This window comes from Brachyhypopomus gauderio, chromosome 12 (assembly GCF_052324685.1).
Source record: "Brachyhypopomus gauderio isolate BG-103 chromosome 12, BGAUD_0.2, whole genome shotgun sequence".
Classification (NCBI taxonomy): domain Eukaryota; kingdom Metazoa; phylum Chordata; class Actinopteri; order Gymnotiformes; family Hypopomidae; genus Brachyhypopomus; species Brachyhypopomus gauderio.
The window spans coordinates 12,715,913-12,857,737 of NC_135222.1; the positions used below are offsets into that span (position 1 = coordinate 12,715,913).

The 141,825-nt window shown below is 43.6% G+C and overlaps 9 protein-coding genes, 1 long non-coding RNA gene and 1 other non-coding gene across 16 annotated transcripts; 7 read left to right on the plus strand and 4 right to left on the minus strand.

The window, feature by feature from the left end:
* Positions 1–10,548: 10,548 nt before the first annotated feature.
* On the plus strand, positions 10,549–24,438 carry abcb6a (ATP binding cassette subfamily B member 6 (LAN blood group) a). The gene is made up of 20 exons (XM_077023192.1): positions 10,549–10,840; positions 11,727–12,280; positions 15,571–15,711; positions 16,069–16,258; positions 16,891–16,983; positions 17,616–17,808; positions 18,144–18,265; positions 18,506–18,615; positions 18,927–18,992; positions 19,463–19,588; positions 19,789–19,865; positions 19,976–20,039; positions 20,141–20,226; positions 20,309–20,366; positions 20,652–20,756; positions 22,151–22,325; positions 22,647–22,759; positions 22,859–22,953; positions 23,056–23,124; positions 23,446–24,438. Exons 2-20 carry the CDS (start codon positions 11,756–11,758, stop codon positions 23,603–23,605), a joined length of 2,568 nt encoding a protein of 855 aa, XP_076879307.1. The 5' UTR covers positions 10,549–10,840; positions 11,727–11,755; the 3' UTR covers positions 23,606–24,438.
* On the minus strand, positions 18,162–24,989 carry LOC143527851 (uncharacterized). Its single transcript, XR_013134290.1, has 3 exons — positions 24,833–24,989; positions 19,442–19,690; positions 18,162–18,299 (listed from the first exon to the last, which is right to left on the minus strand). It is a non-coding gene; the product is annotated as an uncharacterized LOC143527851 (long non-coding RNA).
* On the plus strand, positions 24,489–30,339 carry cnppd1 (cyclin Pas1/PHO80 domain containing 1). The gene is made up of 8 exons (XM_077023193.1): positions 24,489–24,699; positions 25,278–25,380; positions 25,613–25,694; positions 25,775–25,895; positions 26,094–26,222; positions 26,301–26,362; positions 26,759–26,876; positions 28,343–30,339. Exons 1-8 carry the CDS (start codon positions 24,637–24,639, stop codon positions 28,898–28,900), a joined length of 1,236 nt encoding a protein of 411 aa, XP_076879308.1. The 5' UTR covers positions 24,489–24,636; the 3' UTR covers positions 28,901–30,339.
* A 3,558-nt stretch (positions 30,340–33,897) lies between these two features.
* Positions 33,898–38,923, plus strand: prkag3a (protein kinase, AMP-activated, gamma 3a non-catalytic subunit). Of its 2 annotated transcripts, none has more exons than XM_077023194.1 (12): positions 33,898–34,165; positions 34,367–34,403; positions 34,558–34,664; positions 34,900–34,981; positions 35,145–35,203; positions 35,307–35,367; positions 35,668–35,722; positions 35,872–35,998; positions 36,335–36,500; positions 36,809–36,846; positions 37,457–37,603; positions 38,497–38,923. In XM_077023194.1, exons 1-12 carry the CDS (start codon positions 34,061–34,063, stop codon positions 38,611–38,613), a joined length of 1,101 nt encoding a protein of 366 aa, XP_076879309.1. In that variant the 5' UTR covers positions 33,898–34,060; the 3' UTR covers positions 38,614–38,923. The 2 variants fall into 2 exon arrangements, with proteins under 2 accessions (XP_076879309.1, XP_076879310.1); XM_077023195.1 differs by having other exon boundaries at positions 33,902–34,165; positions 35,307–35,352.
* A 767-nt stretch (positions 38,924–39,690) lies between these two features.
* Positions 39,691–49,461, plus strand: retreg2 (reticulophagy regulator family member 2). Its single transcript, XM_077023196.1, has 9 exons — positions 39,691–40,030; positions 40,519–40,622; positions 40,778–40,808; positions 41,500–41,623; positions 41,977–42,061; positions 43,011–43,148; positions 45,118–45,206; positions 45,564–45,699; positions 46,453–49,461. The coding sequence occupies exons 1-9, from the start codon at positions 39,789–39,791 to the stop codon at positions 47,169–47,171; spliced, it is 1,668 nt and encodes a 555-aa protein (XP_076879311.1). The 5' UTR covers positions 39,691–39,788; the 3' UTR covers positions 47,172–49,461.
* A 2,327-nt stretch (positions 49,462–51,788) lies between these two features.
* Positions 51,789–64,584, minus strand: mdh1b (malate dehydrogenase 1B, NAD (soluble)). 4 transcript variants are annotated; one of them, XM_077023199.1, is made up of 9 exons: positions 64,529–64,584; positions 64,329–64,441; positions 64,103–64,237; positions 60,836–60,978; positions 60,041–60,495; positions 59,475–59,616; positions 58,210–58,385; positions 53,721–53,860; positions 51,789–53,620 (listed from the first exon to the last, which is right to left on the minus strand). In XM_077023199.1, the coding sequence occupies exons 1-9, from the start codon at positions 64,548–64,550 to the stop codon at positions 53,573–53,575; spliced, it is 1,374 nt and encodes a 457-aa protein (XP_076879314.1). In that variant the 5' UTR covers positions 64,551–64,584; the 3' UTR covers positions 51,789–53,572. The 4 variants fall into 4 exon arrangements, with proteins under 4 accessions (XP_076879314.1, XP_076879315.1, XP_076879313.1 ...); XM_077023200.1 differs by having other exon boundaries at positions 58,220–58,385; positions 60,041–60,555; XM_077023198.1 differs by having other exon boundaries at positions 60,041–60,555; positions 64,529–64,583.
* Positions 57,390–57,472, plus strand: trnal-uaa (transfer RNA leucine (anticodon UAA)). Its single transcript has one exon. It is a non-coding gene; the product is annotated as a tRNA-Leu (tRNA).
* A 186-nt stretch (positions 64,585–64,770) lies between the features above and the next one.
* Positions 64,771–72,304, plus strand: fastkd2 (FAST kinase domains 2). Its single transcript, XM_077023197.1, has 12 exons — positions 64,771–64,874; positions 65,606–66,290; positions 66,392–66,495; positions 66,588–66,696; positions 66,836–66,959; positions 67,301–67,440; positions 67,761–67,933; positions 68,783–68,946; positions 69,355–69,582; positions 70,197–70,281; positions 70,506–70,620; positions 71,411–72,304. Exons 2-12 carry the CDS (start codon positions 65,655–65,657, stop codon positions 71,525–71,527), a joined length of 1,995 nt encoding a protein of 664 aa, XP_076879312.1. The 5' UTR covers positions 64,771–64,874; positions 65,606–65,654; the 3' UTR covers positions 71,528–72,304.
* Positions 72,305–107,546: 35,242 nt separating this feature from the next.
* Positions 107,547–116,892, minus strand: LOC143528398 (uncharacterized). 2 transcript variants are annotated; one of them, XR_013134448.1, is made up of 3 exons: positions 116,759–116,892; positions 109,005–111,187; positions 107,547–107,645 (listed from the first exon to the last, which is right to left on the minus strand). XR_013134448.1 is itself a non-coding variant. In XM_077024113.1 (2 exons), exon 2 carries the CDS (start codon positions 111,160–111,162, stop codon positions 109,858–109,860), a length of 1,305 nt encoding a protein of 434 aa, XP_076880228.1. In that variant the 5' UTR covers positions 111,163–111,187; positions 116,759–116,892; the 3' UTR covers positions 107,547–109,857. The 2 variants fall into 2 exon arrangements, 1 of the variants encoding a protein (XP_076880228.1); XM_077024113.1 differs by having other exon boundaries at positions 107,547–111,187.
* Positions 116,893–124,319: 7,427 nt separating this feature from the next.
* On the plus strand, positions 124,320–127,253 carry LOC143527856 (sterile alpha motif domain-containing protein 3-like). Its single transcript, XM_077023202.1, has 4 exons — positions 124,320–125,325; positions 125,533–125,685; positions 126,033–126,125; positions 126,487–127,253. Exons 1-4 carry the CDS (start codon positions 124,324–124,326, stop codon positions 126,802–126,804), a joined length of 1,566 nt encoding a protein of 521 aa, XP_076879317.1. The 5' UTR covers positions 124,320–124,323; the 3' UTR covers positions 126,805–127,253.
* Positions 127,254–128,438: 1,185 nt separating this feature from the next.
* On the minus strand, positions 128,439–132,304 carry LOC143527857 (sterile alpha motif domain-containing protein 3-like). The gene is made up of 4 exons (XM_077023203.1): positions 130,329–132,304; positions 129,969–130,121; positions 129,529–129,621; positions 128,439–129,167 (listed from the first exon to the last, which is right to left on the minus strand). Exons 1-4 carry the CDS (start codon positions 131,328–131,330, stop codon positions 129,153–129,155), a joined length of 1,263 nt encoding a protein of 420 aa, XP_076879318.1. The 5' UTR covers positions 131,331–132,304; the 3' UTR covers positions 128,439–129,152.
* Positions 132,305–141,825: the final 9,521 nt, after the last annotated feature.

The following is a 141,825-nucleotide window of genomic DNA, read 5'->3' on the forward strand; positions in this document are numbered from 1 at the left end:
GTCAATTATATGAGCACATGGGCTCAATATTTTTCTTGTAGTATATTTCAGAGGACAGATTCAGTCTAGCGATAAAGAAAACCATGAACTGTAACAGAGCTAACATTCAGTCAGATCCCAACAGTGTTGAAGAAAGACCTATTGTAACCTTTTAACTTTAAAAATAATTATGCCTCTTGAGTTTAATCCTATGCTATTTTTTTTTTCAAAACATTAAAATTCCTTTTAAGGTAGTTCTACTCTACCAGATTTATCAGGACACACGGGGGGGTTTAGCATAAACAGGAATTCATTGGAAAATATAATGCCTTGTAGATTCACCTCTGGCCTGGATAACAGTGTTAAAGCGTAACAGAAGGCTCACCCGCCCCTGCCAGCGTGCTCTTCCAGCCCTTGGTTAACGCAGCGATGACCTTTTTCACTGAGCACTTTTGGCGAAGCCTCTTCTGCGTCTGCCACTGCGTCGCTAACATTTCCGTGAGACGCCACGCGCTAACACGCTGACATTCATGCTAAATGGCACGGAACTCATCCCTCTCTGAAGACCCATTACCTTGCCTCATTCTCCTCAGTCACAACGTAGAACGCCCCTCCCAATTAACCTACCATGCACTTTTACAGCATATCCAGTTTTGCATATTTTTCCCAGAAAGATCAGTTCATCTCCAATTAGAACGGGAGGCCTGTCACTTCTGGTAGGATACACTTCTGGTATTTATGCTTGGAAAATTTTGGTCATTGTCAGTCCCAACTAATGCTCCGCACAAACTAGCGAAGGCTTTAGGGATATGCCATGAGCGCAGAGGACCAGTGACACGCCACATGGTCCAGTCCCAGAACACGACCCCTGTGGTGGTCGTTGGGGGAAGGCAGGCGGACAGCGGAGGAGACAAAAGGCCCTCTGTCATGGACGGAGACGAGCTGCCCATCCCAGGACATGATTAGCTCCCATAATTAAGATCCAAGTCAACAAAAAGAAGGTTGATAATGGAGGAAGAAATTTAATTATCATCCTTTTTCTGTCCCTACTTCCAGTCACTCAGGAAACAATTAAGTCCCTCTTAGGCTTCCTAATGGTCTTGAGTCCGGGTTACTCTGCCTTATTCTATTAATAACCCATAAACCATGAGGGAGAGACTAGCACAGAGGACCTGACATCAACAACCGTTTAGTGGGGAAGAAGCAGATATGGTCTTTGTGTGATGAAATGACTGTCCAAGTACACCGTCATTCTGGAAGTCCCAAAAACTCTTACGTTGGTTATGTTGGTATTAAAATTTTTAAAATATATTTCATGTATTTTATTTACAACGGAAAGGTCAATGCTTAAGCATAACCCATACAATTTTTAGACGGATAGATGGACAGATAAACACACGAATGGACAGACAAACAGACTTCACTAATACTAGAGGGGCTTGACTTGGGTTTGTCTAAGTGAGAGCAGACAGCCAGGAAACGCCCCACCCCACCTGCTAACCAAACATGCCAGTGCTCCACTGTTGGGAGTGCTATCCTTGCCCACCTGAAGTTCACAGCCTGCCTGCTTATCAAAACTCAGGGGTTCCTGCAATACTGCAAAGATGCGGTGAGAGTGACAGTCCGAATTGGCTTGGTCACTTCCTGTGAGAGTCCTGCGTTTGCCGTTCTTCCTCTGTGGGGAGGAACTCAGCAGGACTGCAGATTGACCTATAAACCTCTTCCTGCCCAAAAAAAAGAAAAAGAAAAAAAGGAAACTTGGGGAAAAAAAGAAAAAAGGCAAAATGCCCCAGGGGCCAATAGCCTGTTGTAAAAGTTTTATGGTTTAGATGACCTATTTTTCGATTGGACAGTAAAAATCCCTGATATAACAAGTGTAATAATAGGATTTCAGGATTTAACTGAAGAAAATGAAGATCTTTTTCACTGTTTGAGATCAGTCCTGACCATAAAAGTGACCATAAATAACCCAGACTACAAGACATGCTTCTTATTCCTGTGCATTTGTTCTTTTGGCTTAACCAGCCTTCAACATTTTATGTTCCTGAGAAAGATGCATCTGCTCATACAGGTTTCCCGAGAAAATAAAACACAAAGCAAACCAAAATGATAAAGATGCTTCAGAGTGCTGAAGGAGAGTGAGCCTGGAGAGAGCCTGGAGAGGCCCTGCGCGTACATGCCATACCGCCGCTGCACACAGCTGAGTCACAGATTACGCCCGAGACTCACAGGCACACAGGTAAGCTACTTACCGGATTAGCAAAACCACTTTATCTCCAGATGAAGGCTCAGCACGCCTTCTTCCCATTCATCATCCCATGCGATGTGGAACAAAGCAAGTGATGCTAAGACTCCAGATATGCTGATATCAATATCAAACATATCGAAAAAGTTTTTTTTTTTCTTTTTCATGAATAAAACTCAAGACTTTGCCCTTGGGACAAAGTGATCTCTGTGCCCCATAGTAGGGTGGTGGGGGTGGAGCCGGCAAAGATGGGCGGGGTTATTGGACAGCGACAATGACCTGAGGAACCTGACAGGCATGCAGCCGCTTCACCTGCAGGGCGTTCCGACGTGTCCTGCTGTCCTGACAAGGGCCGAACGGCAACCTGAAAACATAACGGCAAATCATATCATGCAACTGCTGTCGTGCAAAATTGGAAACAATGGCTGTCAGCACGTCCACATGCGAGGTGTGCTCACGTTGCGGTTCCAGGACAGGCTCTCTGACGTCCTGTTTATGTGCGGGCAGGCGTTCCTGGGGCTTGCAGAGGAATTTTCATGGCAGCAAAAACCGTTTGAGGGTTCTCCCACTTTAGGGGGTGGGGACATTTTCCTGTTTGCATTGCACTGCCAGTAAATGGAGTTCCTGATCATGTGTGACATGAAAACAGGATCTTCTGTAGCAGCACCTACTTAACCTTTGTGTTTATCTGTCTCACCCATAATGAACTCTCTATCTCTTTATCTCTGTCTCTCTCTTTCTGCACGTGTCCAGTGATTTCCTGCCCCATTAAACAGACATGTGTTACAGATGTGAATTTATATACATCAGCCACCTTGTCAGACAGACCTTCCATGTTGAAGTACAACTCATCTGCTCATGTGTTGCTAGGCACAGGTTGTGTCAGTCATCCACTGGGGTAGTGGAAAATTCTCAACCCAGTAGTGACATGTGGAAATGACCCAGCAACACCACTGTGTCTGCTACACTCACCACCTTCAGAGAGAGGGCTGCAACGTCACTGCCAATGTGGGGGGACACCACTGTCCTGCAGTGGTCTTGTGGAGGTCCTATGGTGGTCCTGCAGTGGTCTTGTGGAGGTTCTGTGGTGGTCCTGCAGTGGTCTTGTGGAGGTTCTGTGGTGGTCCTGCAGTGATCTTGTGCAGGTTCTGTGGAGGTCCTGCAGTGATATTGTGGAGGTTCTGTGGTGGTCTTATGGATGTCCAGTGGAGGTCCTGTGGTGGCCTGCCATAGTCCTGTTGAGGTCCTGCCATGGTCCTGCAATCTGGATCAGATTGGTGAGGGTGGCTGATGATACAGGTATGCAAGTACATGCAACTGTACACTTACAAAATCCACTTATAACCCTAACCCTATAAGATACTGTGCTGTGCTGATCCCAGGCTGAGTTCACTTGAGCTTACCATAACACATTTATACCTGCCATTATATTAATTCTATGGGTGGTGGGTGGAGTGTGGTGGTTGGAGGGTTGAGTGTGGAGGATAATGGGTGGTGATTGGAGAGTGGAGTGTGGTGGGTGGAGTATGGAGGGTAATGGGTGGTGGTTGGAGAGTGGAGTGTGGTGGGTTAAGTATGGAGGGTAATGGGTGGTGGTTGGAGAGTGGAGTGTGGTGGGTGGTGGATGGAGGGTAATGGGTGGTGGTTGGAGAGTGGAGTGTGGTGGGTTAAGTATGGAGGGTAATGGGTGGTGGTTGGAGAGTGGAACGTGGTGGGTTAAGTATGGAGGGTAATGGGTGGTGGTTGGAGAGTGGAGTGTGGTGGGTGGAGTATGGAGGGTAATGGGTGGTGGTTGGAGAGTGGAGTGTGGTGGGTTAAGTATGGAGGGTAATGGGTGGTGGTTGGAGAGTGGAGTGTGGTGGGTGGTGGATGGAGGGTAATGGGTGGTGGTTGGAGAGTGGAATGTGGTGGGTGGAGTATGGAGGGTAATGGGTGGTGGTTGGAGAGTGGAGTGTGGTGGGTTAAGTATGGAGGGTAATGGGTGGTGGTTGGAGAGTGGAACGTGGTGGGTTGAGTATGGAGGGTAATGGGTGGTGGTTGGAGAGTGGAGTGTGGTGGGTTAAGTATGGAGGGTAATGGGTGGTGGTTGGAGAGTGGAGTGTGGTGGGTGGAGTATGGAGGGTAATGGGTGGTGGTTGGAGAGTGGAGTGTGGTGGGTTAAGTATGGAGGGTAATGGGTGGTGGTTGGAGAGTGGAGTGTGGTGGGTTAAGTATGGAGGGTAATGGGTGGTGGTTGGAGAGTGGAGTGTGGTGGGTTAAGTATGGAGGGTAATGGGTGGTGGTTGGAGAGTGGAGTGTGGTGGGTTAAGTATGGAGGGTAATGGGTGGTGGTTGGAGAGTGGAGTGTGGTGGGTTAAGTATGGAGGGTAATGGGTGGTGGTTGGAGAGTGGAGTGTGGTGGGTTAAGTATGGAGGGTAATGGGTGGTGGTTGGAGAGTGGAGTGTGGTGGGTTAAGTATGGAGGGTAATGGGTGGTGGTTGGAGAGTGGAGTGTGGTGGGTGGTGGATGGAGGGTAATGGGTGGTGGTTGGAGGGTGGTTGGTGGAGCATGGAGGTTGCTGCATGTTTTCACTGATACATGTTTATCCAGCGCAACATCACTAGACAGTTGGACACATCTGGAGGAGAGCACCAACCACCAGCTCCACCCACATATGAAGGCAATCAGGAGTTCAGGATTTTGCTTTAATTGACCACCTGTCCAATCACACAGATGAGAGATGAGGAATCACATTAGCCTATAGTTTTGGAACATTGCAGGAAAAAAATGTATACAAAAATGAACCACATAAAATGTTTGTATGAAGTACACAGTCTAGTTCTATGCCACATATTTATTTAGTAAATGTTGTATATGGCACATGTTATTTTTATTGCATTTATAGACCTTTTGCACACAGCAGTACCAGTTTCCATAGTTTATAGTTACAGCTCAGAGATTTCAACCTCAAAAAGACTGGAGGATGCTCTCCAGTCTAATAAAATGGTAAAGACTGGAAGAACCTCTGTAGCTGCTTTCCTTTCTGGTGCATAAGAATTGATTTAGTTTAAAATGGAATTATAATTGAAAAAAAATATTAAATAGAAAAAATAGAAAGCAAAGAATAAAGTTTAAAAACTGAAACATGATGGCCTACATTATGGTACATAATTGCAAAAGATATATCAAGCAAATTTATATCACTCATACAAGATGATTAACACAGTTTTTGCAGCTGCTAAGACCCAAAAAGTGGTCCTTATAGCACAATGTTTGAAAGCACTAACCCATGTAGCCTATCTATTGACCTGGTGCACTAAAACCTTAAGCACATTCTCTGCCTTACACTCATTTAGAAATTCTTAATCACATTTTTGGCAAAACATTAAACACAGTTCTTTACATAAGACACGATATTCAAAACTGAAAACCATGTGTTTCTTTTGGAAATCACTGCCACGCAACTGCTACACTCACCTACCGAAATCCATACCCAGTCCTCACAGGTTACAACACTTCTAACTAATTTTTACATATCTTTACACATCAAAGCCTAATCCCTATAAAGCCCCCAAGTTGCAAATCTTGGTTTGCACATCAATGGAGTCCAATACTGCATAGAGATGATGATGATGATGATGATGATGATGAAGAGGGTGAGCAACCATAATGGATGAGATCAGAGCCACTCTGGTTGATCATGTGATCAACCATGCATTGGGTTTTCTGGAAGCAAAGGGTCCAACCAAATCTACACTAAGCTACACTTCAGCATCATCGAAACATTTCAAAATGAGTATAGACAAGTAGACCTATCCGCTACCCCTTGCTGGGTTACAAAGACGGCTATCCACCTCAGAACAGAAAGAGACCATCGTCAATATGATCAGAGCAACTAACGGCATATGTTTCTGACAACATCAACAGCACATCTTTACTGACAACGTCACCATCAGCAACATCCATTCAGTGAGTCTATCCGGACTGGGCCAGTGACAGTATATAACAACTGCGCTACGAATTTGTGCAAATATCCTCTGCTATCCACTCACTGTTACTGTAGTCCAGTGTCCTGTGCCACACAACATTGACAATGTCATACTGTTGTACAATACTGTAATGAACATCCTAGCACACCATGCCATTGTCAGAGTCCCTGGCAGCATGGCAGTATCACACAATGTGGAACACAAGTTCCTTTATATTGATGAAGCTGGCTTCAACCTTGCCAAAACAAGGCACAGGGGAAGAAACATCATAGGACACCGTGCCATAGTCAGTGTCCCTGGGCAGCGTGGTGGCAACATGACAATGTGTGCAGCCATTTGCCAGAATGGTGTTGTCCATCATCATGCCACTCTTGGTCCCTACGACACTGCCCACATCATCACCTTCCTCAACACAGAGCATAAAATACTCATTCTCTATCACTAGGGAGATGGACCAGAACAGTCCAGGTTTGTTGTCGTTTGGGACAACATAAGTTTGCACCGGGCTGCTCAAGTACAAACTGGTTCACTGAACAACCAAGATTTGTTGTGCTTCACCTGCACCAAACTCTCCATTGCTGTTGAGTTCTTTTTGGCATGGAGGTGATCACCAACCCCACCAATGCAAATACATTCAGCAGGTGATGGAGGAAGCTTAAGGCTATATATATATACACAGATACAGCATGTGTTGCAGTAGCGTTCATGCAAAACCTTCCCCTTGTAATTGTGTTTTACTTTATGGTGTAAATATACTGAATGTGCAGAAATAACCTCTATATTTGTGAATATTCATGTATATGTGAGACCTCTTACAGACCGCAGACTACAAACTCATGGTAGTAGTGTTTCCATTAGTTATCATCTGATATTTGTGTGTAGAGTTTGGATGCAATAATATGGTTTTGGTAAGAGTTGCAAGAATTTTGGTTGAAGTGTTTGCTTTTTCCAAAAGTGTGATATTTTTTGCCTGTTGTGTGTGTGTGTGTGTGGCATTGGCTGCTGTGTGTTAAGTTTTGACAAAAAGAGACATACTTTCAGAAATTGGGTCTTAGCGTCTGCAAAAAAAAAAAAACTAATATTGAAATAAAGTCAAGATGTCGAGATCAGCCTCTGGCGGTGCAATACTGTCCTCTGCTGGACCTGTAGATTTTGAAAATAAAATTCCTTAAACGACATGGATCTATTGAGCGGCATGCTATATCGTTAACAATAGTAGTGTTGAATTAGCACTAGCACCTGACTTTATGTGTATAGCTACACGTCAGCAAACTTAAATATTGTTAGACAGTTTCAAAATGAGTAAGGTTCAAAATGAGTGTGACTACGGACAATTACAGTTTTTGCAGACGCTAAGACCCAATTTCTGAAACCATTTATCTTTTGTCAAAACTTAAAACACAGCAGCCAATGCTACAAACACAACAGGTAAAACATCTCACACTTTTGGAAAAAGCACACACTTCAACCAAAACTCTTGCAACTCTTGCCAAAACCATATTATTGCATCTAAACGCTACGCACAAATATCAGATGATTAGCCTTTCATAAATGGGACTACACACTAATGTGATAAATAGAAAACACTACTATCAATACTGTTTGTCAATACTACAAAACAATACTGTTTTTTGAATGTTCATTGTATAGTCTGTTATAAAAGTATACAAAGATTTGTATGCACATTCATAAACACCATGAAGTAAAATAGTTACAAGGGGATGGTTTATTATTTTTTTGCTTGCGCAGTACACATGGAAACAAAAATTACAAAATTAGGGTGCATTTTGTCTCATATTTGGGTCTGATCACAAGATTTCATCAGCGGGGGAAGTATCTTCTTGAGTGACGTATCCAGCCCTGACATGCACCCTCATCAATGTCCCCACAAGCTTCCTCCATTGCCTACAGAAGTGTTATGCGGTGGTGGGGTTGGCGATCATAAACTTTCCACCGTCATGCCGCAAAAAACTCCTCAATAGGGTTGAGGAAAGGTGAGTATGGTGGGAGGTGAAGCACATCAAATTGTGGATGTTCGGTGAACAAGTGTTGTACTTGTGTAACACGATGGAAACGTACGTTGTCCCAGATGACAACGAACCTGGACTGTTCTGGTCCATCTCCCTAGTGATGTGGAATGAGTATGTTGTGCTCTGTGTTGAAGAAGGTGATGATGTGCACAGTGTCGTAGGGACCAAGAGTGGCATGATGATGGACAACACCATTCTGGCAAATGGCTGCACACATTGTCATGTTGCCACCACGCTGCCCAGGGACACTGACTATGGCATGGTGTCCTATGAAGTTTCTTCCCCTGTGCCTTGTTTTGGCAAGGTTGAAGCCAGCTTCATCAATATAAAGGAACTTGTGTTCCACTGCTGCAACATCTAGCTCCATTACTCTCTGAAACCAAACATTATAGTATTACAGTACTGTATATGACAGTATGAAATGGGCATATCATACAGGACACTGGAGTAAAGTATAAGTAAGAGGATAGCAGAGCATACTTGCACATATTCATAGCGCAGTTCTTTCACACTGTCAGAGATGTGCTGAAATGGTACCCTGCATAGCTGCTTCATATGCACTTGATGTCTTGATGTAAAGGTATACTGTTGTTTGATCTGACAGTGTTCACGATGACCTCTTCCTGTTCAGGGGTGAATACCCTTCTTCGTCCCCCAGCAAGGGGTAGTCTAGCAGTTCTGTAAAAACATGATGTGAACGATTTTTCAGCATGAAATGAAATGTTGCTGTATGTTACAGTAAACTAGACAGCAGTAGTACAGTGGTACACAAAGTTTAGGTCTGTGGGTTCAGTAGTGTGGTATAGAGGATAGGTCTACTTACCTATTTTCAAGTCAAAAAGTCCGGATGATGCCTGCTACAGTGTAGCGGCTCAGATTTGGCTGGACTCTTTGCCCAGCCTCCCGAAAAACTCAACCCATGGTTGACCACATGGTCAAGCAAAGTGGCCCGGATCTCATCCGTGATTGTTGTTCGTGTTCTTCCTCATCCTCTTCCTCATCCTCTACCTCTCTGTGAAGTATTAGCCTCCATTGTTGTGCAAACCAAGAGTTGCAACTTGTGGCCTCTTTATAGGGATCAAGTTCTGATAATTTGTAAAAAAAAAAAAAAGTGTTGTAACCTGTGAGGACTGGGTATGGATTTCGGTAGGTGAGTGTAGCAGTTGCATGGCAGTGTTTTCCAAAAGAAACACATGGTTTAGTGAAGAACTGTATTTAATGTTTTGCAAAAAGTGTGTTTAAAATTTTCTAAATGAGTGTAAGGCAGAGAATGTGCTTAAGGTTTAGCACACCAGGTCAATAGATAGGCTACATGGGTTAGTGTTTTCAAAAATTGTGCTATAAGGACCACTGTTTGGGTCTTAGCAGCTGCAAAAAACTGGAAAATGTGGTAGTACCTCTGCACGTGAAGAAAATATTGGACAAAATTACATTTATAACAATTATGCCACAATTTAATTTATAAGCAGAATTATATTTACTGTGTAGTAGCCTACAAACAGGTCTCGCCTGAGACTCGATTGACATACTGGGAAAGATCATCAGTCTTATCAGCAAACTGTTGAGTCTGACACTAGATTATAAAAATCGATAAACATCTGAGAGAGAAAAGGACAGTAGAATTTCTCACCCTGCATACTCACGGTGGGCTGAAGGTTCCTGGTCCATTTTTTTATCTCTAGATCACCAAACGAGCTGTTTAATTTAAAACAAGGCGATCACACACTTTATTTATTGTTTTTACTATACTGTTAATAGAGCACACCTTTAAGGGCTTCCTGTTTTGGCAACGGCAGACTTGATTTGTCTTTGCTGTTTGTTGAATCTGAGGTTATCAGGTTGGTTAACAAGTTGGCTTGCTGAAGGGCTTGGACTCGGACATGTGTGGCGCGTCAAATTAATTTTACAACCCTGGCTCTCAAACTGTAGTGATTGGGCTCCCCCTAGTGGTACGCGAAGGAATCTTCGATTCTTTTTTCTAAAAAAAATATTTACATTATAATATATAATATTATAATTCATATAATTATCTAAAAGTCAAATATTTTCTGATGTGGCACGCGGTGTTAAAAGTTTGTGAACCACTTAGGAAACACTACTGTAACTCTAAACATGGCATACGACAATACAAATATAGGGCAATAATACTGATCAATCTGACAAAGTATTTGATCAAAAGACTTTTCTCGTCCTTACGCGTTCTCATAACATGCTATGAAATTCAGCTGTACATTTAATTGCACGGGTTTCAGTCTAAACATGCCTGAACTTCCGTGCTTCTGCAAGCGAGTGCCGCCATCTACCAGCGACACGTTGTAACTGCAGTGGTGTCCATGGGTGGACGCAGAACAGAAAGCAGCGAACAAAACCTGCAGTCTCGAGCGCTCAGTGGGCGCTGACACGCCAGAGTAGAACCAGCTCGCGGTAAAGTGACGTCAGAAAGTGACGGTTATCAGCTGCGCGCGGGAGCGTCACACAGCGTCAGAGTGTTTGGATTATGTCGGTGCGCGAGCTCAGGCGCGTGTGGTCGTCTGCCTACAGTCTCCCTCTGTAGCCGTAGTTACATTTTAAACGGGACAGTCGGCGTCAGGCCATCGCACTCGTCTGTTTTTAAAAGGTGAGTTTGAGAGCTAGCTTGATAACTTGCCTGTTTGCTAACTAATAATGCAAGTTTGTGAACGTCCCGAAGCCGGGCGGTGTTATTAATGAGGCGACTGTGCTAACTCGTCCGAGGCATTAAAACACCACACATCCTTTACGATGTGATGTTGGGCACAAGTACAATGATTGTGTTATTATTATTATTATTATTATTATTCCACACTTTGATGTTAACGCATGTCTTAAATCGACGTATCGGAGTCTAACTAACTAGCGAAATTACTTAAGGTCATTGTTACTGTTAAGGTCACTGGTTTTAGTTATTGGGATTCAAAGCTAACTGGTAGTTGCTCGTCTGAAACGGGCTGGTCTGGTTCCGAAATCTGCAGAATCAGCAGCACACAGGTCACCATTTCTGACGACTGTTGTCGGAATACGAGACCCTCTGAACCATCACAATAAATCATAATGAGATTTATTGTTAAAATGTTCGTGGAGGTGATCACTGACGTCTGTGTGCTGCTGACTGTCTGCCGATAACAGACATAATCACATTTGTGCAAATGAACGAGAGAGGATCCTGACTGATCTATAACTCCATCAGTAGCTATAAACTGTAGTAGTTGTAAATGTGTAAAACTAGTACTTTAGTGTATGATAGTGTAAACAGTTTATCTTCAAGTTAATGTACAGTCTTCAGTCACAGAACTCTGTGGTCACACATTTCAGTGTAACACTGCAGTTTTTTTGTTCCAAACCAAGAAGGATGCCACCATATTACACTTGTTTGATCCATTGGTCTTCAGACAGTTGATGAGCCAGTTGTCATGTGTTCGCTGGCTCAGTCTGACCTAAACACGCCGTCTTGCGGAGTGTGTTCACGCCCCGTCTTGTCCCCTCAGGCTCCCGAAAGGCCCAACGCCCGGCCGCCATGGTGGGTCTGGTGAAGAGCTACTGCGAGGAGGGCGTGTCCATGCAGCAAGTGTGGGTGGAGGGCGGCATGACCCCGTGCTTCTTCTTCACCCTGGTGCCGTCCGTGCTGCTGACCCTAGCCTGCCTGCTGGGCGCCGTGCACTGCATGCGCTACATCCGCCTTGGTACCGACATGGAGCCCAAGTTCGTGCCGCGCGCGCGCCTCTACGGGCTGCAGCTGGTCCTGACTGCGCTGCTGGCCCTGCAGGGCCCGGTGTGGGCCGGCTGGAGGACGGTGCAGGCCGGTCCCGGGGCGCCCGCCGGCTACGTGGTGCTGTACGGCTGCCTGACGGCGCTAGGCTGGGTGTGGGCCGGCGCCCTGCTGCGGCTGGAGCGTCGCAGGGTCCCAACAGGGTCCCGCACCAGGGGCCACAGCGCCGCCCTGCTGCTCTACTGGGCGGTGGCGTTCGCAGCGGAGAACCTGGCCTTCGTGTCCTGGACCAGCCCTCAGTGGTGGTGGCAGCTGGAGGATACCAAGCAGCAGGTGGGTGACGGAGAAACGTCGGCGAGACTTTCTGTAGGGTTTCAGTGAGTTACTGAGATGTGGGTATCTAGATTAATGACTGTTATCAATTAAGTGAGTTTGGCATCTCTTCCAGTAGAATAGATAAAGTGTAAGTATGCTCAGCTGAAAGCAGTTTGTAGATTTGGCCACAGATTTTTAGTCTCACTTTCTTCTAATGAAACTGGTTTCTAGTGTTTGATGTGAACAAATGCTCTTCAAGGCCCTTTTCAGTAATGTTTGGTACCTCACCAGCTATTACAGCATTTGGTCCATCTCGCTCTGTTATTGTTGTCTGAGGGAAATTTTCCTCATAAGCTAATGATGAAATTGAGGGTTACTGCGATGGTTCCCAGTCCTAGATGGGTATTCTGCACCCACGCCAGATAAAGGCAAAGCCTAAACAAATCAGTTTCAGTAGTGATTCCCCACCGTCACTGCAGTTCCATCCAAGGCTAAGAAAGTATGCTTACTAGGCTGAGAGTTGTCGTTGAAATGTTGAACCATAGTGGTTAGCAAGAACCGTCAGAAGCATTTGGGTAAGATGTCAAAGTAAAAATAAAGTTTATTAAACATGGATCGATCCAGAGATCTCTGTTACATACACTCAGTGTCTGCAAGAGAGAGCTGACTCCCCTCTGTAGTCATGATCCTTTATACTATCTGCTGCTGGTTACGTCATGGTGTAGTGACAGAATTATGGAGCTCAGGTGTCATTGGTGCCCAGTAAGGTTGGTGCTATCCCTCCCTCAATGGGGTCACCAGGGCTAGGCTCCTCTGCCCCACTATCATGCAGGGGGGTTATTACTTACATACATGGAGAGCGCAGAATGTTCTTATCTACAAACAGGCTATATGAATGTCTGCTTATTTTCACACAAAGAGTGCTAACATACATAGATTAACGCAGCTGGCAGTAGTTCCATGTCCTAATTACAGAGCTGCCAGGCTGTTGAATGTGTCCTTAAAACACACACGCCATATTGGCGAGTCCAAGTGTAACTTTGCTATGGCGGCAGTGCTGTGATTCGTTCCTCAGCTGGTGGATGACTGATTAGAGAATGCTGTGTGATCAGCTGTATCTGGGTGAGTCGGCACATATTGGTCAGACTGTTAATGCTGAAAAGAGTCACGTTATTGTCTGTTAGACTTGCAAGGACTTTGTCTTGCTGTGTGTACTACAGAGATCAAGCACGGACTGCTTACATATTCAAGAGAAAACAGGACTCACAACTGAGGGAGTGAAGAACTGTAATAAGAAAAGCGTGCCCAGGATACAAGTGTGCTGAATATATCAGTGTGTGCTTCTGAGCAGAAAACGATATCTTTGATTAGTTATGTAAACATTGTACACTCATTTACAGCCTATTAGTTATGTGGACAGAGTTGCATAGTCATGCAGGGTAATGGCATTTTTGTGTAATTGTAATGTGGAAGTGGTATGTTGGGACACGTGTGTTCATACTGCTAAGTCATGGTTGCCTCAGTAACACTCTTTTCTGCCTCTTTGCTGGCGCTCCCGATGGGTTGAGCTCTGACCAATCGGACGACTCCTCCTTTCAGGAAGCCCCACCCAGTGACACAGCAGATTTGGGAGCCATGACCGTGGAGCAATGCTGAACTTGGTTTACATTTCATTTGTTTGCAGTTCCCTTTGGTTAACTAAAAATAGCAGGGTTTTCCTGTTCACAAGGGCTGACGAGGGCTCTCCTCCTCAGAAAACATTCTGATGCTGCTACAATTAGGCTGGACTCTAGAAGAACGTTCAAGATATAACCCTCTTACAGAGGGCACTTTCCTCTGATGTAGAATACTGCTTTACAATTCAAAAGTTGCAGTAGTGGTAGAAGTTAAAAAGTACAAGAACAAGAATAAACAGTAATGAAAATAATTGATTGCTAACAAATGAGCTGATCAGAGCAGAGATGTTTTTTTTCTAAATGCGCCTGGATTGTCAAGCCCCCTTGGATCACTAGAAAGGGAATTCCAGAGTTTAGAGCCATAGTAAGAAATGCTTTGATCAGGTTAGGGCAACGTTCCTCGGTTGATCTGAGAGCTTTGCAAAAACAAGAGTTCACTGAGGTACAACCATGAGCACATGACGGTCAGGTCAGACGTTGGCAGTGATTAAAGTGTCTTGGACTCAGTTCTGAAAGGCAATGTAGCGTAATGCAGTTAGACAGTACTGTCTCACAGGCATTTATGGCAGTGAAAGTGCAAACCGATCTCGGCACCAGAGCGCACTGAATCTGCTACATTCTGTGAGACTTAATAATTCATTGAATTAGTTGCCGAGTTATTCCACCCTGTCACAGTGTAGTTGCCAAAGCCTGTGCTCTGTGTGTTGGTGTTCGGTGTTATCTGTGTGTTGGTGTTCGGTGTTATCTGTGTGTTTTCTGTTTGTTGATGTTCTTTGTGTGCTTTTTCTTTGCCAGTCCTCTCTAGTTTGAGCTACTTGGATCTGAAGGTCCATCTACATTTACTGTAGTATTTGCAAGTCTTTGTAACTGTTTTTTTTTTATCATTTCCTGGAAGCAAATGCAATTATTTTCTCTGTAATACATTCAGTAGTTGCTCACTTGCTGCTTTTTTAGATAAAATAAAATAGTTTTAACATCTTAAATGCCATCAAATGCCTGCGTATCTCACACGAGCTTAATAAATTGGTGAGGCCAAACTCCTCCCTGAGGTGCTGTGTCCTTCATGTCTGCGTAGGAAACCCTTTTGGACCTACTGTAGGTCAGAAACATCAAATGTCCATTTATAGCACTGCAATGCCTATTGGCACTAAGAACTGCCCGAAGGGGGGAGAGTGAGTGAGTGAGTGAGTGAGTGAGTGAGTGTGTGTGCGCGTATGAAAATACATCAAAACTGACATAATTTTGCCCATGTCGGTTATTTCAGTTTTGGGCTTTTAATTATATCATATAACATATATATACATAATATGTACTTAAATATATGTACTTTGCCCACTGTTCATGTACTTAGTCCGTGACTCCACCCTGTCAGTGACAGGGAAGCAACTTTTTTTGTACATTTTATAATCACATCTATGACATTTTTCATTATAAAAAAAGATCCCAGTAGTTGAACGCTTGTCAGAAGTACAATGGCAAAAAACCAAAATCATTCATTAACTATAATCATGATTAATAATTTTACCTCGATGTTGATTTGATGGTATCGCCCAGCCCCAGTATGTATATATCTGTAGGTGGAGTTTGATGGTATCGCCCAGCCCCAGTATGTATATATGTATATCTCTGTAGGTGGAGTTTGTCTTCTGGCTGGTCCGCTATCTCAGCTCGGGAACACTGTTCTTCCTTGGCCTCAAGGCCCCAGGGTTGCCACGGCGACCCTACATGCTCCTCATTAATGAGGATGAGCGCGATGTGGAACATGGTGGACAGGTATGGGCATGTGTGTGTGTATACGTGTGTATACGTGTGTACATGTGTGTGTATACATGTGTGTGCGTATGTGCATGTGTGTACTTATGCATGCGTGTATGTACACATATGCACGTGGGAAAGTGTTTGTACTAGCTGTGCTGACATTTTGAACTGCATGTGCAACACTAGTGCTCAGTGAGGTGGTAGGCTGTTATGTGCAGCTCCCACCTGTCCACATATTCACACACACAGAAAGACATTACACACATTCACACGGGAAAATACAGCACATACACACATGAGAACACACGCACACATTTTCTGGACACATAGCCACATTACCTCTGCATCTCAGACACTCTGTGTCTCCCACAGCCCCTGCTGGGTGCGGGGGCCGCCCCCCCCTCCGCGTGGCAGGACTTTGGGCGGAAGGTGCGGCTACTGGCGCCCTACATGTGGCCCACCGGCAACACACTTCTGCAGCTACTCGTCCTGCTCTGCCTCGGGCTGCTGGGGACCGAGCGCGCTGTCAACGTCTTCGTGCCTATCTACTACAAGAACATAGGTGAGTGCACCTTCTGGGAATGGGTTTGAAGCTGAATCTGAGGGGAAAACTGCTGGATTTGTTAAGGTCTTCAGTGTACGGCTCCATTTCACGCTTGTTTTACAAATGGATAGATTTTTGATTGAAAAGCCCATTGTGGTGAATTTCTGCATATTAGCCAAATGGCAAGCCCTTTGACTCTGGGGTGTAATGCAGTAGTTAGGGTTTTATATGGTACTGAAACCAGGTGCATATGCATAAATATAACACATAAATGATGCCCTGTTGACAAAATCCACCCTGAAGCCCTTAAAATTTCTAAATGCAATAACATTTTGTGGTTTTAACACTAGAGAATTCCTTAAATTAACAGTCACTTTAAAAAACAACCAAAAAAACAAACAGGATTGGCCAGACAGTCTGTACCTGAGGACTCAAAAACCAGACGGACAGGGTGTAGATGACCGTAGGTCCTCTTTCCATGCTGTGTGTGTGTGTGTGTGTGTGTGTGTGTGTGTGTGTGTGTGTGTGTGTGTGTGTGTGTGTGTGTGTGTGTGTGTGTGTGTGTGTGTGTGTGTGTGCGCATGCGCGTGTTGCATTATTGAGAGCAATGGTGCAAGGGCTACTGTCATACTCCTGTTTTCCTGTCACAGTGAACGAACTCACAGGCAGGAGCCCCTGGAAGACTGTGGCCATGACAGTGTGCATCTATGTTCTGCTCAAGTTCCTGCAGGGTGGCGGTGCAGGTGAGGCTGTATGTGCGCGTGTGGGTCTGGAAGTTCTGGGCAACACGGTGGCTTGTTGGTTAGCATGTTTGCCTCTTCGCACTGGGGTCTTGGGTTCATGCCCAGTGGTGGATGGTGCCCTGTCTTGGGTGTTGTCCTCCCCTTCCTGCACCCAATTCAGTCTCCCAGTGGGCTGACGTTTGCAGTAGAAACTATGCAACTGGCTGCTGCTTCTCGCCAGTGTCTGATTTGTTGTAAAAGGATGTACCTGTGCTAATTGCAAAGTGACCCTGGGTATCTTGAAAGGTACTATATAAATCCAAGTTTCATTCAGTAATTCATTTGGGGGATTTAACAGTTTTCTTGGCAGTTAAAGGGGAGTTGAATCCAAACTGATTTTATTCCATGAACCTCAGTACTTGCATAAACCCTTGAAACGAGCCCACATCCCAGAGCGTCCCTCTTACCTCAACCTTTCTTTGACTCTAGGGGTTTTGACTCCTCTTTCTTTCTCTTCTGTTTCTGTATTTTTGCTTCATTGTGTCCTTAGACTCTAACAGAGTTACACTAGCACAAAGATACATTTTCCTTATTACAGTAGTGTTGGAAATCTCAATGTTTCTCTCCCCCTTGCCCTTGCCCCTCCCCTCCAGGATCATCGGGTTTCCTTAGTAACGCGCGCTCCTTCCTGTGGATCCGTGTGCAGCAGTACACCAGCCGCGTGGTGCAGGTGCGCCTGTTTGCCCACCTGCACTCGCTCTCGCTGCGCTGGCACCTGAGCCGACGCACCGGCGAGGTGCTCCGCAGCATCGACCGTGGCACCTCCTCCATCGACAGCCTGCTCAGGTCTGCCCCGCCCCTGCCACACAGTGCCCCGCCCCCACCACATAAGTCCCATAACCCCACCACATCGTGCCCTGTAACCTCACCCCTGCCACACTGTGCCTCCTAAACCCTGCCCCCTGCCACACTGTGCCTTCTAAACCCCGCCCCCTGCCACACAGTGTCCCATAACCCTGCCCAAGAAATGAATTTGTTTTAGATCTGAACTGAGAATACGAAATTACATTTGTTGAAAATTGTGAATATTGGAACATGGGTAAAAAGTATATGAATAATGAATGGTAAAAACACCGATATTAATTTGTGTTTAATATGTCATGTCTGATTTTACTCTGCAGTTACATTGTCTTCAGCATCTTTCCCACCATCGCTGACATCATCATCGCCATCATCTATTTCATCTCTTACTTCAATGCCTGGTTCGGCCTGATCGTCTTCATCTGCATGGCCCTTTACCTTAGTGAGTACCTGCCTCACCAAGCACCTCCTGATTCCTGCCCAAATAGATATTAAAAAAGATTTAAAAGATTATTTTTTGTTTTTGTTAGTTATTATATTTAGTAGCTATTGTGCTTTATTATTAACTATTATATGGCATTGCTTCGGAACTGTTCCTCTGGTTTTCCTCAAAGATTTAGAAGAAACGACATAAGGCCTGCGCTGATTTGTTCTTTCTGTTTCCACACGTTTGACCCGTAAGCTCTCACCATCATCATCACTGAGTGGAGGACAAAGTACAGGCGCGACATGAACACGCACGACAACAACGCCAAGGCCAAAGCCGTGGACTCCCTGCTCAACTTCGAGACGGTACCACCTTGGACTTGCCCCCCCCCAATTCACCTATACCACCTATACCCCCTGGTCCGCCCCTGATTAGATGTATCACGCTAAGGCTAGAATGAAACTGCCAGGCAGGCACCGAGGAGAAACTCTCACCTAGCTGAGGAGAGACTCGCATAACTTTTTAGTCCCGAAGAATATGTCAAAACTCTACAGAGGGCCTATTCGCCTGGTTTGAGTAAACAAAGGTCATGACCCTAATGTGGCGCAGTAGCAGCCCCCTAACGTGTAGCGTCCTGTTGGTCATGGTGTGTTCATCGTTCTGCTGTCGACTGCAGGTGAAATACTACAATGCAGAGAACTACGAAGTAGGCCGCTTTGAAGAAGCAATCCTCAAATATCAGGTATTACTGCTCCATTTAGCTTTAACAGCCTACGTTGATCTCCACGGACCCATTCATAGGTCAACATAAATGCTAATATGATAAGTCTGTTGTAATTATGCCAACAGTGTACTGTACTTTGGTATGTTTATTCCACATACCAAAACAAAGTAAAACATGAGAATAAGTGAGCATAAAAATATTAAATAATAAATAGTTATCTATCCATTCAAATATAATAGCCTATATATATGCGAAACCTTAATTCTGATACAAAAGCTTGACAAGACTGTTCTGAAATCGTTTCAAATAAGCACATTTGTGAAGCAATTCATTCTGATTGCGTTTGATAATTTAAGATGCATATCAAATACTGGATCACAGTTTTTCCATTTTTCTTCCCATAGATTTGCACACTTAACGTGTTTGAATTCTAGCAGAATGTCTTTCTGCGTGACTGGCCAACTAACTTGCTGTTTCTTTGTGCCCAGTCGTTGGAGTGGAAGACCAATGCGTCTCTGGCGCTACTGAACCAGACGCAGAACGCCATCATCGGTGGGGGCCTGCTGGCCGGCTCGCTGCTCTGCGCATACTTTGTCACAGAGGGCAAGTTCGAGGTACTCCTTGCTCCATTCCTTCCAACCTCAAAAGGCCAGGCACCAAGGGCAGCAGTGCCTCAAGTTTGCCCCACTTGCTTTTCCAGGAATTAGCTGCACCTACTGGGAACATAAGTGCCAGTGTCATAATTCACATCATAACTGCATGCTGCTGTATCCACACACTATGTGTCCTTAAAAGACTCATGTGGTACCCACAGGTGGGAGACTACGTTCTGTTTGGAACGTACATCATCCAACTGTACACGCCTCTCAACTGGTTCGGCACATATTACAGGTGGGAAATTCAGCCAGCCCCAACAGAGGTTGGCCATGTTGAGTGTGTGTGTTAGTGTGTGTGTGTCTTGTTTGTCAGTCAGATAAGCGTCCTTTTCCTTTATTCCTCAGGGTGATCCAGAGGTCTTTTATTGACATGGAGAGCATGTTCAAGCTCTTTGATGAAGAGGAGGAGGTAAGATGTATTTTTGCCCCATGATCTCATCTACACTATGGGAGTGTAGTTTCATTGGGTGGGGTGGCTCATTTTTATTCCTTGTTCCTGGACGGGTGCAGGTGAAGGATGATGTGAACGCCGGAAACCTTCTCTACAAGCTCGGAAGGATTGAGTTCGACAATGTCTCCTTCAGCTACACGGAAGGGTAGACGCTCTCCGTCGCGACTTACTACGCAAACCTTCTCCTTTCTGTAGTCGGTCTCACTGGCTCCTTCTTGTCCCCGCAGAAAGGAGATCCTCAAGGGCGTCTCTTTTACGGTCCAACCTGGCCAGACCGTCGCCTTGGTAAGATAGAGACGTCAAACTAGCCAATCCAATATCAACAGTAGTGACAAATCATTTGACAAACAACTGATGAAGCAGTTGCTTCTTTCTTGTTTTTTTTATTGTATGTCTTTAGCAGAGTTTTGTTTATTAGAAAAAGATGGATAAAGTGAGCTTGCTGCGTTAGGATCAGCTTCGTTTGCCAATATAACAATTTTCCTTTGTCCTGTGGAAGGGGAAAACTGACCCCAGATCAAGGAGGTGATTAAGCATTAACCATTTGTGTCGTGTGTGGACTCTGCACAGGTGGGCCAGTCAGGCTCTGGGAAGAGCACTATTGTCCGCCTACTCTTCCGTTTTTACAATGTCCAAGATGGCCGCATCCGCATCGACGGCCAGGACATCACCAAGGTGAGCGAGCTTGTCCTCTTGCATCCAAAACTGGTTTGTATCTATTATTGATCTGTGCTTCTTGTAAGGACATTTGCTGCCATGCTGTAGTCTGACTGCTGGTTTCGACATTACATTTAAGGTGTTTCTTCATGCTCAAATTTTCTCACTATCTAATGCAGTGGTTCCCAAAGTGGGGGGCGTGCCCCCTAGGTGGGGCGCGGAGCTATTGCAGGGGGGGCGCGGAGCTTGGAAGTAAAGCCTGGTTTACTTTCGCGAGTGACCGTAGCGCGTGACTCCACCCACCTCGCGCGACCCTGCACGAACGGTGGAGGCGTTTATACTTGTGCGAGCTTCACTGCAGTGTTTTCCGAAACGATAGGTGGCGATAGGTGGCAGTGGAGAATAAATACCCCTGCAAAACCGGTAAAAGAACATTTTTACCTGATGCTACACCAGGCATCAAAATAAATAAATATATATACACACGCACTATATATATATTGATCTATATAGATAGAAATATACATCTATGAATCTGCGCGAATGGTGGAGGCGTTTATACTAGCCGCGTCACATTCTTTGCAGTGTTCTCCGAAACGATATGTGGTAGTATAAAGAAACACCCCTCAAAAACAGGGGAAGAAACATTTACCTGAAGAATTTTAATGTTGCTTTGTGTTTCAGGTTTGAAAAGTACTGGAATTTAGGCTAAAGTACTTGAAAATGCTTGAAATTGTAACTACTTTGTTTCACAACAAATATCTGTCTGACTGAACAGTTCTCTTGTATTGCGTTAACAAATACGAGCCTCTTGTAATTCCAGGATGAAACATGAGAGAACATGAAGACGTTAAGATTGGGTGTTTTGAAAATAAACAACCATTAAATAATGTCATTAAAAAGCGAATTATTTCGAATCATTTTGAGTATATGTATAAATATTTTACTTAATTAAGTTTAACATGCTGGGAAATATTGAAATGGACCTTGAAAGTGATGTACAAGTGCTTGAATTCCACCTTATAAAGGTGTATGAACCCTGCAAACATGACTTTGTTCATTGCGCTGAGGCGTGGTGCGTGCGAAGTTACAATATTCGAGAGGTGCAAAAATATTCTTATCTGCTAAAGGGGGGCACGGCAGAAAAAGTTTGGGAACCACTGATCTAATGTATGGATGCTGATTCGATTAAACAAAAAAAATAATTTGATAAATGTGGGCACTGAGAAGTCTGTCCCATGCTGAAGCCAGTGGCTGAACCAGTGTTTGACCCAGTCCCACTGGACTGGGTGGGTCAGCGAAGTTGTTTCACGCACGCCTCAGTTGTGCGTATGTAAGGCATTTGACATTGCTTCAGAGAACTGGTGGACTGTTTGTAGCCCATGTCCACATATATGCTCTGTCGGCTGCAGGTGAAGCAGGCCTCGCTGAGGGCCCACATTGGCGTGGTCCCACAGGACACTGTCCTGTTCAACGACAACATCCGTGAAAACATCCGCTACGGCCGCATCTCCGCCACCGACCAGGAGGTGGAGGAGGCAGCCATCGCTGCTGACATCCATGAGCGAATCCTGTCCTTCCCTGAGGGTAAGTGCTTCAGCCAGGTACCATGAAGGGGTGGAAACCTTAGGAAAGGCACATGAGCTCCCTCTGCCATCCAGAGCTTAAAGGAGTTAATTATTAATAGTTTTGCATTTCTGAAACAGCTTCATTGTTTCAATTCTACCGATTACAATGTTTGGCCCTTAGAAGTTAATTTTCCAGTCTTGCAGCAAGGTAAATAGGCAATAAGTGACTGTGGGACGTTGGTGTTGCAGAGGTTCCAGACGTTCTGTAAATCTCCAGTGTCTCATCAGTTGTGGTCACGGCAGGAGGCTCTCACTGTGCTGCTGGGATTTCTCTCTGCAGGCTACGACACCCAGGTGGGCGAGCGGGGGCTGAAGCTGAGTGGTGGAGAGAAGCAGAGGGTGGCCATCGCCCGCACCATCCTCAAGGCGCCCCAGATCATCCTCCTGGACGAGGTAAGCGAGCACGTTCAGCTGCATCCACGCCTCTTTTGGAAGCCATGGACAGGAAAGGTTCCTTCACCCACCGAGATGTCCTACTTCTCTTCCCAACAGGCCACTTCTGCACTTGACACACAGACGGAACGTAACATCCAGGCCTCGCTGGCCAAAATTTGCGCCAACCGCACCACCATTGTCGTGGCCCACAGGTAAAACACAAAGGAGGGTAGGAAGCCAGACTTCCCGCACTCTCCCACAGTGCATTTTGCCTCTTGCACTCGTGTGACGCCATTAATCTGGTTCTGGTGTAGGTTGTCCACCATTATCGGCGCTGATCAGATCCTCGTTGTGCGTGACGGCCAGATCGCGGAGAGAGGAAGGTAAGCTCTTATGGGGAGAAAAAAAGAATTTTTGATTTGATTGTTGATTTACAAAAGATCAGCACATTGACCAAAAAGTAATGATCAAATCAAACTCTGTTAGGTTTATAAAAACTGATTGATTGTACTGGGTATATTTTGTATATTGCTCTGCTTTGTTATGTGGTTTGTGTCATTTTTGACTGTTCTTTACTTTTGGATGGTTAAAGTTAATTCTAAATTAAGAGAGCTTCTTTAAATGTGTCAAGAATGAGATTGAATGGGGCATTGAACCATTTCCCCAAGTCCTAAAGTGGCTCACTTTCTCGCCATGCTGTACAGACACGAGGAGCTCCTGGCCAAGGGAGGCCTCTACTCCGACATGTGGCTGAAGCAGCAGCAGGCCCATGACTCAGACTCCGCCTCCGACACTGAAGCCAAAGATGCGCGGCCCGAGAAACTACAGCCCCCAGCATCCTCTATGGGCCATAGGAGTCACTGAGCGCTTTCCCATCCTTTTTCTCCCCTTTTAACTGTATTTAACGCCTAATCATTATACACATTGATCCACAAACTATTTATTGATAAGCTTCATTATTTCTCTTACATGTTGCTTTTAAGAAACTTGTATCTGCAGAGACACCGCCTTTTTTATGCTGAACTTTTTATGACCTTTTACTACAGGGATAATTACAGAAGGCAGAGCAGTGACATGTGGGGTTTGCAATACACAGATCAAAGACAACAACCAACCAGACCAATGACATAATATACTTCAACACTAAAGGTCTGGAATAGTCATACAAAGTCTCTCTGCGACTACTGGTTGATGATATTGCTTTAAGATGTCCATTGTCCATTGCACCTGATGTATAGATCATGTCCAGTCACTGATGTCTAAAATGACAATACAGCTGTCCTCAAAAGTTGTTTTTAAACTAAATTTAGTGACTGCTCACAACTGCATGGAATGTGGTGGGACGAACTGACCTCTTATGAAATGGGATGTAAATTATATGTTTGCTTTGGAGATGTATAATATTAAGTCAAAGGTATGCTAAAAGGCTTAAATGGAAAGGTTCTGGTTGTGTGTGTACTTTTTTATTTAATTAGTTTACTTACCTGAAAGTAAAATAACGGATAAAATGTAAATCATCTTGCTGATATTAGGAAATCACATTCTGCGGTGACATGAAAAATATGAACATATGAGGGTCAAGGTTTTTTTTTGTGTGTAAAAAAAAAAATTTTTTGCCGCTTGACTGACCGTTACTACCTGGTTTTGTACCTACATATTAAGATGGGATGGTTTGTAATAAAATGAACTATAATGTGTGTTTATTGTATTGAATAATGGGGTTTTGCTCTCAAAACACTTAACAGCGCAACTAGGTGTGAACTAGTAACGCACTGCTGTCACATTACAGCTGACGGAGTTTAACTCAGTCCTGTAGTCGGTTATCGCCCTGCGACGCCTTTAATGCGTGTCTTACAGGGTCCTTTATAATATTGGGGGGTTTTATTGGACTGGAAATGGATTTCGCCGAGTTTTTTGATGAAAGGACCTTTCCTTTCTCCGACTTTCAGGAGTTTACGGTATCTATGTTTTTGCTTTTGAAAACAAATCATTCTTAGCAGCACCCGCCTGATGGCTACAGTGGCATAGCTAGGACGGCTAACTTCCGAGTAGTGATTATTGTGTTTTCATTTGGTGGATTTAGTTTATTACCTTGCATTTAATCGTCTTTAAAACACCAGAGACACATTTGTAATACCCATTAAGTGTGTCGGTTTTGCCGTTAGATATCACCAGGCTGTCAACGTGTATGAGGTCAGTCAGTCTGAGGAGACCAACGGTCACATTTAGAACTGGAGCGCGAGGCCTCGAGAAGCAGGGCGGCTAACGTAGCTAGCTCTGTTAGCTGGCTATAGCTAACTACAAAACTAAATGTGTAAATACAACGTCGAGTTTCCACCAACCAACCCATACCAGTATGTTGTTTATTGCTGTCATGTTCGTTTTCAGAAATCATATGATCACATAATATTTTGTTAGATAGACAGCGGTAGGTCGCTAGTTAGTTAGCGATGGCTAGTTTACTGACTAAAGTGGACAGCTGCCAACTTTTATGTCCGGGTTGTGAACATTACAATGTTCGTTGATCTATTTGCAGTTTCTCCCGAGACACCAGCAACTTTCAGACCGAATTAAGAAGCGTTTATATTATGGTCTTGATCCAGACAGTTCACTGGATGCATTATCGTGTCCCGTGACAGGTAAGTGCACTGTTGCTATAAATGGATGTGTGTTAGCAAATAATAACAAATTAATATGTCATCTCACGTTATAAACTTGCAAGTTAAAATTGCTAACAATATATGACCATGACAATAATCTTCTTTCTAGAATGGCTACTGCTAGACATTTTAAAGTCATATCTTTTATTACAGTAATGTGCCAGCATGTATGTTGGCAGATTTTTTAACTTGTTTGGTATCTTCACACTAGACATTGCTGTAGAACTCCTCCACAAATCAGCCCCAAGTCCAATACGGAAGCTCCACAAGAAATATGCTGCACATGTTGCTAGGTGAGTGATCCCACGTGATTTTACTTTATTTATATTGCAGTGTGTATCTATCCTCACGTCCACACCATTTTCTTTTGCAGAGAAGCATGCATTTCCCCTTGTGCTATGATGTTGGCCCTGGTTTACATTGAAAGACTAAGACACAGAAACCCTGAATACCTGCAGCAGATTTCATCCTCTGATCTTTTCTTGATATCTATGGTAGGTTTCTGGGTCAAAGAGAAGGTACAGTAGGACTGTAGCTTGGGTCTGTTATTTTGGCGGGCAGGTAGTTGGTTGCAGTAGTACATTTTTTGATGGCCATGCAAAAAAGATAAATGTAATATATCCCAGCTTCGTTGTGTAGCTGAGGGAAAGGGCTGTGACCTTACATGGCCTTGTGACTGCTCCTTTGTGCAGATGGTGGCCAGTAAATATTTGTACGATGAAGGTGAAGAGGAGGAAGTGTTCAATGACGAATGGGGCACGGCCGGCAAGTTGGACGTCCAGACTGTCAACACCCTGGAGCTGAACTTCCTCAGCGCGATCGTAAGCCAGATTTCCTAGTCTCACTTTGCGTTCGCCTCACTAGGCCTATTCTGAAGATGCTTTCTTCTTGTATGTCAGGAGTGGAGCCTGTTCACTGAACCTAGTGAATTCTTCAACGTGCTCAATCAACTTGAGACCAGGTCTGTGATTGGTTATTTGATTTATTTATTTGTTTTTAACTTGTTATAACAAAGCAGAATTGCATCATGCATTTGAAAAATACACTGTATCTTTAGTATTATTGATATTAGTATCTCATGTGCTATTGCTAACATGGGTAAAAAGAATCTTATAAAATATTACAGAATATTATTGAGGTCCAGTAAGGGCAGGCAGACATTACCATGGTGTGAGTACAGAGTGAAGGGAGCTGCACATGTGGTAATGCGTGATCCTCAGAGGAAACGCACTAAGCGTCGATGTTCCGCAGATGTAGTGCAGTGAAACAGCTCATGAAGTTGTTCTCAGTCAAGGCTTAGCTTTAATCTGCCGTCTGGCCGAGACTCAATCCGCCGTGCTTCATCTCATTGTCGCAGCATTGCGGAGCGGCAGGGCGTGAGGCGCGGCTGGTTCACCTACACCGACCTGTGCGTGCTGTTGGAGCAGGCCTGCTGGAGGCTGTCACTAACCAACATCTACCAGCACTTTGCCAAGGTAGGAGTTAAACCATGCACTCAGAAACAATGATGGACCACATGGGGGTAGAATGATGCAGTAGAGATTGAATCAGTACAGTAATCTTCAATTACCACATGCTTGTTCTGATTGACATTTGATTGCAAATTGTTAACAAATATTTGGATTTTAACGGTAATGGAAAAATAATAATAATAATATTTTATTTAATAAGCGCTTTTCAAAACACTGCACAATAAAAGCGAACAATAGAAGGAAAATAAAAGAAAGTTAAAACAAGAGACAGACAAAAGCACTAAAAGAAGAAAGAAAATAAAAATACAAATAAAAACAATATAGGCTCAGCCATAAGCCAACTGACAAAGATGGGTTTTTAGATGTGCCTTGAGTATGTGATAGACGGGCAAGCACATAACTCAATCGGCAGACTGTTCCATAACTTTGACTCAGCCACACTAAAGGCCCCATCACCAACAGTGCACAACTTGCTGCTAGGAACTTTGAGAAAGTGCAGCTCTGACGAGTGCAAGGTGCGTATTGGAGAGTATGTTTGGAGGAGACTACTGAGGTAGGATGGTGCACAGCCATGCAGAGATTTAAACAACAGCACAATAACCTTGTACTGAATACGATACTGGACAGGGAGCCAGTGAAGACGTTCCAGAATAGGCATAATATGCTCCCAGGATATGGTATGAGTCAAAACCCTCGCAGCTAAGTTTTGTACATACTGAAGCCTGTTCAACAGCCGAGCCGGGAGTCCATGCAATACAGCATTGCAGTAGTCAATTCTAGATGTCACAAATGCATGACCAATAACCTCAGCAGCAGTATGGGAAAGAAATGGTCGGAGCAATGTTCCTTAAATGATAAAAGGCTGTCTTACAGATGTTATTAATCTGTTGTTCAAAGGAGAGAGTTGAGTAGAATGACTCCCAGATTTCTGATCTGGGTTGATGATGAAACAGTAAATTCAGGAATAGAGACAGCACTATTGCCAATCTTCTTGAGTGTACCTGGAGAAGCAATTAATATAGCCTCTGTCTTGTTACTGTTTAGACTCAAGAAGTTCTCCTTCATCCATGTCCTCACATCAGCTAGACACTTAGTCAGAACAGGAGGCGGTAGACTGACAGAAGGTTTAGTACATATGTATATTTGCACATCATCAGCAAAACAGTGAAACTGTAGCCCATGATCCCTAATAATGTCACCAAGAGGAAGCAAGTACAATATAAAAAGTAGTGGACCAAGAACTGAACCCTGTGGGACACCATGTGACAAAATGCATGACTCAGATCTAAAACCTCCAATTGAAACAAACTGTTGCCTATCTGTAAGGAAAAAATTACTTTAAACTGCTTTTTAAAAAAAAGAAATGGCTTTGTCAACAATTGGTCAATTAAAAGCCAGCCTCTGATGCGATTGTGTAGTTGCGTGTGCTTGTGTTAAGCACCGAAATGATGACTTCTGTCTCTCAACAGGTCACCTGCATGCTGGGCCTCCTCTATCTGACCAGCGTGGCAGGACTCATCGCCACCTCCGCCGTGCTCAACCAGCTCCGCTTGCCTGACCCCAGCCGCTCGACGCTCAGTCCCATGGAGCCCGCCCTACTCCAGCGTCCTATCCCTGCCCACTCCCGCTGCTGCGTCCTGACCAATGGCAGCCTGAATCCCAGCATTCCCTTGGAAGCAGACTCTCACAGCCCCTCCCCCTTTCCTCAGCCCCTCAGTCAGAGGCTCGCTCCCTCCTTTTGGGCCTCCCTTCTCTCTGTTCTCACCCCTCCAGATGCCTCACAGAACAACAGAGCCGACCCGCCGTTCTCTTGGAGCCCAGACTACTTCCCCCTGTGTGCGGCTGGTAACACCTCCGTCGGCCGCAACCCACCTTGGTACACCTGGCTCACTCCCACGCTGCTCAGCGACAGTCCTTCACTTCCTCAAGCTCCCTTGAATCCTGTGGCTGCCCTCCAAAGACGTGTCTGCTGCCCGGAAGCTGTACTGCCATTCAGCGAAGGTCCGGGCCTGCTCATACCCAGCTAGGAACCTGGCCGCCGAAACCCTGCTCGTACTCACGGACACCTCTCTTAATAAAAAAACAAAACCAGCTCATCTTTCGGACTTGTTCAGTAATGTTTCCCACAGATTTATGCAGGGTTTGGTATGCTTAGAATCTTGTATTGGCTCTGAATGCACTTATGCCACACACTAACGCAAATATGTAAATGATATGGATATATGGTGCATATGTAAATAAGATGCAAATGAGGATTGAATTTGAGCATGAAGCTGAGTGGAGAAAGGAGCTACAGGGTGTCTTCATTTGTGAAGATCAAGGCCATTATTTTGTTGTGTTCATAAATCGTTTTAAATTTTAAATCAGTTATGACTCTAATCCATCATTAGACTTCATCTCATCAGAAATCCCAAAAGTCTGGCATCATTAACAAATGAGGTTAATTGCGTGCATTAGAACATCTCTTCACAATAAGTATGGCTGTAATGTTTATGATGGCTGATTTTTGGGGGTAAACCCTTTTTATGTTAATTTTGCATGTAGCTCCTTCAGTTTCAGCTTGGTCATCTTTAGACTTTTTCCTTCCTCAGTTTTCCACATCTCAACATTTTTGGCATTTTGCCTTTTGATACAAAAACATTTTGCATTTTATTAAATATTTTGCATCAAAAAGATAAATATGTGACTCCCAGAAGAGCACACAAGCACCAGAGAGTAGATGAGGGGTTCTTTGTTGTACTGAAGGTGGTGGTGATGGTTTGGGAATTGTTTGCTAGTGCGGCTGTTGGCCATGCTAGTTGTTGAGGAGAGGACAGCAGTCTTGTCCCCTTGCAGTGACAGTTGTTCAGCTGGTAAAAGTTTCCTGTTTACCTTTCACTTTAATAGCAAAACACGGAATAGGTATGAGGAATGGCTTATCAAGATTGTTCCATTTTATTTTTAAATAATATGCTATGTCTTTTGCTATTATCTTTTCTGCTACCACTATTGTAAAACCTGCGAGCTTTCACCTTGTTGCCTATATGGTTTTTAGGTGTGTACAGCCATTACCTGTAAACTATGAAATGTTTTAGTTCATTTCTGGAAGTCGGATGGGGACCATGTGCCCTTCGGCACTGACTTGAGCATTTGGCCTCAATAGGGAGTGGCAGCGTGTGGGCGAGGTTTTGGGGCAACTGCGTGAGGCTGGCTGAAGCCAGGTCCGTTTCACCAGAGGCCCACTGCCAAGTCCACCATCCCACACTGGCAAACACTCAGCTTGGTGGGAGTTGCGTGTGAGGTGAAGTAAGTCCATGCTGTGGATATGACGCTGGTGTGAGGAAAGTTTTGTTATACCTTCCCCTGCCTGCTGAACGTTTTGGAGTCGTTGTCGACTTAAAAGTGGAATTTGTTTACAACCACATCACATAGACCTCATTGTTTGGGCGATGTAGGAAAAAAAATAAAGAATTTGGTTGGAAATGAAGATTGGTCTAGCCCTGTCATTCTGCAGTACATGTCAGTCGTGTTCAATATCCATGTCATCTGTTTTATTTAAACATATAAGGATGTGTTTATGAACCAAGTCCTCATCTCCACTAGATGGTGCAAATTTGCTCTTGGCTGTATCATGCATTGAGGATGTTTAATGGACAGGTATTGGGATAGAGAAAAAGAGAAACACTCGTATCCTGACACAGTCATACTGCACTTAGTCTGCCACTATCTCTGTATGCTTCATAGGATTTGACAATGGGACCCATTTCCTGATGCTATATCGTGGTGTTCATAAAGGATCTACAGTTGTGATCAAATTTATTCAACCCCCAATGCTGCGAAGGGTTTTATGGAATTCAGTGCACATTTGTAATTGTGTTCATAATGAAATCTTACAAGGACTTGTTAAAGAACTAAATGCAACTAAGATAGCATCAATTTTTTTTGTCATAAAGTATTAAATGGCCTTTTTGTGATTTCTTCATTGACACAATTATTCAACCCCTTTACGACTACCACTCCTAAGAACAGAGGTTCATTCCAGTGTTTTCCATCAGGTTTTGAAAACATCTGTGGATGTCAACGAGCAGCAATCAAGCATGATAAGCACCAATTAGGCAGATTTAAAAGGACTGTGATACTCAGCTCCTTCTAGACATCTACTGGTGTGTTTCCAAGCATGGTGAAGGCAAGAGAATGGTCCCAGAAGACAAGAGAAGAGGTTATTGCTCTTCACAAGAATGGCAATGGATATAAAAAGATTGCGAAGTTGTTAAATATTCCAAGAGACACTATCGGAAGTATCATTCGCAAGTTCAAGTTAAAGGGCACAGTGGAAACGTTACCTGGTCGTGGCAGAAAGAAGATCCTGACCGCGACTGCTGTGCGCTACCTGAAGCGTAATGTGGAGAAAAATCCCCGCGTGACTGCTAAGGAACTGAAAAAAGACCTGTCAGATGTGGGCACTGAAGTTTCAGCTCAGACAATAAGGCGCGCACTGCATAACGAAGACCTCCATGCCAGAACGCCCAGACGCACCCCCTTGCTGACTCCAAAGAACAAGAAAAGTCGACTGCAGTATGCCAAAAGTCATGTGGACAAGCCACAAAGGTTTTGGAACAGTGTACTGTGGTCAGATGAAACTAAATTAGAACTGTTTGGGACAATGGACCAGCGCTATGTTTGGAGAAGGAAGAACCAGGCTTATGAACAAAAGAACACCTTGCCTACTGTGAAGCATGGCGGGGGGTCAATTATGCTTTGGAGCTGTTTTGCTTCTAATGGTACAGGAAAGCTTCAACGTGTGCAGGGTACCATGAATTCCCTTCAGTACCAGGAGATCTTGGAGGAAAATGTGATGGAGTCAGTCACAAACCTGCGGCTTGGGAGACGTTGGACCTTCCAACAGGACAATGATCCGAAGCACACATCCAAGTCCACTAGAGCATGGTTGAACATGAAAGGCTGGAACATTCTAGAGTGGCCATCGCAATCACCAGACTTAAATCCAATTGAGAACCTCTGGTGGGACCTAAAGAAGGCAGTTGCAGTGCGCAAGCCTAAGAATGTGACTGAACTGGAGGCTTTTGCCCATGAAGAATGGGCTAAGATACCCATAGGTCGCTGCAAGACACTTGTGTCAAGCTATGCTTCACGCTTGAAAGCTGTCATAACTGGAAAAGGATGTTGTACTAAGTACTAAAAAATAATGTCACTAGGGGGTTGAATAAAACTGATAATGATGTGAGCACAGTAAAGACATTTGTGGTTATTCCATCATAAATATTATGTTATGTTTGTCTAATTTATAAGTGCCTCTTTGATATAATTGTAAATAAGATGACTGAAATGATCAAAATCAATGTCAAACTGGCCAAAACACTTTATTTCAGTGGGGGTTGAATAAATTTGATCACAACTGTAATTGATCTAGGATCAGTTATGTTTTTTATAAAGGCTATGCTGCAATCTACCAGCCCCTTGGCCCTTATTCACACTTTCTGCATGAATTATCATCAAGGAAAATGCCTATGGGGATCTCGTTCCCCTGGAATGTTGCAGTGATAATCTGATATTTTAATGACTATCATAAAATGACTGTCCATAGCATAGAACATATACCTACTTTAATTAACTCCTCTCTTGACCTGTGTTCTATTCCCAAACCATTATGACTTGCAGTTATTAAATTACTAATTAAAAACCCAGACTTAATCCCCACAAGCTTTCCAATTACAGGCCAGTCCTGCTCTTTACTTCCAAAACGCTCAAAAATGCTGCTTGTAGAGAATTCATGTCCATTAATTATTTTGGTATGGATTTAGACCACATTCCAGCACTAAAACAAAGGTAATTAACACTATTTCTCCTCTGATAAAGAATGGGGACTTTGCTTATAGTCTTAGATCTTTCCTCACTTGATACCATAGTCCACAATAACTTACTGGCTGGAAACATCCGTTTGCAGTTGAACAAACACTCTCCTGGTTTAAATCAATACGTCCTTTTTCACAATGAGCGCTCTGAGCTTAAAAAAGTAAAATGTGTCCCAAGGGTGAGCACTGTATCTCTTATTAGTCCCGTTGTGTTATGTTATGCACAATTATTTGTAATAACATGAGTTTAACTTCCATTATTACACAGATTACACTTATGTTAACCTTACACAGGTAAGGTCTAAAACTGCCATTTCCACTGATGTATTATTGATAAACTGAGATGTACTTTTCTCATCAGTTGCAGAAAAAATGGTCCATGCTTGTTTTATATATATATATATATATATATATATATATATATATATATATATATATATATATATATATATTCACTTGATTTGATTATTATTGAATTATGATGTTCTACTTGGATGCTCTAAAGTTACTAAATTAACTCCAGTCAAGTTTGTATAGAATGCAGCAGCCAAAAAGGACAAAAAGTCTGACCACAGTACATTTTTTCAGGTATGCACTAAATTATTTCTAATAACCTTAAAATATTCTTGTGGATGTATTAAGATCCAAATTATCTGAATGAACTCATTGAGTACTATAACCCGCTCAGGCATACTCCCAATTCTAAATAAAGTTTAAGGACATTTTTCGCTCAAGCTTTTCCATTAATTAAATGGACCTGAAAAATTATTTAGTGGTGTATGATGTAGTTCTTGGAAATGATTCGTTTATAGTACTTTGAGACAAGGGCTGCCTGCTCGTGCTTGTATTTTATATAGAACAAGTAAACTGAGACAGCAACAAGAACATCAATTTCCCTTCATTAAATAACACCGCTTAGCTAAATATTTTCAAATAATTAGGTTAATGTATTCCTCATCTCTATTACCGAAATAGGACTTCGGTGATTCAAATCTAACAACTTGTATGTAATCACGACTCGAGACATTTCGCACGTCCCTTTCTCCTCTCTCTTGTGGGGGGTCTATCTTTAGTCGCATGTCCCAGAGGGCAAGAGCTAAATGTGGAGTAACCTGGGAGTAAGCTGCTCTCTAGGGGGACAAACCAGTCTTCTTTAGACCACTTTTATCGGTTCGTAGACACGTAACCCAAAATAGCCGATCTGACAGTGGGCAACCGGCTTGCCAACCCCTCCCACCTCCAACCGAACTCACTCCTGAACAACATGACGGTGCTCCTCACTCCACCACATGTTCTTCCCTGCGCCTAATATAGTCCACACGACTTTACGCGCAAATGGGCTCGACGCGCACGCCTAAACCAGACCGACGCGGCGGGTTAACGGCACGACCACAGTGGTACCGCCGCATAAACCAAACCGCAATGGACTTTGCGAAGCAGGTAAGTTAACGGTACACCGGTCTACAACACTGAGCGCGTGAAGTATTGGCTCTAGACATGACACACACACACAAAAACAGCAAACAACGATCTGTGCGTGATACTTTCGCCAACATCCACTCACGTGAAATGAGACGTGGTTGATTGAACCTGATTAGTTGTGATGGTTTGTCTCCCAACTCACCCTTGTTTCTCGGAAAGGGGGCGCTACCTGTTGGCCGTGTTCCGAATAATTCAGGTAGGTCAACAGCAAATTACATAACTATTATGTATGTCTACAAGTGTTGTGCTACATTCCCTCCGATTAGAATATAGTGACATGTCATATTTATATATAATATATTTATATAATATATGATGAAATGTTATCATCCGCTTTATCTGATGACAAGGACCAGACACAACTGACGAGGCCTACCTGATCTTTATGAAGAAGCACTGTTGCTATGACGCTATTCCAACCAGCTGCAAACTGGTTATTTTTGACACCACCCTGCAGGTTAGTGTCTAGTGGACGTCTCTGAAAATTTTGTGTTATTGTCTATTACAGTCATACTGACAAGTTTCACCATGCTGACTTATGCTCATTATATATAGAGAGATGTGTGTGTATGTGTGTGTGTGTGTGTGTGTGTGTGTGTGTGTGTGTGTGTGTGTGTGTGTGTGTATATACTGTATATATATGCTCACAAGTATACACACTCAGCCAAGCCCTGTTTCCACCCCTCTGTCAGGTGAAGAAAGCCTTCTTTGCACTGGTAGCAAATGGTTTACGTGCAGCCCCGCTCTGGGACAGCAGTCTGCAGCGTTTTGTAGGTGAGCAGAGCAGGTTATCCAGCAAATCCTCTTACATACTCACTCCCAACTAATACAACTATTCCCCTTACACACTCTATACAACTTTTCCCCTTACATACTCACTCCCAACTAATACAACTATTCCCCTTATGCACTTTCTCTCTTCCCCCTGGCCGCCCAGGTATGCTGACCATCACTGACTTCATCCACATCCTTCACCGTTATTACACGTCTCCAATGGTAAGTTGCTGATAACAGTTATGTTACCGTTCCTGTCAGAACTTTCATGTAATTGTGTTGCTTGGTAATGCAATAACATTGGATTCTTTTTTCCCCCTCAAAGGTTCAGATCTATGAGCTTGAGGACCACAAGATTGCAACATGGAGAGGTGATTCATTTCAAAGTAAATGAGCTGTAGACCTTCTAGGGGTGACATGTATGTGAACGTAATGCCCTGTGGTCGTAACAAGGAATGACGGGATTACTGGCATTTTTGTAAAGCCGGTGGGGCCAGCCACTTCTCCGTGTGCTCTGCGTGTGTTTCTCATATTTCCACACACACAGGCATGTGCTGCTGCTTGTAAGGAATCTAATACACTCGGCCCACGGTGCCGCCTGAGACAACGTGCTTAATGTTTTTTTTTTTTTTTTTTTTTTTTTTTGCATCCTCTGCTGCCTTCTGTCTGTCCGTTTCGGGGTCTAGATGTTTACCTCCAGTACCATAACCGCAGTCTGATCAGCATCACCCCAGATGCGAGGTAACGATCGCATCCTCTCAATGCCTCACACAGGAAAAGAGGGCAAAGCATGTTGCAAAACAGCAGAATCTATTACATGTAATATTATATATTGACAACTAAAGATAAGGGGGTTTATGCTTGTGACTCTCTTCTCTTTCCTTTGTCAGCCTTTTTGATGCCGTCTACTCCTTACTGAAACATAAGATCCATCGCCTGCCAGTTATTGACCCTGAGTCTGGCAATGTCCTTCATATTTTGACGCATAAGAGAATCCTCAAGTTCCTTCATATATTTGTTAGTAAGACAATCCATGTCTTATTACTGTTCTTTAACCCTCCTTTATCAAATGCAAAAGGTTATTCTATATAAACTACTTACATTAATATACAATAAAGAACTATCATGTATGTTTTACACTAAATTTATAAAAGGTCCCTAAAATGCATTAAAAACATTTATACATTACATGATCTTTATGTGTCTAGTACAAAGATGTGTACAAAATGTGGAATGTACAAAAGAAATATATCCACAGATATAAAGTCATGGTCATATATACATATATACTTTATATTTAATCCCTGTATTTTTGAGGGTGGTGTTCAGTCCATGTTTTGTGCCCGGTTACAGGGGGCTATGGTTCCGAAGCCAGCATTTCTGCGGAGTAAGATTCTGGAGGCGGGAGTGGGAACGTTCAAAGACATCGCCACAGTGCATCAGAACGCCAAAGTCTATGATGCGCTCGCCACGTTTGTGGACAGGCGTGTGTCCGCTCTGCCGGTGGTCGATGATGAAGGTGAGACGCCGGGAAGTGAATCGAGATCCAAGGTTGCTGAGTGGCATGTCATAAAAAGGGCATCTCTTCAGAAGACTGTGTTACAACTACTATCAGAATGTAGCCATTAGGGTCTTATGTTTAGCTCCCAAAGATAGAAAAACATAAAAGGAATGAAAGAATAGAGCAGTATAGTTTAGTTTTATGTTTTTTTTTTTAGGATTTTATATTTTAATGGATTAATGTCACATTTGGATATTTTATCAGGCTTCCTATGTAAATTTTCATGCTGATCTCTAAGCAGCTGCCTAACTCTTCATGTTCAACAGGGAAAGTGGTCGCCCTGTACTCCAGATTTGACGTGATTGTAAGTAAACAGTAGTGCTCTGTACAGATCTCACCCATAAATGTAATTTAGGAACATCTAAGATTGCTCATGGGCAGCATGGTGGTGTGGTGGTTAGCACTGTCACCTCACAGCAAGGCGGTCTGGGTTTGGTTCTCGGTCTGGGCTGCTCTGTGTGGAGTTTGCATGTTCTCCCTGTGCCTGTGTGGCTTTTCTCCAGGTACTCCGGTTTCCTCCCACAGTCCAAAGACATGCATGGTAGGTTGATTGATCATTCTAAATTGCCCGTAGGTGTGAGTGCGTGCGTATGTGGTGGACTGGCGGCCTGCCCATGGTGTACCCTGCCTTTGCCCCCCGTGACCCTGACTAGCGGGATTAAGCACTACAGAAAATGAATGAATAAGATTGGTCATTATGGTCACCGAGCTGTGACAGCAAAAAAATAAATCGTTATAATTCTTTGCAGATTGAAAAGAATACCACTGCAATTACAATTAGTTGTATAATGTAATCTTCTAATTTGCCTGTTTTTGTTAATGTTCAGTATTGGGAACAAAGTGCGTTTAGGACTAAATTGACAGAAAACTGCCATCATAGTGCCCTCTGACCTTTTGTGAACTGTTGTCATCAGAATTTGGCGGCGCAGAAAACCTACAACAATCTGAGTATGACCATGCGAGAGGCAGTGCCGAGGCGCCGGTGTTTTGTCGAGGGCGTCATCAAGTGTTACCCGGACGAGACACTGGAGGCTGTCGTTGACCGAATTGTCGAGGCAGAGGTGAGCACGCTAAAAATAAGCAGAGGTGTATAATCCAGGTTCAGAAAGTAAAAGTCCTCACCAGGATTTTGCTCAAGCTTGCTAGATTTTCTAATTAGTGCAATGCAGGTAAAATGAGTGGAATCAACGCAATCCAGGAAGCCTGAGCAAAATCCTGGTGAGGAATTTTACTTTCTGAACCTGGATTATACACCTCTGAAAATAAGCGGTCCTTATCCTGTCTATCGAAGGGACCTGCCGAGGTTTACAGCGCATCAGGTTCCTGGTATGCAGTATTTGCTTAGTTTCTTTTTTAGATGCATGTTTTTCTAGATATTTAAATCACCATTTCTATAGACATACCTAATACTATGTAGCTCTGTCTCCTATAGTAGGACATTTTGACAAGGTTGGATAATTCGTCACACCCCGCCAAGTGGGAGTATCCGGGGGTACCAGGTGTGGGGTACCTTGGCTTTGGCCGCTTTATTTTAGTGGCACTTTGGTGGTGAAAGTAGCAAAATACAACAGACCTTGTTCTCATATTAAACTGAAACATCTAGAATGCATCACCAGATATTATAGATGGATTTGTTTCTACTTGTTTTAACTGGTTTAAATAACTGAAGACAATTTCTGAAAGATGCAGTGTTTAGCAATTTAGCAAACTGAACTATTTTAGTATATTAAATGTAATCTGTGTAATGATGAAATGTAAGTAAACATTAAATAGTCTCAATTCCCTTATGTAATTTTATAAAATGCTTATAATTCTGCAACAATTCTTTTTATGCAGCAATATCCCCTTCTAATTAAAATCAAAGTGTTTTCAAAAGCAGATTCGGTTGCGCTCTATTCGGGTTTATTCTCTGAGAATTTTGCTATGTGAATATTTTTGTGATTATCCCACTCAGGTCCACCGGCTGGTCCTGGTGGACCGGGACAACGTGGTGCGGGGAATCATCTCCCTGTCAGACCTCCTGCAGGCCTTGGTTCTCTCTCCAGCTGGTATAGACGCTCTGCATCCCTAGTCGGGCGGGGGAACATGCCCCACCCCCACAGGCCCCTCCCCTCACATGCAGCAGGCAGGCCACCCCCTGTCTGTGCTAGGTGCCAGTCTCATGCTGGGTTAGCCTCTTTCTCTTTCCCACCCAAGGCCTTTTGCTATTGCGCTGAAAAGGCCTTTTCTCCCACCACTAGGAACTCCTATAATCCTAGACCTCAAAAACGAGACTTTCATTGGACGATGTAGGTTGCGCGGGACCCCTGAACCTTTGTCCTGGGTCGCAACAGTGGTTATCACCATCATCCAAAACAAATGAACAATCAAGCGTTTACATTTTATTGTGTTCTAATTATTGTGGGGGGGGGGGGGGGGGGGGGGGGTCAGTGTCTGATGGTCCCCACTATCAGAGTGCTGTGCTGCAGTGACGTTATGCAGAGTGTGTAGGCAACAGGCCACCAACATAACCTTCTCCATCCTGTCATCGATAGTGTTACCCTTAGAGACAGGTCCTGAAGTACAAAACTTCTTTTTTTCTCCAAAGGTTCTTCATCTGAAGGAAATTGTATTCCCTGTGTTTCTAAACAAATATAAGTGCAAGCTTGTGTTATGATATGACAGTTATGCAATGATTACATTCAAGTATGAATTGGAACCTACGGGTAAAATGAATTCCTTTCCAATGTAAATATTTTGTTTACAAAGCTTTGGTTACATGTATTGTAAACGAGAATGAAATGTGAAATAATAAAAAAGTTAATAAGTAGTGTTTATAAGTATTGTATAAGCACTGTTTGTATGTGTCTGGTATGGGTGGTGAATATTTCAGCAGGATCAGTTACACTTAATGAAACCTTGTCACTGAAGTTACCGATGTTGGTTATTCTAGTGTGTGTTTTAAAATGCTAACCTTTCTTTATTCTTAGTATGCTTATGTTTATGCGGTGTGCCTACTCCACGTTAAACTTAGTTAAGTTTGACCAACACAAATGTGTTGCAGTCTAAACACGGATGCATTATTCGCTCGTCCAGCAGGTGTCAGTATTTACCGCTGTTCCACTCCCATAGTGCAGTAAACAACAGACACGTGACACGGAGAGCCTGTAATATCCGTTCTTGAAAGGGTCGTGTTGTCTTTTTTTTCTACCCTCCCCATACCCCGTGATCAACCAGCCGCACAACACAACAAAAGTGGAGGAAAAAATGGCGAGCGGGGAGGAGGCCAGACGGCCCTGTGCGTGCTCCTCTTCGGTGGGTCTCGAGGCCCTGTTCTCCGATGACGCAGGCGGCGCGGACGTGAGCCCGGAGCTCGCGCGCGTGCGGCAGCGGCTGCAGGGCTGGATGTGGCGGCACGAGCCCGCCGTGCTGTGGCTGCAGAGGCTGCTGGTGTGGGAGAGGCCGCTGCATAGCATCGTCGCCGCAGTCACGCTCAATACCGTGTTTTGGTAAGAGATATCGGGTCGGACATTGATCTGAATGGCGGCTGTCGTTCATTCTCGACGATGGCCGGTTTACTCGAGCGGTTAATTCGCTCGGTAGATTCTCTGTAGTGGCTCTTTGGGGTTTTGATAGATGGGAAGTTTCTGGCGCAGGTAGGACAACTTTCTAGTGCTGGGAACCTGATAGCTGGCGTTAACTATGTAGCTGCGGTACTGGAGCTATTTTATTAATGGTGCACCTTAAACTTTGTCCGCCTCTAATATCATCTGTTTTGTTGCATATATGCTAACCAAGCCCCTTATATTAGCTAGCTAAATGGCAATTCAGTAACTTGAGTGCATTTGGATAGCTAACGTTAGCCATTTTTAAGGAAAATGCAAAACTTCAGCTAGCTATCTTATTTTCCAAGGCACATTTTCTGTGTGGAGGTGAGTGTAATGACAAGTCTACCATTTTAAAGACTAAAGCCGGTGTGTGTGTGTGTGTGTGTCAGGCTGCTGTCCTCCACCTCCCTGCGCCCCTTGTTCCTCGCCAGCGCCTCCCTGCTCGTCTTCACGGTGCTGGAGCGATGGAAAGACAGGCTGCTGCAGATCGTTGGTAAATCCTCGACGCCGTTTCCCCCAAACGGTCCTTCCTAATACTCCGTCCTACTGTTGCTCCGTGTGACACTAGGCGTGTCGGTATTTATATGTTGAGATTTGGGGACACTTTGTTTTGGTTCTTTACCCGCGTGCGTTTGTTTCTGTTCACAGTGCGGAACCCAGAGGCGTCTGTGATAGACCGGTATGCTTTCTATAAATATTGCATGTCATGACTGCATGCCTTCTTTGGTTATACATTTTTATTGACATCTAATGATTCAGGTTTCGTTATTTCAGTTGTATTTTTAGTGCTCATAAACATCATACATGTATATGTATATCATAAACCCACTTCTGTAAGAAAAATATAGCTCACTAAAGTCAATTGATGTTGCTTTAGTGAAAAAAGTTTACACATCAAAATATGATACACTGTCATCCAAGAAGTTCAGTGATGTGTAGCAAATATGTAAAATAGGGACTGAATGCAGGTTTTCCTGTTTCTTTAACAAACATGGCATGTATATATATATATATATGTATGTATGTATGTATATGTATGTATATGTATGTATGTATATGTATGTGATGTTGTATATACCACATCTTAATACATCACCATTTGGAAAAAGTTTATTTTTAATCAGTCAACTGCAAACAACATGAAAGGTTCTGTTCCAAATGCTTTATCTGTAACTCGAACAAGTCCACCACTTACTGTAATTAATTACATGACTTGGCATGGACAATCAGGTCTGGGAAAATATACAGCACATCCTTTATTTTATGTTTACAATGACGGCACAGACTGGTTAGGATGGGAAACATTGGGTTGTGTGCATAACGGTGGCAGTTACTCACTGGTTGCTGTGTGCCGGTGTCGGTGGGCACAGGGACAGCGTGGCGCCCAGACTCCTGAGCGTGGATGAGCTCAGCCACCACCTGGCGGAGAGTTACCTGAGCTGCAGCCTCCACATCCAGGAGGTGCTCCAGTACAAGCGGCAGAACCACGGCAAGGTGGGGCCCCCACCACCACACTGTGCCTTTTAACTGCAAAGGAGAATTGGTTGGGTGGGTTAGTTTTACAGATGTCTCCCGCGTACTTTGAATGTAACCAATCAGCTGTGACGTGTTTGGTTTACATTTGGTTTCATTACTTGTTTACATGTTCATTACTACTATATTAGACAAGTATCTCCTGCTCAAAACTAAAAGTTCTGTACCAGACATGTCTTCACTTACTTACAAGATGAAGGTTTGTAAATTTGATACCCTCTCCCTCCACTCTTTTCTGTTTTGGTTATTCTGAAATGTGTCTGTTTTCCACCAGGATTCTGTGACACTGACTTTTTGTACTTCTGTGTGCTCAGTTTTGTGCGATGACGTGCTCTGGATGCCTACTTCTGGCCATGGCTGGACACTACATACCTGGAATCATGATCTCTTACATTATTTGTGAGTGTCTGAAATTTATTGCTATACCTTCTTACTTTGCCTATATAGGATCTAGGAGTATTTCAATGAGTTAAGAAAAAATGCAAACTTTGTTCATTAGTACAGGGGTACCTCGAGATATGAGTTTAATCCGTTCCAGACCCGTGCTCGTATCTCGAACTGCTCGGTTCTCGAAGCAATTTAACAATGTAAAGTATTGTAATTGGTTCCGGTCCTTAAAAAAGTCACGAAACTAGCGTAAATTTTGAAAAAAAGACAAGTTCTTTATTAATAAAGGCACACGCAACATGTATAATTAAACAATAAAATAAATATAGGAGAAATAGTTATTACAGTACTACAAAAAACGTTTGTAGTATTGAAATACTGTACTGTATACACCGTACGTACTGTTACTCGTTGCAAAGCACACATGCGAATGGCTGTGATGACCGGGTACAGGAGTAGACCTTACCAACACCTCAAGAATAAAAAAAAACGCTATTGGCTGCTAGAACGCGCTAAATGACGTCATCTCCGCACATACAGGTATGTTTGTGTTTTTGAACCTAAGGTTGTGGGGGAGGGAGAGAAAGAAAAGCGTTTGAGTGTGTCTTTGAGCTGATTAATGATTTCTTTTTTTCCATATAGTACTGTACTGCCACCTAGTGGTCCATGCTCGTATCTCGAGCGTGCACTCGGGTGTCGAACAGAAATTTTGATCGTCTCGGTGCTCGTATCTTGGATTGCTTGTATATAGAACAGCTCGTATCTCGAGGTACCACTGTAATACTTAGCACTACTGACAGTGTACGTCACACAAATCGTAAGACAAATCGGCATTGAAAGTGGCCATTGGCTATGTATTCACTATGTAGTGATTATTTGTTCAGAGTCTGATGATTTCTAATTGATTAATTGTAACTGTGGAGGTGGAGAGTGAGCTCACAGTGTCTGTGTGTTGATGTAGTGCTCAGCGTCCTGTTGTGGCCCCTGGTCGTGTACCACGAGCTGATCCAGAAGATGTACACGGGGCTGGAGCCCATCCTGATGAAGCTGGACTACAGCATGAAGGGAGACACACAGCGCCGCAAGCACGATAAGAGAAGTGAGGCGCACGCACACACACACACACACACACACACACACACACACACAGAGCGCCGCAAGCACGATAAGAGAAGTGAGGCGCACACACATACCCACACAGCGCCGCAAACACGACAAGAGAAGTCACACACACACACACACACACACAGAGCGCCGCAAGCACGATAAGAGAAGTGAGGCGCACACACATACCCACACAGCGCCGCAAACACGACAAGAGAAGTCACACACACACACACACACACACACACACTAGGGCTGGGCAATTCATCGAAAATAAATTGAACAAAACATTCAGAACCTCTTAACTTGCATAATTTTGCCCATGTCGGTTATTTAGTTTTTAATTATATCATTTTTTTTTTAAGTTGAGTTGCCATATTGCTATTTTTGCCACAATCAGAATTTGTCCTGCGCATTTACCCATCTGTGCAATGAGAACACATGCTAGTGAACACTAGGGACTGTGATACATACACACTAGTAATCTAGAGAGCTGTGGTACACATGTGCCCAAAATGGTAGGGGCAGCCCTAGCCTGGCGCCCGGGGAGCAGTTGGCGTTAAGTGCCTTGTTCAAGGGCACTTCAGTCATTACCTAGGTACTGTGAATCAGACCCACGACCTCTGGTCAGAAATCCATATCCAAGCCATGACTGCCCCTGTGAATTTCTGCCTGGATATGTGTGCCAGGGGTTTATTTAAGATTATAATTTATATACTTAATAAATACTTTAAATAAATGTATGTTAATACTTTGCCTACTTTTAATGTACATGTTCATATTCTACTACATTTTAGTCCAACGTTAGTACACGTTAGTTGCAAGGAAGCAACTTTTTTTTTTTTTTACGTACATTTTTACATTTTATAATCACAACAATATGACCTTTTTCATTAGAAAAAAAATCCCAGTTTTAATATTGTTAATATTTAAGATCTCGTGGCATCTGTTTATTGCAGCAAAACCTAAATGCTTCAGCCTTGTGGCACAGAAACCAGAAAAACCCAAGAGGACAACAATCATATCACATGCTAGACAGTATATTCCTATACTTGAATATATAGATATTGTATATTCCTGTAATTGTGTATATATAGATATTGTGTATATAATAGGTATATTTCTTTAATGGTATGGAGGCCTTTCTTGAGTTTTTGGCACAAATTTGCTGTGATATGACATTAATTCCATTATCTCAGTGTAAGTGAGAATTCGCTCTCAGATAATCCTGTTTTATCTTCTTACTGAGTTTTGGGGGAATATGACCTAAATTCCTGTGTGGAAACACTTTTTAGTAAACTGGTGAAATATTGGTCATGTGGTATATTTTTTTGTCTAAGCAATCGTTGTTGCAGTGCAAGTCATATAGATTTACAGAAGCTTGGATACCTTCATCATGTAATGCATTTACATGCACTTAAAAACATTTGCTCAAAATAAGATTAAGGCCAGATTCCTGTAATCTGGTTATTTTGATTCAATTAAGGTTGAAGTCCGCGTAACCCAATGAACAGACCTGGGGTTGAGCTATCAGTTTGTGGTGGCATCCACATGCGTTAACCAGATTTCTCTCACTGTTTTGATTCGGCGGACACACGGAAAGGTCACAGGTTCATGCTTTGCATGCATCTTGAGTCCGTACGGCTGCTTCACCCTGTAAGCCCAGGAAAACACAAGGTCCTGGAGTGCTCGTCCGTCTGTCTCACTGGCATCCCGTGTGAGTCACGGCATCTTCGTCAGCAGCTGCCTTCCACTGTAGAAGCACCAGTGTGCTAACGAACGAGACCCTTCCAGCGACCGTGTCCGTGCAATGGGTGTGACTCCTTGTTTAGGGAACCAACTTTCAGTGTCGATTAGACATTGAAGTGCAGCCCTCACCTACAGTGATTTCACATTTCAGCAATAGTTGACTGTCTGTATGTGTGTGTGTGTGTGTGTGTGTGTGTTTGTGTCTTTTCTCACAGAGGTGAAAAAGGATCAGGATGAGGGGGATGAACCCAGAGCTGAAACGGAGAGTGAGAGTGAGGAGGAGCTGTCCTGTTTTGCCCCCACTGTGAGTGACTCCCCCCTGGGCCAGAGAGGCGGCCACTACAGTGGTGCAGTGAGCGTTGGGTCATTATGACTCCTCTCTCACTACCCACTTCATTACAGAAACACCTTGTATGAGATTAAACGTTCATCTGTTGACACACATAAGTATTAGTCATCCAACAGCTCCTCATCGCTGGTCATTTTCCTCACTGCTGCACTGGGAGAAAAATCCACCATGTAAATGAGATCCTGACAGCAGTGGTGTGATGAAACCCGTGATGGACGGGGTACATTGTCCATTCACTCTGGCTTCAAGCTGGTGTCCCTGAAAACATCAACATGACGCAAAGCTCTAACTGTATGGTCTGCTCCTGCTCAGGTGGATGTCAAGACTACGGTTCTGGCCATGGCCATCACGGACTCGGAGCTGTCTGACGAGGAGGCTTCCATACTGGAGAGTGGCGGCTTCTCTGTGTCCAGGGCCACTACGCCCCAGCTCACAGACATGTCCGAAGGTGATCTTGTTTGTTCAGAGTCCGCTTCACTTCCAGCTACTTTCAACTCCATTTGGTTCACACACATTTCATTTGGGTTCAGCTCGTACTGTGCAGAGTGACAAATTTAAACCAGTGATAAGTTTGGATGACTGATGGGGGGTCAGTTTCCCATGCATGAAATAGATTTAGTCTTGAGCTAAATTGCAGGTCTAGTAGTCAGTCACCATTAAATTCTTTGTGGTCTGGGAAACCTGCTTCTTATGCCTTGGGTAGTTGATCCCTGTGAAAACTTTGTCGGCTTTAATGTGGACACAAACAGTAAATACGTAGCAAATGTTTTAGTACAAATATACAGTTTGGTGTGGAGTCTGAAACATATCTGGTGTCATGGTGCAGTTTGTTGACAATGTGACCAAATTTTCAGGGAAGAAACACATTGCTCTTTTTCCATGTTGAAATCACTAGCATTGGACACTTGACCAATAATCCTTTGATGGTTTATTTCATGTTTGACTATCCTTGAACCTTCTGATTAAAAAGAACAGGAATGTGTAGTTGTCTCACTTGAAATGACAGCTAATGTAGCTTGAAACAAAGTTTGGTTTTAAGTCAACCATTTGAGTTGCTTTTGAACGTTTTGTAGCTTTTTGGTTCTTTGGAGATGAGCGTCCAGTGTTCTGCTGCAGTGTCCGTTTCCTTTTACCTGCAGCAGGAATATAAGGCAACTACGAAGCATTCATTCCAACTCGATGTGTTTCACTGCTCTCACAGACCTGGACCAGCAGAGTGTGCACAGTGAACCTGAGGAGAGCTTCTCCAAGGACCTGCCGGAGTTCCCCTCCGTGGAAGAGTTCCCATCTATGGAGCCTGGCCTGTTCCGCTTCCCACTGGGCGTGCTGGGAGCGGCTCGGGCCGAGGGCGGCGGTGCTGAACCCGCAGAGGACTCTCAGAGCCCAGCCAGCCTCCTCATCCAGCACCTGGCTTCGCCATTGCACTTCGTCAACACGCACTTCAATGGGCACGGGCGCCCGCCGTGTGGGGCAGGGGTTGGGCCTGGGGAGGGGCGGAGCCCCACACGCTCACTGGAGGCCCTCAGCGAGGAGATAGTGAGCACAGCCATCTCCACCGTGGTACAGAACACTCTCTCAGCCCTGCTGCGCTCCTCGGAGGCAGGCGAGGGGCCCGCCATGGCCGAGTTCCTGCCCGCCGAGACGCCACCCTGCCCCTTGGAGTCGCCCCTCAGGTCACCCGACGCGCCAGAGGAGAGCGACGCGGACGTGTCTCCCGATTTGAGCGGCGAGGAGCTGCCGGACGCCACACTTGTTCCCGCGGAAGACGAGGACTTTGAGCTTCTGGACCAAAGCGAACTGGAGCAGATGGATGAAGGGTTGGGCCTAAGTTTTGATGGACAGAGAGTGGGTGGGGCCCCAGCAGCAGTGGACACACCCCCGAGTGGCCAGCAAGAACAGGCTGACCAACAAGAGTCCTAGCTTGCCTGCCGCCCACACTAAACTGTCCCTTTTATTTATAGTCCATGTAGATACATACCATTCACTGACATGAATGTTTTATGGATGTGTGTACAGGTCATTTCCTGTCAGGCTGTTTGTGATTTATGGGGAATGAGATCACTGTGATTGGTTTTGGGCTTTTGTTTTGAGAACAGGTAAGGGTTGTTCTCAGGTGAACCAAAACAACCATAAACAATGAAGTCCAATTTTAACGCCATGTACTTATAAAAGAGTGCTAAGCGAAAGTTAGGATTTTGCCTTTTATGTCCAGTTCTTACAGTTAAGTGGACCGATTCAGTTTATTCAGACTTGGCACAGACTTGATCCTAGATCAGACATTTTGTTGGATAACAAGCATCGCAAATAAATAAACAAAAGTGAATAATAATAGATATTGCATAGTCAGCGATCCTAATAGTAAATACCATGTCTGTGTTGTCTTTCCCCACACCTTGCTAAATAACGTTTTCAGATGCTGATGGTTTTCAGACTTCTTGTACCATACTCAAGTATACAGGACAGTCTGTGGTGGTGTGGGTGTTTTTTATTTTTCTGTGGGATGTTGGGGGTGTAACCTTGTTTGATGTTTGATCTTAATTCTTTCAGAATTGCTACACATTTCTGCCCTATCAAACAAGGGCACCTCCAATTCCTGCTCCTGGGAAATCAAGAAGTGGTCAATATATTTCACAAAGCAGGATTTATCTTAGCTTGAGTCATAAGTGAATATTGCACAAGTAGTAATGCTTTTCTCTCCAGTCAGGAGTGAGCTAGGCTTCTTGTCTAAGTGATCTAACATGTTGAGGAATCCTGCTTTTTCCAGCTCCAGTTCAGTCCTTGTTCAAATAAAGGACTTGGCCTAATCTGAGAAGGCTGAAAAGTAACGTAGGCGCATGCAAGCAATCAAACCAGCCAATCGGGCTGAGATTATATTCTCGTAATGACAGTTCGATGAAAAGGGGGAGTTTAGAGTTGCAGATCAGTAACTCTGAGTCCTAGGGACTCGGACAACAATGCCGTAATAGCAGTACAGAGATGTTTACCATTTATAGCCATGTTAATATATACTGTTGCGTATATGTTTAGTGTTGGGGACATTTTATTTATCGATATTGGTCAGTTATGAAGTAATAATCTACAGTTTATTGTATGCCTTGCACAGTTGAAGGTGAGTTACTAGTTGCATTTTGTTTGTATTAGGACATGTTCTGTTTCAACCAATTTGGCATTGTCATTCTTTCAGATGTTGCAAAATTCAAAGTTTAGCTAGAAAGAATGTTCTAGATCTGTTTCATACAAGGAGCTGCCTCAGGATGTTTTATGGTTAATTCGTACTGTGTCTTGAGATGAAGTTCATTACAAAATATCACATTAAGTCCAATTGCTTGAAAGAAATCCACTGTTTGTGGCATTAAGTACCTGTAGACAGCTCATTTACAATTACTTTTAGTCTACTTGTAAAATTACTGACTTGTGTGGGTGCATCAAAGGTTTTTGCTTCATTACTCTTGATCTCTAAACGCATGCTAATAATCATTGAACCCACACATTGAAACAGGCAGCACAATATGTAAGCTCTGTGCAGCTGGACATAATCTGTCATGACTTTGTTTTGTACCATAATGTAATTTACCGGCTTTACCTGTTTTCATCTGTTCTGCACCTGCCATGCAGAATGCGTACAAAAAAAGTTTGCGTACAGCTTTCCTCGTCTGGTTTGTACACGCTCGTGTTCTGGTTGCTTCCTGCATGGCAGTGCCCAGTTTGCAGTTGTTTTTCCCTTTTTGAGGTGCCGTCTTTTGAGAATAAGGACTGGGTTAAACAGACGAAGGGAAATGACCCCATAAGTGAGGCATACAAATGCCACTCGTAGACCGTATGTGTGTGTAAGATTACATCACTTTCCCCCCAGAAGATGCCACAAATAATCACAGAAGGACTTAACAGTTTAGTTTAGCTTTTGGTAAGATGGTGGTAACCAGCAATGGAAAATTCCATCTATATGTGCATACACTGTAAAGGTCGACAGGCTCTAGTACTAGTACCCCTTCCTACTCCCCTATGATATGATGCAAATTTTACTGAGATGAGAGGTCAACATGATTCAAGCATTTGTACCCCTGCCTCTAGATATCCATCATGTTAAAGCAACGTGGACGGCTAAAGCTTCTTTTTGGAGTCATATTTTCTGAGATAATTTGTGTAATTGTTTTGCTCCTGCTTTTCACTGCTTTCTGACCTATAAAAGGCACATCAGTTACCAAAGCTATTCAGTTGATCTTTTTCTTTCACTCTGATGGAATGACTGCAGCCTTTGGCGTAACATGCTGCCGCAAAACAAGATCATGTTTATTATGAATTAAGTTGAACATTGAAGGAATGGTCATTTGTGTTAATCTGTAAGATTTAAAAGAACCCAGATGACAAAGTAGTGAAGCTTTGGTGCATCTACAGTTGTGCCTTCCTCATCCTCTTCCTCAGCTGTGTCGTCATGGTGCAGTTGGTACCCGGATATCGGGTTGTTCATGATGCCCGAAACTCCATCCCGTCCATGTGCCGTGAACCGCTCGGAGAACATGGTGGCGAACTGGTCGTTCTGTTGAGATGAAGGTGGCGGCCATCTTAAGGCTTCAGGGAGGGATGTTGCATACAGTTGTCTTCACAGCGTTGCAGGGTACAGCCCAGCATGAAGGAGTACAGGAGGGGCATGGGCAGTGTTGATGGCACCTTGCTCAGGTCCACGTTGAGCTGCCCAGGGAAGCAGATGGAGATGTTGACACCTCTCATGAACTTTACCACGGTAAGCTTCAGCATGGAGAATCAGACACCATGCACGGCCTTGTCAGCAGGAAAGATCTCCGGTGTGTTCTCCACCAGCACGGAAGATCTCTACTTTGTTCTCCACCAGCACAGAACATCTCCACTGTGTTCACCAGCATGGAAGTTCTCCACTGTGTTCTTCACCAGCACAGAACATCTCCCATTCTCCACCAGCTGGCGCATGGATGAGGTATGAGACCTTTGGTGACTGCACCCATGCTGGAGTTGGTGAGGCCATCATGGCACCCCAAGGATCCTCTCTGCCCCCATCCAGTGGGCCTTCAGTACTGAGACCTACAGCTCTGCTCTCTGTGTACTTCCATAAGCCCAGTTAGTGCCTCTGGTACATCACCCTGAAGTCACAAACCAGTTATGATAATAATGTTCTAATGTATGATTATTTCTTTTGAAACGCCAAATCCAGCACTTGCTGTCATGGCATTATTTGCCATCTTGTGTAAAGCCACAATTTTGAGTATAACATTGGATTTACTATTCTAAAATATCACTTTCAAGTGTCTGATTAGAAGCTTTTTGACTATTAAATGAAGTAAATTATGGCATTGACAAGTGTGACAATACATTTGATATTTTTAACACAAAATATTTACATTATCACAAATTCATACAGCAACTTCTGGATCTACTCTATTACCAATTTTTGAATAAACTAAAATCTAGATCTCATTTATTTATTCAGATTAGTTTTGGAAGAAACATGATTTTTCACAGTAATACTGAAGTGTAAGTGTTTTTCAAAGTCATATACTTCATTCCCAGGGAGCGAGCGCACACACACACACACACACACACACACACATATATATATATATATATATATATATATATATATATATATATATATATATATATATATATATATATATACACACGCACACATACAGGGGTTGGACAATGACACTGAAACACCTATCTAACCATGCCTAAATTGGACCAACCTGGTGGCCAATCTTTATTAATTGCACATTGCAACAGTAAGAGTAGAGTGTGAAGGTTCAAAATATTGCAATGCACACAACATTATGGGTGAAAAGAGGACAAATTGTTGGTGCACGTCTTGCTGGCATATCTGTGACCAAGATAGCAAATCTTTGTGATGTATCAAGAGCCACGTTATCCAGGGTAATGTCAGCATACCACCAAGAAGGATGAATTACATCTAACAGGATTAACTGTGGATGCAAGAGGAAGCTGTCTGAAAGGGATGTTCGGGTGCTAACCTGGATTGTATCCATAAAACAAAACCACGGCTGCCCAAATAATGGCAGAATTAAATGTGCACCTCAACTCTCCTGTTTCTAACAAAACTGTCTGTCGGTAGCTCCACAGGGTCAATATACACGGCCGGGCTGCTATAGCCAAACCTTTGGTCACTCGGGGTAATGCCAAATGTTGGTTTCAATGGTGCAAGAAGTGCAAATTTTGCAAAAAAAACACACACACACATGCATGGAGGTCAGAAAGAAAAAGCCTTTCAGTTCTGTGAGCATATCAAATAAACTCTACTAAACTACTAAACTCTACTACATTAAACTCTATTACTCCACTATATCTATTCTTTTGGGGGAGGGGCTTGTAATTGAGACGGAGATCTCAGCAAAGGAGGGAGGGATTGGGAATCCACTTTATCAACTAAAATACATGAAATTAAAGTGTTCAATGATGCTTTTAAGTAAAAGCAATTAAATGTTATGTGACTCATCCACCACCATGGAAACTGTTTATAATGAAAAATGAAAACCAGTAAACCTTATATCTAGCATGCTAACTAAATTATTCATGCAACACATTATACAGCAAATGTTTACAAAGCTTTACAATTGAAAGTCCAGAAAAAAGCTTTGAAGGAGCAAGACAAAATCTTTCCCACCCCCAACGTTTCTACTCAGAGTTTTTGAAGGGATTTTTGGATTTCTGGAATCCTGGAACGTAAATGGTGAAATTCTAAATGATTGAAAAACAGCCTTGTTGAATATAAACATGCCCTCGATACAGCAAAATCGTCATACATTTCACCTTTAATAACAAAACAAAAACAAGATTCCTATTTAAAACAAATCTCAAATCTAACTAGGAATCATGTCCAGATCAAATCCCTAATTCCAGCAGTAATAACTTCATAAAGTTCTCTAATGGTAAGATTGATAATATTAGGAGAAAAATTAGTCATGCTATCTCAGACCTTGTCAATCTGCAGATGCACTATGGCTGCTGTTCTGTCAACTCTGATGCTCTTTTAGAGTTCTTTTAGGGAACAAATCTGCTGTAAGAACCTTCAGTTATGGAATTGTCTTCCAGCTCCAATCCGAGATTCTGACAGTTCCAATCTTTAAATCTAGATTTAAGACTCACATATTTAATCAAGCTTTCAGTTAATATTCTACATATGAAGGTGTGGAGCTTGGGGGCCCCCGGTCATCGAGTCTTCTGGTAATCTGAGATGTTGATGCTGTCATCCATACACGTCATGCATTCATTCTAGTTGTGATAATGATTTGGGTGGACAGCAATGTCTCAGTGACCCTTATGACTGTGGTCTCCTCCTGGCCCCTCCCTGTAGTTATACCTGCCAGAGCCACATGCTAATCACTGGCACGTGTAACATATGCACGGATGTTTAATTTGATGTTTACATAGTTAATCTATATTATGTATCCAGGTTACATGCTTCTACAAAGACAATTCCATAAAAGCACCTAGAAGATTGTCTTGCTTGCCAGTGGATGTGCCAATGCTGCCAGTGGACACGCTGATGCTAACTCCTACATGAGGCTCAACATCCACATTGGAGGGACTGACTGTTCAGCCTAAAAATAGAATTATATGTATGGGCTTCTACTAGCTGGGCCACCCAATGGAGGATGGGTTCCCTTTTGAGTCTTGGTCCTCTCAAGGTTTCTTCCTAATCCCTGCCTAGGTAGTTTTCCCTTGCCACTGTCTCCACTGGCTTACTCATTAGGGATCTGTACCCATGTGCTTGTAAGGCTGCTTTGTGAGAACATGTGTTGTAAAAAGCGCTAGATAAAAAATGTTGACTTTGATTTTGACAAATGGAATCCACTCTACACTGGTCAGCTCAGTTCAAGTTCTACACTGGCTTTTGTGCTCACCTTTGCACCTTTCTGCATCTAAAAAAGAACTCTAAAAAAGAACCTCATACACAAAATAATTTTTTGTCATGTGAAGTTCATACATTAAGAAACGTCTTATTCTCCATATACTAGTGTATCAGTATACTGTTATCCATCAATGATAATACACAGTAACTGAGAAAATTAACAGGAAATTAATTATTCCATTAATGATTAATGACACAAAATAAAGTAAACCAATGAAACAATTCACTTGCATAGTGTAGGATACAAAACCTCAGCAAGGGTTTCACATTTTCATAAAGAAAAGAATGAACACATATTACAATTATATATAAGAATTGTAACTTATATTTAAGAAATGTTCAAAATTGTATTTAAATGCCTAGAAGTTTCTGCTTCTTTAAAAAGTCTTAGACATTTTGTCTGGTCAGTTTTATATCACTTTCAGGTTACTGGATCGTTCTTCCGTATTCCATCTGCAGTGTCTTTCTCCTAGCAGACCAAAAGAAAGTTAAGAGTTAAGAAAATTATGAGAGTTCTCATTAGTGTTGATGAATGATTTTTACTGTTAGCGTCTTTTCCAAGTACTCACAACCATGAGCTCGTTAATAGCGACATCCAGTTTACTCTTCAGCTCGCTGTCGATGGTAATGTCAGAGCGCACAGACCAGGTCCCATGGCAGATGCTGACGGGCACAGAGAAGACCAGGCCCACAGGAACACCGAAGAGCCCTGGAGAACCAGATGGGTCAGAAATGAGGAGTGAAAAACTGAGATGAGATACCAAAGCACAGACCTATATAAGAGGGTAGGGACCTTGAGCTTTGTGATGGAGGCAATGGTGAAAATTAGGATTAGGGCAAGTTATTCTTCCAAACTGTGAACTTTTTCCAGATGGTGAGTCTCTTCATATTAGAGACTAGGTGGTATATTCCGCCGAATCGGTGCCATTTCCGTCCCCAGGCAATTACATGTATAAATGGGCACAAACAATTACTGTAAAATACATTTTATTATAATTCATAATGACTTGTACATTGGCATAATGGCAAATTTAAGGTATATAATTAAAAACATTAATAAAAACAACCTAGAACACTGAAAAAAGACCATTTGTTAGATGTCCCCACTCTCTAACTATACACTTTACCATGGAATATCATTATTAAAATTCTACAGAGATTTTTTTTTTGCATTGTTGTATGACTCCATATCCCATCTATACTTTAAACATATTTTTTTTCATAAGAAATCCTGAATATTTAAGTTAAAATACACATTTTAGTTGTGTCCCTAGGTTTTCACTCAGTCCTGTTACCAGATCACATTACCCCATCTGAAAAATTTGGAAAGTTCCACACATCACATGTTCAACAGGAAATTGCATCAGTTGGATTTTTTGAAGGTCATGGGAAGACCAAAAGTAAGTTTTCTCCTTGTCTTTTTCTGTAAATTTGATCATATTGTAACTATGACTGAGGAGATCAATCTTAATGTGATGTCCTGTTACCTAAATTAATTCTTAGATATAATTTGTTTATTTTTAAAATACACATTTTGGGAAAATCACTCGAATGTGCTCACTGTCCTCATGCTATTACTAAAGCCACGATGTAGCTATATTTCATGTTTTTGCTAATTCTATGCTAAAAACTCTGTCCTGTTACTTTCAGTCCTGTTACTGAGTGCCTGTAACAGGAGTGAGTAGAGGCCTCTGGTTTATTGATTTATTATTGCGAATATTACATACATTATGTAATACTATTTAGTGTTTTTAAAGGTTTTACATGAAATTAGTTAGATTCAGTTTCACAATGTGGATGCCATACTCACAGGGTGCCAATCCACCACTAAGTGCTGCAGAAAAGCAGCGATGCTATTGTGCTTGACGTGATGCTGACCCAGAGAGGAGAGAAAGATATTTAGAGAAGGAACGAGAAAAATACAGGGAAGACCTAGAATCAGGCAGGAAGAAAAAAATCAATAACCTAAGTGATAGAGGAAAGCGCAGACAAGGCAAAAAGTGGAGGGAAACATATCATAGAATCAAGGACAGGAAAGATGCTCTACAACATCTCATCACCCCTCCACACAGTCCCCAGATATCACCAGCACAAGCTGGACATCCACAACCAACCACTTCCACATGCAGTTTATGCAATGCATCAAGTGCCCAAGAAAATGTGCAAGGGAGGCTATAGGGCAGGGGTACTCAACTGGCGGACCGCGGTCCGGATCCGGACCCGAACGCAGTCCTGATTAACTGGATACGGACCAAAACAAAACCGTAGCATTTATTTCAGGGCTATTGAAAAAACACTCCGTCACGATCGTGTGTTACGTTCGCCACCCCCGCACAACAACTTACGTTCGCCTCCAACATCTCCATCCCCCCCAACAACTTACGTTCGCCACCCCCGCCCGCACCGGACCTCGGGTCACAGGTATCTGCCAAAATTGGACCGCGGACAAATTTAGTTGAGTACGCCTGCTATAGGGCAAGTGTGTATATTTGTTGGAATGTGAAAATGTTGTGCATAGTGTTGCAAACATTGAAGGCAGAAATGTCAAGCAGAACTAGACTTCAGTTGTCAATAAAATGGTGTTACCTAGCAACAACCACATTTTAGAATGTTTTGGAGATGCCCAATGATGTTCCACCAATTTCATCTGTGAGTGACCGGCAGACAAGGCACAGGGTCTGGTTCAACTAGGATGCAAAGAAGTAGTGGTGTTTATTTAATCCCCATATAGAGGCAAGAAAACTATTTACAGGAACAACCTAAGACATACAAAAATAACTAAATGTGATAGTTCACAAAAGACTCAAATCAATTGTCAGTTCAATCATCAAGATACTTGCTACTTTTAGCATTACCTGCTCTGACCTGCGCTACTTTTAGCATTACCTGCTCTTCCCAAACAATTCACATCAGGCCTTTTATAGTCCTACCCCAGAGTGGTGTGATGTCACTTCCTGTATTTTTGGCGGGAAATCCAACCAATAAATCATATGTGTCTTCAATTGGTTATTAATTTAGAATATCATGAAACCAATGTCCATACTTGTGGTGGAGGGCAGCTCCATCACACCATCCACCATGAGGATGCATCAGGCAGTGACCATAGCCCGAGGAGAACTGACATACAGGGATGTCAGCTGCATGTGCACAGCCAAACAAAACCTGACCTGTGACTGCTTTAATGCAAAGCATTTCAAATTCAGTCATCGGACATTGGAAGCCATGGAAGTTCAGTGGCAAAGTCCTGAAGTTGTTGGCAAATGGTGTGTTGTTAAGTACGAGAGTGACCTATACCTGGGCATCATCATAGATACAAGTGAAACACATGTTGAGATCCGTTGCATGCAAAAAAATAGGGGTCAACAGGTTTTTCTGGCCAGCACGTGAAGACGTGCTTTGGTACTTTTTTGAGGATGTTTTGTGTATTATCCCACCCCGGAGGCCAGTCACAGGTCGCTATATGGAAATTAAAAAAGAACTCTGGGCCAGATTAGAGAAGATGTCTTAGAAAAGGCCAGAGAAGTTCACACACACACATGGCACATGTCCCTGTTACTCAGTGTTCATTCCTGTTATCCAATCTTCATTCCTGTTACTTGATTATTCTTTAAAAAAATATAAAAGATAAACCACTTTTTTCCAATTATGTTTGGTCCATCATTTATCTATTTGTTTAATAAATTACATGATATAAAAAAATATTAATTTTAGGTTTGAGTCTTCTTGAAAAGATAAAAATGGCTTTGCATCTTTTCCAAAAATATAACATGTGTGCATATATAGTGATGTTTTAGTCATAAATATAAATTATTTGAACATGTAGTCAACCATTTCTTTAAAATAAACACTTTCTTGAGGGAAAATCGAAGAAATTAGCTGGCATTCTTTTAAACAGGCTTTTTAAATGTCACACAAGTTTTGGTAACAGGACTGAGAAAAATGTAACCATCTTCAGGTTAGAAACCTTGTAAAAAATAAAATACAGATGTCTGAGATTGAACAATACATGTTTTGAATAGTTAAATATATGTGTTATTAGATCCAGACTTAAAAAAAGATACAAAATTAAGTTTCATTTGGAAGAGTTCCAACATGCAAATGGCACCCATTCGGTGGAATGACCCAGGTGCTGTCTCTGAGTACAGCCAAAATATATCATGAGTACATTATTAAATAGGAAGTTTATAAAGAAGTGTATACATACACTCCTCTAGCTGATCAGAAGGAGGCACTAAAGTACCAGGATGGCCGAGTGGTTAAGGCGTTGGACTTAAGATCCAATGGACACATGTCCTCGTGGGTTCGAACCCCACTCCTGGTAGGTGTTACCACAAACTGAAAGTTGACACCTAAAATGTTATTTAAGTGCTCGATTTAAGTGAGTGTGTCTAGAAATGATGTTCTCGTGAAAGGCAAAAATATTACAATGTTACTCTTTCAGACAGATGAAGATATACATGCTCATCAATATATACTGAGTGACAGACTATAATACAACTAACTTATGAGAAACACCAAAGATTTGATGATCAAATTAAATGACATGTTTGTAATTAATTCTTTTTTAAGTATATTAAAAGAAATTCAGACATCCTACTACCTACTGTCAAAAAAAGAAATACAGAAATATGTCAATTGAAAGCAACATTTTAAAAGACCTGTCACAGGCAAAGTGCACAATTTTTGCCTCTATACAAAATGTAATAATGTACCGCCAATGCTACATGGCAAACACATAAAACCCAATGTAAACAAATAACACCCAGTGTAAACACATTAAGGAGTAATTTGACTTTGCATTGCCCTAGCCTTTGGTGGACCATGTCTGTGCCTCTGACAATGACCAGGTTCTCATGGAGAAAGGCTTTAGTGCTAACTGATGGCTGAGTAGTTAAACATTGTACTTAAGCTCAAACACATACATAGTATCAGGGGTTTGAGCCCCACTCCTGGTAAATTGTGCCCTTTAAGCAAATCAGGTATTACCTGATGGCACTTTAAGCAACAACTGTTGACACACTTGGTTTGTCATTTGCTTATGTGTGTAAGCAGGTTTACCTGTACTGACCACGCCCAGAGAGAAAATCTCCTGAGGTGAGGGGCTGTTATACCACGCATGCAGCACAGAGACAATGCTCCGACTCGCTGAAATGGCTGCTGGCTTCTTAATCCTGAGGGCAATGGCGCTGTGACGAGAGGCCACCAGAGTGGGGAAATCATCCTTCAGCCACTTTCTTCAAACAAAGATGACAAAGATTATTGGGATGAAGATTAAAAGATATGGAAGGCTTATAGCAGTGGGTTTGGAAAGTGTGCTTATGAATCTAACCAGGTCTAACCAGGTGGGCAGAGTCGGACTGGTCGGATATATCCAGCTTGTTAGTTTTTACCAAGGAGATAATTTGACATTTCCAACTGTTTGTTGGATTTATGGTAGTATTTATTATTATTATTTTTGGCTGTCTAGTTGCACACAGAGCTCATATTCATAACATCCATAAAGCTGCATTGTGACAATGCATATTGTAAAAAGAGCTACATAAATTAATTTGACTTTGGCAATAAAAATGTCCCTAAGGCCATGAGGATGAAACACAGAAGCTAAAATTGAGAGAAAATGAGAGAAACTGAGAGAAAACAAGGCTCAGAATAGCACCTCATTCTCCTCTACCTGACACTGGATGGCAAACTAAAACATATTACCTCACACACAGCGTAATACTATTAATGTTTTGCACCTCTCTGGCCTCACACTTAAAAAGTAGCTTGCAATCAGTAGGTAAGGTCTTCACAAGGGGATGCTATCAGCACTTAAATAAGGTGTCAATGTAAAAGCAATGCTTTCCTTCAAAGCCAGTTACTCATATCCTTTCTTTTTAATATAAAAATATATAAGAAAACAATACAAATTTAGTAGTCATTGTTCAACATCAACTCAGGGTAGTTTTTCAAGGGAGTTTTTCAAAATAAAAACGAATTTTTATGCAATCGAAATCTATCGAAACCAAACCCAGACTTTCATATAATCAATTCAGTTTATGTCCACCTACCTAAGATCTGTGCAATGCATTATAAATTTCAAGATACCCTAAATGCAGCACTGCACTGAGAACAAAATTTTAATTAAAAAGATTATAACAAATTACAATCATATTATTAATTTCAATTAAACAATTATAAAGTAATCTTGTTTTTATTCATATATCAGTAATAAATCCAAACTAAAATGGGAAATGTTCTTGCTTCTGGTCACAAAAGATTCAACCTGATTTAATGGGTTTTTAAATGGGACAGAAATGATCATTTCTTCACTGTGAACTTACCGATCATGAACCATCTCCAGGACCGGCCGAGAGAAACCTGCAGGTCCGCAGATGGCCCCCTTATGTCTGAACACTTTTGCCTTCTGGAGGTCAACGTGGAAGGTACCACTAATGTTACCCCAAACAATGACGTCAGTAATGTCTGGTGATTTTACAAGAATAAGAAAGAAAAACCTGTACCTGAGACCAACTACCATATACACTGCAGTCAAACTGCCATAAACAGAGCAATCATACTGTTATAAACAGAGCAAACTGCCATACACAAGGCAGTCATGCTGCCATACACACAGGAGTCACACTCCAGGATATTTTTCAAAACAATTTATTTATGTCCTGCGACTAACTGAATGTAACTGTATCCTGTGAATGTTACCTGTCCTGTTAACGTTACCTGTCTTATGAATGTTACATGTTCTGTGAAAGTTACCTGTCCTATAAATGTTACCTGTCCTGTGAATGTTACCTGTTCTATGTTTCAGGCTATTGAAGTGTGTGAGACGCAGACCCCAAAGGCAAGTGATAAAAATCAGTAGTTAATTTCTTTCCTTTAAGCGGACACTCACCAGGGCTCCTCACTGCCAGCTTCTCTGCTAGCTGAGCCTTCGCCTCACCCTCCAGCTGTGTCGCCACGGCCACAATGTGTGCGGGAGTGATGGAGGATGCGTTCTCGATCAGCAGTGAGCACTTCAGGTTGACACACACTCTCCCTGCTACAACTGCTCGGACACCAGGGTGTGCGCTGTCCTCCATGAGCTGCCCGTACAGGCGGTACCGCTCTGCCACCTTGGTCAACAGCAGCTCTTCACTGCTGAGTCCTTCTCGCCCACCATGCGTGGGTGGCCCGTCATCTAGGAAGATGATGAGGTCGGCAGCGAGGAACACCTGGCTCAGATCACAGCTGATGGTGACCTCATGCAGTTGGCTCAGGGCCAGGTCCTCCACATCCATTTTGAGGGCCAGCAGAGACTCTTCAGTGCCATCCATGTCCAACAGATGCAGGCTAATGGTGGGGACATTTCTGAACAGCCCAGTGGAGAACAGCAGGGGTATCAGGGTGCAGCAACTAGGGTTCAGAGCACTGCACAAGCACATAAGACACACACTAAATGTCTTTCTGTCATTAATATACTGTAACAGTTGTAGGTCATGTTTTATTGGCTCACCGATGGTCACATGACTAACCACATGATCTACTATTATGTGTGGGGGAGCACTCCAATTTGGCTACTTTATCTTCTACCTTTTGTTAATTTTGATGGAATAGCCTGGCTTGAACACCTTCAAAGCAGTGTGCGTCTCATTCTCACCTGCAGATCCAGATGTGAAATCTCACCTGTAGATCCAGATGTGAGTCTCACCTGCAGATCCAGATGTTAAAGGGTTTGAGGAGGTCACGTCTGTGCTCTTCTTCCTCTGCACACAGCTCGGTTGTCCGTAGATTCTCTGATGCGATCTTCATCATTAGGTCCGTCCCCATGTCAGAACTGACACCGTAATATCCCTGATACACAGGGGAGGGGATTTAGAACTAAATATAGAGGCCTTAGAAAATCTTCAGTCAGAATGGTGCATAGAATTATGTTACATGAAGCAAGTAATTGGTTCTACTTTCTAAAGCCTGTAGGTACTGATAATATATTTATTTATAATATATTTACTTATTTAGTTGTAGTAATGTATTGTTTGATATTTACATAAATAACAACTGGTGTACAAATGTTACTGTCATCACAAGCCACTGCTCAGAGAACATTGAGTTTTTAACTCTCAACTGTCGCCCATTCTACCTTCCGAGAGAATTCAGCACCGTCAACATCACAGCTGTTTACATACCGCCCAGCGCTAACACAAAAGAAGCGCTCTCCATTCTGTACCAGTCTGTGAGTACACTACACATCACACACCCGGACTCGGTCTGTCTAATCGCTGGGGATTTTAATCAGGCCAACTTAAAAACAGTAATGCCACACTACCACAAATATGTAAACTTTGCTACAAGAGGTGAACACACTTGATCAAGTCTACACCAACATCAGACAGGCTTTCAGAGCAGTTCCCCACCCCCACCTGGGTTCATCAGACCATCTCTCTGTCATGCTAATTCCAGCTTACAGACCTGTGTTGACGAGAAGCAAACCAGCTGTGAAACAGATCAGGGTCTGGCCAGAGGGCTCCACAGGAGCTCTACAGGACTGTTTTGAACACACAGACTGGTCTGTTTTCAGGGAGGCGGCCACCACCAACCAGGACGTCAACCTCACCGAATACACAGACTCAGTAACCGGTTACATAACAAAATGCATAGAAGATGTAACCATCACAAAGGACATTACAGTGAGAGCAAATGAAAAACCCTGGTTCACCAGGGAGGTGCGTGAACTCCTAATAGCACGCAACGCTGCTTTCAAGTACGGCGACAAGGAGGCCCTCAAGTCAGCCAGGGCCAACCTACACCGGGGAGTGAGAGCAGCCAAGCGTGCTTATGGACAAAAAATCAACTCACACTTCACAGACACGAAAGACCCTAGACGCTTGTGGCAAGGCATCCAGTCAGTCACAGACTACAAGCCAGCTCCCCCACCATGTGAGGAAAACACAGACTTCCTCAACTCACTGAACTCATTCTTCAGCCGGTTTGAAGAAAATAACACCACAACACCCACTAAAGCCATCTTCAATACAGACAGCACGACACTCCAACTGGACCCAACGGACGTGAGGAAGACCCTCCTCAAGGTGAACCCCAGGAAAGCTGCAGGCCCAGACAACATACCTGGGCGTGTGCTCAGAGACTGTGCTGACTCACTCACCGACGTCCTCACAGACATATTCAACATCTCTCTGAACAAAGCCATCATACCAGCAAGCTTCAAAGCTACAACCATTGTACCACTACCTAAAAAGTCACCAATATCATCACTTAATGACTACAGACCCATAGCACTCACTTCCATCGTGATGAAGTGCTTTGAAAGACTTGTAAAGGCCCACTTAACATCCACCATCCCCACTACTCTGGACCCATATCAATTTGCTTATCGCCCCGGGCGCTCCACTGATGATGCTATAGCAACAGCACTCCATCTATGCCTGGCTCATCTGGAGAACAAAAACAGTCATGCACGGCTGCTGTTCATTGACTTCAGCTCTGCGTTCAACACTGTCATCCCCCAACACCTAGTGAACAAGCTAAGTCAAATAGGTATCAGCACCTCACTGTGCAACTGGCTGCTGGACTTTCAGAGTTGGAAATAACTCCTCAGCGACCACCATCATAAACACCGGGGTCCCGCAAGGATGTGTGCTATCTCCCCTGCTGTTCACGCTGATGACCCACGACTGCTGTGCCAGATTTGATACAAATCACATCATCAAATTTGCCGACGACACAACAGTGGTGGGTCTCATCACTGACAACGATGACTCAGCATACAGAGAGGAGGTACAGCAACTCATTAACTGGTGTGAGAAGAACAACCTGCTTCTCAACGTCAACAAAACAAAAGAAATAACTGTGGACTTTAGGAAAAAACAACAAACACACATCCCACTCATCATAAATGGCAGTGCTGTGGAATCTGTGAAAAGCACAAAGTTCCTGGGAGTGCACATCACAGATGATCTCACATGGTCTACAAACACCACCGCCCTGGTCAAGAAAGCACAGACACGACTCCACTTCCTGCGGAGGATGAGAAGGGCCGACCTGCCCACATCCGCACTCACCACCTTCTACAGGGGTGCTATTGAAAGCATCCTGACCAGCAACCTCTCTGTCTGGCATGGCAGCTGTCTATCTGCAGACAAGAAGGCACTACAGAGGGTGGTGAGGACTGCAGAAAAGATCATCAGATCACCCTTACCAGCCATCAAGGATCTGTACACCTCACACTGCTTCAGGAGAGCAATGAACATCACTAAAGATCCAACACACCCAGCACACAAACTGTTTTCAATACTCCCATCAGGGAAGCGCTACCGTAGCGTACGGTCCCGTACCACCAGACTGGGAAACAGCTTCTTTCCACAAGCCATCAGACTCATCAACACACTGATGAGAACTACATAAACATTCCAAAGTTACTCATAATCATTCCATTTATTTCATCATGCACCTTGCACTTTACCCTTGCACCTTACATATTACATCCAACTACTTGACCACTGACTGTCCTTTCTGCTGCTATGTGTATGTATGTATACCTACCTATTGTCTAGTATTTTAGCCCTTTTACTGCATACTGTGTGTGTGTGTGTGTGTGTGTGTGTGTGTGTCTAGCCTTTGTTTTTTTACTGCACACTGTGTGTGTGTGTGTGTATGTGAGTGTGTGTGTGTGTGTGTGTGCGTGTGTGTGTGTATTACTATGTTAATATTCTGTAACAGTATGTTAATTTGCACTGCTTGTGTGTGTATGTGTGTGTGTAAGTGAGTTAGTGAGTGATTATCAATATATGTTGCTAAACTGCACATTGGAACTGGCCAAACGCAATTTCAAACTTCTGTGTTAACCTTGTTACATAGATTTTTGACAATAAAGTTATCTTGACTTGACTTGACTTGACTTGATATAGATTTTGTGAAGGTTTAATAACTAGAACCATTTTTAACCTTCAGGTGTGTTTACCTGAACATGCTCAAGAAAATCATTGAAACCCCCGAGAAGCATCCCCTTGCCCCCACGATCGATCAGTTCCCTCCACACTATAGGACATTTCTCATGTTTCCAGCCCTTTGATGAACAAATGTGTTCAAGCCAGCTCTGGAATAAACAGAGTAAATACACATAATTTTTTTTAACAGTCACCAGAGACAGCAGCTCATCAGTCTTTGGCCGTGGGAACATGGTCTACCTTCCAGTCACTGGGGTGCAGACAGATTTTGTGGATGCGGAAGTCTGGCAGGATTTTTTGAAGTAAGTCTGCCAGAAGCTCGGCCTTAGCATAGTAGGGACAATCCGACTTCCCTATTCAGGAGAAACTCAGAAAAGACAAGACATTCAAACTACAGGTGAATACGCATACATTTATTCAAGCTACTATTCATTTCGTACCTGCTAGAACAAACTTGGCCATATTGTCGTAGTTTATCCTAGTTACTAGGCAACTGCTGGTGTTACATAAAACGTGATCGGCTAGAAGCATTTTTTTTTTTACCATGAAGCACTAGTTGTATTTAAAATACCAGGATGCACATGTTAATACACTGCATATTTAATGCGAAAGTACATTTAGAGTTATACTGAAATATTTAAGAAAACATTAAATATTGAAGAGCTTTAAGACGGAACATTATTATCTCTGTCTATGATGAAGCCGGACGCTACACAACATGGCTGCGCCCAGAAAGACGTACATGTACGTGAAATGGGCTGAATGACTGAACGGGACGACTTTTCTGTAAGTTGGGGAATTATAGCTAACAGACGTCAGACTTGAACTGAATCGTTGTGAGTTTTAAACCAATAAATACTTCCGTATTGCCTGGCAACTCAGATTTTTCGCCGTTTAACGAACTGACAGAAGTGATTTAAGCTAGCTAGGCTAGCTAGTCAGCAAGCGATCAATGTCAGCAAACACTTGAGTTCAATATATAATCGAATTGTTAAAAACATGAAAAGAAAAGTCAAGCTGAACGGATCGACTAATTCAATTTAACCGAGTTAACATCGGCCGAGGATTCACAACTAGAGAGGGTAGAGAGTGGTAGAGAGGGATCTGTGGTCAGTAAACAACAACAACAACGTTATGGAGTTTTATAGTAAAGTATGAAGCTGAGCTGGGGTGAGTGCCCCACTCCTGCACCACTAGGGTACATCTCGAAGATGTTCACTTAGATGGGTAAGGCCTGGTGTCCGCTGGCATTTTTATGTTGGCTAGCGTTTTGGGAACTTCCCAATAGTTTCATTCTTATTTTCTGTCTCATGCCAAGGAAAATTGAAAGACGTCTTTATATAAAAATAAAAATACCTATACAAGTTATGTCTCTTGCAGTATTGGTTTGTGCTCCTGTGGACATGATGTATAAAAAATAGACTTTAAAAAAATGTTTTGTCATATTATAAATACTACAATATTATAAATACTTTTGAAATGAGATGCACTGAAAACCTTTTGCTCTTTATTTCTAGGTTCTGTGTTTGGAGTGTGGTTAAACCTTTTTTTTTGTATAGTGATAACATGAATGTATTGAAGAAGGGTGAAAAGATGTTAACACGGACCATCTTCTTAAGCAGGTTTATATCACTTTGGAAACCGTGCAGTCCACATTCACAAATCAAGCCAGCCACTCATGCCTGCAGAGACAATTGTACAAGATATTGTTTACAGCACAAATTACAAGGACATGCATTAACCAATGTAAGACAGTTCTGTCAAGGAGAAGCTCAGGCGTCAAGTTTTAATGAACATGTGAATAATCAGTCTCGTTTCCAAGCTCCTACTTTCATTGCTGGAAGAAACAGAGACACCCCTGGAGAAGCGGATGTCAGTGTGCCTTTCCATACTAAGCTCCAGGAATGTCTCTTGCCTTGCGATGTCTTGGACTTAGTGGACAGATACACACCAACTCATAGGCTTGTCAGCATCAGCATGACGAGGATGTGGAATACGACCAAGAAGATGTCGAGGGAGGAGCGGAGTTGTGAGCTCAAGCTGGTGTCCGAGCACCCGGCCTTTGAGCGCCTGTGCCACAGGGCCAGGATGGAGGCCCCTCACATGGCTTCCACCGACCTGTCCTACACTCTGCTGGCTCTTATCAAGCTTGGAGTTTCTCAGCGCAGTCTTGTTGTGCAGACCGTGCTGCGCGTTGTACAGGTGGCCCATTTTGATCCTTTTTCCTCCACTCGACTGATATTTGAGTGCTGGCTTGAAAGTGTTTACTCACTTGGCTGAATGTGCTCTTTTTTTCTCTGCAGGAAAGACTGAATCAGTTCGATGAGAAGTCTATCTCCATTTTGGCCACCTGTCTCGAAGAGTTGGATAGCGACAAGAACACAGATGCGCTTAAGCAGGGGTTGAAGTATGACTGGATCAGAATGGTTGAAACTGTGCTGCCTAATGGTTGAAACTGTGCTGGGTCTGTGTTCATCAACATGCCCTCTGTGTTTGAAGGTTGCTGCTTGAAGATCGGTTTCCAGCTATCCAGAATGTGATGCTTCTACAGACCACGATGCGTCTGTTGGGGAAAAATGCTTCACCAGCTTTAAAGAAGAAGCTGGAGGTTTGATAACCATCTTGTGGTTCTTTATATGATTAAAGATTTGTGCTCAAAGTTTATGTATAAATATTGGGAAAATGAGCTGTAGGGTTAATGTATTATATAGATCTCTTTGTTTATCAGCTCTTCCTGTTTCCTCCAGGCAAAGGCCCTGTCAATGGTAGAGAAGTTCACTCAGGCCAACGCAGAGTACATGCTGACCACCTTGGCCATTATGCACTTGAATTCCAAGCCACTGCTGGATTTCTGCAGTAGGAAGTTGGCTGGTAAAGGAAGCCTTTACCCTAATTACCTAGTGTTCATGCCATCTGAAACTAGACTACCAGGGAGTTGAAGAACCATCACGATTGCCACTGGAGTCTACTTCAAGACTAAGCTTAACATTTAGGAAAGTCTGGAAAACTGGTCCGTAGTGGTGTTAGAAAGTTGTGTAGAACTTTGATAACTGGTTTGTGAAATGAATTCAGCAGTAGAATTGGGCAATATGTCAAGATGATGAGATGATACTTTAAATATGATACTTTGTTCACATGATACATTTTCAGTATTTGACACTACTGGGTTTCGTCAACAAATCATCTGTAATGGCTTCTTCTCTCCCTACCAGAAAAGGTGCACAGTGTCCCCTTTACCAAACTCATAGTGTGGCTGAAGTCCTACCGTGAACTGGGCTACAGGAACTTTTTTTTCTTCTCCTCCATCTCCGACTACCTGGTCAACACACTTAACATGTGGACCAACAAAGAGGTCAGATGTTTCCATCCCTCTAGTTCAGGGGTGGGCAGTTCACAGGACTGATATACGTAACTCAGTTCAGCACAATACATTTATACTGTTTACAGTATATATAATGTTTCTTAATATTTCTTTATACTAAATGCATATATAATATTAATATTTCTTTATACTATGATGCACTGAAAATGTGGACAGAATTATATCATTATTTAATGACGTTGCGATTGTTCAGTTTAGAAAGTTTTTACAGTGTTAAAAAAAAACAGCATCACATTGACTCTATTGTACCTCTATTGACTCTGATAATGCCCAATATTACTGGTTTGCAGGTGATATTGTTACTGTTGGAATTTGAAGGTCTTGGGTTCTGCCCTGTCTCCCTGCTTGATGCGTTTGCGGAGAGACTCATTCAGAATCCAGACAGCCTCGCACTCAGAGACCTTCTCAGCATCCTGAAGACCTACTCCTCTCTCAACCATGACCTGAAAGGCAATCGGCAAGAGTAGGTCTGACACATTCACCCAGACCTGTTCCACAGTTTTGTACTAAATACCAACACGGTACCGTTGCCACTCTTCCACACTGTGTCTGTGGCTTATTGCTACTGCATTACAAAATGCACCAGCAAAATGTGCATGTGCACATGTGACCAGTGACGGTAGCTGCATACGTCTTAGGGCGTACTCACACTAGGCTCTGTGATCCGGGCCCGGGCACGGTTCCCTGCCGAAGCACTGTTCGTTTGGCTAGTGTGAGCGCTCCAACCGTCCCCGGGCCCGTATCAGTTAACCGTGCTCAGGCCCGCTTGAAGAGGTGGGCCAGGGCACGATTCATGTGGACTCGGGCACGGTTCGCTTCTAGTGTGAGCGCTATCCATGCCCGGGCCCGCTTGGTGCCTCGTCTGATTGGTTCATTTCGCTGGAACTCAAACATGACGTCAGTGATGCGACGCTCACGTTAAACAGTCATAGCGGCAAAGCGATTAGCAGACAATCGTTGTTTTAAATTATCAATAAATCTGTGCTTGCACCGTGTTTCTGCACTCCAAAAACGACTCCAAAAATACAATAAAAAGAGAATCATGAACTCCATAGTGTTGTGCGAGCACGCTTTTATTCCAAATAAAGTGGCGTTGTGATGACGTAAGCGTGCTCGGGCGCGGTTGATGAAGCCAGTGTGAGTGCAGGCCGGAGGGGGAGTGGGGAGGGGGGATAACCGGGCCCCAGCACGGAACCAGCAAACCGTGCCTAGTGTGAGTACGCCCTTAATGACCTGATGTCTAGGCTGATTAAGGCATTGCAGTGCTGATTCTGCCTTTGACTTCCTGGTCTTTCTCTCTTTCTCTGTCCAGGTTCTTGGCTAACGTGACCCACATGCTTGAGTCCTACCTTCCCGATATGAGCAGTGGGGACCTGCTGAAAGCCGTCAGCTGCCTGAGCGTGCTGGATCACTTCCCCCACGCTCCTCTGCAGGAGCTGCTTCAGGACCAGCGTCTGGAGGAGCTGCTCCACAGAGGTCTGTCCACCTCCACATATGTAATTAAAACTTGGAAATTACAAGCGTCATTTGTAAGGTATGACAAACGGTGTTTGCATTCTGTGCTAGACTGCTAGTGCTCCAAAAGAGGCTAAATCAGGATATGTGACTTGCCCACTATAGTGAACTTTAATTCAGTGGACAACCTTTGGTCCACCTCCACAGCACAGCAAACATGAGGTTTGAATGAGACAGTTCATGGCTCAGTCACATATAGATAGCATGTTGGACCATTGCTAGCTGCTCATGGACTAAACTGCTTCTTCAGACTTATAAAGGAAAGAAGAACCATGTCTCTTCCTGGGCCACACAAACTTGCAAGGCTCCCTGAACATCTCGTTAACCTTGAGCCATGCTGTGGCTGATTGCCACTGTTGTAACCCGTAGATGGTCAGTCTTCTACAGGAGTGGAACGGAAGCTGCACATGCTCAGTCTGTGCTTGCGGCTGGATGGCCCTGCACTCCCTCCCTCCCTCGCTCCTGTGCCAGACTTCCCCAGCATCCTGTCCCCACACCACGGCCCTGTCAACCTTGGCCTACTCAACACTCTGAGGAGCCTGGTAGGGGATGCAGCCCTGCAGGACTCCGTGCTAGTAGAGGGAATGCATTTCATCGGTAAGGTTCATTTTGACAATTACCGTAACGTTATATATAACATTTTTATTCCTTCTGTAAGTTCAGGTCAATTTTTTCATGATCATTTGCAAATTATCTAAACTTACCAGGAGTTTCAGGGTTCTAGATACACTATATTTCCAAAAGTATTTGCTCACCTTCTTTGACTCACATATGACATCCCATTCCTAAACCATAGGGTTCAAAGTTGGTCCACCCTTTGCAGCTAGAACAGCTTCATCTCTTCTAGGAAGGCTGTCCACAAGGGTTGAGTGTGTTTATGGGGATTTTTGACCATTCTTCCAGAAGCGCATTTGTGAGGTCACATACTGATGTTGGTCGAGAAGGCATGGCTCTCAGTCTCCGCTCGAATTAATCCCAAAGGTGTTCTATCAGGTTGAGGTCAGGACTCTGTGCAGGCTTGTTCATCCACACCAGACTCTGTCATCCATGTCCATGTGCAGTGGTGCATGGAATTGTCCAAAATGTCTTGGTATGCTTGATTCCGATAATTTGGATGGGTGAGCGAATACTTTTGGCAATATAGTGTAGCAACAAAACTATGTTGCAGTTCAGTATTGACAAGTGGAATGTTGGACTTGGTTCTGTTCCAGACTGTGTGATCACTTTGTCTCCTGAAGCAGAGGATGTCTGTAGCCATTCTGAAAAGTGCTTCAAAACCTCAGAAAAACCCCAGAGGTAACTTCACCAGGGGCTATAAAGTACATTAAATCAATGTTTACTGCAAGTTAATTAATGCATAAATGAAATGCACTATTTATTATTGTTATTATTGTTAGTATTATGCAATTATGATGCAATGTGGCCATTAACATATGTCTAGAATAGATATTCTTAACCATGACATCTTGGAGTGTACCCTTAAAAGTAGAATGTACCATTGTCAGTGTTTGTTATTCCAGGATTGCACTGCTCTGTGCTCCCCCATTGTCTTTTTGCTTTGGTACAACCCGCCCTCGTGGTAGCCTCGCCCTCAAAATACGCCACCTCAAGATACTGGGTTACGAACCTGTTCTGGTGAGCCTTTACCCTTTGAAAGCAAGTGCAGCACCTTACCCTAAATGTCCATCAGCTAGAAGGCTTAAGGGACAGCCTTTCCTAAAGAGGGTCTCAGCTCAGGAGAATGAGGGAGGTTCACAATATTTATGAAGCAGTTGAGTGACAGACGTCTGTAGATTACTGGAGAATCTTTAATTAAAAGGGACCCAGTGTCTCCAACATCATGGAGGATTTTGAGGTGTTTAAGTATAATGCTAGCTCCTGTTTTATTTGTATAAGTCAGTTGAAAAGGTCTTTAGAAATGAATTCATAGCAGGCCCATCCAGTTCAGGCTTTTTTGTTTGTTGGTTATCAGTTCTTAATTTGTTTTGGAGTTGGATGATATTTTTCAGTTTATTTTTCTGTTTCTCTTTATGCTACTGTGGTTACTACTAAAGAATAATTAGGAGACATCAATGTAACCTAGATATCAATATTACCTAGATGTCAATGTAGCCTAGAAGTCAGTGCATTCTACATTTTATAGAAAATTATATAATCTGTTAAGTCACATTTGTTATATTTCTGTGTCAGGTTGTTATTTGCATCTCCACTGAAAAGTAAAAAGCCACTTGTGGTATAGGCTTTTCATCACAATTGTCCCTCTTGGGTGTAGCAATCCTAGTTTGACTATGAAGGAGGCAATAAATCATGGTAGCACTTATTTTGTGAAGCTGTACCTCTGATACATTGTACATGTGACCGAGCTCAGGTTTTTTATTAAAACCATCTGTCATCGTCGTCCACCCCCCCCCCCCCCCCCCCCCAGGTGCCAATCCATGAGCTGGAAACCCACACTGACCAGGATAGGGTGAAGGTGCTAAAGGCCTTAATCTTTTCTCACCAAGAAAGTTCAAGAACAGAGGATCAGATGAAAGTGGACTGAAGATGTCTGTGCCAAGCTCTTATGCTTTCATAGCACTGTATTTATTTGTAGGGTTACACATGATTGCTAGAGCTTGATTGACTGGGAATGTCAGTGCTTAGTTACAAGTCAGTCACTGATGCAATCCAGGTTTCCTGAGATCCCCCACAGTGTATTGTACCAGTGTGGTATACAAGTAATCACTAAATAATATTGGAATGCTGTGCAATTAAAAAAGTAACACCAAAACATTGCGCTGGCCTTCATTCCAAAATACACAGCCTGGTTCCTCTTATGATCCTCTTTTCCTTATAGGTTTCTTCCATTAGCTTTTAGGGAGTTTTTCTTCAGTGTTATGCTGGTGGGCCATGCTTGACTGTTTAAATTAGCCTGCTGGCACAGGTTCACAGCCTCTTCTATGATAAATGATGAGATGGAAGAATCAAGTAATACAACTGAATATCTAATGAGAATAATGAAGAAGATTCAGCCATCAGCCTTGTTCACAGAGCTAACTGAACACTAATCCTCTCATCAGGGTGAAAATGAAATTGGAGATACTAAGATTTGTTTTCTTGATGCATGTAGCCTAATTGTACTATGACTGTAGTGTTTATAAGGTTTTGCAGTGGCTTTGCCAAAATTATACTCCCCCATTAAAATCCTGTTGAACTTGGATACATGCACTTTTTGACCTAATATTCCGCTGGGGAGTCAGAATTTGGCACAACACTAGCCATGTGCATACCTGAAAACAATTCAGAATTAGGACTTTGTTGGTTGCCCTCAAGAAGCAACCAAAATTAGCCAACAGCGAATGGAGAAAACCATTAAGCAATGCAAAGCGTCACTGAATCTAATTTTGCTGCCATCCGTAAACTGTCCTTTAAATAATTTATAACTGTATAAATCATAAAAATAATGGTGTTTTCTCCTAAATAAAATGTCCTCTGGGCACTTAATATTGTACAGTCATTAACATTTCATCAATATTAATATAATATTAATTAATATCCACTTTAGCAAAATAGGAGGATCAGAAACCTATTGCCATGCTGAATCATACACTATAGCCTATTTCAAAAACTTTTCGCTCACCTTCCTTCACTCACATATGAGCTTAAGTGACATCTCATTCCTAATCCATAGGAATTAATATGACCACCCTTTGCAGCTAGAACAGCTTCAACTCTTCTGATAAGGCTGACCACAAGGTTTAGGAGTTTGTTTATGGGGATTTTTGACCATTCTTCTAGAAGTGCATTTGTCAGGTCACATACTGATGTTGGACGAGAGAGTCTAGCTCTCAGTCTAGCTCTAATTCATCCCAAAGGCGTTCTATCAGGTTGAGGTCAGGACCAGTTCAGGCCAGTCAAGTTCATCCACACGAGACTCTGCCATCCATGTCTTTATAGACCTTGCTTTGTGCACTGGTGCACAGTCATGTTGGAAGAGGAAGGGGCCAGCTCCAAACCGTTCCCACGAAGTTGGGAGCATGGAATTGTCCAAAATGTCTTGGTATGCTGAAGCATTCAGAGTTCCTTTCACTTGAAGCCCAGCCCTGAAAAACAACTGCAAACCACAATCCCCCCTCAACCAAACTTTACACTTGGCACAATGCAGTCAGACAAGTATTGTTCTCCTGGAAACCACCAAACCCAGACTCATCCATCAGATTGCCAAATGGAGAAGCACGATTCATCACTCCAGAGAATGCACCTCCACTGCTCTAGAGTCCAGTGGCTGCGTACTTTACACCACTGCAGCTGATGCTTTGCATTGCACTTGATGTATGGCTTGGATGCAGCTGCTCGAACATGGAAACCCATTCCATGAAGCTCTCTGCACACTGTTCTTGAGCTAATTTGAAGGCCACATGAAGTTTATAGTGATTGTCTATAGGATATCTATATTGATTGAGTCTGCAGAAAGTTGGTGACCTCTTCACATGTGCTTCAGTATCCTCTGACAGTTTACGTGGCCTACCACTTCGTGGATGAGTTGTTGTTCCCAAACACTTCCATTTTCTTATAATACACCTGAGAGCTGACTGTGGAATATTTAGGAGCGAGGAAATTTCACGACTGGATTTGTTGTACAGGTGGCATCCTATCACAGTTCCACACGGGAATTCACTGAGCTCCTGAAAGCGACCCATTCTTTCACAAATGTTTGTAAAAACAGTCTGCATGCATAGGTGCTTAATTTTATACACCTGTGGCCATGGAAGTGATTGGAACACTTGATTACAAAAATTTGAATGAGTGAGCAAATACTTTTGGCAAAATTTAAATTTTCATAACTAAGAGAAATCCTGCATTTTGAGAGTGCAGCAGGCGAGATGGTTTATTGGAGCATTTACAAAGCAAAAAATAAAGAATGTAAAAGTATTACAGCTTTTCTCAGTTCCTAAAAAACACTAATGCGCATTGACTCAACACAGTTCTCAGTTGCCTGAACTCCTTTAGCTAAGTGTTCAGTCTGTTATCAATACCTTAAACCATTTCACATGGTAAAACAGATCTCACTTACACTTTCCAACCAAACACATTCTGCATAATGTACATCATCCATACTGGTAAACACAAGTAGCAATACAAATAAAAGCACACATCAATGATTAAATACAATCACTCAAAACTGATTTCCCTTCTTTCAAATGACGTGACACAATCATGCCATAACCTGTGGTGATATAGGTGAGGAATCATGTCAGGGCTGGATACAGCATTTCCCAAAATAAAGCAGTTGGTGAAAACAGCATTTATAAAGCAAACAAAAGAACACATAGACAAGCACAACAACATTAACTGAAATGAAACAAGACCCATTTCCCTAAACGCTGAATATGATATTGTTCACAGCAGGAGCTCCTGGCCACTAGATGGCAACATTTTCCTTCTGAAAGATGTGCAGAAGAGACACATTCAGCCAGTTGGCGCTGAAACAACTAGTGGATAGGGTGTCCAGATCTGACATGGTGAAAGAGAGGACACCTCAGCAGGAGGGAACGACATATTTAAGACACTTAGTGTTTTTCCCACCCGAACATTTTTTTACGTCTTAAAAAGTGGACATGTCCGGGTAAAAGAGGACATTTGGTAACTCAAATTTTGAACTGATGCCAGAAAATTATTTGCCGAGTTGGTGGGGGTGGGGGGTGGAATGTGAGGGGCGCCGATAGTATGTTTGCAAACACCTCAGAAAGTATGTAGTTGCCACCCTGCATTGAGGCATGTAGTTAAGTAAATATAGGCAAATACAAAACAGAAGAAAAGTGAAGGAAAGTGATCTAGCTCACAGTTACAGTTTTATTAGTTGTTTTATGTTAGTATTTATATGTATAGCTCTGGGTTTTGGATGGTCTGTGTGGTTGTACTGGCCGGTTTAGAGGGACCTTGATGAATGCAGAAATCTAGGGAACAGAGCTGGCCCTGACCAATGTGGTGCCCTAGGTGAGATTTTGGTTGTTGCCCGTGTGGGATTATGTGGTATTACAGTACCCGCCCACCAGTAAGGGTTGACCTGGTGCAAGGTGTGCTGGGGCAGGTTAAGCTTGTGCTGTTCAATAAAGTTGCCTCTAGAGTAATTGACCAACGGATCAAGAACCCAGAATACGACATGCTGTCAGAGTAGGTACAGAGGACGTTTTTTTCCCGGTTTAGAGCAAGCGTGATATATTGTTGGCGTGGTTGGTGCTAACAATCATCAATCTTTGGGTTGATTGTATCAGTATTAAAGAAACTAATAAAAAGCAAATGAGTTACAAATATTACTGTATAACAATAAATAAAGGTGTTGCACAAAAAATATTTTAAAACATAAAATAGTGCAGAGAACAACTTTTAAATATTAATAATAAATGGGAAAAAAACAACAACTACCACCAGTGCAAATCAGTGCACATTGTTATTATTTCAAACGTGCATCTGAAATGAACAGAGGAGCATATGTGTTTTAATATATAATTATTTTAAAAACTTGCTGAGCTAAGCTAATAATAGCACCTACAGTACTAGGATTGGGCAGTATGATGACAGTATTGTAAAATTGTGTTAGTATATTAACCACGTGATGTGACGCAATGTGCCAAATCTGTACTTTGAAAAAGGGGCATTTAAGACATTTTGCACATTCATTAAAAAGATATGTGGGAGGGGTTGGAACTCATTGATTGGTTATGGAGTGGTGGCGTTCACCAAGATCATAGAGAGGGGGAAAAGACACGTTGAGGATGAGTGTTAGTTGTGAGTCAAGCGAGCTGGTTTCAAAGAAAAAACACCACTGTTACAGATTGGCAGCATTTTGGATTTGTTTCAAATAAAATGGGAGAGACAGGAAACCTATATGAGTCGGTGTATAAGGTCTGCTTACAATAATTTTCCACCAAAGATGGAAACACATCAATCATGCACTCTCATATTAAAACTAAGCACCCTTCATTACAGTTCAGCAGGTGCTAGAAAAGTTACCACTGTAATTGGAGCTTTTGCCAAATACAAAAAAAAAACCCCAAAAAACACAAAAGAGATGATAGAAGGCAAATCCACTAGCGACATCTTAAATTTCTGCTTATGGTAGAGTCTCTAATCAGTGAGGATTAAGACCTGCTTATTTGAAGAGATTCAAGTTGATTATCTGCACCTCAGTGTTGTGGAAAGAAATTTTAGATGCTGTGTGTTTAATGTAGAGTCGAGGCACAATCTTAGGTGCTGCCCTCTTGTTTTAATAGACATAGCATACATTGGTAGCATACAGCCTGACCAGCTTGTCCAGTCGCATCTCGTCCCTCTTTTTGATGCTCCCTCCCCAGCACACCACAGCGTAGAAGAGACAGCTGGACACTACAGTCTGATAGAACATCTGCAGGAGCTTCCTACAGATGTTGAAGGACACCAGCCGAAAGTAGAGCCGGCTCTGCCCCTTTCTGTACAGGAAGTCCGTGTTTGTTGACCAGTCCAGCCTATCATCCAGGTGTAGTCCGAGATATCTGTAGGACTTAACCGTCTCCACATCAACCCCCTCAATAGAGACAGGCTGTGTGGGTGGTCTGGTCCTGCGGAAGTCCACCACCATCTCCTTGGTCTTGGAGGTGTTAAGCAGCAGGTTGTTCCTGCACCATGCTGCAAAGTCACCTACAAGATGTCTGTACTCCTCCTCCTGTCCTCCTCGTACACAGGCCACAATGGCAGTATCGTCCGAAAACTTCTGCATGTGGCACGTCTCAGAGTTGTACTGAAAGTCTGAGGTGTAGAGTGTGAAGAGGAATGGAGAGAGTACAGTTCCCTGTGGAGCTCCTGTGCTGCTGACCACAGTCTCAGATGTACAGTCCTTCAGCCTGATGTACTGAGGTCTACCAGTGAGGTAGTCAGTGATCCAGGAGACTAGGTGCAGATCCACCTTCATCCTCACCAGCTTGTCTCTTAGTAGGAGGGGCTGAATGGTGTTGAAGGCACTGGAAAAGTAAAAAAAAACATGACTCTCACTGCACTGCCCCCCCCTGTCCAGGTGAGAGTGGGTCCGGTGGAGAAAGTACAGTATGGCATCCTCCACCCCCACTTTTTCTCTGTAGGCAAACTGCAGAGGGTCCATTGCATGTTGAACCTTGGGTCTGAGCTGGTGTAGAAGCAGACGTTCCAGGGTCTTCATGACGTGTGATGTAAGTGCGACTGGCCTGAAGTCATTGAGCTCACTGGGGTGCGGTTTCTTTGGTACTGGAACCAAGCAAGATGTCTTCCACAGTGTGGGGACCCTCCGCAAGCGCAGACTCAGGTTGAAGATGTGCTGTAGGGAGGCCCAAGCTCAGCAGCACAGGACTTCAGTAGTCTGGGACACACCCTATCCGGTCCAGCTGCCTTCCTAGAGTGGAGTCTCCTCAGCTCACCTTTGACCTGTTCTGTAGTGAAGGTGAGTTGAGGGGGAGACAGGGGGGCTGCAGTGGTCTGCTGGGTGTGAAGGTGAGAAGAGGGGGGAGTGGGGGCTGTCCTGTCTGTACCATCTGCCAATGGGTGGGATGCATGAATAACAATAGGAGAAGGTGCGGTGTTGATGTCCAGGCAGTCAGAGACTGAAGTAGCAGGAGAAAAGATGAGGGGGGAATTGGAGGAAGTGTCAGCTTGAGCCATAGGGTCTTGAACAGGGCAGTCAAACCGGTTATAGAAGATGTTGAACTCGTTGGCTCTCTCACCGTCACCGTCTGTGGCCCTGTTCTCCCTCTGCTTGCAGCCTGTGATGGTCTTCATACCATTCCATACCTCCCTCATGTTATTTTCCCTCAGCTTCTGCTCCACCTTCTTCCTGTAGGAGTCCTTGGCCTCTCGCAAGTGGACTTTGAGCTCCCTCTGTACACTCCTAAGCTCCTCCTGGTTGTTGTCTTTAAAGGCCCTCTTCTTTTTGTTCAGAAGGCCTTTAACACTGCTGGTTATCCAGGGCTTGTTGTTAGCAAAGCAGCGTACAGTCCTCACAGGAAACACTACGTCCATCCAAAAGTTAATGTAGTCCGTCATGCAGTGTGTCATCCCCTCAATGTCCTCTCCATATGGCTCCTGCAGAACACTCCATTCAGTGGACTCGAAGCAGTCCCTGAGAGCATCTTCAGCACCAGGAGACCATTTCCTGAAGGACTGTGTTTTTGTCTGGGTGCCTATCTTATTAGATGACAAGGGTATGTCAGTAAATACAGTGGGGAAAATAAGTATTTAGTCAGTCACCAATTGTGCAAGTTCTCCCACTTAAAAAGATGAGAGAGGCCGGTAATTGACATCATAGGTAGACCTCAACTATGAGAGACAAAATGTGAAAAAAAAATTGAGAAAATTATTTTGTCTGACTTTTAAAGAATTTATTTGCAAATAATGGTGGAAAATAAGTATTTGGTCAATAAGAAAAGTTCATCTCAATACTTTGTTGTATATCCTCTGTTGGCAATGACAGAGGTCAAACGTTTTCTGTAAGTCTTCACAAGGTTGGCACACACTGTTGCTGGTATGTTGGCCCATTCCTCCATGCAGATCTCCTCACGTTTCATCTTCATTGCCCTTGCTGATGGAAGGAGGTTTGCACCCAAAATCTCACAATACATGGCCCCATTCATTCTTTCATGTACACGGACCAGTCGTCCTGGTCCCTTTGCAGAGAAACAGCCCCAAAGCATGATGTTGCCACCCCCATGTTTGACAGTTGGTATGGTGTTCTTTGGATGCAAATCAGCATTCACTGTCCTCCAAACACGACAAGTTGTGTTTTTACCAAATAGTTCTACTTTGGTTTCATCTGACCATATGACATTCTCCCAATACTCTTCTGGAACATCCAAATGCTCTCTAGCAAACGTCAGACGGGCCTGGCTTAAGCAGGGGGACACATCTGGCACTGCAAGATCTGAGTCCCTGGCGTCGTAGTGTGTTGCTGATGGTAGCCTTTGTAACGTTGGTCCCAGCTTTCTGCAGGTCATTCCCTAGATCCCCCCTTGTGGTTCTGGGATTTTTCCTCACCGTTCTTGTGATCATTTTGACCCCACGGGCTGAAATTTTGCGTGGAGCCCCAGATCAAGGGAGATTAGTAGTGGTCTTGTAGGTCTTCCATTTTCTGATTATTGCTCCCACAGTAGATTTCTTCACACCAAGCTGCTTGCCTATTGCAGATTCAGTCTTCCCAGCCTACAATTCGGTTTCTGGTGTCCTCCGACAGCCTTTTCGTCTTCACCATAGTTTGGAGTGTGACTGTTTGAGGTTGTGGGCAGGTGTCTTTTATACTGTTAACGACTTCAAATAGGTGCCATTAATACAGGTAATGAGTGGGGGAAAGAGGAGCCTCTTAAAAAAGAAGTTACAGGTCTGTGACAGCCAGAAATCTTGCTTGTTTGTAAGTGACCAAATACTTATTTTCCACCATTATTTGCAAATAAATTCTTTAAAAGTCAGAAAAATGATTTTCTCAATTTTTTTCACATTTTGTCTCTCATAGTTGAGGTCTCCCTATGATGTCAATTATAGGCCTCTCTCATCTTTTTAAGTGGGAGAACTTGCACAATTGGTGACTGACTAAATACTTATTTTCCTTACTGTAGTAGTACCTCTATCATGTGTTCACAGTTTGTTCTTTCTATATCTAACCATCTGATTGTTGTATCACAGACAATAAAAGCCACCACAAGCTTTAGTTGAGCAGCCCAGAAATACAGAAAGTTTGTGTAGTTCTAAGGCAAAATATTCAGTCATGCAATTGTGACAGAAATTATGTCATTCTTGATTAGGTCATGCCATTTAGATTATAAGAGATCATTATGAACTTTATGATTTAGTACATGTCATTCTGATTAAGCAGAAGGACTACAATAATGAAGTCGTGTGATTCAGTGTAACCATGTTTAGTTCATGTTATGCTATACTGTATCCCAGGCCAGGGAGAGTGCTGAGGGTAAGAGCACTTTATTAAATGGTAGTCACTAGACTACTATACTTGGGTCATTCAGCTTTCTCTGCGTTCAACTGATACATCAGTTTCTTCTGTTAACTCTAGGGAAGTCCATATTAGGAGATATACATATGTGAGACAAAGTAGCCTGCTGGGCGCAAATGTTTTGGAACATGCTGTGCTTAAGATAACCTGCTTGCTAGAATTGCTGAATTGTGTTTAGGATTGTATATAAGCAGGGGGACTGCCCCACTGCTTTGAGAGATCTTGTTCTAGATGAGACTCTCACGTTTGTCTTTTGTCCTTTTTAATGTTTTTATAGCTTTATATCTTTTAATAAATTAATCATAAAAAAAAAAAAACATTTTTTCATTTCATTACACACTGAAAGTTTCCCCTGAACAAATTGCTCAGCAGGTGAATTTTAACAAATTCTTCCTTGGTAGCTGCTCGGTTTACTTTGTGTTTCAGCATTGCTGTAATTATTAAATATTTCAAAAGTGTAACTTCACTTTCAGCCTGCAGGAAAAGAACATGGAGCGGACTACAGGCTGCAGGTAAAGTACAGGCTGCATTTAACACCTGTCTGTCTTGTGCAACTGCAGTAGGATTATGTCACGTTACGGTCCCCGACCCCTCCCTGTTGGGCGTGTGTTTATGTTGTCTGCGTCTACTCGTCTGCGTCTGTGTATCTCTGTGGGTGCGGTTACGTCTTGTGTTAATTCGTCTCACCTGTGGCTCGTCTCGTCACCACTTGGGGTTTATGTGGTTTGTCTATTTAATGTGCGGTGTCCTGTGCTCGTCATTGTTGGAGTCATACATGTTCGTGGCTAACGTGTTTCATGTGCGCTGTCTGCGCTGTGTTAAGTCTGAATAAAAGTAACGTTCAGAAAGCGAAACTGAAAGGATTCCTGTCTCCTCTGTCGCTTTGCCCCAGCATTACAGAACGACGAGCCTTCAAGAGACAGAATGCCAGGATACGCCACCCGAGTCAAGAGGGGCCAGAAACCCAGCTGGCGCCGCCATGCCTCTTCTCCTGCCCAATGCCGCGCAGCCACCGTGACCCCCGAACTGATGGAGCAGGACCCGTTATGCAGGGTCATGCTGCTTCGGGCTCAGGAAGCCTCTTCCGCGGAGTTAGCGGACTGCTTCCGTGAAGCCACGGAGCGGATGTGCCGGGAGAGACACCCCTCTCCTTCCCGAGACCTCTCACCGATCCAGTTAGGCGTCCTTGAGCTCTGCTCTACCGCCAAGACTCCGGAGAGCGAGTTCGGGGACGAGGAATCAGAAGAGAAGGAGGGGGAAGATGACTCGGCTCCCTCTGTCTGTTCCACCCCCACCGTGGATTACGACGAGGGAGGGCGACGAGGAAGAGGAGGAAGAAGACTCGGCGCCCTCTGTGTGTTCCTCCTCTGCAGATTACGGTGGGGATGAAGACGACAAGGATGAAGAAGAGGAGGAGAAAGACGACTATCCTCCCTCCGTAGGCTCTGCCCCCGCTGAAGACCACGGTGAAGGCGAGGTGGACGAAGGCTATCCTCCCTCCGTATACTCCACCCCCACTGAATACTGCAGTGAGGGCGAAGAAGACTATCCTCCGTCCGTGTGCTCGGGTGTCTCCAAGTGCACGGACAGCGAACTGTATATGGAGGATGAGGGTAGTTCGGCCCCCTCGGAGCACTCCACGAGGACCGTGAAGGGGAGAAACAGCCTGGCGGTGAGCGCTCCCCCGACCACTCCGAGGGGAGCGCTATGGACTGCTCCCGGGGTGAGAGCCCGGCAGAGTCTATGAGCTGGAGCCTGGGCAGTGAGGAGGAAGAGGAGATCACCAACAGCGCTCCCACTGCCAGGTTAGGAAGGTTCACACCCGGAGGGAGGGAGTCTTCCCAGCAGGCTCCGCCAAGAGGAGAGAGAGAGCGTGGGCAGAGTCATCCTGCAGCGCGCCCCTCGGGGGCTTCTGGAGAAACCCGCCGCGCTGCACCTGACGCGTCCGCCAGCCGCGCTGCACCTGACGCGTCCGCCAGCCGCGCTGCACCTGACGCGTCCGCCAGCCGCGCCGCACCTGGTGGAGGGTTTGCGGCGAGGGCAGGAGGGGGACCGCCCACCGCAGCGCCTGCAGCTCCCGCAGCTTCTGTGTTCTCCCCACTGGCGGCTCTCCTCCTGGCGCAGAGCCTGGCACCGTCTACGTGTTTGTTTGTACCTGTGTTCGTGAATGTTCCCGTATGTATGTCCCGTAATGTGTTTTCCCCTGTCTTCCCAGGGAGGGTGTTCTAGGCTGTTCGTGGCGGACTCTCCACCGAGGGCGGTCATCTCCCAGACGCAGGGCTGAGTGCTTCGGATCTGCCCATCGACGTGGGTTCGGGGCACTTGGTCCTGTTGGCACCCCGGGACGGGTAGTGCCCTTGGTGGGGGCATCTTTCACGTTACGGTCCCCGACCCCTCCCTGTTGGGCGTGTGTTTACGTTGTCTGCGTCTACTCGTCTGCGTCTGTGTATCTCCACGGGTGCGGTTACGTCTTGTGTTAATTCGTCTCACCTGTGGCTCGTCTCGTCATCACTTGGGGTTTATGTGGTTTGTCTATTTAATGTGCGTTCGCGCGGTGTCCTGTGCTCGTCGTTGTTGGAGTCATACATGTTCGTGGCTAACGTGTTTCATGTGTGCTGTCTGCGCTTTGTGTTAAGTGTCAATAAAAGTAACGTTCGGAAAGCAAAACTGAAAGGATTCCTGTCTCGTCTGTCGCTTCACCCCAGCATTACAGATTAAGAGTACAATTCACTGACAAACAAAAGAACTTGTCAATAAAAGTGATGAATGAATAATGGAATTTACAATTATTAAATGTTAAATGTAGCTTTAAGCAATGCTTGAAGTTTATTTTATTTAAAGTGATTTAAATACAAACAAGATTACTTTAAAATGTATTATGTGCCTAAATGGAAGACCCCATAAATGCTAGTAAACGTGGCACATGAGCAAATAAATGGGCCCCTCTCCCTACTCGGTAGTCAGGTCCACTTTTCCTCCCATTACCACACCCATGTACAGGACACACAACTTTGGTACTGCATTTTCAATGTCAAATATTTTGCTCTGGTTTCTTTTACAGAGTGCTGTCAAGTAGCCAGTTATTTCTCAAGAACCTGACAATGACCATAGCTAATCCCCAGCTTTGTTATGTTATACTGTGAAAAGGCCTGTATCGCAAGACAACACAAACAGCAGTGACAGGACTGCTTCCTAACTGACATCAGGTCAACTTTTCATACATTCTCCCTCAAAGTGCTCTATTCACTCAGTTGCTGCACTACAATACAATTTGTAAAGGTAACTTATATTCTAAAACAACTTTAGTTTTGATGGTATGTGACCATGTTACCTGTTTGAGACTTACCCCAGGGTTCATTGGCTCACCAAAAATGTACAATATGTAGTGGCGTCACACCCATTTGGCTCTGAATAACAGTACTAGAAAGAGTGCACCGACTAGGTCCTTACTCAATACACATTTAATCACTTTCCGATTTAGGGTACTGCTTTAGACAGGTACAGACAGGTCATATACATGAATACAGATCACTCACATTTGTCAAGTCACAATTAACCATAAAATCAATAATTTTATAAAAACAAAACACACTATCAAGACGTACATTCAGTAGATAGTAGATATGCCAGACATTGCGCTTGTTAGCTGTGGATGGCTGCCAGAGATGCACCTGCTAGAAAATTCAGAATCGTGACCTCGTCTGTCACCTTCAAGCAGCAAACTGATAAAGTTAGTAAGGAAAATGTGCCAACAACACCCCCCCCCCCCAAAAAAAAAACAAAAAACAAAAACAATGCCTTCGGGCAACTTTACCAACTTTAAACTACTCGAGAAAATAGTCAGCCCCCCGCCCCATCAAGCTACCCCATCACAGCTGTAGATTCCTAAATTTCAAATTGAAATTTTAGCTTGACGCTCAACTAACTTGCTCGTCTCTAATCACTTAAAAGGATTCCACAAGTCAATTATTTCATACTTAATGCTTTACTTGAAACTTTAAAGACATTACAAACAAAGAAAAACATAAAACTCCCAAAGTGTTTTGTATAGAGAAAGCGAGAGCTAGAATGAGGTCAAAAAACGATATCGCTCCAATCACTTCTTTTGTTCTTCTTCCCTCTCATTTTTACCATTTTTTCCTTTACTTTTTGTCACATGGTCCCGCCTCCCTCCTGTCAGTCATATCTTCTGTTTTGTTTTCTCGACGTGTTTGTGTGCCTTTTATTTTGAAATTCCCAGTAGTCTCCGGCTTCAGACCCCTGTCTTGTTCTCCCCCCTTGTGTGTCTTGTTGGGTTCCTTGTTTGGTCAGTGTATTTAAGTCTTGTGTTTAGTTTTTTAAGTTGTGTATTTAACTTTTGTGTTGTTAGTTATTGTAAGTACCACTTGTTTGTATACAGTTTGTGATCTTGTTCATCTATGTTATTAGTACTAGCCTGTATGTACTCCCTGTTCTGTGTATTTGCATTCTGTGTTAGAAGTACTTTTGGTTTCTCTAGTTATTTGCTTGTTAATGTTTGTTTTTCTTTTTAACCATGTCTCTCTGTTAGTGTTGTTTAGTTCCTATGGTTGGTGTTGTTTGATTATTCTTGGTGTCAGGTCTGTGTGTTCGGTGTAAGTTTGTCAGTGTTGCTAATAAATCTGCTCAGTCCACACTTGCATCCAGCCCACTCTTCCAGTTCATTACACTTTTCTACCCTAGAGGGTGTGGCCTAATGTCCTGCTTTATTCTTATGGCACAAACCAAATGCCTTTTAATACTTTTAAACCATGAAATTATAAATCCTTTTTATCTTATTAATGATATTGTAACATTTTAAATGTAAAATAATTTGAACTTAAATAGACTGCATTTAGGCTCCTACATTACTGGCCCCTAATTGTTACCAATGTCATCATCCCTTATCATTTTCTTCATCTCGCTGTCAGCTGCTCTGAAGTTTGTGACATTATCTGAATACATCTCTCTGACCTGTCCTCTACTTGCAAGGAATCTTCTAACTGCAGTATAAGTATGTTTTATAAGTGTAAGTATAATATCAGTATAAACTCTGAGCTTTGGTTAGTCATGAACCAGTGTAAAGTGGCTCTTCATTTAACTGAGGAAACTTTTCATTACTATCTTCTCCCTCATTTACTGACTCATTTGGACTGCTTTCATATAGGAGGGAAAATTGTTCTCCACTGCTAAGAATTGATTCAGTCAGACTCAATAAAAGACTACAGATCTGCTCTCTTCTACTACTTCACCCCACCTCCGTCCTTCAGACCCTCCTCTAAAAAGTGTCAAGCTCCCCCACCACCTGTGGTACCCCAACTAGCAACAGAAAGGCACTCTTTACCACTTCGCCAACAGGACCCTCATCTACCATCATCTACTGTAGTGGAAGAGGTCACCTTAGGGTCAAATAGTATGCCACACTAATATCCTTTGGATCCCTGCTGTTACAGTTATGTCATCAGCAGCACGTGTTTTCAAAAGGACCCAGCAAGCCTGTAATCTCTCACTCTCCAACACTTTTCAGTAAAGTGCACAACAATTAAGTCAGCTCAATATTATGCTTAATATTATGTCACTCATTATCAAATCTCCTTTAATTAATTATTCTATTATAGCCTTGATATAGGCCTTGATTTTGTGTTTTTAACTGAAACATAGTTAAATGAATGTACTGCCACAACCACATTAATTGATTCAGCACCACCAAACCTTAACTTCAGAAATATTTCTCGAGCCAGTGGTAAAGGTGGAATTATAGATGCTGTATCTTTCCTTCCAGCATAAGCATTTATCATTTGATTATTTTACATCCTTTATGCATCTCTGTGTAGTTCTGACTGGGGTCCCAAAATATTACTAGTAATGTACTATAGGTTTGCAAAGTACAGGGTTGCCAACTTTTGAAGATCGCTTGGAGTGGGATTTGAACCTGGAGGATGTGGCGAGTGTTAAATTGTTGACGGGGGGGTGGCGAACGTAAGTTGTTGACGGGGGGGGGGGGGCGAACTAGTAACGAGCGAACTAGTAACTCATTGAACTAGTAACTCATTGAATCATAGATGTGGATCGGAGGTAAATAAACTAGATTTTTTTTTCCGGCGTGAGATATCACAAGTGTGGCGTGAAAGCGTGTGAAAATGGTCAAATGCGTGTGTCTCACGCTCAATGCGTGAGACTTGGCAACCCTGAAAGTACAATACAAATTTGAGTTTTGCTATATTAGATTTCTATTGATTTTGACCATTTTGTAATTGCCATGTGATTTTAACATACACATTCATGACTCTTCATGACTTCATTCATGTGTGTTCTTTGATATGCAAACCTCATCAGAACATAAGTCCTGACACATCAGAAGGTTAATAAATGACAGAACAGCTACACTTTTCAAGAGCAGAATGAGCACAACATCATACAAATTGTGTATGCCTAGCTGAACAGGTTCATCTAAAAAATGAAAAGTGTTATAGAAGATATTGCTCCAGTTAAAGTTAAAGCTATTTCAGGTAAACAGAAATGGAGCACCATGGAGAAATGCTAATGCAGTTCATACACAAACGGGGAATGCAGGAAGGCTGAACACAGATAGCGTAAAGCAAAACTTCAGATAAAACATCTACAAAGATAGACTGCATGGTAACAATATAATCATTGTAATGAAATGAGGAGACGAAGAGGGATCCTCGTGCAAAAGCACAATGCTTTTTATTTGACAGAACGATACAATAAGAGGAAATGAGCTGGCAATGTATATACAAGGGTTAGCTTGTGTAGTGTTGTGGACATTTTCTGAACATGAATGAGGACTGAGACGTGGTTAAAATGATTAATTTATTACAAAATATAAATATATAAATAGGACAAAGACAGACACAAGACAGACATAGACATGAGAGTCTCATTCAAGCATGACAACTCTGAAGGCAAGGGAGGCAGTCCCCCTTGCTTATATACAATCTTAAACACAATTCAGCAGTTCTAGCAAGCAGGTTATCTTAAGCACAGCATGTTCCAAAACATAGGCGCCCAGCAGTCTACTTTGTCTCACATATGTGTATCTCTTAATATGGACTTCCCTAGAGTTAGCGGAAGTAACTGATGTATCAGCTGAATGCAGAGAAAGCTAAATGACCCAATATACCCAGTATACCCAGTATAGTAGCCTAGTGACTACCAGTTAACAGAGTGCTGTTACCCTTTGCACTCCCCTTGACCTGGGTCACAGTATAGCACACATGCATAATATGAACTAAACATAAGTACATGATTACACTGAAACACACTACTTCATTATTGTAGTCCTTCTGCTTAATCAGAATGACATGTACTAAATCATAAAGTTCATAAAGATCTCTTATAATCTAAATGACATGACCTAATCAAGAATGACATAATTTCTGTCACAGTAGCTAATTGGGATTAGTCAATCCGGTCTGGGGTCGTGACGGCAGAGTCTGTAAGGCAACAGAGGGCTAGGCAGAAGGCAAGGTCTAGGGAACAAGCAGAGGTCGGTACACAGGAGAATCAACAGGATAGTAGAACACTCAGTACACAACATAGTTGGCAATACTTCGCAACTAGGAAGTGAAACGGAGGTGATTAAGTATGCTAGGAATATGGGCGTGGTGATGAGAAACAGCTGAGTCCGGTTAGGTGTCAGGTGTCATTTCTGACAATCATATGTAAAGCAAGGCAAACCTTTTACTCCAACATTCATCAACAACAACATTAACAATATCAAATGAGTTTTTGCAGTGGTTGACAAATATGCACATACAAATACAAATTGATGACATTTATTTGAAGACAGATTCAGGGAAGCTGTCTGTTCTACTCCTATATTCTAATCAAAGTCAACAGCAGAGCAGAGGGGAGTGGGCAGGACAAAGGGCACAGAGCAGAGAAGGGGGTGAAGCAGAGGGGACATAGAGGCAGAGCAGGTAAGGGGTTAAGAGATAAGATAAGATAAGATAATCCTTTATTAATCCCTCAGCGGGGAAATTTGCATTGTTACAGCAGCAGAGAATAGTGTCAGGAAATACAGAGAAATAAATAAAGAGTATAAATATATATGCAATGTATGTAGTTCTAAACAGTTATGGTTATTGCACATGGTAGATTTAAATATTGCACATGGTAATTAAAATATTGCACATGGTAATTTAAGTATTGCACATGGTAGAACAGTAAGCGCAGTAAAGTACAGTGAGCAGTTTGTTGTACAGTATGAGCTATGGAGAGCAGTGGCTGTTGTACAGTCTGACGGTGTGTGGAAGGAAGGACCTGCGGTATCTCTCCTTCACACACCGCGGGTGCAGCAGCCGGGCGCTGAAGGAGCTGCTCAGTGCTGACAGGGAGTGGTGCATGGGGTGGGACAGGTTCTTCAACATGTGCTTGAATTTGGTCCTGGTCCTCCTGTCTCCCACCACCTCCACCGGGTCAAGATGGCCCCCCAGGACAGAGCTGGACTTCTTGATGATTTTGTTCAGTCTCTTCCTGTCAGCAGTGGAGATGCTGCTGCCCCAGCAGACCACTCCATAAAAGATGGCTGATGCCACCACAGCATCGAAGAAGGTCCTCAGGAGCGTGCGCTCCACTCCAAAGGACCTGAGTCTCCTCAGGAAGTCTCCTCAGGAGATGTAGTCTGCTCTGACCCTTCCGGTAAAGTGCAGCTGTGTTGTCAGACCAGTCCAGCTTGTTGTTGAGATGAACACCCAGGTACTTGTAGGACCTCACCATCTCAACGTCCATTCCCTGGATATTCACTGGTACAGGGGAAGAGTGTTTGGCCCTGCGGAAGTCCACTAACAGTTCTTTAGTTTTACTGGTGTTAATCTGCAGGCAGTTCCTCTGGCACCAATCCACAAAGTCCTGCGTCAGTCCTCTGTACTCCCTGTCATCTCCCTCACTGATGAGGACGACAATAGCAGAGTCGTCTGAGAACTTCTGCAGGTGGCAGCTGGCAGAGCTGTACTTGAAGTCAGCAGTGTAGAGAGTGAAGAGAAAGGGAGCAAGGACTGTTCCCTGTGGAGCCCCCGTACTGCAGACAACCACGTCAGACTGGCAGTTTTGTGTCCTCACATACTGAGGTCGGTTTGTGAGGTAGTCCAAGATCCAGGTGGCGAGGTGATGGTCCAAACCAGCGCACTCCAGCTTGTCCCTCAGTAGTGTGGGTTGGATTGTGTTGAAAGCACTAGAGAAATAAAAAAACATGATTCTCACAGTGCTCCCAGCATTCTCCAGATGAGAGAGAGACCTGTGTAGAAGGTGGATGATGGCATCCTCCACTCCAATGCCAGGTTGGTAGGCAAACTGAAGTGCGTCCATAGCTGGACTCACCAGGGGGCGGAGGTGGACAAGAAGCAGTCTCTCCAGGGTCTTCATCAGGTGTGAGGTCAGTGTCACAGGCCTATAGCTAATAAAGTCTTTCGGGTGTGGGGTCTTTGGCACTGGTACCACACAAGATGTTTTCCACAGCTGTGGAACTCTCCCTAATCTCAGACTGAGATTAAAGATGTGACCTGCCACACCACACAACTCGTCGGCACAGGACTTGAGAAGCCTTGAGCTGATTCCATCTGGGCCTGCAGCCTTCCTGATCTTGATCCTCCTGAGCTCACCTCTCACCTGGGACGTGGTAAATGCCAGACTGAAGTGAGGGGGGCTGACTGCTGGAGTGTGTGTCAGCAGGAGAGCCTTTTGGTGGGGGGGTTGAGTGGGGGGGCTGACTGCTGGAGTGAGTGTCAGCAGGAGAGTCGTTTGGTGGAGGCTGTGAGTTGAAGGGGGGGGGGGGGGGGGGGATTGGGTGTAAAAGAGGGTGTGGGGCAGTATGCTGATGGTGCCAGACAGGAAGATCCCAGCAGTGGTGTCTGTGAAGTGGAGGGGGCAGGTGAGTGATCAAACCTATTAAAGTACAGGTTGAGTTCATTCACGCACTTCTGGTCCCCACCAGCCTGGGAGTCAGGCTTCTTGTGACCGGAAATAGTTTTAAGGCTATTCCAGACTCCTCTGACATTATTCTGCTGCAACTGGACCTCCATCTTCCTCCTGTAGCTGGCCTTCCCCTCTCTGATCTGTCTCCTCAGTTCCCTCTGTACACCCCTCATCTCCTCCTTGTCACCTGATCTAAAAGCTCTCTTTTTCTCCTTCAGGAGAGCCTTTATATCAGGGTTAATCCAGGGTTTGTTGTTGGACAAACACCGAACAGTCTTGGTGGGTACGGTGTTCTCCACACAGAAGTTCACATAGTCTGTTATGCAGTGTGTGAGACCATCGATATCCTCCCCATGTGGATCACACAGTTTCTCCTACAGTGTTGTGCTGTGTCTTTCAAAGCCTCTTCAGACTCCACAGTCCATTTCTTCACTGTGTGGGTCATGGCTGGTTCTCTGTGTACAAGAGGTTTGTACACAGGGAGAAGATGAACCAGGTTGTGATCAGATCTTCCTAGGGGAGGGAGGGGTGATGAGTTATATGCTCCCTTTGTGTTGGCATAAAACAGATCCAGTATCTTATTGTCTCTGGTTTTGCAGGTAACGTACTGGGTGAACGTAGACAGGGTTGATGATGGACAACAGTTGTTAAAATCTCCAGAAATCAGGAGGGCTTGGGGGTGCTGGGTCTGAATCCTGCTCACATCTGAGTGCAGGACGTCAGTGTCGGCGTTAGCAGACGGGTGAACATACGCAGCTATCGCGATAGCGTGTGAGAACTCCTGTGGTAGATAGTAGGGTCTCATGCTAACGGCTAACAGTTCAATGTCCTTACAACAGATCTGCTCCTTAACAATGATGTGCCCAGCGTTACACCATCTACTGTTCACAAACACTGCCAGTCCTCCTCCTTTCTTCTTACCACTCTCCTCTGTCCTATCCGCCCGGGTGAGGTGAAAGCCTTCCACGGAGACGAGAGAGTCCGGAGTTAGCGCCGTTAGCCACGTCTCCGTAAACACCATGACGCTACACTCGCAGAATTCCCTCTCGTGCCGGGTCAGCGCCGTTAACTCGTCCATCTTGTTAGAGAGAGATCGTACATTGCCCATGATAACGGAAGGGAGAACTGGTTTGTAACGTCTCCTTCTCGCCCGGCGCAGAGCCCCCGCGCGATTCCCCCGGCGTCTCCTCCTCAGCTCGCGGGGGATCTCAGCTCGTTCCCCTGGGGCGCCCGCTGAGTCACGTAGCGCCAGAAGCTGCTCCCGAGTGTAAACAATGGGGACCTGCATGCTGTGCACTGGATCCCCGGTCGCATATATAATACGCGAGAAATAACAAAGAAAGAAAAGTGCAAATTTACTGCCACAGTGTGCGGACAGAGTAAAGAAGTGCGTAAACCTAAACTGTTATAAAAAAGAGCAAAAAACTAAGAGAAAAACGCTCACAATGAGCGGGAGCTGCTGTAACAGGCAGCCACTCGAGCGGCGCCAGGAAGTTGAGGACTCTGACAGCTTGGTGGATGGAGTTGTGCATCAGTTTGCTGGTTATAGTCCTTTGATAGCAGGGGGGCAAATGGGAGTAGAGCGGAAAGAGAGTTCAGCATCCTAACAGCCTGGAGGATGAAGCTGTCCTTCAGTCTGTTGGTTCTGGCCCAGAGACTCCACAGTCTCCTCCCTAAGGGCAGGCCCTAACCACATGGTGGTGCAGCTGGTCAGGATGCTCTTGATTGTCCCTCTGTAGAAGGTGCACATGTTGGGGATGGAGGCGCCAGCTCTTTTCAGTTTGCAGAATACCGTGTCTCATTGTTGCTGATGAATCCCACTACAGTTGTGTCTAGGGGTGTATTCAACTAAGGATTTTCATAGTCAAATCTGATTCGTCAGCTTTTCCCTTTAGTCGACTAATAGTCGAATCGGGTTTATTTTTATTTTTTAAATTTAGAGCACCTTAAACGGGATCCCGTTCTCATTCAGGACTTTTTTCCTCTTCAAAGTAAAAACCTAAAACACTCAGATAAATGAATAAACATGGTAGGTTGGCTTTATTCAGCTTTTATTTATTTACTTATTTATTTTTTTATGAAACGTTAGAGAACATTAACCGTCAGTGCGCATTGGGCATATCGAACTGTCAAACAGGCACTGTGCAAAATGTCAAAAATATTTTAAATAAAATATGCCTGCCTGAAAATATAAAAAAAATTGCTACACAACAGCAAAAAAGTATAGGGAAAGATTCAAGTAACGGGGTTTAAAAGCAAACAACATCAAAAAATTTTTATAGGCCTACTTGCCGAGACACACCGCGACGAGACGACACGACCGAAACAACAAAAAGTTTTTTTTTTCGCCTTTTAAATGGTATGCCATGTTGGTTGTTGTCGTGCGAAATGAAAGACGTTGATGACATAACTTGCACTTTACTTTGTTTGATTCATCTTTATCTTTTTCAAAATACTTTTGAAGTTTTTTAGTAGCCATTATAATCTCGGCAGATGCTGCGTATTGTGTTGCGTGTTCAGCTCCGCTCGTTTGGATTGTGCAACTGCAGGGTGTGATTTATTAATGTGTAGTAAGGAAGACGCCTATTGTTAATGCACGTCTAAATGCGCCTTTAAAAATATTTAAAAACATAATTTTTAAATATTTATTAACAGAAATTAGGATGATTTTATTTCACAAAAGGCTATATATAATGAAAACAAGACATTTCATGTAACAACTAATGCTTAGCAGCATCCTTGGGCACCGCCATGCAGTTAGAATGGTACATTCGACTATGACGTTCATAGTCGACTAGGGGGTATAGTCGACTATAGTCGAATCAGCGACTATTGCAGGTCAACCCTAGTTGTGTCGTCTGCAAACTTTATAATAAGATTGGAGATGTGTGCAGTCGTGGGTCAGCAGAATGTACAGAAATGGGCTCAAAACACATACTTGATGGCGTTGGATGTGTTACTGCCGACCCAACCTGCCTTAATTTACCTTAATTATTAATCAGTCTCATTAATTTAGAATCAGTCTCATATTCTAATTATACCAGAACCACAAGTTTAGTTATCAACTAACGGTAATTAATGGTTTGGTATCTAAGGATTTAACAATGAATTCTTTGGAGGTTTTGGCAACAACCACTTTTGAATGACATCAACACAGACAATTTAGTGAAAATAAATGATACATTTATTTAAAACCAACTATTCTAAAACACAAACAGCATCAACAGGTATCAGTATATTAACAGTGAAGACTGGGTATCTAGAGTGTGTGTGTGTGTGTGTAAAAAAAGGGGATGTGCGTGCGCGTGTGAGGAGGCGGGAGTTGTAGTCTCAGTTCTCCTATGGAGAACAAAGCAACTAAAATGGCGCAAACTTTAAACAGTAGAGCAGCGCTGCTGTATGTTAATGAGCTCAGCTGGTTTATTCTAACGTGGTCAGAACAAAGAGTAATGGAGCTGGCTTAATAACTAAAAATTAATGTGGTGTGTCTGAGAATGGGGACTACAAGTTGTCAATTGGATAAAGGAAAGATGGTTCAAATCAAATCAAATCAAATCAAAGTTTCATATGGGTTCAGAACCCTAATGAGCAAGCCAAAGGCGACAGTGGCGAGGAAAAACTCCCTATGATGGTGGGGATTAGGAAGAAACCTCGGGAGAACCAAGACTCAAAAGGGAACCCATCCCAAGTCAAGTAGTCTTTATTGTCATTTCAACCATATACAGTACAGTACACAGTGAAACGAAATAACGTTCCTCCAGGACCAAAGGTGCTACATAGAACAATACTCAATACAAAAACAAAGTGCATGTGCCAAAAAACATGTGCCAGTCCGCAAACAGTCATTAAATACAAGACATTAAATACAAGACAGTAAAAATACAACACAATAAACAATTTCCAATACAAACGATAAATACTGGGGGGGGGGGGGGGGGGTGACATTGCAATACTGAGTGTGTGTTAAAGTGCATTGTGCTATGTAGAGTACAGGATGTAAAGAAAATGTAAACAAAAATATGTAAACATTACTACACTCTTTATAGCAGCTAAAACCAGATATGTACCTTAGAACAATGTAGTGAAATGATAAAGACAGTCCAGACAGTTATGTAGACATTGGTACAGTCTTGGCAGCAAATCAGAACTGTAAAAAAAGGAATCCAAAGTCCAGTGTTTTTATGTGTGTGCATAAGTATAAGAAGAGTCCAAGGTCTAGTGTTTTTGTATGTGCATATGTGTGCGTGAGACAGCACAGACTAGGTTGTTAAGAAGTCTGATAGCTTGTGGGAAAAAGCTGTTGCAGAATCTGGATGTAAGGGTCCGAATGCTTCGATACCTTTTCCCAGATGGCAGAAGTTGGAAGTGTGTGTGTGAGGGGTGTGTGTGATCACCTACAATGCTGAGTGCTTTGCGAGTGCAGCGTGTAGTGTAAATGTCGGTGATGGAAGGAAGAGACACACCGATGATCTTCTCAGCTGTCCTCACTATCCGCTGTAGGGACTTGCGGTCTGCTACAGTGCAGTTCCCAAACCAGACAGTGATGCAGCTGCTCAGGGTGCTCTCGATGGTTCCTCTGTAGAACGTAGTGAGGATTGGAGATCCTCCATTGGGCGGCCCATTAACACACAAATTACACAAAATACAGACAAATACACAAGTCACACACAAATCACACAATCAGACTAAGTAAAGGTAAAAATGAAAGTTCTGGGTTTTGATATTGTCACTGTAAATGTCTGTTGATGAACGCCAGGCTTTCATTCCATGCGATGCTGGTATTGTAGGCTCCGTGTAACGTTGCATGCGCAACGGAGCGAGGAGACGGACACAATCGCTGAGATGAGTGAGATTTAATACGGGGAATACCAAAAGCAGAGTCGTATATACAGGCATGGGTCATAACAGGCAGGCAGTCCAGACATGAAATACGAACAGACATAATCGGTACTTAAACACGACGGGAGAAACACGGAACAGGCAGGAATACAGGCAGCGGAAACAATACTCACAACATGAACAACTGGATAGACAAAATCACGGATACTGGACTGGGGAAATACTGGGACTTTATACATAGAAACTAACTAGGGACAGGTGATGGCAATGACACTGGGGCGTGGCAACAAACAAGGAATAAATGCGACAAACGAGCAGGGCAGGACAAACAGGCAGGGAACATGGACATGAGGGAACCCAGAGTGACAGCTACGAGAGGGGGCGTTGCCCTACGTGACAGAACCCCCCCTCAAAGCGTGCCACTCCGGGGCACGCAAGGGCAGACAGGACAGGGACAGCGGACAGAGGACAGACCGGAGGGACAGGACCAGACAAAATAGGACGAGGGACCCGGGACACGGCAGGGACTGGAGACAGGGAGACAGGCCAAGAGCTGGGCCGGGACACGGCATGACACGGGACACAGGGAGACCGGATAGGGCCAGGGCGAGGCACAGGAGCAGGGCTGGACAGGACAGGACCGGGGACAGACACTGGAGCGGGGCCAGGGGACAGGGCAGAGGTAAACACTGAGGCAAACACGGCTTGGACGACGGTGACAGGGACAGGAACAAGGTGGGTAACAACTTGGGGAACAGACACGGGGACCGGGACAGAGACGACACCACCAGAAACAGACACGGGAACAGGAACACAGACCTTGACAGACACAACCACAGGGACAGGAACCAAAACAAAACCAGGGACAGGACTGGGGAACATGGGGAACCCGGGCACAGGAGCAGGAACACAGGGCGGAGCAGACAGTACACAGAGTCCATGCCCAACAGGGGGCAGCACAATCTCTTGGGGCACAGGCGCGGCCGGGCAGCGGGCACAGGCGCGGGCGGGCAGCGGGCACAGGCGCGGCCGGGCGGCGGGCACAGGCGCGGCCGGGCGGCGGGCGGCGGGCACAGGTGCGGCCGGGCGGCGGGCAGCGGGCACAGGTGCGGCCGGGCGGCGGGCAGCGGGAACAGGCGCGGCCGGGCGGCGGGCAGCGGGAACAGGCGCGGCGGGCAGCGGGAACAGGAGCCGGCAGACAGGCAGCGGGAACAGGCAGGGTCCACTGGCGGGCAGCGGGAACAGGCAGGGTCCGCTGGCGGGCAGCGGGAACAGGAGCCGGCAGACAGGCAGCGGGAACAGGCAGGGTCTGCTGGCGGGCAGCGGGAACAGGCAGGGTCCGCTGGCGGGCAGCGGGAACAGGAGCCGGCGTGGACGACCTCTCCTGGGTCGCGGGGACAGGAACCGACGTGGACGACTTCTCCTGGGTCGCGGGGACAGGAACTGGCATGGACGACCTCTCCTGGGTCGCGGGGACAGGAACCGGCGTGGACGACCTCTCCTGGGTCGCGGGGACAGGAACCGGCGTGGACGACCTCTCCTGGGTCGCGGGGACAGGAACCGGCGTGGACGACCTCTCCTGGGTCGCGGGGACAGGAACCGGCGTGAACGACCTCTCCTGGGTCGCGGGGACAGGAACCGGCGTGAACGACCTCTCCTGGGTCGCAGGGACAGGAACCGGCACGGACTGCCTACGGGCAGCGGGGACAGGAACAGGCACGGACTGCCTACGGGCAGCGGGGACAGGAACAGGCACGGACTGCCTACGGGCAGCGGGGACAGGAACCTGAGGTGAGGAGATGCACTCGGGGGGCGGAGCCGCCAAGCTGACGTCCTCGGGGGGCGGAACCGCCATACTGACGTCCTCGGGGGGCGGAACCGCCATACTGATGTCCTCGGGGGGCGGAACTGCCATACTGACGTCCTCGGGGGGCGGAGCCACTAAGCCGACGTCCTCGGGGGGCGGAGCCACCATACTGACGTCATCGGGGGGCGTGTCCGCCAAGCCGTCGTGGCTTGTACTCCCCCCCAAAAAATACTTGGGGGTGTCGTGTGGAGTAGCCGGTGGGATCAGCGGCGGTAGGTCCTCTTCCTCAGGGTCCGTGTTGAGCCTGGAAGAACACACAGACACACACGCCCCTCGGTGGCTCTCTCTGCGATGGCTCCGCCTCCACTGAGGCGTCGGGAGCTCGCAGCAGCCATTGAGAGCCGACCGAGGGTTAAGCCAAAGCTCGTCTGTGCATTCCCTCCGTCTGCCCGCTGCTTGTACCACAGGTTGCTCACCCCTGTGGCGTTCGTCAAGCAGGGCAGACTCACAGCGCTCAAAAGGAGTCTCGCCGTGAAAGCCAGTAGTGAGAGACTGCGCTTTCTTCGATCTACGACGAGACTTCCTTGTTCCCACAGCGCCAGGGGTATTCCTTTCTCCGGCTCGTTCGCGCTGTAACACATGAGAGTTAAACTGCGCGGAAGCAGCCAACAACTCGTTACAGAGACTAAACTCACCAGAGTCTCGCTCTCTCGCTGTGTCCTGGTTAGATCCGTGATTATGTAACGTTGCATGCGCAACGGAGCGAGGAGACGGACACAATCGCTGAGATGAGTGAGATTTAATACGGGGAATACCAAAAGCAGAGTCGTACAAACAGGCAGGGGTCATAACAGGCAGGCAGTCCAGACATGAAATACGAACAGACATATCGGTACTTAAACACGACGGGGGAAACACGGAACAGGCAGGAATACAGGCAGCGGAAACAATACTCACAACATGAACAACTGGATAGACAAAATCACGGATACTGGACTGGGGAAATACTGGGACTTTATACATAGAAACTAACTAGGGACAGGTGATGGCAATGACACTGGGGCGTGGCAACAAACAAGGAATAAACGCGACAAACGAGCAGGGCGGGACAAACAGGCAGGGAACACGGACATGAGGGAACCCAGAGTGACAGCTACGAGAGGGGGCGTTGCCCTACGTGACACTCCGACTGCAATGTTACTCTCCAGGTGAACCTCGGAGAAAAGATACGAGATGTAGTAACTATGTAACAGATTAATCAAAGGCCAAACTAAACAGATGAGTCTTTAATCGAGTTTTAAACATTGAGACTGTGTCTGAGTCCCGAACAGAGGCAGGAAGATTATTCCACAATTGTGGAGCTTTAAAAGAAAAGGCTCTTCCACCTGCTGTGATCTTTTTGATCCTAGGAACAGTTAATAACCCTGCATCCTGCGAGCGAAGTGAACGCGCTGGGTTATATTGTTCAATAAGTTCACTAAGATAGTCTGGAGCTAAGCCATGCAGCGTTTTATATGTTAATAAAAGTATTTTATAGTCAATACGGAATCTAATTTGCAGCCAGTGTAATGACGATAGTACGGGACTAATGTGATCAAACTTTTTAGTTTTTGTTAAAACTCGTGCTGCTGCGTTCTGAACCAGCTGGAGTTTGTTTATCGATTTACCAGAGCATCCAGCTAGGAGACTGTTGCAATAATCTAAACGAGAGGATATGAATGCATGGATTAGTTTTTCTGCATCACTAATATTTAATATGTTTCTAATTTTGGCAATGTTGCGCAAGTGAAAGAACACTACCCTAGTTATATTATTAATATGTGTATCGAACGAGAGATCTGGGTCTATTGTGACGCCCAAGTTCTTTACCTCTGCGCTGGGGGTTATAGTAAAAGATGGTTGCATGCACAGCAAAGAGAACTTTGTATATACAACTCTTGATGAAGACTATCTAAACAAAGTTGAACACAAAACACTGAGAAGGTTTTAGTTAAACTTAGATAAGTCTGCAGTTCAAGTAATTATGCCCTTTGATAAACTATGCCCAGCGGTTAGACCAGGGGCGGATCTACCTGATTGGCAGCTGGGTCCACCTAATCACAAGCTCAGAATACAGTTTTCCATATGAAAATTAATGAAAATAAACTATAATTGCTGCAGGATGGCGCTATACACCCCGCCCACCCCGAACAACTTTCGTCATTCGCCACTCCCCCCCACCCCCGTCAACAAATTACATTCGTCAACCCCCCCCCATCAACAACGTGCTTGCCCACCCCAATTACACTTTGGCCCGTCCAAAAATTTGCCACTGCATCCGCCACTGGGTTAGACTCTCACGTGTTGAGGATTTTGGGCAGTGTCGTCGTCCTCCCTGAATTAGGAGGGAATTTCCACCACAGGCTCCTTGTTGATAAAAGCGCCGTCGTCCAGGTGTGCTGGGAATCGTCCTTCTGGATATGAAGTCCAGGAATGGGAGTCTCGTTCACGGTTTAACAGGGAATTGATCGCCTTTGTTTCAGTCCGTGTGGCGGCGTCATCAAGCTTGATCGAAGTAGTTCAGTGAATCTGTTGTCGCGGTACCGTTGATCATACTGATCAAAGATTGCACCGTAGGTGTTGGTAGATTGCACCGTAACTCGGGCTCATTTAATGAAGTAATACGACTTTCAGCTGTTTGCTGTTAGTCGTATCAAAGTTCACGTGCTCTCAATAAAGAAAACCGGCGAGAGAGAAATGGCGGAGGCTCTTTTTAATAGGTCTAACCTCGGTGTCAGTCAAACCAGAGAGAGAGAGAGAGAGATGGCGGAGCAGGGTATTTAAGTACCTGGAAACCACGTACTTTAGACACACCCTTTCTTCCGTCAAAGCAAGCTTGTTCAATGTGTTGCCAGTGGTACTGCCACCTGCTGGTTTAGCATGGTACCTACACACTTCTTGAGGATGGAGGTGAGTGCGACCAGGCGATGGTCATTAAAACAGGAGGGTGAAACTTCTTCAGGACTGGTATAATGGTGGTGGCTTTGAAGCACAACAGCCTGCTCCAGTGAGGCGTTAAAATTTTTTGTGAAGACCTCCGTGAGTTCCCTCGCACAGTCCCTCAGCACACGACCGGGTATATTGTCAGGGCCAGGAGCTTCCGAGTGTTGATCCTGCTAAATGCTCTCCTCACACTGTCCAGAGACAGCATCAGCACTTGCTCATCAGGAGGTGGTGGCGACTTTTGTGCAGGCCTGCTGTCATATGCTTCAAACCGAATGAAGATGTTCAAATTGTTCAGCAGAGATGTGTTGCTGTCGCAGGTCTGAGAGGGGGGCGTATAATCTGTAATGGTCTGTATTCCCCCCTACAGGCTCTGTGAATCTCTGCTGTGACTGAAGTGATGAGCTACCCTCCTGGATTACTTAGCCACATACAGTTGTGATCAAATTTATTCAACCCCCAATGCTGCGAAGGGTTTTATGGAATTCAGTGCACATTTGTAATTGTGTTCATAATGAAATCTTACAAGGACTTGTTAAAGAACTAAATGCAACTAAGATAGCATCAATTTTTTTTGTCATAAAGTATTAAATGGCCTTTTTGTGATTTCTTCATTGACACAATTATTCAACCCCTTTACGACTACCACTCCTAAGAACAGAGGTTCATTCCAGTGTTTTCCATCAGGTATTGAAAACATCTGTGGATGTCAACGAGCAGCAATCAAGCATGATAAGCACCAATTAGGCAGATTTAAAAGGACTGTGATACTCAGCTCCTTCTAGACATCTACTGGTGTGTTTCCAAGCATGGTGAAGGCAAGAGAATGGTCCCAGAAGACAAGAGAAGAGGTTATTGCTCTTCACAAGAATGGCAATGGATATAAAAAGATTGCGAAGTTGTTAAATATTCCAAGAGACACTATTGGAAGTATCATTCGCAAGTTCAAGTTAAAGGGCACAGTGGAAACGTTACCTGGTCGTGGCAGAAAGAAGATCCTGACCGCGACTGCTGTGCGCTACCTGAAGCGTAATGTGGAGAAAAATCCCCGCGTGACTGCTAAGGAACTGAAAAAAGACCTGTCAGATGTGGGCACTGAAGTTTCAGCTCAGACAATAAGGCGCGCACTGCATAACGAAGACCTCCATGCCAGAACGCCCAGACGCACCCCCTTGCTGACTCCAAAGAACAAGAAAAGTCGACTGCAGTATGCCAAAAGTCATGTGGACAAGCCACAAAGGTTTTGGAACAGTGTACTGTGGTCAGATGAAACTAAATTAGAACTGTTTGGGACAATGGACCAGCGCTATGTTTGGAGAAGGAAGAACCAGGCTTATGAACAAAAGAACACCTTGCCTACTGTGAAGCATGGCGGGGGGTCAATTATGCTTTGGGGCTGTTTTGCTTCTAATGGTACAGGAAAGCTTCAAAGTGTGCAGGGTACCATGAATTCCCTTCAGTACCAGGAGATCTTGGAGGAAAATGTGATGGAGTCAGTCACAAACCTGCGGCTTGGGAGACGTTGGACCTTCCAACAGGACAATGATCCGAAGCACACATCCAAGTCCACTAGAGCATGGTTGAACATGAAAGGCTGGAACATTCTAGAGTGGCCATCGCAATCACCAGACTTAAATCCAATTGAGAACCTCTGGTGGGACCTAAAGAAGGCAGTTGCAGTGCGCAAGCCTAAGAATGTGACTGAACTGGAGGCTTTTGCCCATGAAGAATGGGCTAAGATACCCATAGGTCGCTGCAAGACACTTGTGTCAAGCTATGCTTCACGCTTGAAAGCTGTCATAACTGGAAAAGGATGTTGTACTAAGTACTAAAAAATAATGTCACTAGGGGGTTGAATAAAACTGATAATGATGTGAGCACAGTAAAGACATTTGTGGTTATTCCATCATAAATATTATGTTATGTTTGTCTAATTTATAAGTGCCTCTTTGATATAATTGTAAATAAGATGACTGAAATGATCAAAATCAATGTCAAACTGGCCAAAACACTTTATTTCAGTGGGGGTTGAATAAATTTGATCACAACTGTAGCTGTTCTAATGCCCCTGGATAGGTTGGTTTAGTGCTTCTAAAGACCTTTCTGTCCACACCCATACCTGTTTGCATACCGGTTTGGTGACCTTCACCAGTATGCTGACATTAGCATAACAGTGATGTGATCAGAGGTGTCAAGGTGGGGGAGTGGAAGAGCTTTGTGGGCTCCTCTCTGGTTGGTGTAAACATTGTCCATTGTGTTATTTCCGAGTTGGAAAGTCAATATGTTGATAAATCTGCTAACACTGCAGTCGGAGCCTACAATACCAGTATCATCGCCCCGACACAGAATGAAAACCTGGCGTTCAACACAAGACATTCACATTAACAATATCAACACCCAGAACTTTCATTCTAGTTACCTTATACTTAGTCTGATTCTGTGATTTGTGTGTGACTTGTGTATTCATCTATATAGTTTGGTTTTGTGTAATTTGTGTGTTAACGGGCCGCCCAGTGGGGGATGGGTTCCCTTTTGAGTCTTGGTCCTCCCAAGGTTTCTTCCTAATCCCCACCATCATAGGGAGTTTTTCCTTGCCACTGTCGCCTCTGGCTTGCTCATTAGGGATTTGGACCCATAGTATTGTTAACATTGTAAATCCTGTAAAACTGCTTTGAGACAACATGTGTTGTGAAAAGCGCTATACAAATAAATTTGATTTGATAAATCTTAAGAATCAGGGTCAGGGTCAGGGTTAGTATGGGTTGGGTTAGCGTCAGGGTTACTGATGTGATAGCACAGTTCAGTATGCCACTCCTATTATTGTTGTTGGAGGTCTGAGGGGCATAAACAGCAATGATTTCCACTGCTGTAAATTCCTTCCTATGGTTTCTGAAAAAATGGCAGTGACCTCTGGTGTTGCTGTAAGCGTGAGGGCAAAGTGGAATCACACACCACAGAATGCTACAGAGCTGTGAATACAAACATGTACAATAGGGGCTTATGTAGAAAATAACCAGCAAACTAAATGACAAAACACAGGGTATAAGTTAAAAAATTAGTTGACAAAACCAGACACAGGTGATAACACTAATGAGGGCCCACTGGCAGTTGAACAGATGTGAGATCTCCTACTGAAATATTCATTTGTCAACAGAAAAAGCTCTTTGGTTCCTCACATCTTGCTTTTGACAGATGTTCTAGTTTCACATTAATTAAAATTTAATTCACTTGGGAAATTAAATTACGAGGCTATAAATCAAATTTTATTCACTACTAAACTAAAGAGCAATTATCTATTTTAAAAAGCAGATTTTTACCCTGTGTGCCTGTAAATAAGTCTTCAGAGTCCACATATTCCTCTAGGACAGGGCTATTCAACTGGTGGCCCGCGGGCCAGAACCGGCCCTTTAATGAATTTGTACCGGCCCGTGGCCAATCTCTCCATAAATAAAAATAAATATTTGATAAACCGCCGTAAAAATAAATAACATTTTATCTGCAACATTTTACGAAACCGTGTCGAAATTTACATTCGAATTTGTTAGCGAATACGTTACGGGGAGCAGTCAAATGTGCTTATCCTGTGTTTCTTAATGACACAGGTCCACACTCGATCTGGAAAGATCTAGGCTACTTGGCAAGTGCTTTGTTTCTTGTTTTTGAATTTTGGATATTACATCATTACATGAAAATTCTTTGACTGTAACCAGCACACATCTGTTAGAGTGGCAATGCTAAGCTTAGAAGTAACATCTGCCATAGGAAACCATTGTGGTACTTTTTCCATTAGCTGTATTGGTTCATTTACAGTGTATAAAAGGGGCAGTCATGTTCTGGTGGTTAGGGAACTGGTCTTGTGAAAGTAAATCTAAAGAGTAATATAACTTTCTTGGTATTGCCTTGAGCTCATCGTTTTTTTTTTCTTTCTTTTGACCACAACTCATGGTCAACTAGGCTCTTCTTCTGGGTTAGAAGTTTGTCCAGGGCCCAGTTCAGAGTCCCAAATTTTCCTCTGTAAATATTTATCAATCGCTGATGTACGTCATGCCACCACAACCTCTCCCACACAACACTTCTTCTTTTGTTTTCATGGCACGTGGCATCCTTACTGTTGGCCATTATTGTTGTGCATCGCATAGCTTCATACGATGCATTATATGAACGCTATTGTATTTTGTAAAATGTTAGTAGAATTCTGGACTTGATTTTTGTCAGTCTTTAGGACTTTGTTTTATTTCTGTGATGGGAAAAGAATTATAGCCTGTGACTAATGAAGTTTCATTAGTGGTGGAGTAGCACAACAGGCTGTTTCATAGTTTTAAAAGGCAGGAGGAAGTAGGAATCCAGGAAGAGGAAGGACTCCAGTAATGTGGGCAAGGACTTGGAAGTGGAAACAGTGGAGCTGGGGCAAAGGAATTCCTCAACACGCAAATTTAATGGAACAATATTATTTATTATTTACGTAGTGACTGAAAGAATAATATTGCAAATACAAGCGGCTGAAATGAGTTTTCTCTGCAGGGTGTCCAGGCTCTGCCTTAGAGATAAGGTACGGAGCACAGTCATCCAGGAGAAGCTCAGAGTAGAGTCACTGCTCCTCCATGTAGAGAGGAGCCAGTTGAGGTGGTTCGGGCATCTGGTCCGGATGCCACCTGAGTGTCTCCCTCGTGAGGTGCTCCAGGCATGTCCAACTGGGAGGAGACCCTGTGGAACAGTGGCGTGCACACATAGACCTCAGGTGGTGCTAAAGCACCACCAACTCTGCCCTTTATTAACGAAAGTGCCCTTTTAAAACTTCGGTTTTTTTTTTTCTTAAATAAAAAAAAAATTATTATTATCATCATTTTACTAAGGTCGGTTTGAAATGATCTTTTGAAAACCTGAGCGATTAAAAACAATGCCCTGAAATGAGCCACCACCTCGCACACACCCGACCTCTCTCTTCCTTTAACACCAGATGCGCTTCAGCTGCAGTTCAGTTCAGCGAGTGGAAGGAAGCGTCTTCAGCACAGCACGCACGGTCACAGATAGACTTCTTCTCCCGTCCCCACCAGCCAGGTCACATACACATCAAGTCAAATCGTACCGTTTGCCCTCTAAGCCCAACGTGAAATCATTTTCTTGTGCAGTAAAATGTCTCATACAGCACCAAACTACTAAGCATTTTTAGCCGACTGGTCAGCTGATAAACTTGTCGCTCTAGCCCAAATCAATGATAGATAACGTGAGGACGACCACATACAAATAATTAAGGTAGAGTTTGCAAATCTATGTGTTAAGCTGAACGTTTTCTGTTGTATAGGTTTTGTTAGGCAACATAAATTAACACATTCGTTTGTGTAAGAAGAAACGGGAAGTTCCCCATTACCTGTGAAAAATGCCCATCTGCATTCGTGTAATGACAACACTCAGTAGCCTATAACTCTTTTATAGGCTATACTGAGCTACCTATAACTTCTTGTACGTTTTGGTCTTTTTACTGTCTTAATTGTAGGCCTATATTGATTTACTAATTGCAAAATATATGCAACAAGGCCTGCAGACAGTGGAGGGTAAGCAGAAGTTAAGGACATGACTGTATATAGTTAATATTGGATATGAATTATATCAGTTGGCTGCGTGACTTTTTCCATTGAAAATTCACATTTAGAGAATGTTGCAAATAAAAGTCAAATTTCATTCAACATGTGCTTGTAATTATTTTTATAATGAAGTGTTCCACATGCGCTAAAAAGTGCCCTTCACCACCCCCCAGCACTTGCCCCTGAAAATGTCTGTGCACGCCACTGCTGTGGAAGACCCAGGACACGCTGGAGAGATTATATCTCTCGGCAGTCCTGGGAATGCCTCAGTATCCTCCCAGAAGAGCTAGAAGAGATGGCTGGGAAGAGGGAAACCTGGGCATTTTTTCTTAGGCTACCGTTTCCCCCCACAACCCAACCTGGACCTGGATAAATGGATGGATGGATGGATGGATGGATGAATATTATTTAGCTGTGATAAATAATATTGTGCTCTGAGTGACAGGTGCAGGGCTTGTCATCAAAGTTGTAGACATTTGTATATGGGCCTTACTGCCCAGTCTTCTAGGTTTCATTGGTGCCAGTCTTGAATTGATGGATGTTTAATTTATGCTTGCCTGGTCACCTTATTGTCTGTGTGATCCAGAGGGTTTCTTGGTCCTGCAAAATCACAGGGTAGATCCAGCTTGCTGCTATTAGCCACACAACCCCACTCTTTCCTCTGTTATATTTACTCTCTAATATCCTAAAATCAGAGGTGAAATGAACTATTGCATTCCTATAGCCAGCTATGAGGTCACAGAAGTCTTTGGTAATACTGTATATATATTCAGGGGTGATAGTGGGAAAAATACCTGAGCCTGAACTTTTTCTGAGCGGGGGGGGTGGGGGGGGTGGAATGTTAGTGTACCATATTTAGAATATTTTATAATTAATCTTTAAATTAATTAATAATAAATAAGTCAGGTAATCATTATAGTGAAATAAAAAACTAATTTCTATTAATATTCTGAGAAAATGCTGTAACCTAAAGATTTAGAATAGACACAATATGTTAAAAACAGGCATAATTAATTATTTATTCATTAATGTTAGTAAATTATAGGATACCAGACAACTCAAAGAAATTATGCAAATAAAGTTTAAAAGAATTACAAGTATTATGATTATAGTTAGTTTTTTTATATAAAATTTAATAAATTTAATAAATATTTTGTGTTGGTTTATTAGGACATACATTTTGTGCTTTTGTTCATGTATTACAACTTACGCCGTAAGGCGGCCAGGATGAACCAGATCGTCTGACCACCTGTACCGGCTCAAAAAAAACACTCTTATATTTCTGATAAAAATGTAACTTAATCAGAATAAAGATAAAATACTGAAGTTATCTTGCATCTGCTCTTCCGATGTTTGAAATACAGGCGGTCCCCGGGTTACGACGTTGATCCGTCGTAAATCGATTTTCGGTGTAAATCGGAACATACGTACATGTATGTACGTAAATAACGTACTATACGCAGTTATCCTATCCTAAAGCTAGCCTTTTGGCAAATACCTTTATCCATAGCTGCGTTTAACTAATCCTGACGCCACGCACACCAAACACCAAGTTCCGTTTACGACGCAGAACCATTTAGGTCCAAACAAGGCTTTATACAGTAAATGGGAGATGTGTAGTAACCACGAAAAATCGTAACTTGGGAACCTCGTAAGGATCATATTTCGGCCTCAAAACAGATAGCATGCGCGCGCGTGTGGTTTATCATTATGATTTGACGGATTTTTCCCCCCCTCAATTTTTTTTTCTCGCGGACATGTCGGTACGCCGGAATTCCGGCGTGGCGCCTGAAAACTATCAGGCCTGTATATTTTGTGAGGTGAAAAATTCTTTTGATACTAAACTGTTTACAACCGAATTAAAAACAATTAGAAGTTGTCAGCTTCTCTGATGAGATGAGAGCATACATGAGCATAGATGAGTGTGACCGCAGCCCAAGATCAACTGTGTAAAAACAGTGGTGATAGCAATGTGATGCATATGACAGATGATTAACTTGTGAAAATCTTAGTAATTGTTTATTGTTGATAATTATTGTATTGCTGTGACGGGCAGGGTGAGCGAACTAAAAAGGAAGTGATCATGCCAAGTCTCAGGGAAAAAGGATGGTTTAATGAAGAAAGTGTGCAAATCCAAAAATCCATATCCGAATTAAGGATATAATAACCAGCGGTCAACTGGTACAGACAAAACATATATAGACGAACAAACAACCCTCAGGTGATACGGATCGCGGGCCCTGCCTACCTGAGGGACGAACACCACACGACCACAACAGGACAGCTGCCGCTGTGGACGGGGAGACTGGCAGGGCCCCCCCCCCACAACGTGACAGACCCCCCCACCAAAGACGCACTCCCCTCCGGATGTACGGCTCACAGCGGCAGCACACAAAACAGAGCAAAGGGGCGGGAGGGCGGGGACAAGACATGGACCCGTTCCCTGCCGTCCTGGAGCCACACCACAAAACACACACATTAGCTCCCCGTCACTGGGCGGAGACAAGGCAGGAACCCGTTCCCTGCAGTCCTGGAGCTGGAACATAAAAACAAACAAGTTAGCTCACCTCCCTGGGCGGGACCCTGGACCGACCGGGCCGTCAACAAGATGAAACCACGCCCCGGTCGGTCACAGAGCCCTCATGCCCTAACCGGCCATTTAGGCCGCTTGAGCCCCACAACCGTGTGCGGACCGGGAGCACCAAGCTCCCCACATATATATATGATGTACAAATGATGCAATACGTGCAATAAAGGAAAAAAAAAACATTAAAGTGCCGTTCCAGAATAACAAGTGAGAAGTATTTTAAACTTTGATTAAAAAATGTCTAAAGTCATGGCTCTTCTAATGTTTTTATTCAGCTACTTTTGTGTAAGAGCGGCATATACTTCTGTTTAAAGAGCTTCTCCGTGCAGTTTCCGCCTTCTTTTGGCAGATCTGTTAAGATGATTGGCTGCAGTAAAAAAGGATTGACAGCTAACTCTGGCTGATAATTGGCTTAATAAAAATTGATTGACAACGAAAGTCTAGTATCTGATTGGCTGCGGTCGAAAATGATTGACACATGCTCCGCCCTTTACCCACGCCCACCGGGGCTCCGGCCTGCAGCATTACATATATGCTTGCGCCGGTCGCGACGCGTCAAACCTAGCTCATGGATTCCGTCACACGCAGCGCCGTGCGCAATGCCCTAGTGCCTGTACATTAAAATTTTAATGGTCCAATGAAGGTAATTTAAAAACCAGGACATTTCCTCACTTAAAAAAAACCCGGGACAGGACGTGAAATACCGACATGTCCCAGGAAACACGGACATTTGCTCACCCTATAATTACATCATACAAAATTATGCCTCCAGTTGTAACAGAGATATAGCATTACCCAAATAAGTCAAAATTATATATACGGCAAACTAATTAATCGCAACGTGTTTCCTCAAATTTGACATCTAGTTCTTGTAGGCTGAAATGTCCACACGTTTTGGCAGACACAACTGACAGCGCATTATATAACTGTCCTTTTTACACGTTTGTAATGTGAACATTGGCTGTATGTGAGGCCACGGATGCTCGGGAGGGTTTTCTGTCACTTTCTTGCTACCAGTGGAGAAAGTTTGCATATGTGATCACATGACTGACCGGCTTCATTTCATTGGTCACTCATACTCAGATGACGAGACGTTGGTCAGTCTTCTCACTGAAAAGACGAATTATTTACAAAACTAAAGTAAAGGTAGCGCGCGGCACAAATCCGATTGTAACGAAGTAAAAGTCGCGCTTTTCTCACCACATATTTACTCAAGTAAAAGTAGAAGTCTTTCATATTAAAACTACTCTCACAAGTACATTTTTGACCCAAAAGCTACTTGAGTAAATGTAAAGCGTTCCTACCCACCTCTGTTTGTCATCACTAATTGTGAAATAATTCCAGATTGCTGACATGTTGAGTTGTCTGCTCATTAGCATAACGTGGTTTACGTCTACGGGAAACAAGGTATCGGATGTTGATATCAGAGCCTCATTTGCGACTACGAGTACAGGTACATGGACATGGCATCGGACAAATACCCGATACCAGTATCGGTACTCATTCATCTCTATTTTGCATATTATGTAAATTAGCAAAAAAATATGAGTGGGCAGAGCTTCCTGGTTGTATATTACTGGTCATGGTGAAATGAGCCAAGGAATGTTTAGGAATTGGAATTTTGTTGTTATGACTTATTGTGTGGGAGATAGGTAACAAAACAAAATGCTGTGCTATAGTGCCACCATCAAGCCAATGTGGGTATGTGTGTGGCTGAGTCATTTCACACCTGCTGCACCTTTCAGCTAAGTTTGGTCTTTCTTGAAGAAAAATTTCAATAGGTTTTCCACACTATGTGCATGAACACTAATAAATATAATATTTAGAATGAAATTAAAATTTGTGAAGCATCATGCCGGGATTATTGGAGACTAGAGCATCCATGTCTGGCAGCAGGAAGGTTAATGATAAAGGGTAAAACCACAGTATAATAAACTTCATAAAACAAGCTATATATGAATGTTGTTAAATCACAGTTGTACATATTTTTCATAATAGATATTTACATACATTTATAACATAGACAATATCAATAAAATGTTTGTCATAGTAAACCCCTGATTATCATCATATGTGAGTTTTTATTTGTTTTTGTTATTGGTAATAATAATGTATAATTCAGTTTTGGTTCTCTACGTTCCCCCAAATGATGCAGTGAAATTTACATCAAATCAGAATCCTGTAGAGTTTTATCAACGTTTGATATCAGTTCTGCCTCAAAGTCCCACACCCTTGTGTCAACATGCAGTTGCTGTTTGGTAAGACTCCCCTGGAGTGGTGTTCTCACATGAACAATTCGACACACATTAAAAGGTACATAATAAACATCTCCATGGTGTTGCAGGGTGGAATGTATTGATGTTTGTACTACACTTCTTGGGTTGATGATCATTTTTCTGGGGTTGAAGACATCTTTTCTATCTGGTTCTCTATAAATATGTTCCATAATGTTGATGCCAGATATATTTCTCCATTCTGATCGACTGAATCGATGACTCTCTTCAAACTGTGTCTTGGGAAAAATGTGATTCTCAATGGCAAATACACCCACATTTGTGTGCTCCTGTTGAAGATCCTCCATCAGTAACTGAAGATTAGCATACTTGTAAGGCATAATGATCTCATCAATATCATTCAGCAGAACATATTTGGACTGATACATGTTCCTATAAATACACTCATTGAGGGTTACCAACTGGCCATAATAGTGGAGGTCTCCACCATGCTTTATAAAGTTCCAACCTTTAGATGGATTAAGGAAAGTGTCAATAGGCCATGGAACAATCTCCAGTATTCCTTCCCTCTTATAATGCTGTAAGAGTTTCTCCAGGTCAGGGCCACAGCTCGTGTTGTAGATAACCACATGTTGCACACCAAGAAGTTTGTAAATCTCCATTGTTTGGACAAATTGTAGAACATTGTTGTAGTCACCAAAAAGATTGGAGATACAGACAGTGAAACTGAAATTAAATGATTCTCTGGTCACCTCGTTCTTTATGGGCAAGAATTCTTCACTGTGAATGTCTGAGATGTTTGCACTCGTTGAAATGACTACATGTGTTGCATATTGAGTGTATGCACCATGACACAGCACATCTGAAGCTCCATATGGAAACCTAAAATGGTCACTGTGTATCTGGACTTCAGCCTCAGATGTCTGGCAGTCATGGTCATCAATACAGTAGATGCAGTAAAGAGGCTGCAGACTGTCCCTTCTGATGATGCTGATAACACGAATGGCCTTATTGATTCTGTGATCAATGAATGCAGACACCATAAAATGTCCTGAATGTTTAATGGGGGTTATGGAATTTTTTGTGAAATGAACTTTGCTTGCTTCAGAGTTACTCTGCATAGCTGGGAATGAACTTATAAACACATATCTACCGAATTTCTGAATTATGATAAAGCTCAGAATTACAAAAAGTAAAAGAAAAACAAACAGCTTGATATTTGCCTTTTCCATGTTGATTCACTGCCCAGCCAGACACCTGTAAAAACAACAATAAAAGTTTATGTAATTGCCTTAGCAGAAGCAGTCTTAGTTTGGCCTTTGAGTAAATACATAACTGAAAAGCAGCAGTTGTTTATTTGTTTATTTGTTGTTTTTGCTGCATTGTATTCATCCTTCTGTTGGGCGGGGCCTATTAGGATCTGCGACACCTGAGGGTTGGTTTTCTGTCTTTATATGCCTTGTGTCACGTTGAGGACCCCGGCCCCTCCCTTTTGGGCGTGTGTTTACATTGTCCACGTGCATCGTCTGCGTCTATGGATCTACGTGGTTATGAATATGTCTTGTGATAATTCGTCTCACCTGTGACTTGTCTCGTAATCACGTGGGGCTAATGTGGTTTGTCTATTTAATGTGCGTTCGCGCAGTGTCCTGTGCTCATCGTTGTCTAGAGTTTACACGTTACTGTGTGCATGTTATGTGTTCTTCGTGCGCTGTCTTGCGCAATCATCGTGAATATTAAAAGTGACCTAAGAAAAAGGAGGATTCGTGTCTCATCCTTCCCTGCTCCGCCGCGCGTCACAGAACGACGAGCTGTCTGAGAGACACAAGAACATGCCTGGCAACAAGACAAAGCCAAAGAAGGGGAAGAAGCCCAGCAAGCGGCATCACCGCTCTTCTTCCTCCCCCCCGCGCTGCAAAGCCCCGCCGACTCTGGCGCAGCTTATGCAGGACCCAGAGTGCTCATACCTGCTGTGCGCGGCTCGTGAGACCGCCATACCCGAGTTGGCGGAGGAATACCGCCGGACAGCTGCGCGGGTGTGGGAGGAGAGACACCCCTCTCCTTCCCGGGAAAGCTCGACCATACGGGTAAGCTTCCCCGAGCTCTACGGGGCAGGCACGCCACCCGAGGGTGAGCTTGGGGAGGAGGAGAACACGCCAACACTGGCGCAGCTGGAAGAGGACCCAGTGTGTGCGTCCCTGGTGCGTCAGGCTCGGAAGCACCACAACCCCGAGTCGGCGGAGAAGCTCTGCCAGGAGGCAGTGCAGCTGTGGGGGAAGTACCACCCCTCTTCCTCCAGGGAGCCCTCACCCCTGAGGGTGGGCTCCTTCGAGCTCCGCGTGACGGAGAAGACCCCCGAGAGCGAGTTTGGGGAGGGGGATTCTCCAAGCGAGGAGGAGGAGCAGGACGAGGAGGAAGAGGTTTACCCCCCGTCGCTATACGACGCCTCCACAGTAGACTACGGTGGAGAGGGAGAGCAGGCGTCCACTGTCGACTACGGTGAAGAGGAGGAGGAGCAGTCAGAGGAAGAGGACTACCTCCCTCCGTCCGTAGGTCCCTCTACCACCGTAGAGGAAGGCGGGGAGGAATACGACGAGGAGGAGTACCCTCCGTCGGAGTGCTCCTCATACCCCGATGACGACGATGGGGGGGAGGAGAACGGGGATTACCCTCCGTCCGAGGGCTCCTATACGGAGGAGGAGAGTCCGCCTTCCTCAGAGAGAACAGCCGGGACTATGAAGAGGAGTTCGGAGAGGAGTCCACCCTCCGATCGCTCTGGCGAGAGTGCGATGGACTGCTCCCGGGGTGGCAGCCCGGAGCAGTCCATGGAGTGGAGCCAGAGGACAGAGGAGGAGATGGACATAGAGGAAGAGCTCCCTTGCGGCTCGCAAGGCGCGCAAGCCAGCCGCGCTGCACCTGGCGTGTCCGCCAGCCGCGCTGCACCTGGCTCGTCCGCCAGCCGCGCTGCACCTTGCGCGTACGCCAGCCGCGCTGCAACTGGCGCGTCTGCCAGCTGCGCTGCACCTGGCACGTCCGCCAGTCGTGCTGCGCCTGGCACGTCCGCCAGTCGTGCTGCACCCAGCGGAGGGTCCGCAGCGAGGGCTGGAGGAGGAATGTCCCCCGCAGCGCCTGCAGCTCCCGGTCTCTCTCCCCTCCTAGCACTCCTTTTGGTGCGTAGCTGGGCACCTGTTTCATGTGTGTGTGTACCAGTGTTGTAAGTCTTCCCATTTGTGTGCCTAACCCATTTTTCCCTTTCGTGCCACTATGTGTTAATGTACCTGTTTGTGTGTTTGTGTCCGTTCCGTTTAATGTGTCTAACGTCTTTTCCCCGGTCTTCCCAGGGAGGGTGTGCTAGGCGATTCGTAATGGACGCTGCGCCAAGGGCAGTCACCTCCCAGACGCAGGACTGAGCGTGTCAGATCCGCCCATCGTCGTGGGTTCGGGGCACTCGGTCCTGTTGGCACCCCGGGATGGGTAGTGCCCTTGGAGGGGGCGTCTGTCACGTTGAGGACCCCGGCCCCTCCCTTTTGGGCGTGTGTTTATGTTGTCCACGTGCATCGTCTGCGTCTATGGATCTACGTGGTTATAGATATGTCTTGTGATAATTCATCTCACCTGTTACTCGTCTCGTAATCACGTGGGGCTTAGTGTTGCACGGTATACCGATACTAGAGTAGTATCGCGATACTTCGTCATTAAAAACGGTACTATACCCAGTTTGCTTAGTATTGGTGCTATAGGACTAAGTGCGGTTTTTTTTTTTTTTTAAGAGCAGTATTTCCAAAGAGTGCCACACGGGGGTAGTGTGCGCGTACAGCAGTGCAGCGCTTGCCTCCTCTCTTCAGAATAAGAAGAAACGGTGTACGATGGCTGATAATACAAGCAATATTGCGGACCGTCCTCAGCTTGTTGAAAAACTACACGCACGAAGCGAAATATGGAATTATTTGCATACATTTCAGACAGTCATGGCAACCCCGTGGACATATCAAAACCGGTCTGCAAACGGTGCTTTAAAGCTGTACCAACCAAAGGAGCCAATCGATTCTTTTTACATAAAATGCGCTTTCGTTTGACCCACCCAAGGTGCCGTAATGCACAGAACAGTTGGTAATGCTGAAATGGCAGCTAAAACAAACGCAGTGTGTTCGCAGCTCGTCTTAATTAAACAAGGAAAGCAGCAGAAGTGCTGTGTGGAAATACTTTGGATTCGAAGCAGATACAGATGGAAAACCGAAGGACATGAACAAGCCAGTTTGCAGGCGGTGCTTTCGGAACATTTCAACGAAGGGCGCTAAAGCCTGGTTTATACTTGACGCGCCGCAAGCAGCGCGGTGAAAATGATGTAATCGCGGTAGCCTCGCGCGCTGTCAATTCGCGAGGTCGTGCACCTCTAGAATTTTGCAACTTAGCGCGCGCCGCAGCGCAATGAACAGTCAGGAATTAAAGCACTTGTACGTCACTTTCAAGGTCCATTTCAATATTTCCCAGCACGTTAAACTTTAGTTAAATATTTATACATATACTCGAAATAATTTAATGGTTGTTTATTTTCAAAACGCCCAATTTTAACGTCTTCACGTTCTCTCATGTTTCGTCCTGGAATTACAAGAGGCTCGTATTTGTTAACGTAATACAAGAGAACGGTTCAGTCAGACAGCCATTTGTTTCAAGCATTTTCAAGCACGCGGACAAGGTGTGCGGACTCGCGCTACGGTCACTCGCGAAAGTTTAAACCTAGCTTAACTGCACCTCACTGTGTAGCCCCAGTGTCTGTCGAGGAGATGCAGCAGGATCCTGTGTGTGCACACCTGCTGGGTCAAGCCTGGGATAATAAGGTGGCAACGATAGCGGACTATTTCCGCGAGGCCGCGGTGAGAAATCTCGCCTCTGTCGGTGGGCTCCATAGAGCTTTGCTCGGCGGAGAAGACCCCCAGGAGCAAGTTCGAGGGAGAGGAGTCGGAGGAAGAGACCGAGGAGGAGGAGAGCTCCCCTCCATCTGTGCACTCTGCCCCCACCAAGTATTACGGTGAGGGTGAGGAAGAAGAAAAAAGCCCTCCTCCGTCTGTATACTCAGCTCCCACGGAGTATTACGGTGAGGGCGAGGAGGAAAAAGAAAGCCCTCCTCCGTCTGTGTACTCAGCTCCCACGGTGTATTACGGTGAGGGCGAGGAGGAAGAAGACAGCCCTCCTCCATCCCTGTACTCGGCTCCAACCAAGTGTTTTGGAGAGGAAGCGACCCCTCCTTCTTCCGAGTGCTCCGATCCTTCTGAGTACTCGGATGGAGAGCCAGGCACAGAGGATGAAGACTCGAGCCTGGGTCCCTCAGACTACTCCGGTGAGACCGTGAGAGGGAGGAGAGGTCAGAGAGAGGGCGTTTCTTCCCATCCCTCTGAGGGGAGCACTATGGACTGGTCCTGTGGCGAGACCCCGGTGGAGCCAATGATCTGGCGTTCAGGTGGTGAAGAAGAGGAGATGGAGATAGAGAACACCGCTCAGGAGGCCCGGTCAGGAGAACGATCACCAGGGGGAGGTGAAGTTCCCCGTTGGGACCCTCGGAGGGGAGAGAGTGGGAGTCGGCAGGCCTATCCTGTGGCGCGCACCTCGGGGGCTGCCCAAGTGGTCGCGCGCTCACTGAGAAGGCTGCCAGGGGGTCCGCCAGCTGCGCTGCACCCAGCGGAGGGTTTGCGGCAAGTGCTAGAGGAGGACCGCCTACTGCAGCGCCTGCAGCTCCGGGAGGGTTTCCCCTTCTGGCAGCAGTCCTACAGGCACGAAGCCTGGCTCTGTTTGTGTGTGTGCCTGTCCCGGTGTTTCTGCCTGTCCCTGTGTTTATACCGAATCCCCTTTTCCCTTTCGTGCCTCTGTCCGTTAATTTTCCTGTTTGTGTTTTCATAAATGTGCCGTTGTGTTTGTCTAACGTGTTTTCCCTTGTCTTCCCAGGGAGGGTATTCGGATCCGCTCATCGGTGTGGGTGCGGGGCATTCAGTTCTGTTGGCACCCCGGGATGGGTAGTGCCCTTGGTGCGGGGATCTGTCACGTTACAGCCTCTGACCCCTCCCCTTTGGGAGTGTGTTTATGTCGTCTACGTCTAGACATCTGCGTCTGTGGATCTTCGTGGGTGTGGATGTGTCTGCATGTTCATCGATTTCTCCTGTGGCTCCTCTCGTGATCACGCGGGCTTATGTGGTTTGTCTATTTAATGTGCATTCGCGCTGTGTCCTGTGCTCGTCTTTGTTAGAGTCATTCATGTTTGAGTCTGTCTGCGCTATTTGTAAAATAAGAGTGATGTTTGTGAAAGAAACAGTGAACTCGTGCCTCATCCGTCTTCCTGCGCCCAGCGTCACACGAAGAACATGATAAGACCACTCAGATAGGGACTTGAACCCAAGACCCCAGTTCTGATATGCAGACATGCTAACCACCAAGACACTACATAGCTGTTTGTGTCTGTATTGTTTTGAATTGTTGGATTCCCTAATAAAACACATTTTTAAAAAGCATACACTGCTCATCACAGCAACACAGCTAATATTCCAAATAGTCAGAAAAACAGATACAATTAATAGCAGTTAAAAAAACTAAATGTGTCACCGCCAGGAAATAAATATGCATTTAAATACAGACTGTGTATTGTCCCAACCTTAACAATACCAGAAATCTCCTCATAAGGACTTAAACATAAGGCTATAGAAACAAGTTTCGCATTAAATAAAATGCAATTCTCTTGAGAAACTACTGGAAGAAGTATAAAATCTAGTTAAGATCAATCAAATTGATTTCACTCCTGAAATTAAATGGCATTATTATCCATTAAAAAAAGACTTTTACCTTTTTTGTTGGTACATATGTCTTCAAACAGAATCCACAAATTTCTGTTGGAGTCCACTTAAATATTTACCAAACCATGATAGTATAGCCACAAAGTTTGAAAATTTTGAGCTCACACAGAGATACTCCACTGCTTTAAGGTCTGCCTGAAGTGAATGATGAACCAAAACACTGTGGAGCAGGTATGTTAGGGGAGGGGTGAGATGTGTTACTATGTTTCTCAATGACGCAGGTTCACAGTGAACACAGTGGAAGGAAAACAAACCCTGAAGAGTAAAATGGCTACACTGGTATGGAAAGAGATCCTTGTGTGGAAATGAATGTTCAATTTATATAGCGCCTTTCAAGATACCCAAGTTCGCTTTACAATTTTAACACAGGTACAACTCTTACACAACCAATCACACACTGGCAAGATGCAGCAGCCAATTGCGCACAGCGTACTCTCTACCGGGGTCCACAGCCCCCTGGGGGACTGAATGGGGTGCAGGAAGGGGAGAGAGGACAGACCACCATTCACCACTGGGCATACAACTGAGACAACTGCTTTTGAACAGAGACACACAGTTACACACTCACGGAGAATTAGAAAGGGAATACCAGTTTACCATGTTTTTGAACTGTGTGAGGAAACCCACACAGACACAGGGAGAACATGGAAACTCCACTCAGGGACTTGAACCCAAGACCCCAGTGGTGAGAGGCAAACGTGCTAACCACCAAGCCACCATGTTGAAATGTGAGCAGGATTATCAAACCCCAGTATTAGGAAGACATTTGGAGAGGAGTGAATAATAATATTAATCCGGAAGTAATTAAATTTTTCTCATATCAAAAACATCAAAATATTTGTGCCTTATGGCCCAGTCGTATGAGTTTCACCATTTCCAGTGAGCTACTGTCACACCCTGTTTGTGCACAGGTCGTTACATTATACTGCCAGTTTACTCAGCTGCTTAGTTAATCCTGTGATAATCTTGAGTGTTTTTTCAAGGATTTTACCTTTAAGGTAGTTCAGCCTCCAAAGGGAATGTGGACCAGGCAGTTAATTCAGTTTAAAATAAATCAACAAATTGTAAGATTTAAAATATAATATAATATAATATAATATAATATAATATAATAAACTTTATTGATCTCACGAGTGAGAAATTCAGTGGCCTGGCAAACAGTTTTTGTGTCAAAGTTTGCGGTGGAGAGCGAGGCCCATTTTCTGACAGTCTCTGTGTTATTGAAAGACTGAACACATACCAACAAGATCTGCATATGACAGCATAGAGGCAGGCCAGGACACTTTAAGGAAAACTTTATGGACTGCCAAGGGCACTTGATAGCAGTGATAAATTAAGGCCCTGTAGTGGTAGTGTACTGGTTTATTATTTTTATTTTGTGTATTTCATTGTGGAGCTGGTGGCAGAATTTTATTGACAATTTCAACCTGTTATTTGGAAAAAGAATAGTTTAGGTGAGATGGACCTCAAACAATCAAGAAGGGTGTTATTAGTTTAACAGAGAACATAATTTTCACTGTGTGCAATCTGCCCACCCCCACCAGTGATAACATACTGGTATAAGCACCCAACTCCACCTTTACCACTGGTTCAAGAGATATTTATGAAGTTAAAGTTTGGTGGTGCTGACTCAATTAATGTGGTTGTGGCAGTACATTCATTTAACTATGTTTCAGTTAGAAACACAAAATCAAGCCCTTCCAGTGTAAGCATTTATCATTTGATTATTTTATATCCTTTATCAGTAGTTCTGACTGGGATCCCAAAATATTACTAGTAATGTACTATATGGTTTGCAAAGTACAATACAAATTTGTGTTTTGCTATATCACATTTCCATTGATTTTGACCATTTTGTAATTGCCGCGTGATTTTAACATATACATTCATGACCCAAAGGACAGTCTTTGCCATCCTAGCTTCTTTTGGGCTCTCTCAGACAGGACACGCTGTCATGATAACACTCTGGATTTTAATATTTCAAAAGATCTCAGATTGTTATGTTATGTAGGCCTCATTCAGAACATAAGACTTGACACATCAGAAGGTTAATAAATGACAGAACAGCTACACGTTTCAAGAGCAGAATGAGCACGGTGCCATCCAAATTGTGTATGCCTTGCTGAACAGTTTCATCAAACAAACCAGTTAAATCATCTACATGCAGCCTTGACCCCCTACGTACTACCTAAAGTATGTGTTTCACTCAACAGCAGATGACATACAATACTTCAGATAGTAAACATCACTTTAATCAGATGTTTTTCCTAATGTTCTAAAACCACTGTGGTGAAGCCCGTATTAAAGAAAAACTGTGTTAAGTAAATATAGGCCAGTTTATTGGGAAAATAATTGAGAATTTTTTTTTCCTATCCACAAATCACTGTTTAAGCAGTTTTCAGTCAGGATTTGGCCCTACTCACAGTACTGAGACTCCAATTAAGGCAATTCATGACATTTGTTTGAACACAGACTCAGGGAAGCTGTCTGTTCTACTCCTACATTTTAATCAAAGTCAAAGTCAACAGAGCAGAGCAGAGGGGAGTGAGCAGGACAGAGAGCACAGAGCAGGACAGAGGGCACAGAGCAGGACAGAGGGCACAGAGCAGGACAGAGGAGACAAGGCAGAGAGGCAGAGCAGGTAAGGGGTTGAGGAATCTGACAACTTGGTGGATGGAGTTGTGCATCAGTTTGCTGGTTATAGCCCTTTGATAGCAGGGGGCCAAATGGGAGTAGAGCAGAAAGAGAGTTCAGCATCCTAATAGCCTGGTGGATGAAGCTGTCCTTCAGTCTGTTGGTTCTGGCCCAGAGACTCCACAGTCTCCTCCCTAAGAGCAGCAGGCTGAAGCAGTAGTTCAGTGGATGGGTGGGATCACCCGCAATGCAGAGGGATTTTTGGGTGAGACGGGTGATGTAGATGTGAGAGAGATGCCAGTGATCTTCTCAGCTGCTCTCACTGTGCGCTGGAGGGACGCGCTGCAGGCCCTAACCACATGGTGGTGCAGCTGGTCAGGATGCTCTTGATTGTCCCTCTGTAGAAGGTGCAGAAGGTGCACATGTTGGGGATGGAGGCGCCAGCTCTTTTCAGTTTGCAGAATACCGTGTCTCATTGTTGCTGATGAGTCCCACTACAGTTGTGTCATCTGCAAACTTTATAATAAGATTGGAGATGTGTGCAGATGTGGGTCAGCAGAATGTACAGAAATGGGCTCAACACACATACTTGATGGTGTTGGATGTGTTACTGCCGACCCAACCTGCATGCGGTCTACCAGACAGAAAATCCAGCAGCCAGTTGCACAGTGTTTAGCTCCAACCTGTTCAGTTTTTGATTGAGCTGTTGGGGGATGATGGTGTTAATGCCAAGCTAAAGTGTATGAAAAGCATTCTGACATATTCTGACATATGACACGATGTGTCTAGGGAGGGTGGGAGGACAGACCCAATGTGTCCAGGGAGAGTTGGAAGACAGACCTGATGTGCTGCATGACTAACCACTTGAAGCACTTCTTGAGGATGGAGGTGAGTGCGACCGGGCGATGGTCATTAAAACAGAAGGGTGAAGCTTCTTCAGGACTGGTATAATGGTGGTGGCTTTGAAGCACAACAGCCTGCTCCAGTGAGGTGTTAAAAATTTTTGTGAAGATCTCCGTGAGTTCCCTCGCACAGTCCCTCAGCACACGACCGGGTATATTGTCAGGGCCAGGAGCTTCCGAGTGTTGATCCTGCTAAATGCTCTCCTCACACTGTCCAGAGACAGCATCAGCACCTGCTCATCAGGAGGTGGTGGCGACTTTTGTGCAGGCCTGCTGTCATATGCTTCAAACTGAATGAAGATGTTCAAATTGTTCAGCAGAGATGTGTTGCTGTCGCAGGTCTGAGAGGGGGGCTTATAATCTGTAATGGTCTGTATTCCCCCCTACAGGCTCTGTGAATCTCTGCTGTGACTGAAGTGGTTAGCTACCCTCCTGGAGTACTTAGCCACATAGCTGTTCTAATGCCCCTGGATAGGTTGGTTCAGTGCTTCTAAAGACCCTTCCATCCACACCCATACCTGTTTGCATACACTGTAAACCCAGATTTTGACTCAACTCAAAGAGATTGAGTTCATATTACTTAAATCGGTGTAATTTATTGACATTACTAGCTAATTCTGATTAAGGTGAACTTTTTCAAGTCTATTCTTATAGTAATTGTGTTTTTTAAGTCCAATCAATATTTTTACTCAAACAAATTGAGTTTGTTGTACTTAAACCTGTTATTTCTTTACATTAATTATGAATTCTGAGTAAACTGTACTTTTTAAAAAGCCCATTTTATTGCAATCATTGGTTTGAGCTCAGACAACTCAATATCATCAAGTTTTGCCTGTTACTAATAGTAATGCAATGATGTCACGACCCGCCAAAAATCCAGTTAACGCCAGTTTTCTCCAACGAACGTCCCGCAAAGTGTGCGCAGTTTAGTGTGTTGTATGAATGAGCCCGGAGTCAGAACAATTGAACTTCGTCAGAACAATTTGAACCGTCTGCTTTGGGCACACTCCTGCTGCTTCCAGACAGTGAACTTAACGTTCAGTTGAGACGGTCACGCAGCTAGACACTGTTTAACAAACATCGTGGTAAGTTGACTAGCAGACTAGCTCACATAATTATTTAGGTTTATTTTCTCGATTTAGCTTGGTTAATTTGCAGTTAATTCCACTCTTGGCTGTTATGCCTTTTTTAAAAACTGTTTTCATTTAGTTAATGCCATGTAGCTATTGTGTTCATTTGGAGAGTTAGGCTATTAGTTATTTTCAGAAGCTGTTAGCTAACTGTCGTTTTCCTTAGCTCATCTAACTCTAGCTGAAGATGGAGTGGAAGTGTAAATATTGTGCTTTTGTTAGCGAGAAAAGGGCGCAGCTATTCAAACACTACCGTTTAAAACATGGAAGTTACACAAGGACAGCACCATTGCCTTGTTTGCACCAGGACTGTTTGTGCACATTCAAGTCCTTAAACAGCCTTAAAGCACACATATCTCGTGTTCACTCTAAAACTCATGAGGAACAACCAGGAGAAAATGAAGCGCTTAAATTCAGCTGTCAGTTGTGTGACTTCAGTAAACCCTGCTCTGAATCAGACTTTTTCACTCACCTCCGAAGCAGACACTTGAAAGTTAACCAAAAGGTTCAGTGTCCATATGCAGGCTGTAGATTTCAGAGCAGTGTGTATTCAACTTTCAATGCACATAAAAGTAAAGCACACAGAGAAGACAACTGGAAGATGTTCAAGAACGAAATAGTTGACATGAGTGATTACAATAAAGACAGTGATGTTGCAGATGAGCCACTGCCAGTTGAAAACACAGAGGAGACAGACAGTGTCAGTGAAGATGTTTCAGAGATAGAGCTTCATGATTTCGAAAAGCAGTTGGAGCACAACATGGCTGCTCTTTTTTTAAAGATGCAGACTATCCTCCACATACCTGAGCGCTCTGTACAGGAAATTATAAAACAGCTTTGTGATATACATAAGTTGTCAGAGCCACTTCTGCAGCATAAGGTGAAGATGATTCTTCAGGAGTATGATTCTGAAATAGATGAGTACATTGTGAAGCAGGTGAGCAGTGCTGTTTCATTGACCAATGTAATGACAGCATTTTGCAGCAAAGATGGTTCCTTAGCAACCACAAAAAGGAGAGCATCGTATGTGTCTAAAGAATTTCCACTGGTAATGCCTATAGAGTACGTAGTTGACAAAGATCAGAAATCGGTTGTATATGTTCCCATACAGCAAATGCTGCAGAAGTTACTGAGTAAGACAGATGTTTTAGATAAAGCAATGTCTGAAGAAATGCATGTTCCAAATGAATACAGATCTTATGTGGATAGTACATACTTCAGAGAAAATGGCATTCTTAATAGTGATGAGTTCACAATTGCCATTGGGCTGTACATCGATGACTTTGAAATCGCCAATCCGTTAGGAACATCAAAGAAAAAACATAAGATGTGTGCGGTGTACTGGGTAATTGCCAATATGCCTGCAAAATATAGAGCATCCCTCAACTCTATCCAGCTTGCTCTTATATGCAACACAACCACTGTAAAAGGATGTGGTTATGCTAAAGTGCTGGAACCACTTATATATGATCTGATGTCACTTGAAAAAGATGGTGTTTACATAGAGGCCTTAGGTGCAAGTGTGAAAGGAACTGTTTTATATGTAGCTGCTGACAACCTAGGTGCTCATGCACTAGCTGGATTCTACGAAAGCTTCTCTGTTGATAAGTTCTGCAGAGTCTGCATGGCAAGTAGAAGTGACACTCAAGAACAAGACGTACGCTCTGGTGCTTTTGAGCTCAGAGACAAAGACAGGCATGACAGACAAGTGCAGGAAGTGATGGGAAACCCAGAACTGAGTAGAACATATGGTGTGAAAAGAGAGTGCCCCTTGACTGCAAAACTGGAACACTTTCATGTTGTTAAAGGTTATCCTCCTGACCTCATGCATGATCTTCTGGAGGGCATTGTCCCAGTAGAACTGTCTTTGTGCATTTCAGATTTGATTTCCAAGGGATATTTTGATCTAGAAACAGTTAATCGGGCTATCAGGTCATTTACATACACCTTTACTGACAAAACTGATCAGCCACAGCCTATTACAAAAGGCTTCTCCACAAAAGGCACAATCGGGGGAAATGCGCATGAAAACTGGTGCCTAATTAGGCTCCTTCCATTTCTTGTTGGTCAGTATGTTCCGCCTGGGGAAAAGGCATGGGAGGTTCTCATGCTTGTCAAGGACATTGTGGAGTTAGTAGTCACCCCCAGGTTTACTGAAGAGACACTCTACTTTCTGGAGTGCAAGTTAGCTGAACACCGAGAACTACTGCAGTCTACATTCCCAGAGTTTAAATTAAGACCAAAACACCACTTTATAGAACATTACCCTCAACTTATTAAAGCATTTGGACCACTGTGTGATTTGTGGACTATGCGCTTTGAGGGCAAGCACAAATTTTTCAAAAGGGTTATCCGTGATGCTCAGAACTACAGGAATGTAGCCCTTACACTTGCTGTGAAACATCAAAAAGCAGTCAGCTATCATTTGGACTCAAGTTCATTTTTCAAACCTTCTGTTGAGATGGAGAAGGTCACTACAGTCTCTGTATCTTCTTTCCCGGAGAACATCCAAAGAGTATTCAGTCAGAAAATCCACAAGCCAGCAGCAGTTCTTGTAACATCATCTGTCTGTGTAGATGGAGTTAAATACAAGCCAGATATGGTAGTCTCTGCTGGATCCTGCTCAGGTCTCCCTGAGTTTAGACAGATCACACACATTGTTGCAGTTAATACAGAAATCATGTTTGTGTGCAGAGTAATGAGTGCATGGTACCACGAGCACCTTAGGTCATATGAAGTTTGCTACTCCGATGTAACCCTGCCCCTGTGTGTGCTTCCACTATCAGAACTTAACGATGTTTTCCCCCTTTCCGCATACAGAATAAGTGGGAAACTAATGGTGACTCTCAAACGTTATATTCTGTGCTGACCAATCGCTTTCTTCTCAGATGGAAGTGCAACAGAGACTGCTTGTGAGAGTTATCCTCACTGAAGCAGACATAAGGAAGGTGGAACTGAAGACAAAACCTGATACAGTTGACCTTTTGATTGACTCCCTTAAAGATGCTCTTCAAATAAACTATAGCTTCAGTTTACAGTTTAAAGATCCTACTTTTGACAACGAACTGTGCAATCTAACAGACATTTCAGAGCTGCCTGAGCGACCTACTCTTAAAATCATGCCAATTCTTTCTCTTGTGGAGGCGCCCACACCATGCTTAACATCGAGTGAAGAAATAAGTGACACCTTCAGCCAGGCAGACACAGACATAATTTCCAACTCTTCTCAGGAAAGACAACGCCAGTGGCCAGAGGTATTTGATCTGTATATACCGAAGTTTTCTGTGGATGTGGAATATAGGCTGCGTCAAGCAAACCTGCTCCATCTTAGGGATGGAAAACACCTCATTCCGTCAAAAGAGCTCAAACATGACATTCTTGAGAGGCTGGCCGAGACCATATATGCCTTGAAAGCATACCCAACAAATGCAGAATTTGAAGCTGTTGCCTCAGCACTGGTGCGAGCACACCCATGTCTCAAAGAACAAGGATCAGTGTCCGGCTGGAGTGGTTGGAAAAACAGCTTGAAATTCAAGATGGGTAATTACAGAACAAAAATGCGTCTGCTGGGTCACCGTGATGTGACTGTGAACGGCGGTAAACATGGAAAGCACTCTCCTTGTGGAGACCCACCTAACAAGAGAATCAAAAAACCAAGGAGAGGAGAAGTTAATTACTTACCCGATTATCCAGATGGACAGGATGACTCTACCCTTGAAGATGCTCGACAGTTCATGGTAGAAGAAATGAAAAAGAAAACCCCAAATGGAGCTCTCATCAAGCAGAAGATGGATTTGACATTCGCTCTTAGACGGAATGAAGTTGTGAAGGACAAGCCTGCCATCAACCAGATATGTCAACGTTGGCCGGCTCTCTTTACTGAACAACAGGTAGGCCTATAGATTTGTCTCATATGCTGTATTCTATAGAACTTCTGTGGTGACATTAGATTTAAAAAATTAAGGTGTGGCCACAAATCCATTATTGGTGTAATTTAGTTTATTGTTGAACTCATCAAAATGCACTCTGGGTTGTTACATAAAAAGCTCATATCAACTCTTGTGACCATGTACATGTTGTATTTTTACATGTTTCAGGTGTGTCTGGAGTTCAGCAGGGTGGCTGGTAAGAGCCTGAGACTGGAGTTCTATGAGGCCCTTGACCATCACAGTCCTAGGCTCATGGAAATCTTCAAGGCAAAGAGGGGGCTCACAGGGCAGGTTTTGGCTGACCTGATGCAACAAACAAAGGTTAGTAGAACATGTGTAAATAAATGTACTGATAATGTGAGCTATCCTGTTTGCAGATGCTTTCTTTTCCTTGATATTTCGTAGCCTATATGTAATGGAGTTGCCTAAACTAACTCCTCAGTCCCGTCAGAGTAATTAATTACCATCTATCACATTAGTTTGCCAGGTTTTACAGTTGATCTGTAGATGAGGTAGGCAAATAACTACCTGTATGCATCATGTCAAGAACACTGTGTGAGTTACCAGGTGGGGTCCAGTATGTAAAAGACTGTGCTTGTAACACAGGGTAACACATGGACCCTGTGTTAAGTGTGTGATATCCTCTCTGCTCTCTCTCAATCCACCAGGCTTCGGATGTGACAGAAGCCAGATGCCTTGTTCTGAGGGGTCTTCCCATCATTCTCGGTGATAATCCATCTGCCTTCTTCAAGGCCTGCTTTGTAAGCAACTTTGATTCTTCTCTACCTCCTCTCCTCCATCCCCCCTCCCCCTTGCTTCCCCATCCTCTGCCTCCACTGTTTTCTCCCTACTATACGTATTATTTTAAGGTGTGCATGTGTTAATAGTTTCTTTATTATTAAAAAAAACTTCTCTGGAGGAGACAAACTCCAAAACTGTGACCTGTGTTCACTCCAAATCAGTTGTGGAGGCCTCTCGCACCTGTCCTGAGTGATTTTCTATAGCAGTCGCTGCAGTGGGCAGACACTGGACACGGCTGACATGGGCTTTGTACCTATTGAGGCTGTTTGTAGCACAATGTTGTCATGGTGATGTGATATTGTGCACTATTCTTTCTTGCAGGATGGTGAGGGGGGTTTGTACTGTGATGTTCCAGTGGGGATCCTCTGCCATGAACGGGAAAACATCACTCCACACACGCAGTCCCTTCACCACAATGCAACCTCAGTGGGAATTATCTTGGAGGGAAACATTGTGATGGCTGTTGAGAGCCTGCCCCAAGCCATGTACATTGTCTTTGGACTTACCTACGCACTTCATCTCAATTACCCAAAGTACATGAAGAACACTTTTGATTTTATTCAGCAGATACTTCTGAACTTGGGTAAGACGGATCTGAAACCTAAACTTCAAACACTCAAGAATCAGCTTGCAATGTAAGATCCAGAATCTCCTCTCCCCAAGTCAAATGTGAGGTTTTAATTTTTTTATTGTGTCTTGGCCTTCAGCGTTTGCTAGTTATGAAGGGAATGTATGGTCGTGAAGAGAGAGGATAAGCTGAGGACAGATTAAAAAATGATGTTGCGTGGGGGTTAGAGAAAGCATGGGGAGTTGTGAGGAGGGGTTAGTGTGAACTCTAGGTGGGTATACTGTCAGTTATTTTGTTCACCCTCCTGTTCATTCTCACACACTTTTTGGTTTTTTACATAGACATATTTGTTATTTGCAGATGCCAGTGTTCAGCAGGGCTGAGTTTTATCTTGCCTGTTTGTTAGCAAAAATGTAAGAGTACAAGAAATTTTTTTTTCTTTTCATGCCATCACTAAGAAATACAGTATACAGCCTTTAAGGGCATGGCTTTTTCTGTTTGTTTTTTTCTTTTGTTTTTGAAAAAAGGATATGTTCAATAAAATAAAAATTTGGATCAATGTAATGCTGCAGTTGTATGTATTTTACATGGCTCTATTGATTGAAATACATATTTTGAGTTTCAGAAGCTAAAAAATGTAAGTTTGTTCTGTTAGAATACACCATTTAGTTGAATTAGTGATGTAGTAATGCTTACTAAACAAGCTGAGTTAAATAAATGGGTGGGGAATGGTTGTATAAACTAAGTATCTTTAGTTACTGTAACTTGGTTATTAGTACATTCAACTTAAATGTTCTATTCCATTCCATTAGAAGCTTCAAGTACATTGAACGTAGTCCAATTCACTTACTTAACTAATGCTTCATTACTTAAAAAATTTAAGGCAACGAGTTACCTCAGTTTTTTTAAGTAGAGTCTACTTATCTGGGTTTACAGTGTACCGGTTTGGTGACCTTCACCAGTGGACTGTATGCTGACATTAGCATAACAGTGATGTGATCAGAGGTGTCAAGGTGAAGGAGTGGAAGGGCTTTGTGGGCTCCTCTCTGGTTGGTGTAAACATTGTCCATTGTGTTATTTCCCTCAGTTGGAAAGTCAATATGTTGATAAATCTTCAGAATCAGGGTCAGGGTTAGTGTGGGTTGGGTTAGGGTCAGGGTTACTGATGTGCGGTGATGTCAGTAACGCGTTACTCTAATCTTACCTCTTTTTTGCAGTAACAAGTAATATAACGAGTTACTTTCTTCAGTCCAGTAATCAGATTAAAGTTACTTATCCAAGTAACTGCACTGTAAACCCAGATAAGTAGACTCTACTTAAAAAAACTGAGGTAACTCGTTGCCTTAAATTTTTTAAGTAATGAAGCATTAGTTAAGTAAGTGAATTGGACTACGTTCAATGTACTTGAAGCTTCTAATGGAATGGAATAGAACATTTAAGTTGAATGTACTAATAACCAAGTTACAGTAACTAAAGATACTTAGTTTATACAACCATTCCCCACCCATTTATTTAACTCAGCTTGTTTAGTAAGCATTACTACATCACTAATTCAACTAAATGGTGTATTCTAACAGAACAAACTTACATTTTTTAGCTTCTGAAACTCAAAATATGTATTTCAATCAATAGAGCCATGTAAAATACATACAACTGCAGCATTACATTGATCCAAATTTTTATTTTATTGAACATATCCTTTTTTCAAAAACAAAAGAAAAAAACAAACAGAAAAAGCCATGCCCTTAAAGGCTGTATACTGTATTTCTTAGTGATGGCATGAAAAGAAAAAAAAATTTCTTGTACTCTTACATTTTTGCTAACAAACAGGCAAGATAAAACTCAGCCCTGCTGAACACTGGCATCTGCAAATAACAAATATGTCTATGTAAAAAACCAAAAAGTGTGTGAGAATGAACAGGAGGGTGAACAAAATAACTGACAGTATACCCACCTAGAGTTCACACTAACCCCTCCTCACAACTCCCCATGCTTTCTCTAACCCCCACGCAACATCATTTTTTAATCTGTCCTCAGCTTATCCTCTCTCTTCACGACCATACATTCCCTTCATAACTAGCAAACGCTGAAGGCCAAGACACAATAAAAAAATTAAAACCTCACATTTGACTTGGGGAGAGGAGATTCTGGATCTTACATTGCAAGCTGATTCTTGAGTGTTTGAAGTTTAGGTTTCAGATCCGTCTTACCCAAGTTCAGAAGTATCTGCTGAATAAAATCAAAAGTGTTCTTCATGTACTTTGGGTAATTGAGATGAAGTGCGTAGGTAAGTCCAAAGACAATGTACATGGCTTGGGGCAGGCTCTCAACAGCCATCACAATGTTTCCCTCCAAGATAATTCCCACTGAGGTTGCATTGTGGTGAAGGGACTGCGTGTGTGGAGTGATGTTTTCCCGTTCATGGCAGAGGATCCTGCAAGAAAGAATAGTGCACAATATCACATCACCATGACAACATTGTGCTACAAACAGCCTCAATAGGTACAAAGCCCATGTCAGCCGTGTCCAGTGTCTGCCCACTGCAGCGACTGCTATAGAAAATCACTCAGGACAGGTGCGAGAGGCCTCCACAACTGATTTGGAGTGAACACAGGTCACAGTTTTGGAGTTTGTCTCCTCCAGAGAAGTTTTTTTTAATAATAAAGAAACTATTAACACATGCACACCTTAAAATAATACGTATAGTAGGGAGAAAACAGTGGAGGCAGAGGATGGGGAAGCAAGGGGGAGGGGGGATGGAGGAGAGGAGGTAGAGAAGAATCAAAGTTGCTTACAAAGCAGGCCTTGAAGAAGGCAGATGGATTATCACCGAGAATGATGGGAAGACCCCTCAGAACAAGGCATCTGGCTTCTGTCACATCCGAAGCCTGGTGGATTGAGAGAGAGCAGAGAGGATATCACACACTTAACACAGGGTCCATGTGTTACCCTGTGTTACAAGCACAGTCTTTTACATACTGGACCCCACCTGGTAACTCACACAGTGTTCTTGACATGATGCATACAGGTAGTTATTTGCCTACCTCATCTACAGATCAACTGTAAAACCTGGCAAACTAATGTGATAGATGGTAATTAATTACTCTGACGGGACTGAGGAGTTAGTTTAGGCAACTCCATTACATATAGGCTACGAAATATCAAGAAAAAGAAAGCATCTGCAAACAGGATAGCTCACATTATCAGTACATTTATTTACACATGTTCTACTAACCTTTGTTTGTTGCATCAGGTCAGCCAAAACCTGCCCTGTGAGCCCCCTCTTTGCCTTGAAGATTTCCATGAGCCTAGGACTGTGATGGTCAAGGGCCTCATAGAACTCCAGTCTCAGGCTCTTACCAGCCACCCTGCTGAACTCCAGACACACCTGAAACATGTAAAAATACAACATGTACATGGTCACAAGAGTTGATATGAGCTTTTTATGTAACAACCCAGAGTGCATTTTGATGAGTTCAACAATAAACTAAATTACACCAATAATGGATTTGTGGCCACACCTTAATTTTTTAAATCTAATGTCACCACAGAAGTTCTATAGAATACAGCATATGAGACAAATCTATAGGCCTACCTGTTGTTCAGTAAAGAGAGCCGGCCAACGTTGACATATCTGGTTGATGGCAGGCTTGTCCTTCACAACTTCATTCCGTCTAAGAGCGAATGTCAAATCCATCTTCTGCTTGATGAGAGCTCCATTTGGGGTTTTCTTTTTCATTTCTTCTACCATGAACTGTCGAGCATCTTCAAGGGTAGAGTCATCCTGTCCATCTGGATAATCGGGTAAGTAATTAACTTCTCCTCTCCTTGGTTTTTTGATTCTCTTGTTAGGTGGGTCTCCACAAGGAGAGTGCTTTCCATGTTTACCGCCGTTCACAGTCACATCACGGTGACCCAGCAGACGCATTTTTGTTCTGTAATTACCCATCTTGAATTTCAAGCTGTTTTTCCAACCACTCCAGCCGGACACTGATCCTTGTTCTTTGAGACATGGGTGTGCTCGCACCAGTGCTGAGGCAACAGCTTCAAATTCTGCATTTGTTGGGTATGCTTTCAAGGCATATATGGTCTCGGCCAGCCTCTCAAGAATGTCATGTTTGAGCTCTTTTGACGGAATGAGGTGTTTTCCATCCCTAAGATGGAGCAGGTTTGCTTGACGCAGCCTATATTCCACATCCACAGAAAACTTCGGTATATACAGATCAAATACCTCTGGCCACTGGCGTTGTCTTTCCTGAGAAGAGTTGGAAATTATGTCTGTGTCTGCCTGGCTGAAGGTGTCACTTATTTCTTCACTCGATGTTAAGCATGGTGTGGGCGCCTCCACAAGAGAAAGAATTGGCATGATTTTAAGAGTAGGTCGCTCAGGCAGCTCTGAAATGTCTGTTAGATTGCACAGTTCGTTGTCAAAAGTAGGATCTTTAAACTGTAAACTGAAGCTATAGTTTATTTGAAGAGCATCTTTAAGGGAGTCAATCAAAAGGTCAACTGTATCAGGTTTTGTCTTCAGTTCCACCTTCCTTATGTCTGCTTCAGTGAGGATAACTCTCACAAGCAGTCTCTGTTGCACTTCCATCTGAGAAGAAAGCGATTGGTCAGCACAGAATATAACGTTTGAGAGTCACCATTAGTTTCCCACTTATTCTGTATGCGGAAAGGGGGAAAACATCGTTAAGTTCTGATAGTGGAAGCACACACAGGGGCAGGGTTACATCGGAGTAGCAAACTTCATATGACCTAAGGTGCTCGTGGTACCATGCACTCATTACTCTGCACACAAACATGATTTCTGTATTAACTGCAACAATGTGTGTGATCTGTCTAAACTCAGGGAGACCTGAGCAGGATCCAGCAGAGACTACCATATCTGGCTTGTATTTAACTCCATCTACACAGACAGATGATGTTACAAGAACTGCTGCTGGCTTGTGGATTTTCTGACTGAATACTCTTTGGATGTTCTCCGGGAAAGAAGATACAGAGACTGTAGTGACCTTCTCCATCTCAACAGAAGGTTTGAAAAATGAACTTGAGTCCAAATGATAGCTGACTGCTTTTTGATGTTTCACAGCAAGTGTAAGGGCTACATTCCTGTAGTTCTGAGCATCACGGATAACCCTTTTGAAAAATTTGTGCTTGCCCTCAAAGCGCATAGTCCACAAATCACACAGTGGTCCAAATGCTTTAATAAGTTGAGGGTAATGTTCTATAAAGTGGTGTTTTGGTCTTAATTTAAACTCTGGGAATGTAGACTGCAGTAGTTCTCGGTGTTCAGCTAACTTGCACTCCAGAAAGTAGAGTGTCTCTTCAGTAAACCTGGGGGTGACTACTAACTCCACAATGTCCTTGACAAGCATGAGAACCTCCCATGCCTTTTCCCCAGGCGGAACATACTGACCAACAAGAAATGGAAGGAGCCTAATTAGGCACCAGTTTTCATGCGCATTTCCCCCGATTGTGCCTTTTGTGGAGAAGCCTTTTGTAATAGGCTGTGGCTGATCAGTTTTGTCAGTAAAGGTGTATGTAAATGACCTGATAGCCTGATTAACTGTTTCTAGATCAAAATATCCCTTGGAAATCAAATCTGAAATGCACAAAGACAGTTCTACTGGGACAATGCCCTCCAGAAGATCATGCATGAGGTCAGGAGGATAACCTTTAACAACATGAAAGTGTTCCAGTTTTGCAGTCAAGGGGCACTCTCTTTTCACACCATATGTTCTACTCAGTTCTGGGTTTCCCATCACTTCCTGCACTTGTCTGTCATGCCTGTCTTTGTCTCTGAGCTCAAAAGCACCAGAGCGTACGTCTTGTTCTTGAGTGTCACTTCTACTTGCCATGCAGACTCTGCAGAACTTATCAACAGAGAAGCTTTCGTAGAATCCAGCTAGTGCATGAGCACCTAGGTTGTCAGCAGCTACATATAAAACAGTTCCTTTCACACTTGCACCTAAGGCCTCTATGTAAACACCATCTTTTTCAAGTGACATCAGATCATATATAAGTGGTTCCAGCACTTTAGCATAACCACATCCTTTTACAGTGGTTGTGTTGCATATAAGAGCAAGCTGGATAGAGTTGAGGGATGCTCTATATTTTGCAGGCATATTGGCAATTACCCAGTACACCGCACACATCTTATGTTTTTTCTTTGATGTTCCTAACGGATTGGCGATTTCAAAGTCATCGATGTACAGCCCAATGGCAATTGTGAACTCATCACTATTAAGAATGCCATTTTCTCTGAAGTATGTACCATCCACATAAGATCTGTATTCATTTGGAACATGCATTTCTTCAGACATTGCTTTATCTAAAACATCTGTCTTACTCAGTAACTTCTGCAGCATTTGCTGTATGGGAACATATACAACCGATTTCTGATCTTTGTCAACTACGTACTCTATAGGCATTACCAGTGGAAATTCTTTAGACACATACGATGCTCTCCTTTTTGTGGTTGCTAAGGAACCATCTTTGCTGCAAAATGCTGTCATTACATTGGTCAATGAAACAGCACTGCTCACCTGCTTCACAATGTACTCATCTATTTCAGAATCATACTCCTGAAGAATCATCTTCACCTTATGCTGCAGAAGTGGCTCTGACAACTTATGTATATCACAAAGCTGTTTTATAATTTCCTGTACAGAGCGCTCAGGTATGTGGAGGATAGTCTGCATCTTTAAAAAAAGAGCAGCCATGTTGTGCTCCAACTGCTTTTCGAAATCATGAAGCTCTATCTCTGAAACATCTTCACTGACACTGTCTGTCTCCTCTGTGTTTTCAACTGGCAGTGGCTCATCTGCAACATCACTGTCTTTATTGTAATCACTCATGTCAACTATTTCGTTCTTGAACATCTTCCAGTTGTCTTCTCTGTGTGCTTTACTTTTATGTGCATTGAAAGTTGAATACACACTGCTCTGAAATCTACAGCCTGCATATGGACACTGAACCTTTTGGTTAACTTTCAAGTGTCTGCTTCGGAGGTGAGTGAAAAAGTCTGATTCAGAGCAGGGTTTACTGAAGTCACACAACTGACAGCTGAATTTAAGCGCTTCATTTTCTCCTGGTTGTTCCTCATGAGTTTTAGAGTGAACACGAGATATGTGTGCTTTAAGGCGGTTTAAGGACTTGAATGTGCACAAACAGTCCTGGTGCAAACAAGGCAATGGTGCTGTCCTTGTGTAACTTCCATGTTTTAAACGGTAGTGTTTGAATAGCTGCGCCCTTTTCTCGCTAACAAAAGCACAATATTTACACTTCCACTCCATCTTCAGCTAGAGTTAGATGAGCTAAGGAAAACGACAGTTAGCTAACAGCTTCTGAAAATAACTAATAGCCTAACTCTCCAAATGAACACAATAGCTACATGGCATTAACTAAATGAAAACAGTTTTTAAAAAAGGCATAACAGCCAAGAGTGGAATTAACTGCAAATTAACCAAGCTAAATCGAGAAAATAAACCTAAATAATTATGTGAGCTAGTCTGCTAGTCAACTTACCACGATGTTTGTTAAACAGTGTCTAGCTGCGTGACCGTCTCAACTGAACGTTAAGTTCACTGTCTGGAAGCAGCAGGAGTGTGCCCAAAGCAGACGGTTCAAATTGTTCTGACGAAGTTCAATTGTTCTGACTCCGGGCTCATTCATACAACACACTAAACTGCGCACACTTTGCGGGACGTTCGTTGGAGAAAACTGGCGTTAACTGGATTTTTGGCGGGTCGTGACATCATTGCATTACTATTAGTAACAGGCAAAACTTGATGATATTGAGTTGTCTGAGCTCAAACCAATGATTGCAATAAAATGGGCTTTTTAAAAAGTACAGTTTACTCAGAATTCATAATTAATGTAAAGAAATAACAGGTTTAAGTACAACAAACTCAATTTGTTTGAGTAAAAATATTGATTGGACTTAAAAAACACAATTACTATAAGAATAGACTTGAAAAAGTTCACCTTAATCAGAATTAGCTAGTAATGTCAATAAATTACACCGATTTAAGTAATATGAACTCAATCTCTTTGAGTTGAGTCAAAATCTGGGTTTACAGTGTGTGTGTTACTATTTTTATTTTCCTTAGTAAAAATGTATATTTTTGCTTTCTTCTTGGCTCAGTTATACTTTTGCGTCTGACCGTAGCGCTAGACTTTGCACGCGAACATGTGAGAGCGCGAGCTCGTTCACATCATTCTGTGCAGAGTTGTCCGTAACGATATATGGTAGTGTAAAGAAATACCCCTAAAAAATAGGAGAAGGAACAGTCACCTGACGAATTTTAATGTTGCATTGTGTACCACGTTTAAAAATTGCTGGAATTTTGGCTAACGTAGCCTACTTAAAAATGCTTGAAATTGTAATGATATTTCGTTTCACAACAAATAGCTGTCTGACTGAATAGTTCGCGTGTATTACGTTTACAAATATATTTACAAATAATACCGCGTAGCAACACAAACGTAATGTCAGGAGATACATAATTTAAATGTCAGGAGATACATTGTTACTGTTTAAAATGCACTTCCAATAAAGTGAGTATTGGAAAAACTCATTTTGCTGTTGAATGTAACTACTAAAATAACTTGTAATCTAATGTAGTTACTTTTAAAATAAAGTAATGTGTAACGTAACTAAGTTACTTTTTAAAGGAGTAATCAGTAATTATTGTATTACCTTTTCAAGGTAACTAAGCCATCACTGCTGATGTGATACCACAGTTCAGTATGTCACTCCTATTATTGTTGTTGGAGGTCAGAGGGGCATAAACAGCAATGATTACCACTGCTGTAAATTCCTTCCTAAGGTTTCTGAAAAAGTGGCAGTGACTTTTGCTGTTGCTGTAAGCATGAGGGCAAAAAGGAATCACACCACAGAATGCTACAGAGCTGTGAATACAAACATGTACAATAGGGGCTTATGTACAGTTGTGATCAAATTTATTCAACCCCCAATGCTGCGAAGGGTTTTATGGAATTCAGTGCACATTTGTAATTGTGTTCATAATGAAATCTTACAAGGACTTGTTAAAGAACTAAATGCAACTAAGATAGCATCAATTTTTTTTGTCATAAAGTATTAAATGGCCTTTTTGTGATTTCTTCATTGACACAATTATTCAACCCCTTTACGACTACCACTCCTAAGAACAGAGGTTCATTCCAGTGTTTTCCATCAGGTATTGAAAACATCTGTGGATGTCAACGAGCAGCAATCAAGCATGATAAGCACCAATTAGGCAGATTTAAAAGGACTGTGATACTCAGCTCCTTCTAGACATCTACTGGTGTGTTTCCAAGCATGGTGAAGGCAAGAGAATGGTCCCAGAAGACAAGAGAAGAGGTTATTGCTCTTCACAAGAATGGCAATGGATATAAAAAGATTGCGAAGTTGTTAAATATTCCAAGAGACACTATCGGAAGTATCATTCGCAAGTTCAAGTTAAAGGGCACAGTGGAAACGTTACCTGGTCGTGGCAGAAAGAAGATCCTGACCGCGACTGCTGTGCGCTACCTGAAGCGTAATGTGGAGAAAAATCCCCGCGTGACTGCTAAGGAACTGAAAAAAGACCTGTCAGATGTGGGCACTGAAGTTTCAGCTCAGACAATAAGGCGCGCACTGCATAACGAAGACCTCCATGCCAGAACGCCCAGACGCACCCCCTTGCTGACTCCAAAGAACAAGAAAAGTCGACTGCAGTATGCCAAAAGTCATGTGGACAAGCCACAAAGGTTTTGGGACAGTGTACTGTGGTCAGATGAAACTAAATTAGAACTGTTTGGGACAATGGACCAGCGCTATGTTTGGAGAAGGAAGAACCAGGCTTATGAACAAAAGAACACCTTGCCTACTGTGAAGCATGGCGGGGGGTCAATTATGCTTTGGGGCTGTTTTGCTTCTAATGGTACAGGAAAGCTTCAACGTGTGCAGGGTACCATGAATTCCCTTCAGTACCAGGAGATCTTGGAGGAAAATGTGATGGAGTCAGTCACAAACCTGCGGCTTGGGAGACGTTGGACCTTCCAACAGGACAATGATCCGAAGCACACATCCAAGTCCACTAGAGCATGGTTGAACATGAAAGGCTGGAACATTCTAGAGTGGCCATCGCAATCACCAGACTTAAATCCAATTGAGAACCTCTGGTGGGACCTAAAGAAGGCAGTTGCAGTGCGCAAGCCTAAGAATGTGACTGAACTGGAGGCTTTTGCCCATGAAGAATGGGCTAAGATACCCATAGGTCGCTGCAAGACACTTGTGTCAAGCTATGCTTCACGCTTGAAAGCTGTCATAACTGGAAAAGGATGTTGTACTAAGTACTAAAAAATAATGTCACTAGGGGGTTGAATAAAACTGATAATGATTTGAGCACAGTAAAGACATTTGTGGTTATTCCATCATAAATATTATGTTATGTTTGTCTAATTTATAAGTGCCTCTTTGATATAATTGTAAATAAGATGACTGAAATGATCAAAATCAATGTCAAACTGGCCAAAACACTTTATTTCAGTGGGGGTTGAATAAATTTGATCACAACTGTAGAAAATAACCAGCAAACCATATGACAAAACACAGGGTATAAGTTTAAAAATTAGTTGACGAAACCAGATACAGGTGATAACACTAATGAGGGCCAGCTGGCAGTTGAACAGATGTGAGATCTCCTACTGAAATATTCATTTGTCAACAGAAAAAGCTCTTTGGTTCCTCACATCTTGCTCTTGACAGATTTACATTTACGGCATTTAGCAGACGCTCTTATCCAGAGCGACTTACAAAAGTGCTTTACAAAAGTGTTTAGTCAGACAGATGCACCAGTTTCACATTAATTAAAACTAAATTCACTTCAGAAAACTACCAGAGGAGGCTATAAATCAAATTTTATTCACTACTGAAACTAAAGAGCAATTATCCATTTTAAAAAGCAGATTTTTACCCTTTGTAAATAAGTCTTCAGAGTCCACATATTCCTTTAGGAGTCTGTTTAAGATTTTATACCATGAAACCCACAAAGTTTTCAAATTTTAAGTTAGAACTCATATAAAAACACAGCACTGCTTTTTAAGTGAATTATGAACTGAAACATTGTTGAGCAGGCAAGTTAGGGGAGCAGTCAAAAGTGCTTATCCTGTATTTCTTAATGACACAGGTCCACACGCGATCTGGAAAGATCTAGGCTACCGTACCATAGCTACGCGAACAACCCTTAGATTGACTTTGACCCTTCCCCAGACAACTACGGTCCCTCTAACTTTGCAAGTGCCTTGTTTCTTGTTTTTGAATTTTTGAATATTACATCATTACATTAAAATTCTATGACTGTGGCTTTTAGGCTCACACATTATCTAGTGAATACAAACCCACACACTTCTGTTAGATTGGCAATCCTAAGCTTAGAAGTAACATCTGCCATAGGAAACCATTGTGGTACTTTTCCATTAGCTGAATTGATTCATTACATTTACAGTGTATAAAAGGGGCAGTCATGTTCTGGTGGTTAGGGAACTGGTCTTGTGACTGGTGGGTTGTGGGTTTGATTTCCAGCCCAGCTGCTCCCTGGGCTAGGGCTATGGCTGCCCACTGCTCTGGCATGTGTGCACCACCACCCCCTAGTGATCATTAGTGTGTGTGTGTGTGTGTGTGTGTGTGTGTGTGTGTGTGTGTGTGTGTTCTCACTGCACAATAAATGCAGAGGACACGTTTTGATTGGGGTGAAAATCACAATTTATAAATATGGCACATTTACATTCCATTCAAAAAATGTAGTGAACTGTGCAGGGATTCTTGTCCACTGAAAATTCAGACAACACTACAAAATGGCTGAGAAACAGGAGGCAAATGGCAGTTTGGCAAAGAAGGGCAAGAGGACAAGCAAGCACCATCACGCCTCTTCCCCTGTACGTCGTCGCGATGCTCCCGCGACAGTCGCAGAGCTGCAGCTGGGTCCCGTATGCGCAAGCCTGCTGCGTCACGCTCAGGAGGCCAAGGAGGAGTCGATTGGGGAGCACTTCAGGCAAGCCGCACAGAGGGTGCGGGGAGAGACACACCGCTCCCCGACAAGAGACTCCTCTCCCCTGACAGCAGGGACATTAGAATTCCTCATCACAGAGATGACTCCTAAACCCCCCCCCCCCCCCCCCCCCCCGAGTGTGAGTTTGAGATGGAGGAGTCTGAAGATGAGGAAAGCTCCCCTCCGTCAGTGTGCTCGGCCCCACCGAATACAACAGCGAGGGCGAGGAGGAGGTCGTCTGTGTGCTCGGGCGTGACTGTGAGGTCAAAGGACCGCGGTCAGTTTGGCTCAGCATTCTATATTCACCAGACATTCACGAAAGAATGGGCTCATTATTTTAAAAAATCTGATAGGGCATGCTATAAATAACTATTTATTGTGAATTTATCCCCACACAATGGCTTTCAATAAAGATAGATTTAGAAGATGTGAAAAGATAAAATCTATGAATTAACGAAAAGTTCAAGTTAGTCGGTAAGCGCTTCAGTCCTAAGACATCTATAGGGTACAACTTTTAAACATGTGCAACTGAACATGTGAATCTGTAAACACAAAGGTATCAAGTACATACAAGGAGGAATGCATTTCATGTGCATCTGGATTGTGAAACATTTCTCACATTTGTGAAAACACATCAAAGCTCAGATCTCCTATATTTTGCATTGACGAAGTAGAATACATGGGGCTCACTATTAAATCACATGACCTAGACCCCCCATTTCAGGCCAATAGTGAAGTACGCATTAGGAGCAATGCATTTCATGTGCATCTGGACTTGTGAAACATTTCTCACATTTGTGAAAACACATTATAGTGTAGATTTCCAATATTGATGTCCCAATCTGACATTTCCAGAAGATGAGGCTTGACTTGTCCACCCATGTGATCAAGACTTGTTTCAGTCCTGTCTTTGTGTGCATACATATAGCAGTACATGTCCTGTGAACTTTAACATTTTTATTTGTTTCACTGTATATTCCATTTACAGTATCACAGACAGTGATGACAGACATACAGACAGACAGATTTATACAATTTTGGTCTGTCATATTTATTCACACGCAGTGCAGTGTGGACAGTGTCAGCCATGTCCAGTTTGAGCAAATATCTCCCATTCTTCATGTGTCATTGTGAGACATTTCTGGTGGAACCAACAGTTGCAAAGACTGCACTGTATTAGTGATCAGTGATATCAGTGATACAGTGCAGTCTTTGCAACTGTTTGTTGTCAAGTTCACAGGACATGTACTGCTACATAAAATGCTGTGTGTTGTGTCAGTTGCTCTTCAGAATAAAACATGAGACCACACAGGAGTATATGGAACAGAGGACATACTTTACTTCTTTACTTACTCTTATTCATCTCTCTTACATATCTCTAGCATCCCACTAGTGCCCCCAGTGTTCTGGATTCCTAACAACGCATTATTTAGTATATGCATCAAACACATTGCATATGGACACCACATATTCCCTCTTTGAACAAAGAATACTTCTTGTAACCTAGAAGAACCTGACAGTATAAGTAATGTATCAGTAAAGCTTTAAACAAAACCTGAACATTGTAAGCCACTTCCATAACATGGGGCAGTCATGGCCTGGTGGAAGGGAACTAGTCGTGTGACTGGAGGGTCGTGGGATCGATTCCCAGACCTGAGGTCATGACTTGAGCAAGGCGCCTAACCCCAACTGCTCCCGGGCGCTGGGCTAGGGCTGCCCACCACTCTGGGCACGTGTGATCCACAACCCCCTAGTAATCACTAGTGTGTGTGTGTTCTAGCTGCACAGATGGGTAAAAAGCGGATTACAAATTTCGATTGCGAAATATGGCACATATCATCCATAACATCATTCCAAAACAAAGTCTTTAGTCCAACTAGGTGCATTTCTAATCCTGACAGTTCTGGACTGGCTATCTGAGTTAGTTATCAGGTCAGTCCCTGTATCAGTATGGTCCATTGCCGTATCAGAATCCACCTCTGTGCTCAAGTTGGGAAGTACGGACAGGTGCGAGGAGTTCCAGGTTCTTCCATCATCCAACAAGTATGTATCCGGTCCTTTCTTAGTCTCGACAGTTCTAGGTTTAGAGAACTTCAGTTCACCCTTCTTTACTTTCCATGGTTGTCTCACCCTCACTTTGTCACCGGGCGGTGAAGTTGGAGGGCTTGGCATGTCTTTGCTGATCAGTGTATGCTTTCATTTTCTGTTGTTTACTCCCTACTCTTTCTCATAGCTTTCTTATCTGTTAGTTGTACAGGCATATCAATCACCTGTAGCTTTGTTTTTATTCGCCGGCCATGGAGCAGTTCTGAAGGGGATACTCCAGTGGTGGAATGAGGAGTTGCTCTATAGTCCCTCAGGTAAGTTCTCAGGAATTACTTCCATGGTTCTCCTTGAATGGATGCAGTCTGTAAGCAGTCCTTAACACTTCTATTGAACCTCTCAACTTCTTCATTAGCTCTTGGGAGAAGATCTCAGGTGTTGTATTCCACTCTCTTTGAGAAAGTCAGCGAACTCAGCTGAGAGAAATTGAGGACCATTGTCAATTATCAGAAGCACATCCTGTTGGCATGTAAGGTGAGTTTGTCACAGGGACGTTACACATGGAGGCATAATCAGGTGCTCAAATCATTGGCAGGTGCACTGGATAAGAAGCGGTTGGAAGTTAACGGCATACCAATTGCTAGTTCCAATAGAGTAATTAGGTTTGTGTGTGAGGGGAGTTGGCGGTGTCTTCAAAAGTTGGCGGTAAGTGGGCTGATGCAAGAGATTGGAAGCTGTTGGTTGATGTAGGTTGTAAATTACAGGTCCCAGAGTGTATTGTAGTCACAACCTTGAGGCCAGATGTTGTGTTGTACTCTGAAAGTAAGCGGATAGTGTATTTCATAGAGTTAACTGTTCCATTTGAATACGAAGTTGATGCAGCATATGAAAGGAAAAGGCTGAAGTATGCAGATTTGGTGGCTGAGGTAAGAGAGCGGGGCTGGCAAGCATATATTAGACCTGTAGAGGTAGGGGCTAGGGGTTTTGTGGCGAAGTCTGCCACAAGAC

Coding starts and splice junctions, on each gene's coding strand:
- abcb6a (XM_077023192.1), top strand. CDS start 11,756: ATGGTGGGTCTGGTGAAGAGCTACTGCGAGGAGGGCGTGTCCATGCAG. Junction 15,712..16,068: donor ATGTGGAACATGGTGGACAG/GTATGGGCATGT, acceptor TGTCTCCCACAG/CCCCTGCTGGGTGCGGGGGC. Junction 18,266..18,505: donor CTGCATGGCCCTTTACCTTA/GTGAGTACCTGC, acceptor TTGACCCGTAAG/CTCTCACCATCATCATCACT.
- cnppd1 (XM_077023193.1), top strand. CDS start 24,637: ATGGATTTCGCCGAGTTTTTTGATGAAAGGACCTTTCCTTTCTCCGAC. Junction 26,363..26,758: donor CTCAATCAACTTGAGACCAG/GTCTGTGATTGG, acceptor TCATTGTCGCAG/CATTGCGGAGCGGCAGGGCG. Junction 26,877..28,342: donor TCTACCAGCACTTTGCCAAG/GTAGGAGTTAAA, acceptor GTCTCTCAACAG/GTCACCTGCATGCTGGGCCT.
- prkag3a (XM_077023194.1), top strand. CDS start 34,061: ATGGGCTCGACGCGCACGCCTAAACCAGACCGACGCGGCGGGTTAACG. Junction 35,723..35,871: donor AGCATCACCCCAGATGCGAG/GTAACGATCGCA, acceptor TTCCTTTGTCAG/CCTTTTTGATGCCGTCTACT. Junction 37,604..38,496: donor ACCGAATTGTCGAGGCAGAG/GTGAGCACGCTA, acceptor TATCCCACTCAG/GTCCACCGGCTGGTCCTGGT.
- retreg2 (XM_077023196.1), top strand. CDS start 39,789: ATGGCGAGCGGGGAGGAGGCCAGACGGCCCTGTGCGTGCTCCTCTTCG. Junction 40,809..41,499: donor GAGGCGTCTGTGATAGACCG/GTATGCTTTCTA, acceptor CGGTGGGCACAG/GGACAGCGTGGCGCCCAGAC. Junction 42,062..43,010: donor CATGATCTCTTACATTATTT/GTGAGTGTCTGA, acceptor GTGTTGATGTAG/TGCTCAGCGTCCTGTTGTGG.
- mdh1b (XM_077023198.1), bottom strand. CDS start 64,550: ATGGCCAAGTTTGTTCTAGCAG. Junction 60,979..64,102: donor ATTTTCTTGAGCATGTTCAG/GTAAACACACCT, acceptor CCTGTGTATCAG/GGATATTACGGTGTCAGTTC. Junction 53,621..53,720: donor CTATTAACGAGCTCATGGTT/GTGAGTACTTGG, acceptor TTGGTCTGCTAG/GAGAAAGACACTGCAGATGG.
- fastkd2 (XM_077023197.1), top strand. CDS start 65,655: ATGAATGTATTGAAGAAGGGTGAAAAGATGTTAACACGGACCATCTTC. Junction 66,291..66,391: donor CCGTGCTGCGCGTTGTACAG/GTGGCCCATTTT, acceptor TTTTCTCTGCAG/GAAAGACTGAATCAGTTCGA. Junction 67,934..68,782: donor CTGAAAGGCAATCGGCAAGA/GTAGGTCTGACA, acceptor TTCTCTGTCCAG/GTTCTTGGCTAACGTGACCC.
- LOC143528398 (XM_077024113.1), bottom strand. CDS start 111,162: ATGGAAAAGGCAAATATCAAGCTGTTTGTTTTTCTTTTACTTTTTGTA.
- LOC143527856 (XM_077023202.1), top strand. CDS start 124,324: ATGGAAGTGCAACAGAGACTGCTTGTGAGAGTTATCCTCACTGAAGCA. Junction 125,686..126,032: donor ACCTGATGCAACAAACAAAG/GTTAGTAGAACA, acceptor TCAATCCACCAG/GCTTCGGATGTGACAGAAGC. Junction 126,126..126,486: donor CCTTCTTCAAGGCCTGCTTT/GTAAGCAACTTT, acceptor TCTTTCTTGCAG/GATGGTGAGGGGGGTTTGTA.
- LOC143527857 (XM_077023203.1), bottom strand. CDS start 131,330: ATGGAAGTGCAACAGAGACTGCTTGTGAGAGTTATCCTCACTGAAGCA. Junction 130,122..130,328: donor CTCTCTTTACTGAACAACAG/GTAGGCCTATAG, acceptor TACATGTTTCAG/GTGTGTCTGGAGTTCAGCAG. Junction 129,622..129,968: donor ACCTGATGCAACAAACAAAG/GTTAGTAGAACA, acceptor TCAATCCACCAG/GCTTCGGATGTGACAGAAGC.